The sequence below is a fragment of the Lytechinus variegatus genome, chromosome 9, assembly GCF_018143015.1.
Source record: "Lytechinus variegatus isolate NC3 chromosome 9, Lvar_3.0, whole genome shotgun sequence".
Classification (NCBI taxonomy): domain Eukaryota; kingdom Metazoa; phylum Echinodermata; class Echinoidea; order Temnopleuroida; family Toxopneustidae; genus Lytechinus; species Lytechinus variegatus.
Genome location: NC_054748.1, coordinates 1,866,396 through 1,998,952, shown reverse-complemented (window position 1 = coordinate 1,998,952; position 132,557 = coordinate 1,866,396). Strand labels below are relative to the sequence as shown.

Genomic DNA, 132,557 nt, shown 5'->3' with positions numbered 1-132,557 from the left:
CCTATCTAGGCCGAGGTATTTTGGGAGTTCCTATGGCCCTAAGATCTCGACCGCGCGATCGCGCCGAAAATTGGCATGCGGGTTGCCTGGGACATAATCTACAAGACAGTATAGTAATTTATTTCATGCGAATTGCTATTAAGTGATTATGCTAATTTATGCGTAATTAGTATGCGAAATCATACTTTTTCCTCTAACTCCCTAAATAAAGCTCCAAATGTACTAATTTTTGGTATAGAAACTCTTTGTGGTGTCCTTAGCAAGTGTACATGAAAAAATTGTGATATCAAATCATTTTCTTATGTATTATATTGTTTTTTGCAATTTCTTATGTATTTCTTTGTTTTTTTGACCTTTTGTTTTTCTTTTTTTTTTCAATGAAATTTGTTTGGGACTCTTCTGTGATCATAAAAAGCATAAAATAAATACATTTAGACTAGCAAAACTAAAAATAATCATACATTTATGAATTTTGGTTGAAAACACAATTTGCATTGACTTTGTACACAAAATCATGTTTTTGAGCAATTTTCGGTCTGACATGCACTTACATAATGTTGCGTAATTTCGGAACAACGTACCCGGGTGACGCAAAATTGGTCTCAAAAGTTGCGCAAGACTTGAAAGTAAAAAGTCAGCAAGCGGCGCGGTCAAAAAATTTCGCACGGCGAAAATATCGCGCGATTCGTTGAGGGGGGGCCTCGGAGGCCCCCCCCCCCCGGCCTAGATGGGGTCAAAACTGTATTGAAATACGTTTATTTTCTGGTGGGGTTCACTTACTTTTGAGCACCAATGTATATAATATTTTGTATTAAAGGGATGGTCCGGGCTGAAAATATATACGGCTTAACACAGTAAAATTCACAGAGCAAACTGCTAAAAATTTCATCAAAATCGGATAACAAATAGCGAGGTTATTGAATTTAAAATTTATCAATATTTTGTGAAAACAATTATACATGTGAATGCACATTGCATGAATATTTATTAGGTGGGCTGATGATGTAACGTCCGCACATTCCTTCATCTTAAGTTATTACATGAAATCATACATAAAGACATGCTTAGAACTGTATCACCGGAATAATGCAAATATTTAAAATTCAATAACTTTCTTATTCATTATCCAGTTGTGATAAAATTTTCAGCATTTTGCTTTATGAATTTTACTCTGGTTAGTAAGATATAAATATAAACATCTCCACCCTGGACCATCCCTTTAACAAAAAAATCAATACTGTACAGCCAGGAAAGATTTAAAATATTCCCTGTGAACAGACACAATAACAATGGCAAAAAAAATAAATAATCAAAGAACATCCCTTATGCACATGTAAAGGGTAACTAAAAGTCATGGCTTAGTGCCATGTACATGTATTCACTAGTGTACAGCCACTGAGCGTGGCCGGTATTCTGAAGTTGGGTTTAACTTACACCACGGTCTAACTCTGGGCTGATATTATGGGAAGCCAAAAATGTCAAAAAGATTTTTGAATTAAGTTGGATGTTTCTTATGTTTACTGTGATCTTTCCTGATTCATCGATGGTGAAGACAATCATCTATCTATACTTCCTAGACAATTAAGAATTAGTCTAGGAGCCAGGGGGCTTTATTCAGAATTTTTGGTGGGGAAGGTTTGACAAGCTTATCCGGGGTAAAATTGTGCGCTGATTCCAAAAATGCCACTCTTATTGACCGTACTCACGCCATTTTGGTCATTTTGGCCAAATTTTGGCCAAAAATGACCATTTTGACCACTCTTTGGAAAATGGTCCCTTAACAGACTGCTTTTGTAGCCACATGCAATTAAAAGGGTCTATCTTAAGTAGAAATGCACACAGATTCCAGATAAAGTGCTTTCATTTGCCAAAATCACAATAGCAGTGGTCATTTTGGCCATAATTTGGCCAAAAATGACAATTTTCATGATTTTTTGGCCGAAATGTGTTACAAATATTGATCAGAGCTTCGACTGGATGTTTTTAGAAATCCACATTTATTTTCAAAATGTGCGCTGGATCATAACCATCAACCTCATGTAATTTATTCCATCAGTTTTTACCTATGAGGGTCATTTTGGGTACTTTAGACATAACTGACCATTCGCGCAATTTGCATTATTAACCCTTCAAATAGGCAGGAAATTGAGGTCTTCAGCATGTTTTTTCTTATTCCCTTATAAAATGAGAATGCATTTAAATGTCCTTCATGTGTAAAATTTTATGCTGATTCCAAATATATCAGTCTAAATGACCCTATTTAACAGTTTAAGGTCATTTTGGCCACTTATGACCCTTAAAATGACCAATGACATCAGTTCAATTTATCCAAAAATACTCTGAATGTTACCAGAATCGTTACAAGGGCATACTGTGACACCTAACATTGGTGTATTAATCCTTGAAATTGAACATCTCAAAAGTATTTTGACTTAATGCAGTTTATTCCATCAGTTTTGACCTATGAGGGTTACTTAGCGTACTTTAGCCACAACTGTCCATTCACGCAGTTTTGCATATAATAAACTGCACATAAAATGGCCAATAACATCAGTTCAATTTATCCAGAAATACTTCGAATGTTACCAGAATCTTAACAAGGCTGTGCTGTAATACCCAACACTGGTGAATGAATCCTTAAGATTGAGCATCCCCAAAGTTGACTACCTTGGTCATTTTGGCCACCTTGACCCCCCGGCCAGCCCTGCTCATTGTGTATGTTAATTCAGGTGATATCGAACATGGTGAGGATAAATTTTGGATTGCGTTAATATTAGCATCAATTATTGTTAAATGGGGAAGTTTGAAAGCTTCTTGGTGGAAATCAATGAAATTATTCCACACAGACCATAACTATTGGACCCTGTGGTCATTTTGACCACGTTTCCCTCAATATTGACCAGTGACCATGGACCCTAGGAATCTCCAATTAGTGGAGACATCAGCTAAGAGAGAGACCTTGCATGCTTTGATGAGTCAAAAAGGGCTCAAATGCTGGTCAGTATCATTATCAGCATGAGCTACCAATAATCGGTGAAGAGTGATAAAATCCTTTACATCGTGCATACATAAGGTTCTTTGACCATGGCACTGTGGTCATTTACATGATTTTAGCCACCGTGACCACACAGTAAATGTTTTTGGAAACCTCACATATATATGGGGCAGTAAATTCGCGCAATTTGCATTATTAACTGTTCAAATAGGCAGGAAATTGAGGTCTTCAGCACAGCGTTCTCGCCAGAAAAAAATTCACCCATGTCGGGGACTTGTGCTGCCACTCCCGGGGGTGGGTGTGGGAGGGGGGGTTCACCCCTCCCGCGCGGAAGCGACGGCCTTTTCATCAAATAGAGACGCCAAGGAAGCCCCATTGTGGCGTATTTTTAAGCCCACACAAATGCACATAAATGCTGGGCCTGGGAGTAAACATCGATTGATCGAATGGTTCGATTGGCATGCCGCCAATCACCAATCGATTAGCAAAATTTATACACAAATCGAATGTTCGGCAGATCCCGATTATGACATTGGGAGAACTCGAATACCCAAGTAATAATAACAAAATGACAAGAAAACAATGACACTTCATACAGGTTTAAAAATTATGTTACCGAGATAATTTTTCAAAAATAATCAATGATTGTATTACATTCACGGCTACACACCAACATGAAAGTGCTCCGAATATTTTTTAATCCCACCCAACCTTGCCCTCGATACACAAAATGAGTTCATTGTCTGCGTGCACAAAACAATAAGAAAACACACAACCAAGCTCACTTGAGCTGATTGGACCTTCGGATAGCCAATGAAACTTTTGGGGAAACAAAGAAGAAGGCAGTGGTTCCCTTATCAGGAGAGGTCATGACTTCAGATACACAAAATGAGTTCATTGTCTGCGTGCACAAAACAATAAGAAAACACACAACCAAGCTCACTTGAGCTGATTGGACCTTCGGATAGCCAATGAAACTTTTGGGGAAACAAAGAAGGCAGTGGTTCCCTTATCAGGAGAGGTCATGACTTCAGAAATAAATTGACCCCTCCCCCATCTGTTTGTGTGTGAGGGAGAGAGAAAGATAAGGGTGAGAGCCGGAGAATTTTTTTCATGTTTCAAAACAATAATGCAACCTTTTTTCTATCCCCCTCACACAATGAAAACTACATTCCAACATGCGCCCGTCTTCACCGGTACTTTCTCGACTAGTCTCCAAAAATAGACCCAGTTATACATGTAGGTTCAAATGATAAAAAAATCGTAATTTTAAAAGGTATTTCAAATTAAATATTTTGCAAAATATTTTTTTGGAAATACATGTGTAGAATCGTGGGCAGTGCCACAAGTGAGGGAGGGGACATGGTGTGGGCAAGGGATGAAATTGTTCAAGAAATGCTCCACCTGGGGTCAGTCTCAAAGAATAGTTCATGAATGAGTTGTTTACGTCTGTGGGCTTTGGGCTGATTCATTCATATGCAGGGGTGTGGCACTTGGAGGGATGCATGCATAATACCAGAGTACCAGCATGGATTTAGGAAGGATTTTCATTGGAACAATAAACTGAAAGTTTTAATCTCATTTCATGTAGTTTCTTTTGATATAAATATCATGGAGAAGGGGAAAAAGGTCCTACTTTCATTTACTTTCATTTATTCTAAACATGTGACTTTGATGGAGATTTCACCATAAAGTAGGTCAACTATTGTGACTTAAAAGACCTGATTCCCGACGAACAATCGAATCATTCGATTATTTTTCAGAAAATAATTGAATGGTAAAAATGACAATCGTCCCAGGCCTAACATCCATGCACCATAGCGGTCACGCACAGTTCTCAAACTCCTTTGCTATTCGTTCATTGTGTGCAGAGAGGGCGGGATAAAATGACAAACACAGTACAACTCCTTTGCTATTCGTTCATTGTTTGTATAGAGGGCGGGATAAATGACAAACACAGTACAAGTACATGTTCCTTGTATCAATGCATTTATTCCAAGTTCCACTCCCATCATATCAGTAAGCGCAGCTACCGGTAGGTCATGGAGCATAGCCGGTGTTATGTGCGGGGCAGACGGGGGAATAGGCAACGGAACGACCGTACCGTGCCGTCATATGCCCGCAATAGCAGCCGCGAGCTATAGCTGGGCGCCTTGCCACTTTCCTAGCCGTAGTAGGCCTGTAAGTGGTCTTAAGTTGGTGGGACTTCGGCGCAAACCGATAAATGAAGTTGATATCACTAAGATGAGTTCATGGAGTGTATTATTTTTTTCTGAATATTTCCATTTAATTTTTCCACGCATGTCGCCACGCATGTCGCTGAAATTTTACGCATGGTTCCACTTGGTCTCCATTTCCGCACGCATGGTGTTTGCACCATGCGTGTTATACACTGGCGAGAACGCTGCTTCAGCATGTTTTTTCTTCTTCCCTGATAAAATGAGATTGCATTTAAATGTCCTTCAAGTGTAAAATTCTATGCTGATTCCAAATATATCATTCATAATAACCCTATTTAATAGCTTGTGGTAATTTTGACCACTTATGGCCCTTAAAATGGCCAGTGACATCAGTTCATTTTACCCCCAAATACTTCGAACGTTACCAGAACCATTACAAGGTGTGCTGCGACACCTAACATTGGTGTGTTAATCCTTTAAATTGAACATCTCACAAAGTATTTTGACCTTGTGTAATTTATTCCATCAGTTTTGACCTATGAGGGTCATTTGGGGTACTTTATACATAACTGACCCTTTACGAAGTTTTGCATAATAAAGTGCACATATACATGTAGGCAGGAATTTGAGGTCTGATAGCGTGTTTTATCTTCTTCCCAATATAAAATGCAAATGCGTTCAAAAATCCATCTTGTGTAGAATTTTATGCAGATTCCAAATATATCAGTCTTATCGACCCTATTCAATAGCTTATGGTTATTTTGGCCACTTATGGCCCTAAAAATGACCAATGACATTAGATCATTTTACCCCCAAATACTTCGAACGTTACCAGAATCGTTACAAGGGTGTGTTGCGACACCTAACATTGGGTGTGTTAATCCTTTAAATTGAACATCTCAAAATTGTTTTGACCTCATTCCATCAGTTTTGACCTATGAGGGTCATTTTGGGTACTTTAGACATAACTGACCATTCGCACATAGGCAGAAATTTGAGGTCTTCAGTGTGTTTTATCTTCTTCCCTTATAAAATGGGAATACATTTAAATGTCCATCTTGTATAGAATATTATGCTGATTCTAAATATATCAGTCTTAATGACCCTATTGAACACCTAATGGTCATTTTGGCCACTTATGGCCATAAAAATGACCAATAACATCAGTTCAATTTATCCAAAATACCTCAATGTTACCAGAATCGTTACCAGGATGTGCTGTGACATCAAACATTGGTGTATTAATCCTTTAAAATGAACATTTCAAAAGTATTTTGACCTCATGTAATTTATATCATTAGTTTTGACTTTTGACCATTTTGGGTAACTGACCATTCGTGCAATTTTGCATAATAACTGTGCAAATCGGCAGGAATTTGAGGTCTTCAGTGTGCTTTATCTTCCTCCTTTATAAAATGGGAATGATGCATATGTCGTTCTTGTGTAGAATTTCAAGCTGATTCCCAATATGTCAGTCTTAATGACCCCATTCAACAGATTATGGTCATTTCGGCCACTTTTTGGCCCCAAATGACCAATACCATCTGTTCAATACTTCAATTTATCCAAAAGTACTTTGAATGTTACTATAATCGTTACAAGGGTTTGCTGTGACACCTAACACTGGTGTATTAATCATTTAAATTGAGTGTCCCAAAAATATTTTTGACAACCTTGGTCATTTTGGCCAGATTGTCCCCTGCCCAATGTGTATACTAAATTAGCCTATAGTGAACATAGTGAGGAGACAATTCAGGATTGTGTTAATATTAGCATCAATTATTGTTAAATTGGAAAAGTTTGAAAGCTTTGGGGTGAAAATCAATGCAAGGATTTCATATAAATCAGTGTTATTGGCCGAACTATTGGACTTTGTGGTAATTTTGATCACCTTTCCTCAATTATTTCTCGTCACCACACATTATTTGATTTAAAACGAGCTCAAATGTTGCTTAATATTATTTTCAGCTTGAGCTACTACACCAATAATCAAGAGTTTAATGAATGTGATAAAAACCTTTACATGAAGTACACATAAGGTTGTTTGACCATGCACTTTGGTCATTTTCATGATTTTATGCACATTAACCACTTTGTAATTCATGGAAACGAATTCAAGAATGATGTTAGATAAGACATATTACAAAAACTTTCTGCACCAGATTAATACAATGATTTAGAATATATCAGTCTTAATGACTACTTAGTGGTCATTTTTGTCCCTACAATTAGCAATGACAATTACATGTATCAAAAGTATTCCAATGTTCTTGCTCTATATTTTTGTAAGATTTGTTGTATCAATCATAATCAGTGACAAATTATTTAATTCAATATGATATTACTAATAGTACATAATCAAAATGTGACCACTTTGGCCACTTTGACTGTTTATCCAATGTGTGAATTTTGAAATAAAATTGACTTAGCAGCAATTGTAGGTCTATGAACATAATGAAATGCGTAATCCCTTTTCATGGGAAATATTAAAGGCTCACCTTGAGTAAAAATTGTGCCAAATATCATGTGACTGTCTACTGTGGCCCCTTTGATCACTGTATGTTCCTAAATAGAATTATTTTCCTTCTTTAAAGTCAAATTGTACTGAGAATCATTACAAAGCAAAATAGGTCACAGTGAAGTTCACAAAGAGTTTTAACTATCATTCATTTTTACAATCTTTGTTTTTTCTTGTACAGTGATTCACAAAGCTCACATTGGCATGATTGGTGAGCAGCAAACTTACCCTTAATCCTTTTGTAGACGTACTGGGTAATAAAATACATTCTCTATATGAAATTATTCTCTGTGCCGAATTTTGGTCACTCTTTAACAATTTAGGGCAAGTTTTCCACTTTCAACTTTACCAATCATGCCAATGTGAGGTTTGTGAAACATTACACAAAATGGCAAAGGTAATAAAAATGCACCATGGTTAAATCTATTCGTGAAATCCACTTTGACCAATAGCTTTGTAATGACGCACCTTTGAGTTCAGGATTAGTACCTTCCTCTAGAATATAGTTATCTGTATAATTTAAATAAAAAATGAGGGAATGATGTTATGGCTACTCAATGACCACACAATGACCAAATGGTGAGGTATTTGGCACAATTTTTTTACTCAAGGTGAGCTTTTAATATTTCCAATCGAAAGGGATTGAACGCATTTCCACAATTGCTCCTGTCATGTTTATTTACAAAAGTCATACATGCGATAGATAGTCAAAATGGCCAAATTGGTTTCAAAATTTTGATAATGTGCTATTAGTCATATCATATTGAAATCAATAATTGATAAAATACATCTTATTAACAATACGGAGCGACAACAACATTTGAATCCTCTTTGATACATGCAAATGTGATTGGTCATTGTCGGGACCAAAAGCGACCAAATTGACCACTAGCTCATAAATGGTCATTAAGACTAATATATTTGGAATCATTAATCTACATTAATCTAGAAAAGTGTCTTAAAATAACATGTAAATGATGCTAAAGTGTCTCATTCCTGAATTTACTGCCCCATATATGTGAGGTTTCCATAAACATTTACTGTGTGGTCATGGTGGCTAAAATCATGTAAATGACCACAGTGCCATGGTCAAACAACCTTATGTATGCACGATGTAAAGGATTTTATCACAATTATGACACTCTTCACCGATTATTGGTAGCTCATGCTGATAATGATACTGACCAGCATTTGAGCCCTTTTTGACTCATCAAAGCATGCAGGGTCTCTCTCTTAGCTGATGTCTCCACTAATTGGAGATTCCTAAGGTCCATGGTCACTGGTCAATATTGAGGGAAACGTGGTCAAAATGACCACAGGGTCCAATAGTTATGGTTTGTGTGGAATAATTTCAATGATTTCCACCAAGAAGCTTTCAAACTTCCCCATTTAACAATAATTGATGCTAATATTAACGCAATCCAAAATTTATCCTCACCATGTTCGATATCACCTGAATTAACATACACAATGAGCAGGGCTGGCCGGGGGGTCAAGGTAGTCTGCTATGCAGACTCTGAATGGCTCGTGAGGTGGGATCTGCTACTGGTTTGCGAAGCAAACCAGCCTGAAAGGGTGAGCCACTTCTGCAGCCTCAGTAGACCTAGTCTGCTATGCAGACTCGTTGAATCAGCTGAGGTACACACACTGCAGATGTGGGTCTACATTTGTAGACTAGGGTCAAGGTGGCCAAAATGACCAAGGTAGTCAACTTTGGGGATGCTCAATTTTAAGGATTCATTCACCAGTGTTGGGTATTACAGCACACCCTTGTTAAGATTCTGGTAACATTCGAAGTATTTCTGGATAAATTGAACTGATGTTATTGGCCATTTTATGTGCGGTTTATTATATGCAAAACTGCGTGAATGGTCAGTTGTGGCTAAAGTACGCCAAGTAACTCTGATGGAATAAACTGCATTGGGTCAAAATACTTTTGAGATGTTCAATTTCAAGGATTAATACACCAATGTTAGGTGTCACAGTATGCCCTTGTAACGATTCTGGTAACATTCAAAGTATTTTTGGATAAATTGAACTGATGTCATTGGTCATTTTAAGGGTCATAAGTGGCCAAAATGACCTTAAACTGTTAAATAGGGTCATTTAGACTGATATATTTGGAATCAGCATAAAATTTTACACATGAAGGACATTTAAATGCATTCTCATTTTATAAGGGAATAAGAAAAAACATGCTGAAGACCTCAATTTCCTGCCTATTTGAAGGGTTAATAATGCAAATTGCGCGAATGGTCAGTTATGTCTAAAGTACCCAAAATGACCCTCATAGGTAAAAACTGATGGAATAAATTACATGAGGTTGATGGTTATGATCCAGCGCACATTTTGAAAATAAATGTGGATTTCTAAAAACATCCAGTCGAAGCTCTGATCAATATTTGTAACACATTTCGGCCAAAAAATCATGAAAATTGTCATTTTTGGCCAAATTATGGCCAAAATGACCACTGCTATTGTGATTTTGGCAAATGAAAGCACTTTATCTGGAATCTGTGTGCATTTCTACTTAAGATAGACCCTTTTAATTGCATGTGGCTACAAAAGCAGTCTGTTAAGGGACCATTTTCCAAAGAGTGGTCAAAATGGTCATTTTTGGCCAAAATTTGGCCAAAATGACCAAAATGGCGTGAGTACGGTCAATAAGAGTGGCATTTTTGGAATCGGCGCACAATTTTACCCCGGATAAGCTTGTCAAACCTTCCCCACCAAAAATTCTGAATAAAGCCCCCTGGCTCCTAGACTAAATGTTTTGAGATCAAAATGAGCTGAAATATGATACCTCTACTGTTAGTGATTCACGTAACAATTGGCTATCCATACTTAAACCACAACTATAAACCTGAGTTTGAGTTAAACCAGACTTTAGAATACAGGCCAGTATAAATTCAAAGAAATATTTTACATTCTAGTCGTCTGATTGGTTGAAAGCCATTCAATATCTGATCCATTGTGTGCTACATGAAAATTTAATTTTCCAATGCACGGCGAGTCGGCAACCATGCATTTAAAAAAACATTTAATTGCCTGATTAAGCCCTCTCCCCCAGTATGTACCACTAAGCAATGTGTGTGTGTACATTTTGTATGTGTTTGCATGCATCAGAGTAAGCGCACCAGCAAGACTGATTCGACTGTGTGCACTTAGATTCATGAATCAAAGCACAGCGCAAGAGAATAGCAACTGCTTTCATACATGAAAATTGGGATAATAATCACGTAATCAGAGAAAAAGAGTTGCCAGACAAGGCCAATATATATATTTCAATTCCATCTTCTTCACGTATTGTCTTCTATTTAATCAAATAATGCGATCTAGGAAAGTTGATGTATAAACCAGATGCATGCCTTCATTCATCCATTATGCGACCTATCCACTCCCATCAAGGCTGTGTTCAACGCATTGCATTCAGCCTAATGGTTTCATGCAATGAATTGAACAGCGCCTCAACTCGAGTGAAGATGGATCACAGAATAAACTTGTGTTCATTCATCATTTGTATACAGAATCCAATGAAACGACCACCCAGGTGTCTGCTTGCATATATAATGAAAAATATTTGCCAAAAAGGTTTCTGGAAGAAAATCTGTCATTGTTGAGAATATAAAACAAAAGATTCAAGCGAAATATCAGGTATTTTTCCAAGCATTCATAATACACTGTCCACACATGCTTATCTGTGTTGCCGATCTACAGTGTGATCTCTTTTCGGCTTACCCGTAGACTTCATGCTTTCAAAAAGTTCATTTGATGTAACTGTACCAGGTGGGAGTTTCATAAAGCTGTTCGTAAGTTAAGAGCGACTTTAAGAATGACTGGTGAACCTTCCTTATAAAGCGCTTAAATAATCACCAATGAACAATGAATGGTGAATATCATTAACCATAAGAAAGGATCTTCAGTCGTTCTTAAAGTAGCTCTTAATTTACAAATAGCTTTATAAAACAGAATTAGATCCATGATATAGTGACAAGTAATCTTAGTTTTACAAACTTTCTCATGAAATCAGTGTGTACTGCAAATAAATTAAGTCTAAGACCAGGGGGTGTTTCATCAATATTTTGGTCTGACAAGTTGTCAGATCTGACAACTTTCCTGGATTCTGATAGGTTGAGAAACACTGTTACTATAGTAACTGTCGGATAGCATAGGACTTGTCGGATAAAACGTCTGACAAGTCCTTTCATGAAATGCTCCCTGATTAACGAAAATGCGATTGTCCCCTTCCAAGTCGAATTTTGCCTAAAGTCGAACAAGTTCATCTGGTCCAAAGAGATTCGACTTGGGCAGAGTTATGTGCATTTGCATTTATCTGTCCTTCCTCCATGCTGTACATATGACTCCCCACTGTAATTTGTCCCAGAGCCAAACCTGGTGACTTCATCAATTTTCGTTGAACTGGTTGTAGAGCTTCTCTTGAGCTTGGTAAAGCTTCGTGAGTTTCTTGACCTGCTTGCCACTTAGTGGTTTGCCCTCTGCGTCGTGAGTCGGAATGCCCTGCAGAACAGAAAAACAGTGAAAATTGGATGCAAATGCCAGGGACTGTATCCATTTGAACTTGAAAGCACATGGTCTAATTCTAAGATTGAAACACCATCATGGCTAAACCCACTTGGTCTACTAGATGATTGTCTTAATTCTCAAATCGTCGAACACCTTCATGGCTAAGGTCTAATTCTAAGATCGTCTAATTCTAACACCAAACACACCTGGGGTCCGTTGCAGAAATAGTTGCATTTAAACGCAAGTAAAAAATCAATCGCAAGTCCCAAATGCACGCTGTTGATTGGTTGAAAATCAAGTTGCGCATGATTTTTAGAGTTGCGATTGATTGCAACTCTTTCTGCAACGGGATGTTGGTCTACTAGAAGATGGTATTATTCACACTATCATGGCTAAACTCACTTGGTCTACTACAACATGGTATAATTCTAAGATTGTTTCAACACAATCAAGGCTAAACCCACTTGGTCTACTAGCAGATGGTCAAATTCTCAGATCATCTAACACCATCATGGCTAAACTCACTTGATCTACTCGCAGAAGTCTAATTCTTAGATCTTCTAAAGCATCAAGGCTAAACTGACTTTGATTACTACAGGTTTAGCATAATTACTGTTTGGTCCAACCATCACTCGGTTGTGTTGCTTACCTGTTCATTAAATTGTGAATATTTATCAGTCTCTTTTCTAAACATCTCTTGAGGTGGTATCCTCGCTTGCGCTTCTTTGGCTGCTTGTTTTTCTTGCTCTCTCTTCTTGGCTTCCTCCTTCTTCCTCCTCTTCTCCTCGGCTTGCTACGTAAAACAGAAACCAACAATGTTATACCACAAAGTCATATTCAATACGGCTGTTTCTCTGGGTTAGAAATGTTCCTGCACGGACTGCATGCAACTACAGTCAACTGGAAACCCCCAAATTTTCATAAGAAATGTTGCATGCATGGGTGTGGGTGGTGAGACAAAAAAAAAAGCTGACGAGTTGTTGGAAAAAGGATGAAATTTGAAAGTTTCCACACTTTTATACATAGGAAAGCTACAATAAGCTGAAATAAAGCTGAAAATCAAAACCAAAAGAGCTACGATCACACCCCCGATTTTGAGCAGTTCTAGATTTGAACATGGATATAGAGGACTGCTACAATATGTCGTATCAAGGCACTATACATGTGCTACTACACAATCATCAATTATACTGGACATAATCATCTTTAAATTTTTATCAAAGTGCAATCATTGTTTATGCCAATACCTTACACGATCTCATCAGTCATGAGCTTCATCAATATTGCCATTATTGCCCGTTACTGTGGCCATCATAGGTCATCAATATAATCATAATCATCAACATCATCAACATCATCATCATCTTCACCACCATCATCATTTCATTATCATCACCTCGTCATCATCATTATCATCATCACCATCATCATCATCATCATCACCATCACCACCATCATCATCATCACAACCACCATCATAACCACCCTCATCATCATCATCATCATCATCACATCATCATCATTATCATCACCACCACCACATCGTCATCAATCTTATCATCATCATCATCATCATCACCCTCATCATCATCTTTACCACAACTAAAAACCCACCTGTCTGGCTAATTCTTTCTCTTTCATCAAGACATCCCTGCCGACCAGCTTCACTACCGAGTTCTCTCCTTCCCTATCCTCCAGCCTGACCCCAAGGTCTGGTAGAACATCGTCTCGCAAGGCATCACACACCTGCAAGATCTCGGTGGCTGGGGAAACAAAGGATGCATTGATTGATTGGCTGGTTGGTGGGGATTTTTTTTTACCTGATTGCTAAGAAAGCATGAATGCCTGTAAGCAAGCAACCAGAGGACCAACGGCTTAAGGTCCTCTCCGAAGGACCTGGTAATGAGGATTAATGCCTTACCCAAGGGCACTAGCGCACCAAGTGAGAATCGAACTTGGATCCCCGGAATACGAATCCCCGCTCTAACGACCGAGCTACACAATTCCATAACAAAGAGCAAACTTGCAGATTAACCCTGTCAAGTTTATGCTTAGCATTTTTCTCTGAAGGGTAAGAGTAACAGGTAAATTTCCAAATTTACCCTTACAGGCTTATGCTCAATTACACCAAAGACATTACGAAAGGAAGGCTGCCGAACACTTTGATGATTTATTGAAACACTAAATTTTGTCCATGCGGAAGGGTACCAATCCGCATTGGGTAGGCAAACCTTGGCACTTCGGCATGCGGCTGTGTGTAAGACACATGGGGAAAATGGCCAAAGGAGTTAGAGAGAGAGCTTAACAATCAGTCGTAGCACATTTATTTATGACTGATTGCATTGACTACAAATGTACAGTGTCGAAAATCAAGCATACAATAAATCACTATTCCTTTGTGTTACAGGACTCTGGTGGCCATTTAGCTAAAGGAGGAGACTTTATACTCACCTTTGAGAGCCCTTGCTTTCTGTCTGATTGTCTGTCTGAATTCAGCCAACACTTTGAGGTACGGTAACACTGTTTCCTCAACCTGAATTTTAAAATATGAATGAGTAGTTGATATTTCAACATTACGGTAATTACCGTATTTGCCGGCGTATAGGCCGCACTATTTTTTGATGAGAAAATGAAGCAAAGTCGGGGTGTGGCCTATACGCGACGATAGTCAAAAGCCGTGTCCCGCGAACGCTGAATACGTGGTCAAAACAGCACGTATGCGTACGTATGGGTCTACAGTGACGCTTCCATTGTAATGGTAGTTAAAACAGCGCGTTTATAGGTTTATAGGTACGTAAAGTAATTCACCTTTTATAAGTCTGACCTACATCTCTGCTCAACTTAGGTGACAGGAAAGCCTTAACTTATACTTGGTCACATTTGCTTTACGGTGGCCGTACGGCGAGTCGAAAACAGCCATTTTATTCATTTTTATTCAAAACATCTCTATTTAGCTGGTACAAAAAATGTTAAAACGACTGTTTTCGCCTCGCCGTACGGCCTCCATAGAACAAATGTCACCAAAGTATTCTTCACACTAACAAGAATAATAATCGATCAAGCCTGCTCAAATATTACATTGTTTTGGAGGGAAAAAAGCAGATACATGGTCGCATGTCATAAGGTGGTCCAATTTCGCGAACAGGGTAAAAATGGTCAAAAATTTTATTTTTTGATATGTTATAGCTATTAACATTCTCTAAATAATTAAAGTTTTAAGTCTCGAATACTGTTATTTTTCCTCAAAATTACTAATTAACAGCTAATTATTACATGGATGTCAATGTAAATGTGAATTTTGAAATGTGTTTTTCTCAAATTGGACCTGCTGCACATAAAATGGTGTCAAAAGTTAATGCAACATTGGATCACCCTAGTATTTTGCAGTTATAATCTTGAAACATCAATGATTAAATCTGTACCAAACATCGAATAATTATCTATTATTTTATGCATATTAATTATACTAATTAATTAACAGTATTTAATTTCACATTTTTGCCCCCAAAATACCTGTCACTGTATTTGTATGCTTGGCAAAATGACAACATCATGGGTAGAAATGTTTGTTGCAATGATACAATTGCAATTGTACTAAAAATTAAGATTACAAATTAGATAATTAACCAAATCTCTCCGGTTTACTAATTGATAAGGTTGCAGATCAGAGCTGACATACACATGTATTCCATTGCTGCATATTTTCAAAATTGTCAAATTTTATGAGGATATCAGTCATATTACATATTGTAGTAAGTTGTTAATTAGGTTTAATTAATATTTTATCATTTACCGCATCCATCGGCTCCGCATCCACCGGCTCCGCCACCCCTGTTACTTCAAACTTAATGTGCTATAGTTTTTGTTCCTGATATTGTATTGATCTAATTCATAGTAATATATTTAGCCTATAGTTCTAGCTTCAAAATGAGATATTACTCAATAAATTTGGTCAAGATGCTGTGATGTAGCAACAATTTATCCATGGCACCGTGTGGAAAATTGTTCATACGCCACCCTTTTTGCATACCCAACTTATGAAATGCGACCACATGTGATATTTAAAACAACAAAATACAAATGGAAAATCGAGCGTGTGGCACCACTGGCTCCCCCAATTGCACACCATCGATGGTGTGAATATTATTGTTTTGGAAATTAGCAAGGAATACAAAAATCGTCCTAACTTTCTAATTTCAACGACATATTTTTTTGGCGTGGTCAGTGATAGCACTAGTTTGACCCACCCCCACCATCTATTCAACTTAAAGAGAAATGCCAGTAGTTGCAGTAAATACTGATTTCATGAGAAAGTCTGTAAAACCAGGCTTAATTGTCAGTATATCATCAAGGATCTAGATCTGGTACAGTTACATAAACTGAACTTTGTGAAATCTTGAAATCTATGCTGAAAAATGTTCACGCTGAAGATCACCAACACAGATCGGCACACGTGGGACAGTGTATTATTATTGCTGGAATAAAGACCCGACGGAAGTGACTGAATCCGGGCTTATTTTGCTTATTTCTCAGCAATTACACAATTTCTTCCAGAATCCTTTGGCACATATTTTTTATTCATACAAACAGACCCTTGGGTGATCATTATATTAGATTCTGTAAAAAGTCATTTTGAGATCGTTACCAAAACTGGAATTATCTTGAAAGTCATGTTGGGTTTGGTTTGAAATATCAGACAATGAATACGACTTACATTACTGCTTTCTGAGGCTCCCCCAACTGGAAAACCAATGGGATCATCTCCTTCTATTGCACCAAAAATCTGGAAAAAACATAACAAAATTAAAGCCAGTTCAACATATTTGGAAGTATCACAGATTTGCTGCAAAACTTGCAATGATCACCATGAAAAAAACAAAATAACTTTTGATATATAACTAAGGATATGTTTTTTACCATTAAATCATTTTGCACATTTTAGTGCTTTGTCTCCACCTAGTTGGCTTCTTTAGCGGCATGTAACACAGAGCTTTATAGCAATCATTGTAGCATATGTACGATCGATCTTGAAAATCAAGAGTACGATCAATCGCTAATCCTTGTGTTACAGGACCCACTTGATGCTATAAATGGTGGTATGACACTGACTGTGATGACGCATTCTGAGCAAACCACCAATTGGAGTTGAAAGTATTCCCCCAAAACAATATATTTTTTCATTATGAAAATATATTCTTATACAATAAGAGAAATACAGTTTGATATATCAACCTGTAGTCCAGCTGAGTTGTTTTGTTAAAACAACACTCGACACTACACTTACACAGGTAAATAAGTGTTGCTTACACCAGATTCACTAACAAATTCGTGCTAAAATCAGACCCACCAAAAGAGTTTTTTTTATAATTAGACCCACCAAAAAAGATTTGCCCTAACTACTATCGCCAAAAAGGAGTACTGAATGAAATAACGCTGATTTAATTCTCAACCTAACAAAATACTTGTCAAATGAATTGGGGTAAATGAATAAATGTACTAAAAATTCATAGTTCCAGGATAATTCTTGGCCAAACAAATAGAAAAAAGGTTGACAACTTTGTTAATAGCTAATCAGCTATTGTTAAAGCTTATACAAACATTTTCAAGTGTATGTAACACAAGTATTTCACAAATCATTTTTCAGTGACTTTCACTGATAACTGCTCAAAGTAAATGAAATCCTTACATCTGATTGGCATGGAGCGAAGTTCTCAGAGAATATCACCAAGGTACACACTTCATGAAACCAGCCTCCATTCCTTATTGACTTACCTTGAACATCTTGGTGATGTACTTCGCAACGGATCCGAGCAAGAAAGCGTTGGGGCTCTCCTTCACTGCTCTTCGTTCTTGTACATAGACATTGCACTGAGTGACAACAGTACGCATGGCATCCAGCGCCGACTTGGTATCTATCGAATCACAGAGGGCGCTGTGCACTTTCTCTTGGCACTCGAGGTATCTGAATATAAAAATCCATTCAATTTATTTTGGCACAAAAAATATAAAACTAATCTTAATTACTGTAACATAAAAGATCAAAGTTTTGAGTTTTGGTAGCTAAAAGATAATTGGCCCATTTCTGAAATTAATTTATGTCATTAAAACTGCTCTTATATTGTCTAAAAGTCTCAAAATTGTGACTCAGAATTTAGAGCGTCGAAGAGGGTATGGAGTACTTTCTCTCAGAACTCCATATATCTAGGCATTACATCCATCCATTCATTTATTAAAAAAAGGAAAAATCACATGATTCCAGACAAAAATGATAATCTCCTTCAGAGGTAAAACTTCAGTTAATAATCAGGCAATTACAAATCATTCAATAAAGACTACAATAGTTTTCTCCATCATTATTACAGCAAAGGGAAAGAACACAGTAGACAAAGAAAACACATAATGTAAACATCATTTTGACATTTTTGCTTCCCATAATTTTAGCACAGAGTTAGCCAATGGCCAGGGGGGGTATTCTGAAAAGTCTCGTAAGTTTCCACTTAAATATCCTTTTAAGTTACCCATTTAATGGAGCGCTAATGTACCTCCAAATTCGTATTCTGAAAACTCTATTAGCGCTCAATTAAGTCCCTTTAGGCCACTCCCCTACTGAGCCGAATTAACCAATCAAATGCGCTCTTACAACGTAACTTTTTCTCCTAGCGCGCAGTGTCTCTTCACTTTGCTGCCTTGCAGCGCAGCGCCCGGCTGCTGCAGGTGCACTGCACCACGATCTTGATACAAAGAATTTTTGCTGAAAAATAATGCTTAAGCATATTTGCATCGGAGATTAGAGGTTCGTTATGTTGTTGAAATTAACTGTTGTCTTTTCCCTTTCTCTCTCATTTATTGTACCTTTGTGCTTTTCTCTTTTTTCGAACGCGTTCTGATTTTCACAACCCCCTATCCATTGAATCCATTTGTAGCTTTCTTTCTTTTTTTTTTTTACAATATTTTATTTGCCTCTGTCTCGGGGCCATGATAGGGGGGTCTTCTTTAACTTAATTCCTACTTATTCTAAAAACTACATACTTTTCATTTATATGAGAAATCTTCTCCAACAAAATTTGAATAAACATATTTTAAAAAATCAAACAAGCATAATTTTAAAAAGCCGAAATTTTATTGAAATTTGATGTACAAACGTTATGACATAGGTTTCTATAGGTGGAGAAAACGATGGCATCACTTCACTATTTTTTTCTTTTGTATTTTATTCTATATTCGTTTAAATACTAAAGGGGTCTATGCTTATTTTTTCATTGTCAGAAACAAGGTTTAATTCACTCCTGCACATTGCTGCATCTGCCGTGATTTGGCAATTTCATTATTGTCAAAAAAAAGTGTGCAAAAACAAAATAGTTTATGATGCTAATAATAAAAGAAGATATAGAAAAATAATATTCATGTTTTCCCTATAAGTACACAAATATTTCTGTCTCCTTTTCCCCCCTTTTCTAATTTATTTATTACCAAATATAGTCCCTAGCCTTATTCCTTATTTTACTTGTTTCTATACACCACCTTTTCTCCCTTTATTCTATTCCCTTTTTAGCTCTCTCCTTTATTCTCTTCCTTCCTCCTAGTATTAAACCGATTTGATGATATTTATACGAAATGAAAGCAACATTTAGCAAGATATGGTGAGACTTAATGGACCTCTTATCACCATTATCTTTCCCCACTGGAAAGTCCGCTAATTGAGCGCTATGAGACTTTTCAGAATACCAAAAGTCTCGTAACTACTCAATTAAGTCTTCGCGCGGTCATAACGCGTAGTATTGCAAGTGCGCGCAACGCAACCCTGCCAAATAAGGAAAGGGGCACTTAAGTGACTTTTCAGAATACCAAAATGCTAATTGAGCGCTAATTGACCGCTAATTGAGCTTTCAGAATACCGCCCCAGAACTATAATCTGTAATTCAGATTACATGCCGTTCTCTAATTTATTGCTCACTGCCATCAATTCGGTAGACTCACAATACGGTGCGCCATCTATTGGTAGCAGCGGACAGGACAAAATTTGCAATGCATCATAGGAAAACGTCAACATATGTCGAGAGTTCTAGTACTAAAGTGAATGCGTGCATGCGATTACTCAGCGCTGGCTTACGCGGCTCGACCGATTGTGCTGTCTACTAGGGTCCGTGCAGGAGGTAGGAGAGAGAAATTTTCCTGAATATTTCTTTGCGAAATTTAGACTGCTTTTGGGTGATTTCTTGGCATATGGATTTCATTTTTGAAGCACTAGCTCTCTGTGCTGCCAGCGCGCGATGTCAACCCCAAAGTTTGATTCGGCCTATTCGCTGCAACCGATAGATAGTGCACCATATTGTCAATCCACCGATTTGAATAGGGCTTTCACTTTAAAGTAAACTTACTGTTGGTTGAGTGCTATTTCAGGAGTTGTCCATTTATGGAACGCTTCACAGCCGCTCTTGGGTGAGTTGTTAATGATATCCTTCACATTCAAGAAGAATTCCTATGAAAAGGAGATGAATTAAACAAAACTGAAGAAATATATGCATATATACAGTGAAACCTTTATGAAAGGAATCTTTGACAGAGACAAGCGGCATTAACTGATGAGCAGTTAGTCCTAATTGATTGGAAACAGTAGTTTATCCCATGTATCAGAAAGGAAAAGTGATTATAACCTTCCTTTATATTTTTTAGTGGAGATCATCTGGGTCCCGTAACACGAAGGTTAGCGATTAATCGTACGCTTGATTTTCATGATTGATTGTACGTTGTAGTCAATGGAATCAATCGTAGAAAAATGTTCTACGATCATTGCTAAGCTTTGTGTTACAGGCCCCTGATCTTTGAAGGAAAAAAAGGAAAATGAACATATATTTCTCTGACGAAAAATGGCACCTAAACTGTAAATTCATGATAATACTAGGGTAAGGTTAAAGAACTTGAATGGAAATTATGCTACATTATCAAGATTTGCATTACAGGCCCTTCTTCACCAAAGAAAGAACTGGCATCAATGAAAAAAGCTTACACTGATCATCTTCTCATACTGGAAAGCACACCGCATGGTAGCCAATGAGTATTTTAGGCAATGTTCCAGAATGATTTATCCAAACTTAAACGAGGCTTTAATACATTTAATCAAGATGCGTGAAGGGATCTTACACTGATCATTTTATGATCCTGGACAGCACATTTCAAGATCGCCATTGAGTAGTAGTCTATGTGACCATTGAGGATCATTACACTCTGTGCCCACCACAGAAATGATCCAACATGCACCAGATTAATTTAGGGTGCAACCTTAAGAGGGGACTATCAAAACTTTACAGAAGCTTCCATGGATTCAACCAACATGTATTACAGCATCTTACATTGACCATCTTCTCATACTGGACTGCGCATTCCATGGTAGCCGTTGAGTAATCTAACGTGTCCTTCCACGAGTGAAGCAGGAAGACTAGCCTGATCTGCCTCGAGGAGTACGTCTCAAGGGCTTGTTTGATGGTGATGAAGTTCTTGAGTGATTTAGACATCTTGCATCCTTGGATCGTCAGGTGGCCGGAGTGAAGGAAGTACCTGACCCAGTTGTCGTTGCAATAGTGAGCCTGCAACAGAGAAATGCGATGAATTCGTTAAATCATTCTCTTTGATCACTTTAATCTTCAAATTGGCAATACTGAATAAAAGTTGTCATTTTCTCTCTTTGAAGTTTATCTCTGAAAAGGAAAGTGATATGGTGCATGTTTAGAAGAGTGTGGTGGATTTCATGGTACATCATGTATTCTCTTGTGGGCATATGTCGACGGTTCGACAAGTGTGTCCTTGTCGTATTCAGGACACAGTTGTTTGTTGAAACGTTGAGCTTGAGTAGTCCTTTTCAGGACCAACATATGTCCACAAAAGAATACTGGGTGTAAAGAGAAATCCACTACACTCTCCTTCTTTGACAAGGAAACCTTCAGAAGTTGTATGTTTAGAAGTTACAAATCTGCCTAAAATTTGCATGAAAAATCTACTGCATTGCCAAATTGCGGATTTAACCCGTGATTTGGACATCCTGTATCTCCGGCTCATCATTTGACCAGAGTGACAAAAGTACGTGAAGAGGTAAATAACTCAATCAAGTTTCTGTTTTGTGTTTCTTCCTTTAACTCTGAGGAAAATATTTGACTTAAAGAAGGTAATATTTTCTTGTATAAAAGCTCCAGTACATTGCAAAATTCCTATTAGTAGGCAAACAACAAAGAATGGAAACTTTCTTTGATAACTGCTCTGAATATCAACTTTTCTGTTTAAAAAACATCCAAAACAAAATATTTTAAAACATTCTAAACACAATTACTACTGATTTCTGTCCATCTTGTACGGTTTGTCAAGGGACAACCCACTTCCAATAGGCAACAGGCTAATCGTCCAAATAAAACATAAGGGCTTATGTGTTCCTACCTCTGCCTGGGCGAGTTCGTTGTCATGGTGAGGGAATTTGAGATCCGCCCCTCCTGTGTGGATGTCCATTGATTCTCCGAGTATACTGCTAGCCATAGCAGAACATTCTATATGCCAGCCAGGTCTTCCCTTTAAGGTGAAAAAATGGGAGAACAGGTGGTTTCAGATACAAGTTAGATGTGTCGAGCAAATTGGCTGATCGTAGGCGTTCAGAAACAATGTATAAGTCAATTTGACAAACTTGGTGCAAGTTTATGTGAATCTGGCATAATAGCGTTAATATCTCAGTCCTATGGCGAGTAAATAAAAACAGTTTTATTCATTTTTATTCAAACCACCTAATGTACCTGGTACAAAAAAAAATGTTAAAACGGCTGTTTTTGACTCACCGTACGGCTGCCATCGGGAAAATGTGACCGAGGTTTAAGTCACGCTTGACTCTTGTGAAACTTCCCCCCCCCCCCCCCCCCCCCCCCCCCCCCCGAGCATACCATTCCGCACGGTGACTCCCACTCTAGTTCACCAGGCTTGGATTTCTTCCAGAGGGCAAAGTCATCAGTCACTGACTAACATGCAAAAGTGCGCATCCAGCATGATTTGACCAAGGAAGTCATGTTCTTTGCACTAAACGCACATAAACATTTAGGAATAAAGTCCGACTAAACCCTTTGCAAAGCAACCCCACAAGAAGTTTACCATTCCCCAAGGCGACTCCCACGCCGGTTCACCAGGCTTGGAGTTCTTCCAGAGGGCAAAGTCGTTGGCGGATTGCTTCTCTTGGAGCTGATCTGGAGAGATGCTGAGGTCCCCTTCTCCCTCGGCCAAGGCGGCCTGATCCCCGTAGGCCTCTGGGACCAGCTTGGCGTAGTGGTGCTTCTCGTCGTTGTCAAACTTTGACGTGGTGAAGTATACAGATCCATTGGATTCATAGCTGGGTGAGAATTATGGGAAGAAATAATAAATATTTCCTGTAAAAGGACTGTGTTTATCTTTCTTTTCTCAATTGATGAAAGCTCTGATAAAATTTAAAACTCGGACAGTGTAAAATTTTTCACTGAAAGAAAAAAAGAAAATTATAGGGAAAAAGTACATAGACAATGTTTTCTTTTCCACTCCACATAGAAAAAGACAAATTTGCATATAAAAAACAAAATATACTCGGGATATCTTTCTTTGTTTTAAAAAAAAATGTTTTTAATCAAATAATATAGAAAGAAAAAAATTCCTGGGAAAAATGTACAGGGGCTGTGTTTCTTTTTTTTTCAGTGTAAGACAAGAAAGATATAAAACTCATAAAAAATAACAAGCTCTAAATAGCTGTATGTTCTCACTTCAGAAACATAAAGACCCCCCCTTAATTACGTATGATCTAGATGAGACACAGACTGAGATACAAAAACAATCATGGCAACCTCAACAAGGGCTCCCTCCCCTCCTACAAGGAATACAGACATGGTAGTGACTCCCCCCACAGTCCACTAATGAACCTCACGCCGAAGTATAAACCACACAAGTACTCACCCGAATCCATTATCAATGATTTTCTGGACATAGTCGATAACCTCTGGGACATATTCACTGACTCTGGTCAAGACATCAGCAGGCAAGACCTGAATAAAATACAATATTGATAAATTGTAACAAGCCATAAGCAAACATAACCCCCCCCCCGCTTGTGCTGCAAAGTATACCGGTAAAAAAAAATTTAATGACCTACATTTTGTAACCAACCGTTTTGCACTTTTTAATATTTCGGGACCAAAATGACTTTCATTTTTAGAGACCTTTATTTTTCTTGTCAATTTTTTTTCTGTTCTAAAATTTCCTTCATTTGGTAGTAAAATGCTTTGGTTTTGCTTGCCAAGTTTCTTGGTAACAAAATGACATCCATTTTGTAGTGAAACCCTTTTCTTCTCTTTTCTTTTTTTCTTTTGCTTGTCGAATTTCACTGTCAAATCCCCTCCTTTGAAAAAAGATAAATCTGAGCCTGAAGTCCGTATTTGCCAATATGAGCCCAGTAAAATTCATGCACCCCATTCCACCTCCCTCCCTCCTTCTCTTTTAAGGCACTAGGTGACTTCTAGATCAGTGTTGACCTGTCAGAGTTGGTGTTAGGCCAGTTTCTAGACGAGTATAATACCAAACGTAAAATGAAGATGGTCCCAAAAAGTAATTTACTAGGTGTTGAGCTTTCGATATTGTGTCTGGATTACTAGTACTTGTTTAAACTTAAAATTAGTTTTGGACCTAAGATATGCAATCCCAATTGTACTTCAAACACCAACACCAACATCAAACTTGAAATCACTCACTGGCCAAAATCCACTAGAAATAATAATAGGCATTTATATAGCGCCATTTATCTAGAAATATTCTATTCCGAGGCGCGTTGTTGTTATTATTACCCCAGCTTTAGCCCGAGCTGCCTTTCATTGCTCGTGCATTCAAGGAATTAATCCTGCGGGGTACCCATTCACCTCACCTGGGTTGAGTGCAGCACAATGTGGATAAATCTTTTAAAGGAAATTACCCCATGGCTGGGATTCAATCCCACGACCCTCTGTTACAAAGTCAGAAGACTAATCCACTGGGCCACAACGCTCCATATTAAAACTGGTAGCAAACAAAATATGTTTACGGTACTTACATTTAAGGCATTCATATCACTGTGGAACTCTGCTTCCCAATGCTGAGGCAAAGCAGAGAAGATGGATTTGTCGGAAATATCCCGGCCTTTTTGGGTGTCGAGCATCTCGGCTAGTGGGTCCTTGGCATCTCGTAATAGAATCTGTTAAGATAACAACAGAGAGGAACAAAATTTACATATGGTGCAAAAAAACTAGTAGGCAACATAGTGTTCAGAAAAAAAAAATGAAATTGCTTAAGAAATTATGTAAATAGATGTGGATAACATGTTTCAAATCTGAAAAGATTATCTAGCGTTATTTGGTCAAATTCATGATAATGTAACATTTATAAGCCCCCCACCCTTGCCATGGGCCATCTAGGGCTCCGTAACACAAAGATTAGCGATTGCTCGCTAAATGGACTGACCAATCAAGGTCAATATTACGCGCACATCTGGTTAAACAAGTGGAATGCCTCTGGCCATCTCACCTGCATCACGCGATTCAACAAAGCAGCAGTGCTGACTTTGAAAACTGCTGTAACTCACACAAGATGCTCAGTGATACTTGGTTACTCTATTTCCACGTTTTATGAATTAGACCAATACACTTTACAGAGATAGGATGGTAATTCAACAAATACCCCCAATGCGGTCAAAGTTCATTGATCTCACATGACCTTTGACCATGATCATGTGACCTGTCCAAGTTTCAAAAGTCAGATCAATAAGCTTGCAAAGTTATGATTGTAATTTAACAGATACCCCCAAATCGGCCTAAGTTCATTGACCCTAAATGACCTTTGACCTTGATCATGTGACATGAAACTCTTAAATAGGATGTTCAGTAATACTTGATTAACCTTATGTCCAAGTTTCATGAACTACGTCCATATATTTTTTAAGTTATGATGTCATTTCAAAAACTTAACCTGAGGTTAAGATTTGATGTTGACGCTGCCGTCGCCATCGCCACCGCCGTCAGAAAAGCGGCGCCAATAGTCTCACTCTGCTATGCAGGTGAGACAAAAACCAATCAAATGTTTTTGATTATTATTGCATACAAGATAATTAATTAATTAATTGAAAGATATTACACAAATATATCAGGCTTTGAGAAAGTATAGTGGAATTATTTATCCGAAGATGGTCTGGCAATTACTATATTTCCAGAGGGGCGAATTTGAGGAAAATACAGTAGTTTTGCCAGTCCAACCGAGATTTAATAACTCCCACTATGCTTTTGAATGAAACGCCCGATATACTTGTTTTATATCCTACTTTTAACAATTTATAGCCACGATATATGCGCCAAGCTTGCAAAGTCCGGTTACTTGCGTTGAATTACCTAGTTTGCCCGACCCACCGCGCTCAGCAGAACGCAGATTAGTGCCTGCGCATCGCTGGACTTGCCCAGGAGAGAGAGCTCGCTGGCCGGTGTGCCCGTGAGTTTAGCCGGATATCCAGTTTTCTGAAATAATAACGTCAGAATATTGGTAGAGCTAAAAATATATCGAGGCCTGACGTCACGCAACATCATAGTTGAAATATATTTGGTCACATGATGCTATTTGAACCAATCACTATACAGGATTCAATCTATGTAGGATATAAAAGCAATTAGTTTTTTGAGAATTTTACTATAATTTAGTCTTGTAGTTTACATCCGGCTAATACAAGCATGCGAATTTCCGAGGCGACCGCGCAATCAATTGCCGAGATCTGAAGAGGGGGGGGGAGCGTCATATTGATCCCCCCCCCGTATATGCTGGTTTGAAATAGCCTAGTTAAGATAGAGTTAAGGGGCATCGAAGGTCATCAAAAAAGGGCCTGAATATAAATAATGTACTTTTCTATGGTACAATGGCACTGGATTACCACTGGGCACCGAGGCAAAAAAACCCACTTATTTTAGCCTTGAGTCTGCAACTATTTGGAAGGGCATCAAGGGCGTAGCCTAGGGTTCCTCAATGCCCTGGGGCGGTATTCTGAACATTGTCTTTTCTCGATATTTTATCTTTTCTCAGAGATATGACAAAATCAGTATTCTGGTGCAGGGACCTGGGAACGATTTTTTCAGTGGGGGTGCTGAAATCTCTCCTCAAAGGTTGGGGGGGGACACAATCGAGTTTTCCATAATTACGCACACACCTCTAAGGACACTCCCACACACACATTATATATGTACATACATAAAATCATATATAACAGTCACTCTTTAGCTTTCTTTTTATGAAAGAATATAGATATAAAATTAAAGCGCGAAGCACAAGCTTTTTTTTTTGGGGGGGGGGGATTTCATGTATTTTGTCCTGAAAAAAATTGAACATTTTGAGCAATGTTTGTGGTCCTGAACAAGATGCATATATAATAAAATAATAACTGCGAAAGTGATCAGTGCAAGCAGATATATTTTATATACGTTCTGGTCTGATCGAAAGGGAAGTGTTATAAGGACTATTTGCAGTTACCCATTAAGACGATACATATATCAACAACCAAATAATGCGAGCGCGAAGCGCGAGCTGAAAATTTTGACATTCCGACCTAAATACTGGACATTCTAAGCACTTTTCTAATAATGAACAGGATAGGTATATAACTATACAATTTATGCGAGCGGAAATAAAAATGAGATTTCAGGCCTAAAAACGGGACATGAGATTTGAGACAAAAAAACCCGAAACATTCTCAGCACTTTTCTAATAATGAAGAGGATAGGTATATAACTATATAATTGATGCGAGAGTGGAAACAAAATTGAGATTTCAGACAAAAAAACACGAGACATTCTAAGCACTTTTTTAATATATAACTATAAAATTGATGCGAGCGAGAACAAAATTGAGATTTCAGACCTATAATTGGGACATTCTATTCATGTTTTATCAATCAAGAAAATGATGGGTAATTTGATATATTTTTACATTAATAATGTGAGCGCGAAGCGCGAGCAGAAAATTTTTGATATTTTGATCTAAAACTCCACACTGAATGTAATATGGTTTGAACAGATGAAGAAAAATCAGACGAATGTAAGAATAAATATTTGATCTAAATCCGACAAAGAATTTCAAAGTAATTGCATTTTAAAGATTATCATTATTCCGGTGAAACAGTTTTAAGCATGTCTTCATTAATATTCAATGAGCAAACTGATGATGTCATATCCCCACTTGTTCTTTTGCATTTTATTATATGAAATTATGTTTCTTCAATATTTTCCCTTCAAAAACCAAAAACAGTTAAATTGACAACCGATTTAGTCTATGAGATATTCTTTGCTGCAACTCATTTCAATATACGGGAGAGATATCATTCACACTGGTATGAAAAAATGAAACGATTTTTATTCAATGCAATAAGAAACACAAGAAACAGGATAATGGGGATGTGACATCTTCAACCCACATAGGTAGAAATCCCGGAGGGGACAGGGGGACGTGTCCCCCCTACCAAAAATACTTTTAAAAAAAGTTAAATATTCATGATGACATGCATATCACCATTTTCATAAAATATTGCTAAACATTAGAATTAGATAACTTAAATATTTGTTATCAGATTTTCATGAAATTTTATTTGATATATTTTCAGCCCAGAGTAGCCCCAAAACAAGCTTCGTATCTGAATAAACGTGCGTGTTTAGAGTTAGACTTAGTATCTGGGTATTGTAAATACATTTTTCAATTATAAAAATCAATATTGCGAGCGCGAAGCGCGAGCAGAAAATATTTGATATTCCGATCTGAAAAAGGGTGAATTTAAACACTATTTTAAATTCTGTGATGGATAATTCTGAAGTAGGGGGGGGGGGGTTCTACAAAACGTTTTTTCATTACATTTCTGCCATTTATCAACTTACCACTAGATTTCCAGGAGGTGCTGCCTATGGAAAATAACACCCCCAGCACCCCCGCTTCCCAGGGCCATGGGGCAGGGCGAAAAAGACTGAAATTTGATTTCTTTTGTCTGTCTTAATTGTAATTGTTTATACAAAACACGGGCGGTCGGGCGCGCACACACTTGATTCGACATAAAACCTAGAAGTTTGAAGTCCAGCCACACCTATGTCCCTCCCTGCTATCGAGTAGTGCATGGTTCGCGTGCGACCACGTCTGTATCTGAGTGCCGAGCTTGATTGAGTCGCGTTATTGCAGGGATGTTATTGGAATATGTGAAAGACTATGTAAATGATTTGCGATTGTCGGATGGGATAATTATTTAAATCATAACATATATGAAAAAAAACACAAAGGGAACCTGATTTCGTGGGGGTGCTGCCTATGGAAAATAATACACGCAGCGCCCCCAGAAAAAATTCTGGGGGTGCTGAAGCACCCCCAGCACCAAAAATTGTCATAAATTTTGTCTCATCTCTTTAGCGCTTACTAAAAATACGCAGCTTTAGATGCGCGTAATCCTTTTATACGAGCAAAAGATATGACAAAAGTTATGACAGGGGGTAGCAGTCATAAATTTGGCATATATTTTAGTACCAAATATCCCGATACCCTGCCGACTGAATGTCACGCATAAAATGATATTATTTAGATTAGATTGTGATATGAGTTTCACTCATCATCCATGACAATTTTCAAAATTATTTTTTCATGCTACAAGTAGGTAGGCCATACATATCAATTCTTCCTTTTTCCCCTCTTTTTTCTGCTTCTCTAAAATCGTTCACAGCTCCGTCTCTCTTTGTCATCAAGCGCATCAATATTCGCATAGTTGCGCGATGCCAGCAACTGTATTGGGATATGCCCTAGCTGTTACGAGGCCTTCCTATTGGCTAGAAAGGCTCCCACCTAGAACTAACAATGATTTTGATTGAATTGCTTCCGAAAAGATGGGCGGGAACTTTAAGAGATATGACAGGGAAAAGACAATGTTCAGAATACCGATTTGTGACAATCATAGCAGTGTCACATCTTGGATAGAAATGACAAAATTTATGACAAAAGTTATGACAGTGTTTGAGAATACCACCCCTGGCTTTCTATATCTAAATGTCAACAGTTTCTCTGAATGAGTCCTTTTATCATTATACAGTTGAGTACTACAATGGCATACACACTAGTCATTTCCCAGACACACAATTCACTTTAAGTTAACATTTCTATCTAGAATTCAACAACACAATTAGTTCCAATACCATACTTTATCGGTATTATTCATTTTGCAATTATCTGTGTTACTATTTGAATATCTTTTTGTGTCATTATGTCATTGTTACCTTGTAAATACATTGCAATTCGGTCTTAGCCGCAATGATGTCTTGATTTTCCTTAATAAACCATTGTTCTATCTATCAATCTATCGATCAATCAATCAATCAGTGTGTCTGTCTATCTATCCATCCATCCATCCATCCATCTATCATACCTGTTTAAGTTCTTCGCTCTTTGCTGTCTCACACTTGGCGAGAGAATCCCTCACTTTGTTGATTATCTTCATCAGCATATCTTTCTTCTCAGCATTGGTTTCCTTGTTCATCTTGGCTTGGTATGGCTGGGCAAAAAAAAATTACAAAAAAAAATACAAACTTTGTATATACATCTTTGCATTTACAAAGATTTGTATATTTTTTCTATCTTGATCATTTAGAAGGCACAAGAAAACCCAATCGGGGGGGGGGGGGGGGGGGGCACTTCCATTGACGAGTGGATACCATGCGTGACCATGGGGGCTCAAAAAGCACCCTAAACGTGTATTTTCTATATTCTGAAATGCACCCATCAACAAGTATTGATGTGTGAAACTCTACCCTTAACAACTATTGGAAATAAAATAAATCTCTTGGCAAGTATTCCCTGAATTGACCCCCTAAACATGTACAACAATATTTTTATTGTTGTGTGCACTGTCGTCGGTTTTCCTGATTGGGTTTAGTACAGCACCTGCACCTCCCACATCTCGCGCAAAATCATACGCTTGGGGCAAAAAGTACATCCTTTATAAAACATTTTAGCCTTAATTCTTTACACCCTCACAAATTCGACCCTAAACATGTAGCTTTCCTAACAACAGTAGATACCCTCTTTTTCATTATTTTAGTGTTTTAGACACCCTTTTTACGTTACGTACCTAACATGCCTATCTTGAAAAAGACATCTTTTTACGTGTTTTGGCGGTCAAGCATGGTTTCCACTCACCAATATAAGTGGTCCACCAGGAAAAACAATCAAAGATGTACATGTATGTCAACGTAAAACAAATAGACAAAACAGATGTAGATATTTTTTTTTCTTCAATATTGAAAATTATGCTTTCCACACTACATTTCCTTAACCCCACACTATCTCTTCTTCAATTCACTGTCTTTCTTAACCCCAGACTATCTGCTCAACCGTGGTTAATGCCTTAACCCCGGACTATCCCTCAGCTCATGAATATTGATTTTATCATACAGAGCGTGATTTACGTGCAATTCGACTTCCGTGATTGGCTAATGCTTAGCACCACATTTCCTTAGCCCTGTTTCGTTTTCACACTGCATCTCTTAGCACCGCAATTGTGGTGCTAGCACCGCGATAAGCCGGCTAACCCTGCTTTTTTGCAGGGCCAGTACTATTTACCGTACTATTTACCATGCTAGCACACTTTGCTAAAACGTAGTATGAAAAGGAAGTGGGCTAAGCTTAACCCCAGGAAATTGGTTGGGCTAAGACCCCCCCTCCCCTAGCCCCACCAATTTAGGACAAAAAGTGCAGTGTGAAAAGCATATACCAGTCCCCATCCCCTGCCACAGGATCATTTGATTCAAAGCACAAGCTGTGGCCTCTATGCCCCCACTAAAATCAAACATACAATATAATAAACAATGCATATTTTTATATGATGTAATAAACCAACCTCAAGTGCATGTCTGACATCAGCTATTACTTGATCAGCATCGCTTGTCTCGTTCACGTACAGATCATAGAGGTAGTTGGTCCGGGCACGCTTGATGATCTTATCGTCCACGTCTGTGATATTCATCACATACGTCACATCATAGTTGAAATATTTGGTCATCACTCGCCGTAAGATGTCAAAAGATATGTATGATCTAAACGAGTGTGGAGGAAAAAAAAGAACATCTTAGAATTTTATGATTGCAATTATGAATTGTTGATATTGATAACACATTCTGTTGACGATTGTTATGAATGCGTGATTCATTTTGTTTGTGTAATCTAATATCTTTATTTGCTCTCAAGTTAGATTTGAGTCAATCTTTCACTTTAACTTATTTTTGAATAGTTACAAAATTTCGGTACTTCGTATCCCAACGTTATCAGACCTTCATGGGTGTATTTTTTTTTTAATTAATACATCATTTATTCGCATGACTGAGCACAATTGGTATGAACATATTCCATTCAACTTTTCAAGAGCCAAAATTATACGAGTTATCCATCTCCTGCCATTAGCTAAATTTTGTGAAGGTTGTGCAAAATTCAATAAAACGACAGGATAACTCTTCCATGATTCCGTTTTCCTATCAACTCACAGTGTCTGCACCCCCCCCCCTCCCCTGTAAAACACTGCTATCAAATCACTTGCCATAAAAAAGCTACCCCTTACAAGTCCATCAAGAACATTTTGGTGACCCAATCATTGACATTTTGGGGAAAACAAGTTCTGTGTACGGGCTTGCAAACTTAATTATTATCTAGCTAGCTGAATCTTGTCTATGAGGACTTAAATATTTTTTTTAAGTTTATTTTTTAAAATTTCTCTTTAGGGAAACAAGACATAGTCCTATGGAACACTGACGAACAGAGACTGAAGCTTTCGGTCTAAGCCTTACTGAAAACAAAAGCTTCAGTATCTGTACATTGGCTGCTCCCCTGAAATCTGTTGGCTCTATTTACCGATAAAGAGGTACAAAAAATGTTTAAAACTCCTCTTTACAGACTGCTGCCAGCTGTCTACGCCTTACCTTGCATGTCCCATATGGGCTGCATCGTAGACCGTCGGGCCGCAGCTGTACCATGAAACGCGCTTGCTTTCTTGAGGAACGAATGGTTCTTTCTGTCGCGTGAGGCTGTTGAAGAGTTGAAGCTGAGCCGTCTGTGTTCCGTTCGGTCTTTCCCATTCTGGCTGACTGCGCTTTTTTCCTGGTAAAGTTATAATTCAGAACTGTGATTGACATTTTCAGTTTAAGTCAGACCTTCAATACTCATTTCATAACATCATGAACTTGGGGTTGCCTAAAATAAATTATGCTAAAGCTTTTGTAAAAACGGTAATACTCAGAAAATAGACCGATGACTAGAAATTAGTATGATGGAGGGCCTTAACGTAAAGCTAAGCACTTTGTTTAGGCCTACAGTCAAGTGATACAAACTATGGCAATTTTAATATTTGAAAAGATTGTCTTGCTAATAATGAATAACATGCCTAAATACTAGTATTTGAAAGATCATTTTCTACAAGGTCTTATCAATTTACTTACCATCCCGTCATGAAAAGAAAACATAGAATCTACCGGACTGGTTAATAAATAAGTCATCTTTTAGTTCAGGAAACATAAATTACTAATACTAGGGGCCAGGGCCTAGCCCTAGAAAGTCGTAAAATTCTGATTATCAGATTAGGCTAGGCTACTTTCTTTATCTTTAAAAATTAATGGATTTTCCTCAACAAACAGTACCGGTATCGTTACCAATAATAAATATCTACTCTAGAATTTAGATCTGGACTCAGGATGATTATCATTTTTTAAATTATTTTTCTGCAAATATTTTTACAACTTTTTAGTTTAGTTCAATTAAAAATAAAAAATAACATTATTTCAGGTGAACCTCCCCAAACGTTAGCCTGCTAATCGCTATTCAAACATTAGTAAAACTTATTTCTTACCGTCTGTAGACATATTTACTTTGATATTTTCTTCACTGGTAATTCATAGGTTGAGCAAAGAGGACGGATTTCCCAAGTCTACTGATCTGACAGAGTTGACCAAATATTGCCACACCAATATCAATAGGTGGTAACACACATTTAAAGTTGGGCACAGCTGTTTCAGTCACACAAGAGGAGGTACATACATACATGTGTATTGTACACGTAAAACTTCGCATTTGGATGATGAAATATCAGGGCAAGCCCCCAAGACGGTTCATTTTCAATATAGGGGTGTGTTTTTTTTTCTTCCACGCAATCGAGTTCTCATGTAATAGTAAAATGATAGATATTAGTCGTTGAGCATTGTTTTGCGATGTAACAATAATATGAAGATAAAAATTAATGTAAATGTGAGTTTTCAATAGATTCATGTGTATTTCAAGATATGCAAACAGAGAAATCATTCCCTGTCCGCACGGCCGGTGCCCTCTTAGTTTCAATCGATTCAACCATTTAGACTTAGTCTTTAAAGTAGTCGAAAAAAGGAAAGTTTATGAAATTAACTTGTTATTTACTTGAGATACACGCTTTCAATATCATCTTTTTAAGACCATAGCATTTTTTCTATTTTTCATATCACAAAGTGAAAAAAATAATGCTGAATATTATCTAAAATATGCTAAAATAGCTATTGCAGTGTCAATACCTTTTTCTTCTAGTTCACTTGAGACAGAGGTCGAGAATAACAAAACACCGCGGGAAAAAAGGGCGCGCCAATTCCAATTGTAAATAAAGAGATATCCCGCCGTACATGTAAACACAGAATTAGACGGGGAGAAGAGATCAACATCACACCTTAATATTTCTTGGCGTAGACCCATGATTGCACTTTCGAAGGGTAAGTCAATAGTATTTTCAGGCTTGTCTAGATGTTGAACATACATATAGATGTAGTTTTTTCTCCATGAATTGCCAGAGTGCATGCCAAACGCAGTTGCTTTGGCCGTTTTGGGCTTTGATCTGAGTCTGAGCTGTGGCTGTGGCTGTGCACTGTGTCTGTGACTGCATGAGTGCGAGTGGGTGACTGAGGTCTGAGCTGAGGCTGATGTCTGCTGAACCAGTGAATGTGTGTTGTGTGTGATGAGACTGAGACTTTGCAGGCTCAAGCTCTGTCGGCTGCCTCATCCACAACCAGATACACGTAGATCTAACGGTAAGTTCACCTCAGAGTCAGAAACGGTGGTGAAATAATATGGCAGTCTACTATTTATGATGATTTTCATAGAACTTTTTCTTAATTGTTCTAGGCCTACTTCTAGAATAAAAAAAAATGCCACCTTGTTACCAAAGAAAAGGGCCATGGGCTTGTTTGAATCGGCCTTTTTCATCAGTCACATCACATGACATCATCAGGTACGGAAAGGACTTGTCCTGTACTGCTGTAGGTTTTCTGGTCTTTACTTCTGTTCTGTTCTGCCTGGCCAATTGACGATTATCTAGACAGTCAAAACTTTTGATTTGAAACTGTAAAAAATTGGTCTTAATACGTCATAGTACTTTGAATTATAAAATTTGGGAAGATGGAATGGAAGTTGAAACCTGAACCCAAGGTGGAACAGTAGGCCTAGGCTAGGCCCTAGCCCTAGATTCATGGAACATGCCAAGAAGGTTGACAGAGTACTAGAGGCTAGACAGGAATAACTGTCGTTTCTCGGGATTTATTCAACAATTTCTGACATTTTACTGTAATCCCCATTCACCATGGTGAGTGGAGCCGACGTAGTTCAGCGGAACAACCAAAATACAGAGACTGAAGCTTTTGGTCTATACAGAGGCGAGCATCAAAACTTGTGAAGGATCTGAGAGTCTTGTATGAAAGGAGACTTTAGAGGTGGAGAGGACATATATTGGTCCACCAGATTATACATGGACTGGTCAACATTTCTCCAGACCATTTCTTCTCCAAGTTTGGTAGTAACTCTACAAGAGGTCACTCCATGAAAATATTGAAATCCCATATAGTAAGCAAACTGGATTTGAGAAATAAGTCTTTTAAGTTTTAGTAGAAGAGTAGGCCCTTATCAATCAATGACTGGAATAGTCTTCCTTAAGAATCTAATCCATTCTCCCCCCCCCCCCTTCCCCATTTCAACTGCATATTTGACAGGAACCAAACCAATCCAAAGGTATAATGTCAGAGATTAAAGTTCCTCTCCAACCTATGGACACCAATCTGGTATCGACGAAAGAGAAGGGCATCATGGCCTCAACAGAGAAGATGGACTGTGAGGGAACAATGCCGCCCCCTCAGAGACATGACGAAGAACAGTACCTGGACCTTATCAGGCACATCATGGTCCATGGACAGGTCAAAGGTGATAGGACCGGTACTGGAACTAAGTCCATTTTTGGCGCACAGTCAAGATACAATCTCAGAGGTAATTAGTAATATTGATTATGTTGATTGACGTTCTTTGAGCAGGGTGATAGTTTTGACTATTGTCCTGCTCAAAAAGTAATTGGTCTATAAAAAACATATATCGGCTGCTCTTTTATTGGAGCGATTGTAAAAAAAAGTGTTCAATATTCAATGATCTTCAGCATTAGTCCACATGCCATTTTTGCTTTAAAGCTTTCATTCTTTTGGGGAAAAACTATAGTCTTTTGATCACTTCATGGCAATAATTCTTACTATTCCTTTATATGAGCATTGCTTGTTCTGAACAATATTTAATACCACTTAGTGCCCACTTCTGTTTTACTTAAAGTTTTGATATTTGTAACCCACCACCCCAAAACCACCAGTAAGTCGCCAGGTCAGCTTCTCTGTAAATAGCCAAAATAGTTAAATTGGTCTTCAAAAACCAAAAATTATAAAAATAGCTTTAATATCTGAAAGTGCAATTCTTCTTCATACCGAAAAAAAATTGAAGTCATGAAGTTGAATAAAAGAAATGATACAAGACTTTGTTGGACACTATATTTTTGGACTGCTTGGAAGTTTCACTGAGATTACACAGTATGCACATCTCATGCTTCAGTGAATCTTAGACTTCAAACCTTGTTTTCTCCTTATTTTTTTGTTATCGGATGTAAAATAAGATATTACATTTCAAACTTTCGCTTAATTTCACAAAACAGTTTTAAGCACATCCTGGTCGGTATGCAATGAGGAGACTGATGACATCATCCACTCACTATTTCTTTTGTATTTTATTATATGAAATAAGAGATATTCAAATTTCCTCATTGTCAAGTGAAACAACGATTAATTCCTCCCTGAACATGTGGAATTAGCATAAAAATACATGTATATGTTTCAGTCAAGTTGGTTTTTATTGTCAAATCTGTAAAAGATGAAATACTATATAATTAAAACTGTAAACAAACAAAAGAAATAGTGAGTAGAGAACATCATCAACTGCCTGCTTTGTATGTCACTGAGTTGTGCATATAACTGTTCGGTGAAAAATAAGCAAAGCTTTGAAATGTTATAATTTTCTTTATTTTACATCCGATTTTGGTGAAATTTCAGCGTTATGCTATTTTGATTTTTCTTTAATTTATACAAATCTACATTTTCTTGGGTGGACTGGACCTTTGGTTTCCATCAAATTTCCCCTCAATACCTTGTCAAGTTCACTCATTCACTTTAATTTCTTCTTCCTATCATCTCTAAGCTAAAACAGGATAAGGTATTTTGAAACTTCTCTGAAAACAGATTTGAATAAATCAATTTAATAAAATGAATGCTTTTCTTAATATTCGTCAACTAGATGAATGCACAATAAAAGTTGGGTTGTGTAAAGAAACCTCTAGTTTAAACGAAGTGGAAATATTCTATTCTTAAAATTGAGAATGAAAATATCTGCTATTGAAAACTGGCGATGATAGGAAAAACTCCAATCTGACTACATGTATAGTAAGAAGTCTAGGTAAATGCTAGAGTAAACATGTATTTGTGTAAGCATGCATTAAGGAGCTCAAACAACACCGTTTTGTCATGAAGGTCAAATAAACTTGAACAGAGGAAGGTGTGAAGATTTCTAAAGCTTTGCCAGTTCCCAAGGAAAAACAAGGTCCATTGTTTGCAAAGTGCTCAATTTCTCCTTGTCAGAATTTATATCCTATACTGCTGTCTCTTTTTTTCACCCTTTTTCTCAAATAATCCTTATGACATTGAATGAAAAGGTCTTGCAACTACTTCCTTTTGCTGAATGTTGCAGATTTATTATGTTTGGCGATATGAGACGCCTCTAAAACAAATTATTTTGCAAACCAACTTTATTTCAGTCACCCATCATTATTGCATGGCATATAAAAACGGATTGATAAATGAGCTGGATGATTCTCTTAGGATATTGAAAAAACAATTACAAAAGGAGCTTTTTGTGAATTTCCATAATAAATTGACTTACAGTTACACAATAGGAGATCCTTGGGCCTAGGATTCTGTTTATTGCTGATCGACTTATGTATATGGACCACCAAGTAGCAATCAAGAAGTTTTTTTGATCAGATTTTACTTTGAGTTTCCATGTTTTTTCCCCATTACATCAATATTCCTTCCTCTCTGTTTTTCTCTTATGTAATCACTTTTAGTTCATATTGATCCCCTTTAGTATCACAATCCCTTATTTTTTTTCTTCACTTTACTATTTTTCCCCAATTTCACCATGTACACAAAGCCACCTTTTAGCGTTTCAACAGTATTTATTTAAAGGTCAAGTCCACCTCAGAAAAATCTTGATTTAAATTAATAGAGAAAAATCAGACAAGCATAATGCTGAAAATTTCATCAAAATCAGATGTAAAATAAGAAAGTTATGACATTTTTATGTTTCGCTTTATTTTTCACAAAATAGTTATATGCACAATTTAGTCACATGCAAATGGGAGAATCGATGTCCCTCGCTCACTATTTCTTATGTTTTTTATTGTTTGAATTATACATTATTTCATTTTTTACAGATTTGACAATAAGGACAAACTTTACTGAACCATAAAGTGTTAAAAAATGGTACTTCCACATGTTCAGGGAGAAAAAAATCAGAGTGAAATGGGGAGAAAATTAGAATACCGGTATTTCATATAATAAAATACAAAAGAAATAGTGAGTGAGTGATGTCATCAGTTCCCTCATTTGCATACTGACTGGGACGTGTAAATAACTGTTTTGTGAAAATAAGCGAAACTTTAAAATGTCATAACTTTCTTATTGTACATCCGATTTTGATGAATTTTTGCTTGCTGGATTTTTATCTTTTTATTCAAGTTTTTGTTGGGGTGGATTTGTCTGTGGAGCACAAAGTTTTGTGTGTATTTTAGATGGTTTTATTTACCCTTCCTATTGGTTGAGATGGAATTTCTGTGTTTTTTTAAGCGTTCATATCAAGCTTTCCTTTTTTACCCAATATTTTGTCCCCCTATTGCAGACCAGTTCCCTCTCCTGACGACAAAGCGAGTGTTTTGGCGCGGAGTGGCTGAGGAGCTCCTGTGGTTTGTGAAAGGTTGTACCAATGCTACGGAACTCAAGGATAAGAACATCCACATCTGGGATGCTAACGGCTCAAAGGATTTCCTGGAGAAGAGGGGGCTAGGTCATTATGAAGAAGGTAATTTTACATTGTAAATGTAATGTGATTGTGGAAAACACTTCATTCAGGCCTTGTTTAGAATTTTCGAGGAACTATTACAGGAGAAAGGAGAATTTGTTTTTGAATGCGCGGTAACCCTTCAATGGCAAATTTGCATGCAGCACAAAATGGATCAAATATTAAATGATGTAATGTATTTGCATGCAAGGATGTGTGCACAACTACTTTCATTTAACCCTGTAGTTGCTATTTCTTAGTATCTCTTCTCTCTCCAAAGTCCAGAGTGGAAATTCCATTATTACAATTCATTCTTCTATATTCTTCTGAAAATCTACTCTCTCTCTGAGTCATTATTACTATGTGCACAATAGTAGCTTAATATAGAAAGAACTCTGATTGTAAATTAAACACTTCTCGTTTAGACATCAACTGGTGAAGATGCACCTCTTCTCTGTGCAGTCTAAAGTTATTCTAGTATACAACCCCAAAATATAACAAATGCCTTTCAACCAATCAAATGATGAGTCTTTGTATGAGTCGTATCATCTGTAAAGTGCATAGAGATTGTGAATACACTATATACTATAAGTAAGTACCATATATTTTGTTATTAATGATTTATTGAATAATTTCAGGGGATCTTGGTCCAGTCTATGGGTTCCAGTGGCGCCATTTTGGTGCCGAGTACAAGGATCGATTCACTGATTACTCGGGTAAAGGCGTCGATCAGCTTGCCAATGTTATCAAGACCATCAGAGAGAATCCGGATGATAGGAGGATTATCATGTCTGCTTGGAACCCACCAGGTAATTCATGCTTTTCTATATTTTTTTCATCACTGAAGGAAAATATGAAAGGCTTGTTGTTGAAATGTTCCATGACATTTGCTCCGGTGACAATTTCTCCACACTTAAATCCACATTACTAATCAAACGACCAACGTCAACCCTGGTTTTAACACCTTACCCTACCCTAAACCGAACATATAAGTCTAATGCAACCCTAACACCTAGCCCCACATCTTAGATGAAATTAAGCAAGGAGTAATTGTCCCAGGAGCAAATGTCATGTCACCTAAGGGGGTGGGGGAGGGGGGGGGTTAAGAATGTGCTTCTCTGTGATTCATTGAATTGTATTTCTTCAGATGATGAAAATAATAGTAACAACATAAGCAACAATATAACATCAAGAACAACATGACCACTCTCAAGTACGTCAACACTATTAGTTATGATAACAATATTAAAGGGGAAGTTCACCCTGAAGAAAACTTTGTTGTAAAAATAGCAGAAAAAATAGTAAAAAATATTGGTGAAGGTTTGAGGAAAATCCGTTAGAGAGTATTAGAGTTCAAAATTTTGGATTTGTGACGTCATAAACGAGCAGCTGCCCCATGTGTTCTGTAATATACAATGTATGAATTTCAAATTTTGTATGGTTCCTGATGGCTTAATTATGTTTTCTTTTCATGATCGGGTGTGAAATGATTTGTCTATTGATATACAAAAGGTACAGTGAAAACCATTTTCAATTTTCTGAGAAAATGACATTTCGTTGATTTTTTACCATTCACTATGTAGGAATGCTGCTCGCATATGATGTCACAAATCAAATAATTGAAATTCTAATAACTTTTTGATTATTTGATAAATTTTTCTCAAACCTTCGGCAGTATTTTTCATTATTTTTTCTGCTATTTTTACAATAAACTTTTTGTCAGGGTGAACTTCCCCTTTAATGATAAGACAAACAAATACAAGAACAAGAATGATAATAATAGTAATGATATTGATGATGTGATAATTTTGATGATTATGAGTACTAATAATCATGATGAATTATCATACATGTAATAGTGATGATGCATTTGCTACTCTGATAATGACAAAATAGTGCAAATACCTGATGCATATCTTGATATTGTAATCATTCTATATTTCAGCTTCTTAATAGGAATATAGGACCATGAGTAATTGTGGTTAACATAGAGTTTTAAATAACGACTTATTTTGGATGCATTTACTATTTTTCTTTTCTGCTTTGACAGATCTACCCAAGATGGCGCTACCACCATGCCATGCTTTTGTACAATTTTACGTCTGTAACGGAGAGCTATCCTGTCAACTGTACCAGAGATCCGGTGACATGGTGAGTACTAGATGGTGGTCTGTGTGCTGTGTGAATATGGACAGCCAATTATGACATAAATCTCTAACAGTAGATATGCAATGAATCAGCTCATTTGAGTATCTAATCATTTTTCATCGTCTGGGAAGGATAAATACTTTAATTGTCTTCACTATCAAAAATAAGGAAAGAGTTGACTGTGTGATTCCTAGAAACATACAATGTAAACAAAATTTTGACAGTGAGACAGTGCATTTTTTTGCTTAGACAAAGGATGTTGACATCCTGGCTGAAATGTCATGGCTATTTTGGTAAATTCTCAACAACTGCCGGTATGCAATTTCTTCAAAAACCTTAACATTTGTAGTTTGTTTATATATGCACACACTAAGGTGGTCTTGTATTGGGTGCTGTATGAACGGTTTGAAATCACTATCTGCACTTATCTTTCATGTCCTTTGTTTAAAAAAACAACAACAAAAAGTGTTTTTCTTTTATCTCCAGGGTCTTGGAGTGCCCTTCAACATTGCCAGCTATTCCCTCCTCACCTACATGATAGCACACGTGACTAACCTCAAACCAGGAGATTTCGTGCACACACTGGGAGATGCTCATGTGTATCTGAATCACATCGAACCACTGGAAGAACAGGTAAGAGACTGGGGTGCACAACTATCTTTTTTCTAGTAAATGAAGAGCCTTTAATAGGAGAAAATTGTAATTTGTTTACAAATTTTCGGAATTACTCCTATTTGTTTAAGATCGGTATGCTCGATCTAATGAAAATCATAAGTCAGAAAAAAATTGGAACCAGTGGGATTCGAACCTGCCATCTACTGCTATCCAGGCTATTCTGGTTCACGGCTAAGCCACGATGAACTGGAATTCAAATACCTCCGATCCTCTTCTTTCTGACTCATTAGTATCCGAATGCCGTCTGCCGTGGACAGTAGCTAGTAAATGAAGAGGCTTCAATAGCTATTTTTTCATGTACATGATAGCACATGTTTTCCCCACTGCATTTCCTGATTCGTTTTCAGTCAAGAATTGCAATTTTGAGACCAATTTGCAATGAGTGGTTATTGGTTTTAAAGTTGGGAAATGCTGATGTAGTAGGTGCTCCAAACATTATTACATGTACAAATCCAAAGCAAATTGTCTTTCTAGCCAAAGTTCATAACCGTGTCATCTCTGAATCTGCTGATCAAAATCAATTGGATTTAGTTTATGTTGCCAGTGGAAATGAATTGATGAAAACTGTAAAATACATTGATACCAATTTTTTTGTGCATTTGATCAGAATCCCCCTAAAGTTTATCCAAGGTGGGGCCATATGCTCTTCCCCCTGAAACAGCAAAACCCCAGGACTTACATGTAAAGTATTAATGCAAGGCTTATAGGCCCTATACAGATACTATTAATATTTTTGTATTTATTTTTGCTCTATCTACACAGTTGAAGCGAACCCCGCGTCCGTTCCCCAAGCTGAACATCAAGCGGAAGGTCACCGACATCGACGACTTCAAGTTTGAAGACTTTGAGATTGAAGGATACAAACCCTACCCAAAGATCACCATGCAGATGGCTGTGTGAAGGTCACTGACAATGAAGGTCATCTTGAAGGTCATGCTCAATGACAGTCAAAGTCATGGACTATGAAAAGCATGGACCAGGTACCGTCTAGATTATGCAAAGGCTTTCATTGTAGAATTCCACGATGGAATGCATCTAAATTTAATCCATTTCCTTTTGGAAACAGGTGATGCCTGTAACCAATTGCCCACTGAAACCAGCTGATCTGTGTGCAAAAGCTATAGAATTTACGGAATTCAAGGGGTTTATTCTTCATTTTTTTTTGGGGGGGGAATGAAGTATGGTAGGCCACACCAAGAGCAACCTGTCCCCTTAACTCTTTGCCCGCCATCGACAGAATCACTCCTATGTCACATTGATTTCAAGGTGCAACCGTAAGAAAGGTTTTGTGTGGACTATTCTAATTCCGCTCACAGTAGCTTTTGATTGGTTCAGCTGCGAGATTAGTAACACGAACACGCAAGTATGAAGCAATTACTCCAGTTCTGAGAGAATTACATTGGCTCCCTGTCCGTTCCCGGATTGTATTCAAACTTCTAGTTTTTGCACACAACTGTTTTTATAAAATTGCCCCGTCCTATTTACTCGATTTAGTTTCATATTACCAGCCATCCCGAAATCTTAGATCAAGCTCAAAAGCATTATTTGTTGTTCCCTCTGTCTTTACAAAGTCATATGGTGAGCGTGCTTTTACTCATGTCTCTGCTGTCCTCTGGAATGCTTTACCGAATTCAATGAGATATCAAAGTGATTTATGTACATTCAGGAGATCCCTCAAAACATATCTTTTCAATGCATAAAAAAATAACTTTGAACTAATGGTCCAATCTAAATATCTCGATTACTTTATTCTTATATACCTTTCACTATTTCTTCTTTAAGCGCATAGGGACATGCTATGCTATGTGTGATGCGCTATACAAGAATTGAGCATCATTATTATTATTATTGTAAAGAAAGGCTCTGTGAGTGCACTGTACAGTGCAATCCAGGCATTGCTCTTGTGTATGTGGAGCGTTGTGGCCCGGTGGATTAGTCTTCTAACTTTGAAACAGAGGTGTCATGGGTTCGAATCCCAGCCATGGCGTAATTCCCTTCAGCACGAAATTTATCCACATTGTGCCGCACTCAACCCAGGTGAGGTGAATGGGTACCCGGCAGGATTAATTCCTTGAATGCACTGAGTGCTGAAAGTCAGCTCGAGCTAAAGCTGGGGTGATAATAATAAACAATGCGCCTCTGAATAGAATTTTTCTAGATAGATGGCGCTATATAAATGCCTATTATTATGTGTATGAACAATAGGTTCTTTGCGTATTGTGAATATAATGTGACTTGAGTCGAACTTGGCAGTCTGCTATGTGTGACTTCAGTCAAACAAAGCGGGCAAAGAGTAGAGACAGTGATTTTCTGTTTAAAAAAAATGTCTTTTTGGTTTCTGAAAATCTGTAATTCCATTTCAACTTATGTACACAGCAGAAACCTGAATTTTGTTTGTGCAAAGGTGAATTCCATGAATTTTAACATGAAAAGTATAAGGACCAAGCATAATTTTTGTTTCATTTACTGGTAAAACGGAAAATCACTGTCCCTAAAAGAGTTTAAAAAATCCTCACAGACTGACAAGCTGTGGTACCTAGGCCTACCAAGGTTCATTATTAATATTGATTCAAAGGTTGATATTGTGGTTTAGAACAAATTTCTGAAGTGAAAAATAACTTTGCACTGCCCACTTACGCAAAACATTATGATCCATCATACAGTAGATTTGTATGACTAATTACCAGTAATGGTCAATGCCATCAGTTTTTGAAGTCAGCCTTACAATCAGTCACTATGTGTTGTGTAACATGATCCAGACTTCAACCAGATCTTCTGAAGATATTTATTATGTATATAGATATTTTGTTGTAAACATTATAATGGAAGAGGGCTTTGAAATATTTGAGACTGTTTTCTATTTTTGTTTGATTCATTTTATTTTGTTTAGTTTTGTTATTTTGTTTCCATGACAGCAGTTTTCAAACTGTATGATTCGGTGTGGTGCATAGATTTTGTTTTAAAAGGTCAAGTTCACCTTAGAAAAATTTTAACTTGAGTCAAAAGATAAAAATTGAAACGAACATTAAGCTGATAATTTCATCAAGATTGGATGTAAAATAAGAAAGTTATGACATTTTTAATCTTTCGCTTATTTTTCAAAAAAAAAACCTGTTATTTGCACAACTCAGTTGTATTCCCATGAGTTGATGATGTCCCTCAGTTGTATTCCCATGAGTTGATGATGTCCCTCACTATTCCCTTTGTTTTTTATTGTTTGAATTATACAATATTTAAATTTTGCGCAGATATGACAATGACAACTTGACTGTGTGGTCCAGTGGTTAGAGCATTGGACTCATAATCGCAAGGTTGTGAGTTCGAATCCCAACTCTGCCATTGTCTCCACTTTGATAAAAAGGCCCGAGAGTGATATCTGTCACCTATAACGTCAGCCGCTATGACTAATTAACCTAGACGGAAAACGTTTCATAGGTAATTGGTTATATGCCAGCTTGGCGTTTACCAGCAAAAAAATGCTGTCCTGCTGAGTTCCTACGGGAGTTACCACAAACAGAAACAGAATCACACACACACACAAATATCCACATGTTCAGGGAGGAATACAATGAGGATAAAATTGAAATATTTCATGTAAAAAAAAAAATAATAATAAATGTCGATCATTAGTCCCCTCATTTGCATACTGGCCAGGATGTGCACATAACTGTTGTGAAATTAAGAGAAATGATGTCTTTTACATCTAATTTTGTCAATTTCTCAGTGATATACTTGTTTCAATTTTGCCTCTTTTTGGGGTAAAAAAAAAGCAGAGGAAATGGTAAATACTCTCGCTTAAATCTTTGCTTGGGTTGTCAGTTGGGCAACCAGTATTGTATACTATGATAAGTTGCCCAACTGGCAACCAAAGAGAAAACATTTTTTTTAATTTTTTTTCGCCAGCCGGGAAATCTATAATATTCTACTAGTGTATTAAGGGATGCCTGGCTGCCAACCAAGAAGAAAAGTTAGTAAAGTCCTTTAACATTTTGGTTAAATGATGTTTGTCCAAGATAGTTTTTCTAAGCTCACACATTTGGTCGCATTATGAATGCGGACGTTTGTCTATGCATTACTTACATCATTAATCATTGGAATGTACTATGAATTTATTACCAATGAGTGCGTACATTTATTTTACATCTAGAGCTTTTGATACAAATATGAATTGAATGTAAATCATTAAAATAGCAAATAAACATATAGTTTTATTTTGTGTGTGTGTAATTTTGAAATTTTTGGAAAAACTGCAATTTTTTATTGCATATATCACTTTCACTTTATTAAATAAATGTTTGCTTTCATATTTAGGTGGAGGTCAAGTCCACCCCAAGCAAACAAAGAGAAAATCAAGCATGATACCCAAAAAAATTGATTTATGATATGAAAGTTGTATTCTGAAGTTTTTGTTTATTTTTGTGGAAACGCTTATTTGCAAATGATGTCACTCACAATCCCTTTGTATTATTTTTATGAGTTATTTATTCCTCCTACTTGTAAAAATAAGACAATAAGAACCCTCTTGGTTGAACAACAAAGGCTATAAGCCAATGGCAATTTCGCATGTTCAAATATTCATGGAGGATTAACATATTAAAAGTTCACATAATATCAAATAAAATACAAAAGAATAGTGAGTGATGTCATCAGTTCCCTCATTTAGATAGCGATCAGAATATGCATATTTGCGTTTTCTCAAATCAAGCAAAATTTTATGAATTTTCAATATGCAGCTTGTTTTATTTTGATGTTTTTGTCAAAATGAACTGGGTGGTAGACTTCTAGTAAATATTTACAAGGTCAGATCGAGACCCTCCCCCCCCCCCCGACATTTTTTTATAGGATAATACAACCCAATAATACAACTAAATTCAGAGGAGCAGAAAAAATGAACCAAATTTTACCAACACTTTTTTCACGGCTATGAATTTTTAGAAATTAAATCCGCAATCACTCGACATATGCAGATTTATGTAGCTTGCTGTCATTTTGATGCAGTAAAGGGATAAATCTAAATTGTTTCAATACACTTAGTGACAAAAAAATGTTTATGCCCCCCCCCCCCCAAAAAAAAAAGGTTGCACTTAGTAATTCCGAAAGTTCGCAATTCCGAAGGTTCGATGTTCCGAAGGTTCGTTTATCCGAAAACGAAATAAGGTTCGTTGTTCCGAAGGTTCATTAGTCCGAAAACGAATTTACGTTTTCGGCCTAACGCACCTTCGGAATTACGAACCTCATTTGGTTTTCGGACTAACGAGCCTTCGGAATTGCGAAACTCGTTTCATTTTCGGACTAACGAACCTTCAGAATAACGAGCCTTCAGAATATCGGAACCTTCGGAATAACGAAGCTTCGGAATCACGAATGTATGCGAAACAAAAAAGATTATTCAAAATAATGTATATTTTTTCGTGACCCAAGGACAAATCTTCCTTTCGATATATGAGACTTATGTCTTTCTACTTGTCAAAATGTAATACTCAAGTTGCCATTTATTATTTTTATCATTTTTGAATCGTTATTCATAACGTTCGTATCGCTTGTCCGAGTTAGTTTTCTCCTTTTTATGTTTCCCCTCTTCCACATATAGTTTTCGTTACTAAGTTCACTCTGACCGAAGTTACGCCAATTTTAGTGCATGCTCCAAAATAGTTTTCATGTTCAGCTCAAATTCAAATTCTGCATGTATCCAAAATTCATAACTTCAAATAAAAGACGGGACACGTGGTAGATTTAAACCAATCATTTGATTAGGATCTATATCATTTATTTTAGATAAATTATTCAGTAATATAAGCCAGTTAGTCGCAAGGTGATTGATAAAATAATTAGTCACAAACATCACGGTAAACCAAACTTTAAGTTAATTTGATAGCCAATCAGTCACACAGAAATAAAAAAAAATTACACTCGATAAGATTTTGTGTGCAATATTAATGTACGTTTATTTTGACTTATACTTATCAGGACTATTTACAATAATGAGGGTGTTAATTATGCCATCAACACTTTGTTCAGTCATTTAACCTTTTCATGAAATAAACTGCAACATTATTTTTCCAATGAAATGTATATCTCGGAGGCCACCCTATGACCATTCTCAAAGCCCCCAAATGAAAAAAAAGATGAAATCCGTCTATTTGCATAAATTCCAAAAGGCAGCCAAAATTAATTAATTTGACCAAAAGTTTGAATTCACAATAGCTTATTTGAATCATTTAGAGTTCCCAAGTCGAGCATTTCTCTAAATAAGGTATCATTCAATACCGGTGGGGGGGGGGTGCACTTCTATTGACGAGCTAGTTGATACCATGCGTAACCATGGGGTTTCGAAAAGCACCCTATAAAGTATTTTCCATATTCTGGAAATGCGTGTGGAACCCTACCCTAAACAAGTATTGAAAACAAAACGATACCGCGCCTTGGCAAGTATTCCCTGAATTTAACCCCATAACAAATACAGAGATTTTAATTGTGTATTTCATGGACGTCGGTTTTACCTTTAGCTACATGTACATCATTAGGTTTAGTCGGGGATTAGAACGGCCCCACTTCCCACACCTCGCGCAATCGGACTCTAAACACGTAGTGTTGTCTGGTTGGGAAAAAAGTACATCTTTTATAAAAAAAAACACAAAAAAACATGTCTTTTTTATGCCCTCGCAAGTTTGACCCGGCTAAACACGTAACTTTTTAACGATAAAGATACCTTTTTTTCATTATTTTAGTGTTTTTGACACCCTTATTACGTTACGTACGTAACGTGCCCTATCTTGAAAAAGACCTCCTTTTTAATGTTTTTTTTTATCCACTCGTCAATGTAAGTGCCCCCCCCCCGGGCATTCGATAGAGCGTTAAAAACATTTTTGGTTTCATACAAAAAAAACGTATTGTATATTGAAATATAAAGACCTTTATTACTTTTTTTGCAAGAGATTAAAAAAAAATGTAGTATTGGTTTACATACAAATATTTATATTCAAACGCAAAGATCTTTAATATTTCTTGTAAATGTATATCTATTATCTCGCATTTCTTTCACCTACATTGCATTTCTTTGTGTCAAACGACCACACTACAAGTTCCAAATTGGGGAGGGGGGGGCGTCATTAGAAAATAAAATCAAGATAGCCACAATGGTGAAATACTTTTGCGTAGGACTTTAAACCCGGGGGGGGGGCACTCGACCAAAAAATGGTGGGTGTGCCGCGGGCGATACAAAAACGGTGGCCTTGGAGCGGCCTTGTTGTAAAAAGGAGCGTCCTCAGAACGGGCTACGGAACTACAAACGTTTGTGAAAACGGGTGTCCTTAAGTGCGTATATGCATCCCAATGGAACGGGCATGCGTGTATGATGCAGAGGCGATGGTCGGACAGTGCGTTGCGGCCGCTTTTCACTAAACATGCAGCTCATTGTAGCAGATCAATGCGACCGGAACGGCGTAACGAAAAATATGCGAAGCTTTGGAGCGGATTTTTTTTCTCGATAAGAAGAAAATGCTATGCTTTGGAGCGGCTTTCTTTGTTCTTTTTCTCAATAAGACAAAAATGCCTTGGAACGGAAATTTGAGTGTAAAAATTGGGGTCCCCTCCGCGGCACATACCCAGTATGCATTATACTGAGTGCCCCCCCCGGACTTTAAAGTTGAATCATATCACTTGATGGATTCCCATATACTCGAGATTGTACTGATCAATCGCAACTCTTTGTGAGACCGGGTCCAGGAGTTTCAGCAGTACTTGCGTTGGATGGTAGGTGGTTCCCTCTGTCCTCGTTTTTAACCTCTTGTAGGTTGATATTGTTGTCTTTGATCCCAGTCTTCTTTTTCGCCTTCATGCCATCGATATAAACGATGAAGGTATATAGGAACGGATTGATTGATGAATTGATAGGGACGATGAGAATCACTGTCCAAGCATAGAGGGAAGGATCAAGGGTGACTGCTCCGGTCTGAGACAGGATACCCATGATGATGACTGGCATCCAACAAGCAAGGTCTGTAGCAACGATCATCGCCATACGGACTGCCAGTTTAGTCTCTTGCCTGTTGGGTTTGCTGCTGCGCACTTTGGCCGAAGAACGCCTGGACGTGATAAACATCGTTATGTAACATATCGAGATGAAAGTGAAAGACACTAGATTGAAGCCAATGAAAATTATTATGGAAAACAACCATGGAGGCCTAGAGCCGCTTTCATTGATTTTGAAATCTACTTGGTACTCAAAGAAGAAATGTCCAGTGATTTCCAAAAATCCAGTATCTTTCGCCTCAACATGCAGCGGTAGACCAAGGCAAACATCGGAAAGTCCGTATACGTCAGGTCTGTATGATGTAACGATCACCAATGTGATACTCAACATTACAGTGAAGGACCACGCTGCAGCAACAAGAATTATAGACCCCTTGTGACCAAGTCTAAACTCTGGCCTGAATGGAAACATGATGCATATGAACCTATCAATGGTTATCAAGGTCAGGGTCAGAACCGATGCTTCACTGGATAAGAATCCTAGAAATCCAGCAAATCTACACATGTTGGAATCCCGCCACTGAAGGGCACTCAGGTAGAAGGTATTGCCATACTTAAGATCGGCAGACGTAATGATAATCATGTAAACTCCCATCAACATATCAGCCATCGCCAAGCTAGTTATCATGGTATTCTGGACTGTGTCTTTCATTTTCTTCTTATCTTTCTTGTGAGTTCTATCCCGAAGCCGAAGGAAGAGAACGGTGCCGTTGCCAGCTAAGGCCAATAAACCCATGACCCACCCTGCAATCCTCAAGGCCAAGTTTGGGTATAATCTGCTACAGGTGTCCAAGGGACTGGTCTGGGATGTCCTCGCGCAAGTGGTATTTTCCGCTAAAAGACAACACAGGCGATTGTCAGAGGTAGACCTGGATGCAAAAAGTAATTCAAATTGTCAAGACAAAAACATGTGAGTACTTAAATAAAATGGTAGGATTTTATCTTTTCTAAAGTCATTTACCTTTATGTCTGTTTGATAGGGCCATGACTCATGAACAAAATATGAAACCTAACACTTGAAAAACAAAAATAATGATGAGAGGGAAATGCTACTTCAACCGAATCCTTTTATCTTTTGTACTCGGTGTCTTGTGTGCATTTTGAAGAAAATACCTACATTGCACGCCCTTTCTTTGATCGAGCACGCAGGGGCAGGCAAAATCATTCGGTGCACGAAGGTTCCTACGTGTTCTGCTAAACTCAACCAAATACAAAAATATATATTGGAGTTCGTCACTGTGAAACCCCGTTCAAATTGATTAGAAACCAACTGGTCACCAATGCGACAAGGTGCCAACTAGTTGTCATGCAAAATCGAGCAATTGGGACCAGCAAGACGCAGATGGTTTACTATAACGATGCTTGAAACCTTGCAATTTTTTGCGTTGCGTGAATGCATGTCAGCAGCATGGCGAATATCACCCCGGGTTACAGGTTGGGCTGGGCTTCATGAACATTCAGGCAGAATGCTGTCGGTATGTTTCCTCCGCATTTAAGATGTGCAGGTGGTCGTATCCGTGTTCGATGGCCGGGTATTCTCTAGCTGTGAACCAACTACTATCCGATGATGGGAATTATCATAAGTTTGATGAATACGTTGAAACGACGTTGATTAATGTGAGGCTAACAATGGACCTTGATGGAGAGGTTGAGAGGATAGTGATTACTGTTGGGGGCAACACTTAACCTTGAAAAAACTCTGCTTTTTAGTCAGCGCATTCTGCTTACGTATCCGTCAACTGTACGCCTTTAGCAGAATGATGTTGTGGTTAGATGTGGCGGTACAGATGAATCGCACAAGGTGTCAGTGTCAGCAATAGTTGATCCAGCTTCAGGACGAACCCATGATGCCAGACTTGGCCTTATAATGCTGCTGTAAGGGCTAGTCCAGCTGTTTGACCTTCTAAAACAATTCCTTGATCTAAAGCTCGCTATATCTTGACAGTAGTTCTACCTCGATCGGCAACATCTTCCTTGGTCTTCCGAAAGGAAATGATCGATGGCAGATCCAGGTGCGCGAGAGGAGTCTTTTCAAGAGCTTGAACGGAACGCAGAAATAGGTTTGGGTCATTTCTTGGATTGTTAGATTTTGATGTGGCGATGGCTGTTAGCACCTTGCGCCAGATATTCCACTTCGCCAAGCATAGGAGGCAGTTGGCATAGAAACCTCCAAGCCATTCCAGAGATGGATACCCGCGCCACTCTACGTACGTTCTCTGGTTCATGAGCATATAGCAAGTACACGCTAGCGGGAGAGATCAACGCGAATAAAGCCACAATGATGGACTTATAGTCCAACGTGTTCCTTGCTTGAACTCCTAAAGGTTTGATCCGTTTTCCAAGAGATATTCGACGATCCGATTGCCAGACACGATTCGCTTGGAGCTTCTTTCTTCGAGGCAATTGACTTTATTCCAGGTTTTTGTTTAAGGCAATTCCTTCCACGGCCTCTAACCAGATCTGCGTATCCTGTCTAGGCAGGCTGTAAGTTCAGAAGCGATAATTCCACAACGATCATAGAGGAAATCGAAGGTGTTGCGTCTGCATGTAGGAGCTTGCTTGAGGGATGCTGACTTTTGAGGTTCAGGTCGGAGGCCATTTAACGGTTGGAGACTAGGTTGTCCACAAGATCTTAGGTAAGTCCAGTTTGCCTTGCGAAAATTCCACCTCTTCACTGCGCAGGCATAAAAGAAATGGTACAGACTGGGCTTAATTTTGTGATCAGAGGGATCGAGCCAGCTGTGTGACGATTTGCAGAAATAGCAAAGGATAATTTAATTGGACAGGGTCTTAAAGGTTAAAGAAATGCCAATTAAGTCATGGTTGGAGTTTGTATTCCAGCATCCGTAGTTAAGACTGCTTGTTACGTACTTGCTTGGGGTTAAACAGGAGATGCATGCCAGAAGCCCAGAGATTTCGCTTGTAGATTGCAGTTACGATTAAAGTCTGTGGAGCACTCGCTATCATTTCGCTCCAGGCTTTATGGTTAACCCAGATCTCAGCAAGTGTAGAGAACTTCACAATGTAAAAGAATTTTTGTTTTCCATTCATGCATTCATGCATGTGGTATATATCTTTGTAATCATTCTATAATTTATTTCTCTTTAAAGGAAATAAAAACCGGGGGCTTAATTATTTCGATTTCATGACCACATGCATTATGAAATCACTATGAAAACAGAAGTTTACTTACATTTTCTCTAAGGATACAAGTCCAGCAAGTGCATTCGAATCTACAGCTCCCAATTCAGTGCCAAGAAAGAACCTAACAAAGACAAAGTCAATGGCAGTGTAAGGACTTATATTTTAATGCGGCACTATATTTCTGGCGTTTAAATATTTCCCGCACTAATATCATTATCAGCACCACCAACATCACCTAGGTAGTCTTTCATAAGGCTTTTCGTACATATCGTAAAAAAGTACACACGGCTTTATGCACGAAGATATGTTCTTATATAGAGTTAGGAGCTGTTAAGTTAGCTGCATATATGGATATAATAATAATAAATATAATAGTATATCCATAGCGCACGTGGCCACATTGCTTGGTGCTCAAGGCGCTCCTATGTGGCGCTCCAATATTATATATACCGGTGTGTTGGCTCAGTTGGTAGAGCGTCAGTCTCACAAGCGAAAAGTCCGGAGTTCAAACCCCGGCTGCGTCAGACCGAAAAGACATTAAAAGATAGAAGTGGTTGTTACCCTGTTTGACGTTCAACGATTGAAGGGATATAGCCTCGTCGATTTGGCGCTGCACAGCGGCTGCAGGGCCAAGGATCAATTGGGTAAAGCAAATTTCCGGAGTATTTAATTTCTTGACTATAATTTTCATCATTAAGCACACAAGGAATTATCTTAATTCGTGCATATAGTCATGCGTATTATTTACGATAGTTACGTGAATGATGCGGATAACATGAAACAATAAAAAAATACATTAACTTTGCTTACAGATACTGGAGATTCCCCAGGGATTCAAACGCATGCCCTTCGATGACATGGATATGGTTGTCAGTTAAAAACCTGAGGACAGAGGTCGAACAAAATAACAAGGAAAATGAAGAGCGCGTGGTTAGACAAACAAGAGCATTCTGTTAAGGGACCATTTGCCAAAGAGTGGTAAGAAATTGTCATTTTTGGTCAAAAATTTGCCCAAATGGCCAAAATTGCTTGAGTACGATCAATAAAAGTAACATTTTTAGAATCAGCACACAATTTTACCCCGGATTAGCTTGTCAAACTTCCCCATCAAAAATTTTGAATAAAGCCCCCTATCTCCAAGACTAAATCAGAAACCTATTCAATTAACCTCTACAGAGTCTTAAGCGCCAGTTAACTTACAGATATTGAAGAGATCGTAGTCCTGTGAATACTCCACTACTCAAAAGGGTGATGGAATTCGATGACAAATTTCTAGGCAAAAGAAACATTTTTTTTCAATGAAGGCTTCATTTATTGAAGAAAAATCGAGAAAATTGAAAAGGACAGTAGAGAGAAGATGATATAGAAAGCGTTCAAGCAAATTGCAAATGAGGGTTTGTAAATCTAATGAGATTATTGTGGTAACTTTGCCCTTCAATGGTAGTTTTAAGAAAAAAATGCCATCGCTTTGCCTGCCCCACTGCCTGATTTTGCTTGTCCGCACTGCAACATACCGTTTAGGCCAAAGGTTGGTCTGTTCAGCCATCTTCGAACCAGCCTCAATTCGTGAAGCTGTGGACGTTTTCACAGGCAAAGGACGAAAACTATCATCATTATCATCATCATCCTCACCATCGTCATCATTACTATAGTAACTATGAGGAACAGCCGATCAAAATTAAGGCTTTCCCTGAAGGCATCATTAGAAGGCCTATATTTGAAGAGTTTAGTCGCAAAAGGGGTTAGGTCCACTTTGGACCATTCCGAGAAAAAAGATGTGTTTTTTATTTTCACTTACTGCAATATTTTTATGAGAAACTAAATTGACTTAATGTACTACCCTATCATGTTAAAATCAAATTGGGTATAAAATAAATCTACCTGTCTTCATTTTTTCTACATATTCTTCTAAAAATTATCATTGTGGACCTAACCCCTTTTGCAAGTAAACTGAAATGAATCTATTTTGATAAAAAAGTTATTTTATTTGCCATTTTTATTTACGTTTTCATGTGAATTTCAAATTTTCTTTGTTTTCTTCAGAGCGACTTAATTGTGAACAATGGACCTAACCCGGCCCTTTTGACAAATGAGCTCTTCAGAAGAGTTTGTTTGCAAAAGGGGTTAGGTTCACTCCAAGAAAATCATTTGTTTTTATTCTCCCATATTGCAATATTCTTATGGGAATTAAATTTTCATACCCTACCGTGAGGAATAACATTGGATATAACAGAAATCTACCTGTCTTCATATTTTTAAAAATATTCTTTTCCCAAAAATATATGTGTGGACCTAACCCCTTTTGCAACTAAACCAATATATGTGTGGACCTAACCCCTTTTGCAACTAAACCAAAATGGACCTAACCCCTTTCAAAAAGTGATTTTTATTTGCCCTTTTAGATTTCCTTTTAAGGGGAATTTCAACTTTTCTTTGGTATCATCTTATAGAGCTACTAAAAATCTATATATTGAGACAAAAATATCAAATATGATGAAAAATGGACCTAACCCCCTCTGCAAGTGAGCTCTTCATTTGCTTTCATGCAACTGGGCCAAACTAGTCTAAAGGTTAGCAACTATATTTACGACATTGGCCGGAAAGTTGAAATCGAAAACTGAACAAAGTCAATAACTTACATCAAAGCGGCATCAAAGTCATTTAGGATTTATATCGTCATTTTTTCCCCAACAAAACGCGAATAGTTTTGAAACAGAACTCCAATGTTTGATAAGAAATTACTAGAACGGGTTGACTTTAGTTTAAAAAAAATGTTTAACAAATCTTTGCGAACTGGGTTATGCAACCCATCTGTGCCAGTGAATCATTTTTCAAGGAAGGATCAATAAGAGCAAAGTAAATGGAGTTGCTTGCTTCAAATGGCTATGGAAAAGATGTTTCAGATCAAAGTTGTAAACGTTTAACCCACTTTATAGATATGTTCCGAAATATTTACAATGATAACATTAAATTGGTAAATAGTACCTGATATCATTACATACAAAGATCGACGTGGTTGATACTATTTTTACAATCTCCAAGTATAGTGGAGACGTAATTGAGTGAGAACTTACAATATTTTAAGGTTTTCAAGATCAGAAAATGCCCCAACATCTAGATGGCTGATTTGATTTTCATACAGATACCTGAAAGAGAAGAAATACATTCAATATCTACTTGTATCGGATGAACATAGACGCAGGGAACGATTCAGAATGATTTCTATTGAAATAAATTTGTCAACAAGCAGTTGGTCTGATTTTCTCATGTAGATAATTTTAATCAGAATGGGCTATTTATTCTATATTGATTTGCTCTAATTCCCAAATCGGCCTACACTACAAGTGAATCTAATCTAATAGCAGATCGGGATTATTAGTGCATTTTGTCAATTGAAAACCTGGTCTATACGGTACTTTATATAAGCTAAGTGGTGTTATATAGGCCTACCAAATACGACATTGACAGGCCTATTCAATTGTGTGGCTAAAATAGCCAAAGTGGAAGGTAAAAATGAGCTAAAATTGTAATCAGACCAAACGATTAGCAGAAGAGGTTAAGAAGGAAAGTGGCAATTTACCATCGGGGGGGGGGTGTCTCTCCGAGAACGGCGACATTGTCCGTCAGCTAGGGCCTCACGTGTCATACCGAGGTTTTACCTGACTGATTAGAAAGCACGAATGCCTGTGAAAAAGCAACCAGGGGACCGACGGCTTAAGGTCCTCTCCGAGGGACCTGGTAATTAGGATAAATGCCTTACCAAAGGGTACTAGCGCACCACTTGGGAATCGAACCCTGGTCACCGGAATCTGAAACCCCCGCTCTACCGACTGAGCTATCGCACCTCCCGCATAATTTATTTTCCAAGTGGAGGTGGGGGTAGGGTATTTCTGAAAGGAACTGGAAAGTAAGGGCATTTTTACTTTTGCATCTTTATGGTAAAATTAAGGGAAGGGGTAGTTTGCCACGTAAACCATTCACACGAGTCGTGTGGTCTGAATAGTCAGATAAAGGTCCTTGCAATTTTGCGTACATAATATCTTACTAGACTTGCGTAAAAACCATATGTATTGATTTCTTATCAGGTTCTGCGTCTGCAGACTATAGGGAAGGGGAATATAGAGTGGGACATTAGCGGATAATTATTCTTCATTTTTTAAAGGCATTATAAATTTCATTCTCAACGAAACTCAAAATTGTAATTTCTTTAGTTTTACTTACAAGAATTCTAATTCCTTCAGTCCGTCGAAAACCCCCTTGTCGATGCCTTGGATCCTATTGAGGTGTAGACCTCTGTTTTTGATATTCAAGAGAGAGTGAATAAACTGACTATATTAATGAAATAAGGAAACCGACATTAGATATTTGAAAATGACGTTTCAAGTTATTTATCAGTCATGATTCCAGGTAAAGCCATTCTCTTGGATCATTGTGTATTTATTTTTTGTTTCTTTGTTGGTATTGGCACTCAGAATAGGGTTGGCATACTAAAAATTCACGTAAAAATGTATGTCATAGGTCAAGGGTCACTTTCTCTGACATAACACATTTATTTAACATTTATTGGTATTTATCTAAATTACATTTATTAGCATCAATAATTTGGTGGATTCACAGAACGGAGCGCCAGCTATCGGTTGGAAGCGGACAGGCCAATGTCTAACGTTTGGGGTCGACATCACGCGCAGGCTAGGCTAGTGCTGGTGTTAAGATGCTTAAGAAAATAAAACCATTTGATAAGCGGAGGAAGAATTTACCAAAACGGTTTAAATTTCCCAACAAATATGCAGAAAACCTCTCTCCCACCTCCTAGATCCTGGTAAACATAATATTATGTAAACCGGCCGAGAAGCGTCAGTCAGCGAAGTATCGCATGCATTATGCATTATAAAGCGCGCTCAGCAGATACCAACTTTGTCCGCTGCAACCAATAGGTGGGGCACAGTAATTGTGAATACACCGAATAAATTTGGTTAAAACACAAGTTATTTTCATAAAGAATTCAATTCTTGAGTATCTAGGTTGCTAAAAAATAAAATGGAATGCTTATTAAAATTAAAATTTAAAATGGAATCCATGGAATGGAATGATATCAGGGAATATGTGGAAGCGTCGCGACGCGTCGTGGTGTAGCGGTTCAGATTCTCGGTTCAGAGTTTAAGAACTCTTGTTCGAATGTTCCCCAGGGAGTCGGGAAAGTGAAACTTTGCGGGCATGCCAGGATCCGATGATCGAGGTAATAGTAACTGAATTTTCAAGCACAAAGGAACAGAATGTAATGAGCGATTAAAACTCGGGTGTTGCTGCCCTCTACGTTTGTTGATGACATTGCTTTTGGGAAGGTCCACTCCGCTCAGATTTTTATGACCACAAAAGCTCCGACCCTAAACCAGAGAACTTTTTTGGTAGATTTAACTTTCACTTTCAGTGTAGATTAGAGTCTGAAAAAATATATAGACAGTATTTAATATCCGACCCAGCTTTTTGCACTTCTCTTTTAACGCCATTCTTACATGACTCATTTTAATCATGCCTCTCAAAGGGGGGGGGGGGGCACGGGCCGGGTTTGCCCCCCATGCCCTCCTCCTGTGCCTATGACGATCGTACAACAAAACAAATCCGCAACTAATGTGCGAGTAGCCCTAATCCTAACCCTACGGTAACAGCATGCGAGACCGAAGGCCAGCGAGAACGGAGGCCCGCAAGATCGACTTTTTCCCCCCTTCATCGGGTGCCGCGGTCGAATGGTTTAAAGCACATCGTTGCAGCGGCATAACAGGTGCCTGTTATCATAGGGGGGGGGGGGAGGGGGTAGAGCCAAATCTTTCCCACTAATTCCGTCTAGAATTTGTGGTATAACTAGGATTTCAGTATAGGGGCAGTAGTGAGCCGGGAAGCGCGTTCGGGGGGGGGGGAGGGGAGTGCACCCCCCCCCCGCGAGAAGCACAAAAGGTCCGACGTTCCTTTAAATTGTCCCTTATCTGCTCTCGCTCATTTTAATACGTCCCCTGTCTGTTTTTGGAAGGGGGGGGGGCAGAGCAAAAAAATCCCGGTAACTAAAACCAGAATCTGTGGCTTTGCTAGGTTCATTTTAGGGGGTGGTTGTGAAACATTTTATAATGAGCGCGCGAAAGGCGCTCCATATTATAAAAGGAGTGTTTCCCCTCCCGCGCAAAGCTCGGAAGTTTTTTGCCTGAAATAGGGAGGGCCACATCCAAAAATTTCCCGTTAACTAAATCTACAATTAGTGGCGAAGCTTGGATCTAATTCAAGGGGGCGGTAGTCAGCACGCGAAGCGTGTGAATCACGGGACACGGGAGCAGACAAGGAGCAATTCGAAGAAAATGTCTGAGCTTCGGTGCTTTGCGAGGGAGGGGAAAAACTCCCCCTTATAGGGAGCGCCTTTCGTGCGCTCAGTATTAAGTGTTTCGCCACTTCGCGTGCTTACTACCTGCCCCTAAAATGAAATCCTTCTGGATTTAGTTACCGGGAAATACTTTGGCTCTAACCCACCCCCATAGGCGGATCCAGGGGGCCCGAGGGGCCCGGCCCCCCCCCCTATTGGCGGAGCAAAAAAAGAAAAAAAGGGGAAAAGAAAGGAAAAAAGAAAAGGAAGGGAAAAGAGAGAAAAGAAGAAAGGCAAACATAAGAGGAGGAACATGATTGAATAAAATAACATGAGGGGAAGACTTAGAAAATAAATTTTTGAAAAAAAAAAAAAAAAATTGTTAGGATATAAAATTTTCGCTCGCGCTTCGCGCTTTTATTGTCTTTTAGGGTATTTGCACATCTTGCTCAATATGGAGCTTGAAATATCTAACTTCAAGTTGAAGTCAATATACAAAACATATTTCAGCTGGGAAATTGAACTTTCATTATTTGTTTGATTTACAAATTGAAATTGAAAAAGTGCTCTGTAAAATGTCTGTGTTATGGTCTGAATATTATCATTTTCTGCTTGCGCTGCGCGATCGCAAAATTTGATTTGTCAGGTACCTATTATTTTCCTGTATTCCATAAAGTTCTCAAAAAGTTCCCTATTCAGGTGAGATTGTCAAAACGTATCAGCTAGCGCTGCAATGCACGCTAGTATTTTGATTAGTGGATTAGTGGATTAGATTTCGTGGATAAGCAAGCTGTTAGAGCAAAGCGAACGTAGTTGGAAATTTCTTTTTAATTATTGGTTATCAAAGATTGGTGAAATTCCTCTATGTTTTGAATACAATATTTCAACAAAAGATATGCATTTTCTTTGTACAAAAGCAAATATGCCCAGTTTTTACTATGATTTTTTTTGTAGCTGGTCTAAGTTAAGATATATTGGTATATTTGGAGTAAAAGACATTGAAAATGAAATTATTTGGAATAACAGCAATATAACTTTTAATAAACGTATGTTGATATTTGAGAAATGGAAGCATGCAGGTATAATTAGGGTAAAAGATGTTATTAGAAATCGTCAGTGGTTATCACCAATTATTTTGAATAAATCTGTCTATTCTTCTCAGCTTTTATTTGATTTAGAATATGTTAAGTTAAAAAAGTATTTTCCTGTTTATTGGTTGAATAAGTTGTTTAAGGAAAATCGTGTACTAGAATTAAAGAAAAGTGAACGAATTTTAATTTCATTAAAAAGTGGAGTACAAATAACTCTAGATTCTTTACCAACAAGAAAGATATATTCTTTATTGTGTTCAGAGGTATCAGAAGAACCAGGCATTGTATCTTTTTGGTCTAATCTGTTCTCATTACCATTTTCCTTTAATTGGAGCCATGTATTTTATTTCAAGTTCCATTTAATTATGGATAACAGAGTTAGACAGTTTAGTTTTAAATTTTTAAACAAGATTTTACCATCAAGAGACAATTTATTTAAGTGGCATGTATTAGAAAGCAACACATGTAACATTTGTGGAGAAGTTGATACCACTTTTCATTTCATACTGTATTGTAAATATGTTCGATTATTTTGGAAAGTTATAGAAAGGTTGGTATTTTATATTTTCAAGATTACTATTTCTATAGATGAAAAAACATTAATTATAGGTTATGATCTGCAAAATGCCAGTAATATTATGTGTAATCTATTTTGTGTTATTGCCCAATTTGTTATTTATCGAAATTACATAAAAAGCATATTCAAAGGAAAAAGATATAATGCGAATTCTTTATGGATTGAATTCAAACTTACTATGATTATTTATTTAGAAAATTTATGTAAACAAAAAAACAAGTTCGGAATTTTGAAAAAATGTGATATCCAAAAAATTATTGCATTATTGAATTGAATTGTTTTTTTTTATTGTTTGTATATAAATGTACATGTTATTGTGAATAAATACCTCGATTAAGAGGATAAGAGAAAAAAAATTTTGATTAGTGAGTTCTGTATATCCCAATATTAATTCTAAATCAAACTACTTTGATGACAGTTTATCAAGAATTTCGGCTTGCAATTTCCTCTCGCATTGATAGATATCATGCATCTTATGCATAATTCCAAAAGTGCTGTTGCATAAAGGGTCGTTAAACAATGTCGCCTGGGTTCAACCGGCCATATAGACGATTAATAGCCCTTTACTCACCTCCGTGCATGAATGAACATTACGCACGGCGCGCCCCCAATACCCCCCAAATATGTACCCCAATGACCAATTAATAGTCAGTCAGTGTCAAGGTTAACCAGTGAGAGTTCTGTGTCTGGAGAACGAAGGTCAAGTCAAGTACGTGTTCAGCCGCAACAAACAGGACCTCTAGACTTTCGCTGGACACCACGTACTACCGAGGGATATTATACACCTTGGAGCTCAGGGGCATTTATTCAGTAAGTGCCTCAATCATACTTAATTAATACATTAATGGCGCTGTCCGAGCAGCTCCAGCATTTTGGTGATCAAATGTTAAACACTGCTCACCATTTTGAACCCGTTTAAGGAACACGTTTTCTGCACGGGATACCGGATAGAATTAAAACTTGTGTTAGGAACTTAGGAGTTAGGTAGGATCTAATATGAATACGGTACGTTAGTAGTAGGCCAATAATAATTAGTTTGTGTACATATTAAATAGTTATTGCTGTCACTGGCTAGGTATAGGGCGTAAATTGCTTAAACTAGCTATTTATCTAAACGCAAAACATTCCGCCCTAACGTAGCTGCCGCCATTACGTGTGGCTGCCTTTGTCTTTTGTGAATAGCCTATTGAATTCGGGCGTGACTCACATGATTCGAATTTCGCGCCAGCGGTAAAAAACGCGGCTCGAATGATAATTGTTGCCAATTTACAATTGGAGGCAAAGTAAATCTGTTAAATAATTTTTTGCCCTTTCTCATATTGGCATCCTTTTAAATGAAATTTAATATTGGTCGACTAATTTAAATATAACTTCCCCTTACTGTTCTCTAAAAGTAAATATAAAAGGAAAACCTGTAGTTTAAATTCTTTATGCTTATTTAGGTTCTCTGCTATCACAGGCGGTCTCATTTAGCATTTAATGTAGATTTAATTGTTCTCTTTTTGCAATTAAATTTTGTGACCCGATTATTGTTTCCATTTCATGATATTTGCTCTTATTTTTGGAATCAATATTGTTTCCTGATACTTCTAAATCGGAAACATTGGCAGTGGTAAAGATCAATTTATCACACTGCACCAGAAAGATTACAATAAATAAGTTGATGAATGATAGATAGGAAATTTGCAATTAATTATTGTTATTTTGTCATTCTCTACTTTAGGAAATAATTGCAGATAATTGTTAATTGGAGAATCCGCTCTATTGTCACCAATTATTTGATGTTAACTTCATAACTTGTAAATAATTGATAATATAATCGGATGTAATTTTCTATTTGTATTTGCAATAGTTGAATGAATGCTTACAGCTTCAATTTGCAAATAATTGATTAACTGTTAAATTGCAAATCATTTGAATTTGCGATTGGTTTACTGAATTAAGTGGATAAATTTTAAATGATTATAGCTGAATGTAATTGATGTATTTCTCCACTATTTTCTAGCGAATATTCATCAATTGTCTTCGAATTAATTTTATTTGCGGATTTTAATTTCAATTTTCTTCGCAATGGATAAGATCCGTATTAATTCTTGTGATAGGGATGACTTGTTACGAGTACCAGGCATTGGCTCCGCCACTGCCGATCGCATTCTTGCGTTACGCGAAGCTACCGAAAACATCACTCCCGAATTATTAGCTTCGGTCCCGCATATTCGTAACTTAAACGAAGTGATAGATGCTTTTGATTTTACACCTGCTGGTGCAGATGCACTCGCGCATATTTCACCGGTGCCTCAGGCACGGAGGAGAACTCCTCCACCGCCTATTGCCCCGTATCCTTATGATCGTTTTCCGGCACCAGGACATCCTAGGGCTGCATCCCTCCCGATAAGACTCTCTGACTCTACTGTGTCATATGGTCAGCAGGGACAATCCCTACCACTTGACATCGGTAGACCTCAAGCTACTAGGACCATTGCGACACCAAGGGCCACAGTAGCTAAACAATTACAGGGTGCTCAGCAAGGAGCCTCCACACCCCAGAGGAATAAGGTTGAACAGCCCTTAATGGGAGAGGGGGGAAGGCAAACCCAGGGCGTGCCGAGAGATCATCTTGAAACAATCCCCGATTGCGGGGTACAACCGCACATCAGTGGCGATCCCAACGAGCGCCATCGCGCTGGCTCCATGGACGAGCTACAGCATATGTATGGCGAGCCAAGTGGTCCCATGGACGAGCCACTGCATTCATATGGCGAGCCAATTGGTCCATCTGCCTTCCAGACTGTAAAACAGTCTCGCCTTCCAAGGGAGCACTCCATCCAGGAGGCTTCACATCTTTTGAGAGAGTTACTTTCTCTGTTTCAGATGGAAGTGCCCCCAAGGCAGCTGAAAGAGGATCAATTTAATGGGTCGTTTTCCCGAAGACCAAGGGATGATCTCTATCATGATCGATGTACTCATATTCGTGATCGATATCTCCCTGACGATCGTGATTGTTATCATACTCGTCAGACTTACGATCGGACCCCAACTCATGCTCTAAGGGATGATGATTTTTATCCCAATCAGGGTGGAAACCAGAGGGGATATTCAGCATCAGTAAAGGTGTCGCCGCCACCTGTTCGCCGGCTCTCACCACTGCCTCATCCCGAACTGAATCAGCCTCCTAAGCCGGCTCCTAGGTCCAATCAATTTAAGCTGGGTTCTGGACCTACCCGACAGAAGAATGTCTCTTCCGTTACAGTTCCAAAGTTCAACCAGCCAGAGCCAAGGCCTTCACCCAAACTTCAGGGCCATAGTTCAAACCGGCCCGAGATAGTTCCCCCCACCATTTCCTCAGGAAATTCAGGAATGCCTCCCAAGCCCGCTCCCAGGACATATTTACCTAGAACAATTGTTTTTAATGGTTCAGGGAGCTGGCACGCATTTTTTGCCAAGTTTACATCATTTGCCAATGATAGTAATTGGGATGAACAACATAGGCAAAACCAACTGTGTTGGGCATTAGATGGGAAAGCCAGCGAGTACTACGCCTCACTGATTAGACGTGAACCGGCCATAAGCTACTATGATGTAGTTCTGAAGTTGGAGAAACGATTTGCTCCACAGGAACTCCCGGAAGTCGCCCAGGTGCATTTTAATTATGCAAGGCAAACTTCCGAAGAATCATGTGTAGAGTGGGCCGAGCGACTACAGGCTTTAGCATCTCAGGCATTCCCCAATCTGCCCGATAGTTACGTGCAGAAGCAGCTTGTGCTGCGCTTCTGTCAGGGATCGACTGATCGCGAAGCGGGGCAGCACACACTAAATCATCAACCCCTAAATCTTGATGATGCCTTACGAGTTTCCCGAATGTTCCAGCATGCCAGACAGGCCATGCAAGGCAAACCTCGGAAGGACATCAGACAGTTATCTACCTGTGTAGACCCCTTTGAGAAGAAAGTGCGGAAGATGGAAATACCTGTCCCATCTTCACTTACTTCTCACTGTTCCGATCTTAGCCTCGAAACTCGAGTCTCCCAACTAGAACAGAAATTTGATTCGTTTCAGAACTCTGTCAAGGGGCAGCTAGACTCAGTCGAAGCAAAGGTGGGAACACTTCACTCTATGGTGCAAGGGCTCATCACAACCCTTCAAATGAGGAGTGATCCTCCTAAACCCAGATCGTCCCCAGGAAGGACGTCCCCGGCCAGAGGAAAACTGAGGTCACCGGGCCCAGACAATCCTTGCTTCAAATGTGGCAAATCCGGCCATTTTAAACGGGACTGTCCAGAAGTTGAACAAGTGAAGACTGTTTCATTTGTTGGTGACGAACCGGGAAACGAGTTGGGATCGGAGGAACTAGCCCGACCCCGATCCACATAGCCCAGGGCACTAGTCAGAATTCTTCGCAGGTTCGTACACTAGTCCAGAAAGATGGAGTGCCCCCATTCCCTGCCTTACATAAAGTGACTGACGCAACTGTTGAATATAAGTCGGTAGTGTGCCCCACCTCTACTTCACCTACTCTTGCTTCCTCAGCAAAGGTAACTGAAGAGTCGAGGAGTAATACTGGTGCAGACTTCCGAGGACATACTCAGTTGCAGTCTACCCTGGTAGAAAGGAAGGGACAGCCTTCATCTAGTATAACCTGCCCATGGGTGCTACCTCCATGGCCCCCACCAGCTGAACCAAAATCTGATCACAGTTCATGAAACAGCAGGAGCTATTGAACTTTTTATATTTAATGCCACTGGCCGAAACCTAAGTTGGAAATAAGGCATGGTAATTGGGGAAGCCTTAGGAGCTACCGCCATTAAACCAGACTTGGACCCACCAAATCCACCAACCTAGGACATTAAGCAAGTGCGGGGTGTCGGTTTATCTTCGCCGACTCCAATCCCTGCTCACTTACAGGGTCTTTGGGAACAGTCTATCGAACTCTCAAGGAATTACTGTTAGAATTCTTTGCCAGAGATAAATTTGACCTCGGGAAATTTACCGAAATAGAACATTACATTAACACGGGAAACGTAGCGCCAATCAAACAAAGAATGAGGCGCAACCTTATCACACCTTATCGGCCATCTGCTAACCGACAAGCTGGATGGTTTGACCAAAGTCTCATGCAGGCTATAAGGTGTTCCATTGGAAAGTCAATTGGAAAAGTAAGTCTTTCAAATAGCAAGGCCTATCACATCCACCCCAAACATGTTCATGCTTGACCGAAAGACGAGCTAGCCATCGGATCTGATCTTCCGTCCGCAGCAGAATCAGGCTCAACGGAGGAGTTTGTTTTTCAGCTCAAACAGACTCTTATCCAAGCCCATGAAACTGCAAGGACTAAGCTCCGGACAACCCAGGAGCGCTTAAAAAGAGAATAAGATGTCAGAGTTTATTGTCGTGAATTCCAAAAGGGGGACCGAGTTTACTTACTCGACACGGCCACTCAAAAAGGGGAAGACAATGAAACTGTCTCCTCCCTGGAAAGGCCTATACCGACCAGGCTTATAAAACTCCCTCCCTACCTCTGTTGCAACTCATATAGGAATTCCACGTTCTTTGTTAATCATGACAGGCTAAAGAAATGCCATAAGTAAACAAGAAACGGACAATTGGATATTGATAATTAGTCCGATTGATCATAACAGGGGAAATCATGAGTAATTTACAGGTATTTCCTCCTAATTTTTATCCATCTCAGGGAAACTGAGGAAGTCATTGTTTGTAAATATTGTATATAAAAGCATTGAACTTTGTTTTTGTTTACAATTGGGGATTGTGTGAATTTGTTTTGATTTGGTTTGTTTTTGTTCGATTTTATATCTAGAGATTGGCAATTTAGAATTCACAATTTCAAAATATTTGCCAATCTATAGGGCCGGGGGGTGTGTTGCATAAAGGGTCGTTAAACAATGTCGCCTGGGTTCAACCGGCCATATAGACGATTAATAGCCCTTTACTCACCTCCGTGCATGAATGAACATTACGCACGGCGCGCCCGCAATACCCCCAAATATGTACCCCAATGACCAATTAATAGTCAGTCAGTGTCAAGGTTAACCAGTGAGAGTTCTGTGTCTGGAGAAAGAAGGTCAAGTCAAGTACGTGTTCAGCCGCAACATACAGGACCTCTAGATTTTCGCTGGACACCACGTACTACCGAGGGATATTATACACCTTGGAGCTCAGGGGCATTTATTCAGTAAGTGCCTCAATCATACTTAATTAATACATTAGTGCTTTAAATTTCTAGTTTTCAGGAAATAATATTAACAGATTTCACGCTCTCATGCTTAGAAAGAGAAATAGGAAGATAGTCATCATTTTCTTATGATGACATAATGCCCTTAAATAATGTCCCCGTCCTATGTAAAAACTCAAAGTAATAATAATAAAATACATCAGCTCTTTTTTTAACTGTGATCCATCACAATTCACAATTTTTCCACAAAGTGTTTGCAAAACAGAGCTTAAATTTACCCTTTAGATCGGAATATCATATATTTTTAGTTCGCGCTTGCGGCGCTCGCTTTATTGATTTTCATAAGAAAGGTACTTAGAATACCCAAATTCTAGGTCGAAATCTAAAACACACGTTAATTCAGATACGCAGATTGTTCTCTATTTAAATCATTGTGCAGTTTCAGATCACAATATCAAAAAGTGTCTGCTCGCGGATAAATAACTTATCCTTTTCATGATTTACAAAACATGAATAGAGTGTCCAGAATTTTTTCCGCTCGCACTTCGTGCTCGCATCAATAAAGTTTAGTTTATATACTTAGAGTCCTTTCAAGATTACAAAAAGTGCTTAGCATTTCCATTATTCAGGTAAAAAAGGTCAAAATTTTTCAGCTCGCGCTTCGCGCTCGCAATATTTGAATGTTGAAATATGTAACGTCTTCATGGCTAAATGCAAGCAGTCCATAACAGGTACAATTTCGACAGTTCAAAACGTATACAAAAATTTTCTGCTCGCGCTCTGCGCTCGCATTGTTAATGTATGGAAGATCCCCGCTTACTCATCCTTTTCATGATTTACAAAACTAATTGAATAGAGTGTCTTGTTCAGTAGGTCTAAATCTCGAATTTTTTTGCTCACGCTTCGTGCTCGCATGTTCAATTATATACATATTCTGTTAAGTTACAAAACGTGCTAAGAATTTCCATTCCTTAGGTAAAAATGTCAAAAAATTTCGGCTCGCGCTTCGCGCTCGCATTATTTGGTTTTTAAAAATGTGCAACGTCTTCATGGCTAATTGTAAGCAAGTATTTAACAGTACCTTTTCCATCACTTCATTTCTGCTCACTCTTTACGTTCGTAGTAATTATTAACTTGCATACACATCTTTTTTTTCAGGAAAACAAACATTTCCCAGAATGTTCACAATTTTAGGAAAAAGTACATAAGATTTCCAAAAAATTTAGCTCGCGCTTCGCGCTCGCATTATATAAATAAGGGTTATGGTATTATACATTTATGTTTCATAAGAATAAAGCTAAAAAGTGACCATTAGGACTACCCCTTCAAAGAAACAAAAAATCCCGGCAAAAATCATATTCGAGCGGCCGATCGGGGAAAATATGGCTGAAAAAATTTCGGCCCCCCCCCCCTATTGCCGAAGGCTGGATCCGCCCCTGCACCCCCCCCCCTCCCGCCCGAAAATAGGCAGAGGACGTATTAAGAGCGGTAGCAGACAAGGAACGATTCACGAGAACGTCGGAGCTTCCACGCTTCTCGAGGGAGACACCCCACCCCCAGGGAGCGCGCTTCCCGTGCTCACTACCGCCCCTAAACTGAAATATGTCACTAATTCTAGACGGAGTTACCGGGGAATATTTGGCTCTGCCTCCCCCCCCCCCCTGACCCCAGGCATAGGCCTACGCCGCTGCAACCCGGCACTTGATGAAGGAAAATAAAATTAAAAAATATAATCGGTCTTGCGAGCCTAAAATAATGGGGAGAGTTGTTCACAAGTGACACTAAACATCTCTGTCGCATTGTCAATGTGAGGATCGCTATAGCATTAGTGATATCAAAATATTCAAATGCTAATAACTTTCTCATTATTTGTCCGATTTTTCGCTGATATATGTCGTTGATTTTTCTGTTTTCACACAAGCTTTCTTGTTCCAAAGGTTTCATTCTCCTTTAACTAGACGGTAATACTTACAGTTCTCGAAGATTGCTCAATCCAGTAAACACGCCAGGTTGCAAGTATTCTAAGTGGTTCCCAAAGAGTTCCCTTAATAATAAGATGTAAGATATTTGGCACCTTGCATAAAACTTTGAATTTTGTCACTAATAATAACATATATGTCAAGAAGTCTATACCAAAATAGAAATGAAGTATTTCAATGTAAGTTCACATAAATGAAAAGACAGGTTAATTATACTAAACATGTTAAATGAGTTGAGGTAGCGGGGCTAATCCGCCCTATGAACAAGTCCGCCAACCACATGATTTCCCCCTTTGCTGTGATTGGATATATTGTTGATGAGGTAATATCAACCACCCCAAAGGTTGCAACATAATTTGGCGAGAGGTAAAAATTCCAGAAAAGTACGACCATTTGATGCCATTTTTATGTGGTATATGTTTATAAGCGGATAAGGAGGAATTATTCTTTGCCCTGACGCAAATCCGAACTATACCAGAGCTTTCAGCTCAAACAAAGATCCAGACGAATACTTACAAGTAAAGAAGACTGTTCAAATGTGTAAATGTGCCTTTTTCAATCGAAGATAGCTCGCTCCATTGAATATTCCTAGCCGACAGAATAAAACAATAGTTAATATAACATATTAAAATAATGAGGCGACACGCCATGTAAATGAATACGATATCATTAAGAATTGAGCTTGGAGTTTGGACCGACATTCAATATCATTGGAACACACAAACGGGCATAATAGTAATTGTATCAGGAGGGGGGGGGGTATTTTTTCTTCCACGGACACTCGAAGCCCATCATACAGAAACGTATTTCAGTGAACACTGCTAGTGCAAGTTAAAGATACTTTTGATATTTACACCTGAAAAAAGAGACAGTTACAATGATAATAACGATAATGACAGAATTGACAGTATTAGTATAAAGAATAATAATCATAATGATAATATCAATAATCGTGACTCTTAAAATATTTATACCAATATATGATAATATTACTTTTCATAATAGTGATAATGACAACAATAATGATATTTACAATAATGGCAATTATCATGGATATGATGCAGAATCGATGATACTGATAATAACAACAATAATGATAATAATAAATGATAACAATATTTTCATTAATAAAGATGGAAATTTAAATAAGCACATTTTATAGTTTATGTCATGCATTGGACAAGTTTCTTGATGTTTTCTTTTAACTTTTCGTCATATATATATATATATAAGAATGGAGGCCGATTGAACACAGACTTTCTAAAACCTCCCCGAATTGTGTTCAAGTCCTGAATGCCATGCTATATCTGATATAACTTACATATGTTGCAATTTGTGTAAACCAGTGAAAGCTGTATTCCTGATCTTCTGTATCTTGTTCGAACCTAAGATTCTATATAAAAAGAACAAGCTGTGTAATTTATTTTTAAAAAATCACTTCAATCTGGCTTCCTTGAAAGGTGGGTGACGTCGTGTCGCGTCTAGTGGCGTAGCTAGGATATCTTCCTGGGGGTACTTGGGGTCATTACCTTTTAATGGGGGGGGGCATTTTTCTGTAGCTGAATGTGTCACAGGGGCGGATCCACTTTCGCCAATAGGGGAAGGGCCCAACTTTTGTTAAATCCATATTTTCCCCGATCGGTCGCTCAAAGTTGACCTATTATCATTATTTTTTGGAGGGGGGGGGGTAGGGGTAGTCCTCTCAGTAATTTCTTTGCTTTATTCTTTTAAAAACAACATAAATATGAAATAATATTTCAATCACTATATGTATTTAAAAAGATAATGCGAGGTCGAAGTGCGAGCTATTTCATTTTCATTTAATTTTGGAACTTTTATGTATTTGTCCTGAAAATTTAACGTTCTGGGTATTGTTTGTGATCCTGAACAAAATGCATATGGAACTCGAATAATTACCGCGAACGCCAAGCGCGAACAGACAATTATAATAAACGTTCTGGCCTGATCTAAAAGGGACCTGGTAAGGACTGTTTGCAGATATCCGTGAAGACGACACATAGCTTTAACAATTAAATAATGCGAAAATTTTTGACATTCCGACCTTAAAAAAGAGGTAATTCTCAACAATTTTATGTAATTATGAAAGGGATAGGTATGTAACTAAACAATTGATGTGAACGCTAAGCGCGAGCGGAAGAAAATTCAGATTTTAGATCTAAAAACTGGACACTTCATTTATGTTTTTAAACCATGAATAGGATGGGTAGCGGATGGGTAATTGGGTATCTACCTACATCAATAATGCATCCGTGAAGTGCGAGCAGAAAATTATTGATATTCTGGTCTGAAACTGGATAATTTGAGCACGTTTAAAACAAAGAACAAGCTGCCTATCTCAATAAACATGCATGCGCGTGTTTTAGATTTAGACCTATAATCTGAGCGTTCTGAATACATTTTTTATCATGAAGATCAATAGTGCGAGCTCGAACCGCGAGCTGAAAACATTTGATATTCCGATCTGAAATAGTGTTGATTTGTGCACTATTTCAAGCACTGTAGCAAAATTCTGAAGTGGATGTAGATCGAATAGATAGAAATAGCTGATGTGAAAGTGTTGATATTCCCGACCTTTCGTTGGAGAACGTGAATGCTTATTTGCGACGGTTATTAATTTTGGAAGAGACTTTGGGCCCTCGTCATGGTCGTAACACTCTGTTCTGCAATGCAAATTGTGTGACATGAGATTTTTTTTTCGTTTCGCATCTGGAACGGAAGCATTCATTCTGCGTTTCGTGTGTAAAATTCTGGTTGCGACTATGGTAACAGCGATATATCCGATTCAGGACGACTTTCCAAAGCCCCATTTGGTTTCTCCCTGAGCTCGAAAGGCCGCCCGGGGGGCCCACTTCCATTGAAGAGTGGATACCAGGCGCGACCACGCGTAAAAAGGGAAAGAGTGTGCAAGTACGGTACGTATAGGCCTATGTAACATTATAAGGGTGTCAATACTTGTAGGGTTTCACAAGCTAAATACTTGTTAAGAGATGCATTTTCATATTCTGGAAAAGCCTTGCTTCCCTTGTTTAGGGTGCTTTTCAAAACCGCATGGTCGTGCCTGGTATCCACTCATCAATCGAAGTGGTCCCCCGGGAATTCGAATCTTATCCCCATTTCTGGGGAAAGTAAAGCATAATGCCCATTACATTGTGTGCTAGAGGCATGTCGTTTGTGTAGGAGTAAACAAAAGAAAAAAAAATCAACGCATGCGAAATGCTTTCGGCTGGAGAGGTGATTTGACCCATGGAATCAATTGTCAGAGATCCACCAATAATCCACATTAAATGCAATATCGATTCGATGGACTGTAATGATCTATATCTAAGCCTTGATTCAGTAACTTTTTCCTCATTCAATATGTACTCGATTTAAAAAAAAAAACACTTTCTTATCCATGTCATAATCTATTTAGGTCCTGCACTTCGAATATCTCCAGTTTTTAGTCGTAATGTACATGCATGGCGCGGGTGTCTCGGGAAAGAATTTTGCACACGAAAAACAGATCTGTAGGGCCTGTAACCCCCCCCCCCCCCCGTAACACAAAGCTTAGCATTGATTGTAGAGCAGTTTTATACGTGTGATTCTATTGACTATAATGTACAATCAATCTTAAAAATTAAGTGTATGATTAAGCGTTAAGCTTTGTGTTAGGGGACCCTAATATTAGCGTCCGTGAGGATTGCGAAAGGTGGCAATTAAGACCATAATACGGACATTTTAAAGAAAAAAAAAATAATGAAAGCTCGATGTCCGAGCTGCAATATGTTTTGTATATACATGTATTGACTTGATATTTTAAGCTCCATATAAACCATGTTGAGCAAGACATGAACCACATCGAACAGGCAATGCAAGCGCCAGCGAAAATTTTATATAGTGACATGAAAACTTTTCCCCTCACCTTATTTTATTCACTCGTGTTCCTCCTCTTATTTTCCTCTTCGTTTTCCCTTCTCTCTTTCCCCCTTTTTTCTTTCTTTTTCCTTCTTTTTGCTCCGCCAATTTTTTCAGGGGTCGGAGACCTGGGGGGGGGGGAACGTTCTCCCCCGGCACCCCCGTAGCTACGCCCCTGGCCGCGTTGCACGCGATAACAACTTGGATGTTGTCTCGTAGAACCCTGAGTTGACGCGTGGCGCCAACGTTTCTGACTTTGTGAGACCCTTTCTTCCTTTTCCGCGACCTGACATCTATATGAGTGAGATTCATCGAATTGCGTATTTTCAAAGAGATTTTACTTTTAGACAGCCATATGAAAGAGGCTATCATTTGGATCAATTCATTACCACTTGATCTAAAGTCATCTGCCATTCGGTCTTCTAAGCAATTCATCTAATCGGTACCACTTCATTCACTGCGAATTCTTCTCAGACCCCTTTGGTCTAATACACATGTTGTCTAAACCCATTTGGTCTAAACGACACTTGACAAACTTCAACTCGTCTTATGATCACATGGTTAAACATTAGATGATTTTCCCCATTTTGTAATCGTTTAATATGCTTAAACCCTCGATGGCTTAATCAATTTAGTCAAACTCATTGCCATGAATATCGCGATGTTAACATTGTATGTATGGATATTACAAACGGTAGAAGAGCAAAATATATATATATAAAACCTCTTTTACAATATCATAAAAACATGACTAGTTTAAACTCACAGTGTCAGAAGGTTCGGAAATCCAGTGAAGGTGTTTGCTTCGATGGAGACTAAACTCGTATTATAAAGAAATCTAAAGAAAAAAAAGGAGAGCAGAAAGGGGATATCAATTTAACTCTCCCGGATGAAATCAACATTATAAAACAAATATCTCATCATGCGTTTATATTTTATAGCAATCGTAATCGTTTCCAGTAAAACATGCAAAACGTCGCTTAAATAGATTTTAAAGGTAAAGAACGCGAAGTGATGAAAATATCATCAAAATCGAATTTTGAATTCATTAATATTTTGTGAAAACATATGCACATCGTTATGAATATTCATTAGGTGGGCTGATGATGTGAAATCCCGACTTTCCTTTTTATTATGTTATTACAATTTACATGTAATCATTATTGGTTAATTTTTCATGCATGTGTAAATCATGTGTCTCCATTGTAATGAAATAAGTTGCGGCAATAAACAACTAACATGACTTATGCACTTAATCAGTAATGTAGAAGTTCTTGGTGGAAAAAAATGTTTGATAAACCTAGTTTCATATAATAAAATACAAAAGAACAAATGGGGATATATATATCATCAGCCTACCTAATGAATATTTATGAATATTTATTGATTCTAAGGTTTCCCAACACATCACCGAGCCCCGTCTCATAAAATGTTACAATTATTCCAATCAAGCACAACTACATGTATGGCAAGCCAGTTGCATGTACGTCGTTATCTAAAATGCATGTTAGTTTAAAATATATCCAACTGTTTCTGTACACATCCATGGGTCCCGTCTTACAAAGAGTTACGATTAATCCAATGAAGCACAACTATGGGAAGACAGCTCCGTAGTTATCTAAATTTTATGTTTGATCAAAATATTTTCTAGATAATTTATCGTGCATTCTTATTTCATTAATCGTTTTCTTGAAAATCGACGGTACTTCTCCAAAGTCTCTGTTTACAAAGGGCATTTGGCAAAAAAATTGAAGGATTTTCATATAGCTGAGGTTGATCAGGGGCCCGTCTTACAAAGAATTGCGATGTATCCAATCAATCGCAACTATGGAAAGCCAGCAAAGTCAACATATAAAATGCACGTTGGTTAAAAAAGAATTCTAGTTATGAAATGTATATCCATAAATTCATTGATTTCTTGACAACTTGATGTGTTCTCCTTTGTTTACAAAGGACATTTTGCAAATTTCCTGTGGAAAAAAATTATGACATTGATGGATTTCCATAGAGTTACGATTGATTGGGTCAATCGTAACTCTTTGTAAGACGGGGCCCTGATCATCAACTTACAAGACTGTATCCTGTCTCTGTCGGGCTAATATTTGCTCTGGATGCAGTTCTAAATTGTAACGCTGAATGTACGCGAAATAGCCGATTAGTTTCATTAGAGCTTCTTCTATTTTCAGGTTGGCTTCCACCGTTGAACGACTGAGCCCCTTCATTCTCCATCTCAATTTTTCTACCGATTTCAACGGAGATAGAGTGGTCCTTGTTCGTTCAGTTGTCAAATCCCTTTATCAGGCGAAACATAGAAAATAAAGACAAACATGAAATGTCGATGTGAGATCACTCATTATAAGTCGAAAGATTATTGTTTTCCCCTATCAATTACTTCTACGTCCGAAACGCTTCTATGACTTCTCTGTAGCAGGGGCGCCGGAGGGGGGTGGGGCCATGGGGCAGAGGGGGCACTTGCTTCCAACAGAGGTTCGGGGCAAAGCGAGATTTTGTCCCAAACGCGTCCATTAAAAAGTAAAAAAAGATAATTTAAATACAAAAAAATGCGAAGAAACCTTTCTTGTCTCACAATTTTTCAATTTCATATTGAAAAAAAAGGGAGACATTTTTACCTCCGTAGGTGCGCTTACACTTCTAAGCATGGCAAAGCCTCGCGTCCTTCAACGAGCGCAGCTTAACCAATGCCCCCGTAAAATATATCTTTGATTAACCCTTCCTTTCCTTGTAAGTTTTCTAGCAATACTGTTAAGGATATTTTCCGTTCCCCCCAAAAAAAAATTTAAAATAATAAAATAAAAAAATTCTACGTTCAACCTTTCGATGAATACAATTCAGACTTAAACCGAATGAAAAGTGAAAGTAAATTCATGCTGGCCATGTCAGTAGCTTCGGATATTTTGAGTGTGTAAAACCGTAAAATTAACAATAATAAGAATAGGGTACATTCTGAAGTGCTTTATTTTCGTAAAATAAACATTTCTTTTTTTCTATATGATTTTAGTCCGTTCGCAATGGAGTTTGAATTTTTGTTCTGAATATTGCATGGTCTCGATTGAGCTAACTTACATGCATCGCATGGATGACGGAACGCCGGCAATCGGAGTTGGTACACATAACACCCCTGTAATTGGATGATAAAAGTACACTAATCTATGGTAAGTAAATTGTCAATTAGGTCACCAGTGGGGTACATTTTGGGAGGGAGGGGGGCAAGAGGGGAAAAACAACCGCTCCCCAAAAAACACACAAAAATAAGGGGACAGAGAAAGGGAGAGAAAAGAAGGAGGAACATGGAGGAAAATAGATATATATATATACATTTTCACAATTTGTTGAAACACATTATTTTTTTATTTGAATTTATTCATTTTTTCTGCTCGCGCTCCCATTTCTCCCAAATGACATCCTGAATATATAGAAATAATAAAGACAAAACAATAACCCCCCCCCCCAAAAAAAAACATCCCACAGTGTTTCATTTAGATTAGTTCTCCCAAATCATATTCCACCTACTTTCTCTGAGTTGCCGATTGGGGTTAAAAGTGGAAATAATTTGATTTTTACCCCCCCCCCTCCCTTCCCATCGATTGCCGATACTGGATCAACAGTGACCCCCCAGTAATGAACTTCTGGGGTGAAATACATATGTTTGTGATAAAATTGAATTCTCTACATCAGGGGCGAATCAAAGATTTTTTAAGGGGGGGCACATTTTTCCGAGGAAAAATGGACAAACCCCCCCCAAAAAAATAATTTTTATATTACGAATTTTTCAATTTTGATTCTAATGGGGGGGGGTGGGGCATGGGCCGGCTGTTCCCCCCCCCCCCCCCCCTCTGGATCCGCTAGTGCTCTACATATACTTACCTTGATACCACCCTGTAACACCACATACATCCACAGCTGGTATACAATTTTGGGCTGATTGTGGATTAACAATGAAAGAATAATAATGACATTTATCATGAATGTCATGACGATGGAGACGATGATGAAGAAGGAGGAGAAGTAGAAGAAGACAAAAAAGAAGAGGAAGAAGATGAGATAGTAATAATGATGAAAATAATAATCATATTTCTTATAATACTATACTAAAGAAAAATAGAAGACTCAGAGGCATAGGAATAACACAAACAATAACAAACGTAACAATTATGATCTACCAATCCGAAAAGAAGCCCTTCAACATGTTTAAGGAATAAATTTAAGATTGCCTTCCATTTCCATCCATAAGAAAAAAAAACAGATAACGAGATCTCGAATCTTTTTTAATATGTCTACATCATTTTTGAAAAAGAATAGATGGTAATATATTGGAACCGTAATCATGTCACCTGATCATCTCTTCTAAAATATGTTTACATGACGAGATACCAGATCATGTCACCTGATCATCTCTCCCTTGGGTTGTAGACATGTCAAGATCCATGATTTTGCCATCTTATCATCATTTTTCTTCAAAGGATTTATTTCAGACCTAACAAGATGATTTTTTTTAAACATCTGGGTGGCAGTTTTATTAAAAGCTTCCTTAGGAAACTAAGCTTAGTGATTTTCGTATGAATATTTTATTTGAATAATTTTACCTTCTCCTTAGCGCGTTCTCATTATTTTAAAAGGCACTTCAAGTTTCATAATAACAACAATGTTAAGGAAAATAGAGGTCATAAGGGTTCTTGGAAGGAAATACATTTTCTTTTGATTTTTTCCTAAGTCTCATGACACAGAAAATGCTCCATGATTTGTCATGTTTGTTGAAAGGGAGCATTCGTAATATCATTACGCGGAAATATATTAATTACATGGATTTATTTTCAAATAATGAAGTGAATTCTTACCATTGTTGGAATCCAGGAAGCAATGTCCTGCCACACACGTTTCTTCTTCCGTGAGAGCTGATGCTGAATCTGGAAAAACATACATTGTTCATTAACCAAAGCATTATTTCGATAAAACTCTATACAAGCTTCAGACAAAAAATGTAAATAAAGGAGAAGTATACCCTGCCTGACGTAAATAACCTTTAATAAAAGAAGGGGGAAAATAGAGAACAATATTGGTGAATTGATCATGTTTCCAGTTCCCATAATTTACAACTCTGACATGTTATTACCTAAGTACGTATGTAGGCCTTCGTACCGTCTCTCCAAAATGTTACAAGAAACCCATACAAATCCGATTTAAAACAATACTGATATAGATTTGATAATATTTATTGCAAAAATAAAGAAGATAAAGAAAGATAAAAAGCATACACTGAAATAACACAAGCCAACAAGAGAGAAAAAAGTTGATAAATCGATTGTTATATTTATCATTGTATAATGTTCTATGTCATCAATAGATCATGATATGAATTAATTTATTATTGTCTGCGTTATGCTTTTGAATTACGTAAATAAAATCATCGATAAAGGGAGGGGGTGAAGAAACATGGGTCTTGTCAAAGGGAGGTGTTTCATGAAAGGACTTGTCGGACATTATTATCCGACAAATCCCATTTTATCCGACAATTACCATAGGAACAGTGCCTCTCAGCCAATCAAAATCATGGAAAGATGTCAGATCTGACAACTTGTCGGATGAAAATACTGATAGAACACCCCCCCTGATGTTCCTCTCACCATTTATGTTGAGTAGGGTACACTGGTGGCAGCTAGTCTGACAAACGGGCAGGACCTCTGAAGGGTAAGACTCGCAAGCTCCCTGCCTGGCCCATTCTTCACAGCTAGGATTGATATCCCGACAATCTGGGTTTTGAAAGAAGATTATGTTGATACTGACAATAATACCAATGTGCTTAAGCAGCTCATCACTGCGTCCTTATTTGCATTTTTGAAGAAGACAGAAAAGTAAAAGTAAAAAAAAAAATAGAAAGACAGGAAAATTTCTGGTAGTCACATGACTAAATCATTCAAAATACTTTCCTAATAAGCACATGTATATGGTAGCTTTTAACTCTTGACATATTTCATTAATTTCATTTAGTTTATTTCATTTTCAATGAAATTGATATAAACCAAGTTGGCCTATAAATTCAATCATAACAAGTAACTGTCATAAACAATATATCAAGATCATTAAATCAACGTAAATTTTAAAAATTTAAATTAGAATCAACTAATTCCCCCAAAACGGAGGGTGTTCAAAATTTAAAGAGGCGGCGTGGATAAAACTCTGTCTGAAAAGATCATTCCATCTAAGGTACCGAGATCGTACATACTTTATAATCAACATGATCAAACATTCACTTAGATATTGTGGAACCATTGGATGGACACACTTAAAGGTTTGAAGAAGTATGTTAAAGTTGACATAAGAAGACGATCACAAAAGTAGAGATCTTTACATCATTAGAAAGCTTTCAACCTACTTAATATCAATAAGTTACTTTAAGACAATAAAACGAATTGAAAATATTAGAAATAAGCGATTAAAACTACCTAAATATGGAAGTCATCGACGCCAATTCTCACGGAGTGAATTCGGTTCGTTTTGTGTGACGTCACGTAATGGCAACATTCATTTTGACAAAGTGGTGGGGCCTGTGTTGTGTGGAAAGTCTTGGTCGATATATACTCCTGATACATTGTTGTTTCAGAGCTTAAGATGTTATTACGAATGAATTTGTTGTTTTCTTTCGATCCATTTTGAATAGATAAACAGCACAAAACATTATGTTACCCAAAATATTATTTTTATATCATGAAATAGACTTTTTTTTTTTTTGGGGGAGTCCCTGGGGGGGAAGAGAAACCACAGTTGTGCAATGTGTGTGGGTATACTGCACTGTATTGAACAAACTTACTTGCAAAACTTGGAGCAAATAGACAAAGTGTGTTAAACCATCGTCGATCTTTCAAACTTAATTGTGACTATACACATAATTAACTATGTTTTCTAGCCTAAATCATCCCATCGAAGAAATACTTTATGCAAGGATATTAGTTAAAAATGAAGTTTAAATCACGATTTCTCGACTGTCAAAGGCAAGCCGACGACATTTGTTGTGATATATTCATCCGCGAGTGATGCGGCTATTGAACATAAGCGAGCGGAATCGACAAAGTTGGAGCCGCCTGGCCTGTGGGGCTGGTACGTTGCACGCTCCGCTAAAATTATGCGCTAGTGATCCGGTTTCTCCGTTGCTGCTTGGTTCTTATACTCTCGGAAATTTGGTAATTTTGTTTTGATAGTCTGATTTTCTGCTCTATAGTGCTTGTCTGTGTAGAGATTAGTGATGAAGGACGGCGATGGGACGTCAGGTCTGGAGAAAGAAGAAAAGGGGAAGGCAAAAAAGAAGGATTCCGGAGGGTATCGATGCATGGTGATGCATTGTTCGTCTACTTCACAAACCCAAGTCTTTGTAGGCACCATATCTTTCTGGAACCGATACAATTATTTCCTAATTCGCTAGCTCAACCGGAAATAAATATTTTCCTATTGAGCCCCTTTCTTTGCAAAAGAAACATACATTATATAATTAATAAATTAGAATTATATTACCTTGAGAGGCACCGTACTTCAGCTGCAGGGACAAGACATTTTCTCTGCTCTCTCTCTCTCTATTCTTTGACTTACATTTGTAATAAAACAGGAATCAGAAAAAAGGAAGTTATATATCTGGATTATCAAAAATGGTTAATTCATAGTCATGGGTTTATTAATGTTCTTTGACATAAATATATCTCCAGTTACCTTAAAGAAGTCATTCTACACAATAAGGCTCATTCATTTATACACTACTTTGTGGAAAAATACGTTTAAAGTTGATCTCAGCAGCAATAACAAACCACGTAACTGCAATTCATCAGTACTCACTCAAATGTTACGAATTTCGTGTAAAAACTGAAGGGAAATTGTAAATGACTTTTCAGAAGCGTGACTTGTCCGCTGCGTGCTGAAAACGGTCAATGATTCAAACTACTCTTACATGACTGCACACAGTTTAACTTTCCCGCCTCTCCAACTGATTTGCATACTTGGAATGCAAAGCACGTAACCAACAATAGGAAACATCATTATTTCCTAATTCGCTAGCTCAACCGGAAATAAATATTTTCCTATTGAGCCTCTTTCTTTGCAAAAGAAACATACATTATATAATTAATAAATTAGAATTATATTACCTTGAGAGGCACCGTACTTCAGCTGCAGGGACAAGACATTTTCTCTGCTCTCTCTAAGTCAAGACTAAAGAACGGGTATGTTGTATAAAGGATATCAATATTGCTAGTTATTCATTCTTAATTCATATAAATAATCATTAAACAAAATTATCAAGTTATCCAGTAATTTATTACTGGGGTATCAATGCTGGAATGATATGTTGAGATCAACTTTAAAACATTACAATGATTTGCATAAATTTCAAATACCCAAATTTAATGAAACAAACATCTTATTTTTAAGAGATTCTTTTACATATCTGTCTTTAGAAGAATCTGATGCCCATCTGCCGTGCCTTTTATATAGGCGATCTGGTACTCCGATTTGGGCTGCTGCCGTAGCACCTCCCGCCCTCAGGATATGTAACCCAAACTGTTTCGAGTTTACCCCGATAGCTTCTAGAACTTCTTTGAAAATCTCCCTGCATCTCGAATAGGACATCTTTCCTTTTCTGAGTTTGTAACAATTTTGAGATTTACAAAAGGTAAGAGGCCTGAACACAAAATCATTTTCATCTCTAGATACAGATTGTGTACTCTCTAAATATCTGCGCATCATATTAACTGGACATGTCGCTTTTCCAGTGGTAGAAACGATTACCCAGGCTCCTTCTCGAAATTGGTCAGTTTTACTTTTCTCAAGGAAAACTTTCATATGAGAGTCAAATAATTCAATGTCACTAAGCTTAATGTTGGAAAGTTCATCGAATCTTAAAAAAAAACCTGCATATGCTAATACGGTACGAAGATCTTTCACAGATCCAGTGTCAAACTTATGAACGATACTCAAAAGCATGTCAGGGGTAATAGGTTCTTTCCTATTCACCGGTCTTGCTAGGATCCTCTTGATCCCTTCTAAAATCAATTTCAAGAACTTAGATTCGCAAGGGTTACTTCTGTTCCTTGTATTAATTGAACAATCAACTTGCCATTTTAAAGCATAAAAAGCTGTCTCTATTTTGCTATATGGAGATCCTCCATTGAACAAAAATATAAAGTACCTTGCAATGCTTTCTTGACATAAGTCTTGACATGACGTGCCACTGTTTCTACACCACGCATTCCATGCTTCTACTGCACGTTTATATTTCTTGACCGTGCTCTCTGCCCGGGAAGCTTCTAAAACTCTCGTGAGTGTGTCTTTGAAGTCAATGTCCTGTATAAAATACAAAATGAAAGCAAAGAGGATACATCCTCCTCTGTGAAGATGAGTTTTCCATGAAAAACTGCCAGTGCAATCACTAATAATATATATATATCCATGTTGCTACTGCCAGTGCAGATGCAAACAGACAACACTTCACAATTAAGGAAAACCAGTGTTTAATTTTACACATTCTCCAGTGAGACAGTGTCATTCATAATCATCTCCAGTGAGATTCTGTCACTCATTCTATCTACCGTCTAAACGTAGACAAATTACTCCACTTTTGAATTTATCGGATCCGAAAACTGTATTTCTATTTCGACCCTGAACGAAAATTTTAGTTGGATCAGAAAACTTGATGATCTGACGGATAATGCTTGAAAATTTACTATTTCTTGAGAAAAGTAAAGGCCAAAAGGGTGCAGAAGGCCATTAAGGTACCACGAGAGTAGCTATTATTCTGCTTGCTTTAGTGTGTCTGATAGCTTTTGGCACCAATTTGATTGGGGAACTAACCAATTATTGTGATGTTCCCAGGACACTGAAAATGCATCTACTATATTAGTCTTAGGGGATGCAAATTTGGAATTGAAATTCGGAATCTTAGCGTTGTGATCAACTGCAAATCTATCAACTGTGTGTGGTCCCCAAAGTTTATCCATAAAAGAGAAAAAGGTTTCTGAAACACCCCAATCATCAAAATCTATTTCTCTGCTCAAGGCATCTGCCTCTTGATTTTGCTTTCTCGGTATCCACTGTACCTCCATTACTATATTCATTTGATTACAGTAATCTGCTAAGTCAATACTCAGCTGATGGAGATCATTTTTCATACTGCCCTTCTTTATGATCTTCTCTACTCCAGTATTATCGGTGAATATCTTTACTGTCTGGTTTCTTATACTCTTTCCAAATGCATGTACGCCAGTGCAACACCTTTAAGTTCTCTCCAAGTGGAACTTTTACCTTGCTCTTCTTCTGACCAGATGTGTTGGAATTTGAGTCCGCCACACTCTGCTGACCAAGCTCCACACCCGATGTGGCTGGCGTCTGAAAAGACAAGTATCTGCGGTATAGAATAATGCAAGATATTTCGTACATTTAAAGACTTCACATTATCTCTCCAGAAGAACAGTTCTTTTATGATATCATTTCGTTTGGATAGATTAATTTCTTTGTCCCAGTGTTTGCATGAGGCAACAGCAATTGAAGAAAATCTAGTTCTCAACTGTGCGATCTGCCCAGTTACAGGTAGCAAGGAAATAATTTTACCTATAAAGGCCGCTAACTTTCTAGCGGTAGTGTGTGGTAATTCTGTGATCATATCGTTTATGCAATCCAAAATATTGACAATTCTACGATCTGATGCATGCACAGTCCCACTTTTAGAATCCCAAGTTAAACCAAGCCAATCAATTTTCTGAGTAGGTATCCATACTGACTTCTCTACGTTAGGCACTAAACCCGCATTCAATAAGTCATTTCTGACTGCTGTGGCAATATCTTCACATTCTTGAAAGGAGGATGCTCTAATCCATCCATCATCTAGAAATACAACTACAAAAACATGATTGTTTCTCCAATGCTTGACAAGAGGTCTAATTGTTTTAGTGAAAATATATGGAGCAGAGGACAATCCAAAAGGAAGTACCTTAAAAGAGAAATATCTAATAATTCCGTTAAAGTTCCAACTGAAACATAGATATTTACAATGTTCTTCAAATATATCAATATGGTGATATCCCGACTTAAGGTCAAAGGAAACCATGTAGTCACCCTTTTGAAAGTATTCCAGTGCTACATTCCAGTCTTCAAAGCGTACCTTTTGTTTCCAAACGTATTGATTAATATATCTTAAATCTAAGATAAGGCGCTTCTTGCCAGAATTTTGAACAGAAACTGTAAGAGGGTTGACGTATTCTGGAACAGAACTCACTTCGGAGATCAAATCTTTATTCAATAGTTCAAGAACAGCTTCAGAAACGAAGTCTGTGTGCTCAAGCGCTGATTTGTTATTTTGAAACACTTTTGGAGGGGGTGTCTCAAGAAAGGGTATCTTATAACCAAATTGAATCATTTTCACTACTTCTTCTGTGGCTCCTATTAATTTCCAGAAGTCAACGTTGGCTTTCATTCTTCCTCTAACAATGGGTTCAGCTCTACCTTGTTCGTATTCAAAATAGTTGATTCTGTAATCTTCTATTTCATACCGATTCATCTCTCCCCTCTCCGATTTCAAATCTCTTTCGACTCTTTCGCTTACTAGTAATTCAGGTATTGCTGAAAGACAAGAATCCAAGCAAACATACTGATATCCAATGAAAGCAAAATAAATTGTGCTCATTGCATGCATGTTTTTAATTCTTATAAGAGTGACAATTTTCATGATTACTATAAGACCCATACAACGTGACAGTATTTCTCAGTAAAGGATTTGCCTTCTTAAGGTCTATCCAATAATCATTTTAAAATGAAAGATATAGGTTTTACCATATGATTATCTGAGATTCCGATTCGACCCACTACATTCAAACAATTAATTCACACCAATGGTACCACGTACTCACACTAATGCTATAGGATTATATCCAGAGAAATGCTTCAAACATGTCTATAATTGTCAAAATTATGCTTACCGAATCCGGTATCTCTAGAGGCCTGTGCCTTCTTTGGTGGGTTTGGTATTCGGGCAATTCCTCCTCCAATGTCCCGACTTGCCGCAACCGAAGCATAAGTCGAATGGTCTCGATGTATGAACCTGGTTAAATTGAGGTCGACCTTGTTGCATATAGCTACGAAAAGTAGCATCAGGATTAGGGAAAGTTTCATGAGGCCGACGTTGGGATTTGTAGGGTGTAGCCTTGGACCTGTTAATCTTCGCTTTCCTACGTTTTGAAGCTGCTCTGTTTTGAGCAGCTCTGATTTTCTTGTCGTCATCGGAATCACTTGCGAGTTCCCCCGATAGGTACTCATCAACCACCTTCCAACCATCTTCAGACTTGTCTGCAATTCTAATGAGCTTGTTACGCTTGAGGATATCATCTTCTACTTTCTGAAGCTCTAAAATCGCGGAAGCATTATCTCCCTTCTTGATCGCCTTCGTCGCAGTTTGGACACGCTCAAGTTGGGAATTGTTAAATTCAAATTGAAGCTTGTTACCTTTGAATTTGAAATTCACTTTAACTGATTCAATTACTTTAGAGGTAGCTTCTTTTTAAGAAGCTATTGCTTGGTCAACGTAATCCTTAAATCCACCCACAGCCTCTTTTATAATGGCCGATAATATATCGGCGCTGATGATTTGAAACTGTTGCCCTTGTGGGTTATGATTTACCGAATTGTTAGTTACTGGGACTGAGTCCACATTAGGCGATAAGTTATTATCAGGCTTTCTAACAGAGGAAGGTAATGATCCCAAAACAAATGCGTCGGAGGATTCCGCCATAATATGGCTCTTACCCAATGTACAGTTACAGCTATACGACGTCGCTAAGCTAGGAAAGGTTACAATAAAACATGTCCAGCGAGGAGGATATTAGAAGCGTGACTTGTCCGCTGCGTGCTGAAAACGGTCAATGATTCAAACTACTCTTACATGACTGCACACAGTTTAACTTTCCCGCCTCTCCAACTGATTTGCATACTTGGAATGCAAAGCACGTAACCAACAATAGGAAACATCATTCTCAGGGGTGTAGTTGATGAGTGGTCTACGGTCCAACTTGGAGCAAATGGGGTTCGAAACACGACTCCGGCCCCCAACCCCAAAGGAAGTTTACCATTAATATCGAGATTTATATTATATAGACGATTCAAATGTATTTAGATGCTCATTTTCCTCAGCTCTGATGAGAAAAGAAGGTTTTATATACAGCCCTTCAAGTCGCTGAGGAAATGTTTTATTGTTCGCCACTGGTTAGTATTTTCTATGTTGCTGCTATCTTCATTGTCTGATGAACGACAACAATATAGTCATCATAATCATCTTCACCAGCACCACCGCCACCATCGCAATCAACATCACAGTCATTATCGCCATCATACAACAACAGAAAGAAAAATCTCAACATTATGCATAATTGTTATTTAAATTACAACCACTATTAAAGAAAATGCTTCCATTGTCTTTTCATATAACAGCGTAAGGGTCATAAATTGAATTTCCATTATACACAGCAAAAAATGTGGTGTTAACCGGTGTACACAGAGGACCACACCAGATATTTTACACCAGTGTTAAATTGGTGGTTTAGTTTTACACCTATAGGTGTTATTACAACACCTATGGTTGTTACATTTACACTCTTTGGTGTTATGTTCAATTTCTAGGGTGTAACACCTCAAGGTGTGGTCCTCCTTTCACACCATTTGGTGTCAGTTTTAACACCACAGTTTTTACAATGTAGGATCCTACCTGAGCATCTTACACCAGCCTCGTTGAAAAATGAGTTGCATCCCATTGTCTGGATCTTAAGTTCTCTCCTGGGACATTCCGAGATGTCAGTTTCGTTCCCGTTGCACTGGAGATCAATCGCGTGTATATTCAAAGAACTTGGTCCAAACTCCGACAATGGTGTGGTACCAAGTGCCCCGGTTAGGCCAAGACTTCGGCAGATGACATGGGCGTCGTTGATGTCAAAGCCGTTGTCGCAGAGAGTACCCCAAGTTCCATTGATGCGAACCTCCACTCTGCCCTCTTCCGGTGTCAGTCCATTCATCAACCTCACATCTTGAGAGCGTTTTATGGAAGAATGAGGCAAGTTAAAAAACATCAGATTAAAGTATTCGCTTCGTTATTCTATTAGTTTGTTTGTTGGACTTTATTTATTCAGGACTTAAAACATGATATCGTTTCCAAGAGTCAAAATTCAACCATTTTTCAGAGCAGCCGTGATTAGAAGATATCAGTTAAACGTGGACATATTTTCATTCCGTAACACTATTTCGTAATAAATTCGAGTGAATGCAAAGCTTATTTCAAAATACATGAATGTTATAATTGTCTTCTTAGCGAATCCGAAAATGAAGAGTTGGAGGTGGGGAATATGTACTCGTGGTGCCCTCTTCAAGCATTTACAACTGACGGGTTTGGATTAAACTGCATGGATATGCCCTGTAGCTGTGGGATTGTCATAGAAATTTGATCAAGACAAAAACAACTATTTGTTTTTGCATGCAAGAGAGAAAGTGCTGAAGTTGTGGGTCTTTTCAACCACAACTACTCAGTAGACTTGTCGAATCATCTACTTTATAAGTTTTATATATTGTTACATATAAGAATAATTTTAGAAGAATTGTAAAAGCAATTGCATTCATCTATTAGTTATTTCCCTTTAAGGTTAGCCAAGAATTGTAAAGAACATTCAAGAATGTCTTTTTATTATGCAGGCCTTGCCTATTTAAAAGGCCAAGGAGTTGTATTGTTATTTCTGAATAGAGATTAGGAACAATAGGCTTAGCTATGCTATTGACACTCTTGATTTCAATGAGGTCATTCAAGAGTGTTCTGGATTTTGACTGCTCCTGAAAGGAGAAAGTTTTTTTTAAAGAAAATGCTAGAACCTTCCTTAATAGTGAGTTCTAGAAGAATAGCTGCAAACTATATAAAGCTGGCGGATTCTTCAAGATGATCATCACATCATCACACCATCACATCATATTAGATCGCTTGATCATCACATCATATTAGATCACTTGATCATCACATCATATGAGATCACTTCACCAGATCAGATCAGAGCAGTTTATGCATCAATGAACTGTTTGCAGTTATTTTGAGAGAGAAATTATCAGTTCTCATCAACATCATCAACCTGTTCAATGAACACGCTTCAACCCATGGATTGCTGAAATTGACTGTTAATCATCATCAACATCGTCTTCACGGACATTTCAACTCGTTGCAGTGACTCTTATTATTCATCGGACTTCAACATCAGTTTCATCATCGCCATCATTGTGAATTTTCGCCAGTCAACTGGGATTTTATCATTTGGATTATTACTTGGATATAGTATCATTACTTCGGGATTTTACATCGGACACTTCAAGAGATTTATGTAAGATCATTATTTGTTTTATTTATGTATAATTATTTCCTGTAATAAAAAAGAGGAAATAAAAAAAAAATCAAATTTACTTGTTATTTGTTGCAGTATCGTAACAATATGCCAGCTAGATATTAGAAGTTGTTTTGGCTTAACTTTAATTGTAAAACAAATGGAAATATTTGGGTTGCTTTACAATTCAATCAAATTTACACAGTTTCGTCAGGAAACAGGATGCTCGTGATGTATAACTCTGGCGCGCATGCGCGGCGGTTTACACATTTTCAGCATTGCAGTATCATTTGGACGAATGTTATCGGGATATGAACACCGCAAGGGTCCAAATGGAGCAGGCCGAATTATTGTTTTAAGGACAAGTCCACCCCAACAAAAACTTGATTTGAATAAAAAGAGAAAAATTCAACAAGCATAACACTGAAAATTTCATCAAAATCGGATGTAAAATAAGAAAGTTATGGCATTTTAAAGTTTCGCTTATTTTCAACAAAATAGTTATATGAACGAGCTAGTTACATCCAAATGAGAGAGTTGATGACATCACTCACTCACTATTTCTTTTGTATTTTATTATATGAAATATGAAAAAAAATGATTTTCTCGTCATTGTCATGTGAAATGAAGTTTCATTCCTCCCTGAACACGTGGAATTCCATTATTTTAACATTTTGTGCTTCAGGCAATGAGGTCCTAATGATCAAATTCATAAAAATTGAAATATTGTATAATTCAAACAATAAAAAACAAAAGAAATAGTGAGTGAGTTACGTCATCGACTCTCTCATTTGGATGTAACTGGCTCGTTCATATAACTATTTTGTTGAAAATAAGCGAAACTTTGAAATGTCATAACTTTCTTATTTTACATCCGATTTTGATGAAATTTTCAGCATTGTGCTTGTCTGATTTTTCTCTATTGATTTAAATTAACATTTTTCTGAGGTGGACTTGACCTTTAACCTATTGATATATATCCGAAGCCAAGCATGTACTGTAATTGGGTTACGTTCCTTGCAAACTATTCGCTCTTTATTAGATTACCAGCAACTTTGCTTTCACTATTTTATTTTAAGAAACTTGAATCCCTATTTCTCCGGAACTAGAACGAGGAAACAAAACAGGGAAGTGCAATATTTACATTTTTAAAATATATTTTCATTTTATCTTTTATATTTAAAGCACTTAATTAAAAGGAAATGATTCTTTTTCGTTTATTACAAATGAAGATTGTTTTTCTGCTCATTGAATTACTTTTGTGTCCTGTCATTCGAAATTGACATGATTGAGGAATATTTTATTTCCTCTATTTTGTTCGTCATGTAAAAGAAGGGGAGGCGCGCATAGCTCAGTCGGAAGAGCGGGGTTTCCTATTCCGGTGACCCAGGTTCAATTGCGATCTTGTAGCGATTGCTTAGTCTACGATTTTAGGTGACATACGTAGTTACAGGGTGTATTTTATGATCAAAATATTTACAGTTATAGTACGATTTCTAGTGTTGGGCATCGTAGAGGGTCAAACACGAAGATATTGTATATAATAGAGGCACTACATTTATCGTACGATATCGCTGCGTTGATTGTACGATGCCCGTGGATTCCACGATTCTTCTGCGTTAACCGTGCGATGACCCTGCGGTGATAGCTACAGTCCTACGATTTTGCCAAACAAGAGTATAACTTTCGCTTAAATAGTCATGGTACTTAACACAATCGGGAATCCAAAGAGAAATTTTAGGACCTGCGATCATCTTACCCCAATACGACACACAAGAAGGTCGTTGTGGCCCAGTGGATTAGTCTTCGGACTTTGAAACAGAGGGTCGTGGGTTCGAATCCCAGCCATGGCGTAATTTCCTTCAGCAAGAAACTGATCCACGATGTGCTGCACTCGACCCAGGTGAGGTAAATGGGTACCGGTAGGAAGTAATTCCTTAAGAAGCTGTGTGCGCTATGAACGCCTAGCTTAGCCGGGTTATATAGGAGCGCCTTGAGCACCTAACAAGGTGGAAATGTGCGCAATATAAATATCCTATATTATTATACAATTAGCAGGATGATCATCATAAAAAATCACTCTACGATGATCGGATACCAAATGCACGCATGGCATAGATTTTAGTTGTATATTCTCTGCATCTGTTCAACAAAATATACGTGTAGGCCTATGAAAAATGCTTTCTGTACATGTCCCTGTAGGCCTATATATAACCGGATATTATGCATTTGCTTGAGAAAATCAATAATAAATGTTAAACTACTTTTAATTCCCAATCGCGATAGGTCTACTTCCGAAATAATAAGAACATAATAATAATAATCCGCTTTTACATAGCGCATAATACATCGAAGCGCCTTATTACAGATATATTATTACCCGCGTTACGCTTAATTTCTCCCTTTGCAAAAGTAAACGCCTGGTCACACCGCCCGAGCGTTGTTGGAGCGGTCGTGGAGCGGTAGGGAGAGAGGGTCGATTTCGCTCACAAAATTGGGGGAAAAATGGAAAACAAAAATCGAAAAAAAAATCAATCGAAATCGAAAATGGTAAACGGTAGCGAGCGGTGATGATTTGTTTTTCTCTCCGCTCCACGACCGCTCCAACAACGCTCGGGCGGTGTGACCATGCCTTTACATTTGGATTTCAAGTGGAGGTATTAATCTTTCACACTTGAAATCCAAGAAAAAAATATTATTAATAAAACCATCCATACAATCATATATGATTCTGGCTCCCTCCAAGCTTGCTTTGTATAATGCTGCCATTGCAAGTTGGCATGTTAATCGGAGGGGGGGGGGGTTACTGTATTCAATTTAAATATTGTGCGTTCAAATTATTAATCGGGGTTAATAATGCTAATAAACACAAATTTCTCGTACGGAATTAACTTTAAAGTCAGTGCGCAACAATATGTTTGCACGACGCCATCTCTAGACAAAAAAAACTGCCTCGTTACGACCCTTCATCGTTACCACGGATGAATCGTTTTGATACGTAAAGCAAAGTCTTATAATATATAATCTATACAATGAGAAAAATACTTTCTTTCAAAATTTTACAGCCTTTATGCAACAATTGTTCCAAGTTCAATGGCCATCATATTCGTTAACTAAAACTTAATAAGATTATTACCATTTTTTTTTTTAGAAATGAAAGTGTATCAATAAGAGTATCAACACGATGTACAGGTCTTTCACATGGAGGATATTTATTGAGATATATTTGATTTCGGCGCTCCTTTAATTGTAGTTTAAAGTCTGTTTATATGTATACAAAACTCTAAATCAATTAGCACCTGAATTTCTTAATAATACCATCAAATTATACACTCCCTCTCGTAATCTTCGTTCAATCACTGACACATGCAGAGTTTGCATTCCCTTGTCAAAACTCTCCTCTGTCGAAAAACGGTTTGCTGTAGCAGCTGCCAAGACTTGGAATGCTATCCCTCTTTCAAAAAGAAATGCTTCCAGTGATCTTGGCTTCAAATCACCCCTTAAGACATACCTTTTTCCTCAATAATTAATATTTCCCTTTTTATCTTGGATATTGTAGTAATAATTGCAAATGTTAAATTGTTTTCTACTTTTGTACGCGCTATGGTACTTTTTGTTTTTAGCGCCTCTAAATATCCATTATCATTATTACTATTATTAAAGGGTATGCAGTTAATGTCATAATTAATATAATGACGACACTAATAATATTATCTAGTAACATTGAAAAACGTGAAGATACCGTAAATAATAAAGATTTCATAACACATACCTGCTTCCTGGCAGTATATCACTCTCGTAAAGATCCAGACTGAGATAATTCGGTACAAAACGTCGGCCATTATCATTTGTTTCATAATCGACATTGAATATGTCTTTGGCAGAAACTGTATAATCGTGTAAGATTAATATCATTCAAGCACATCCAGCATTGACATTCCTTAGCTTTAGAAATAATCATCTATCCTTACATACTGGCAGTTAACGTACTATATGACACGGAATAACGTATTATGTTACATTTGTATCTTCCTTGAAAGACGGTTTCAACGTCTCGTAAATGCTTTTCTGTAGGTGTTCCTTTTCCTTGCATGAAAGCTTCTAAAACTCACATTCGGCTATTCGTTTTTAATTCTTCTTGAATGACGGCTTTCAGACGCTAAGGTCAGTTTTAGTATCATACAGAATATTGATAAAAGGAACTAAAAGAAGCACACCATAAACATAACTATCATTATCCTGAAAAACCCGTCTTTTATTTTTTAATACCATTTTTATGTGTTTTATTTTTAGGCTTGGATAATTAGGAGACATTCTTTGACGTGGTGTGAAATTCGAATGGCGTCGAGATTTTGCGTGGTCATTTTTTATGTATCCATGGAGCCATAAAAAAGTACATAGGTTGTAGTAACTTCAAAACAAAATCTTTTTTTTATATTATTAGAAATGAACATTAATGCTAAAATTTGTGTATCATGTTAATTTCTACATTACTATATATCTATGAAAAGAACATTTACATTTTTTTAGTGATGATAATGATAATAATCAGTTTTTTCCCGAGGAAAAGCGCTGCTATTATTACACCGGCTTTGGCGCGAGCTACCATCACCGCCACTCAGTGCACTCAAGGAATAAATCTTGCCGGGTGCCCATTTAACTCATCTGTGTCGGGTGCAGCAGAGTGTGGATAATTTCCTTCCTGAAGGAGAAGAGGATATGGCTAGGATTCGAGCCTTCGACCCTCTATTTGAAAGGCAAAAGTCAGAACTACTAGACCACGATGCGCCCACTATTCACCACTCGGTAGTATAGAGTACCATTCATTAATTCAGTCAGTCAGCCAGTCACCCATTCATCCACTCATAGTTATATTGATTCACACTTTCAATAGTTGATTGATCTATTTTCTCGTACATTAACACCCCCTTTCATCATTAATTTCTGTGTTAAGTTTCAAGTTTATTCATTTGTCTTACAAACATAACAGAGAACAACACCAACAAAAGTAAAATAGCCTTAAAACGGACACACTGAAGCTTTTCGACGTGTATTTATCGGAGTAAAATCGCACGAATGACTAGAAAGCTAAAGCGAAACTATATACATGATATATATATATATATATATATATATTCTACTTGTATATAGAACCGAAAGAGACAATGGACGCTAAACAGTGAGCTGTTTATGTACTCTGATGTGTGAATGTGCTATTTTACGATTAAACGGTACCAAACTCTTACACAAAATAATAGTATACAGAGAGTTTATTAAAGGAGCGATACACACTGCAAACAATATGAGTATATATTATATAAAACAGAATAAAGTCATGAAGTATATTCCCCTATTTTGTAGTTTTAGACATACATTTATGACTGCCTGCCATTGTTTTACTCGGTTTTCCATAATGCCATGATTAATTCATTGCTATAATTTCAGTGTTTTTTATCAGTGAATAAATTATACAATTAGTACTTTTATAATAGATATCTGTACCCTTTTGATAACTTAAGAATTTCAGTTTGATTCATATTATCCTTTAAGTAAAAATATTTGTTTATTTATGTTACCAAGCATTGTTATCTTGGATTTAGATTTTTACTTTATTTTCATGCATGTTGATGATTTATGTTGTTCTTTATTTTCCTCAGGTCATTGATGAAAAATAATTTTATGCTGATCTTTTGTACCTAAATAAATATTTTCTAACGAAACATAATAAAATTTAATGAAGAAATATTTTGTCCACAAAAGTCTCAACGATCAATATCAATTTTTTTGGTGACGATGCATCGTAATCATTCTATCTAGAGTGTATAGCTCATTACATGCCCCCCCCCCTCCCAAAAAAGTCTTTATCTTTGGAATCAGATAAAAATCGGATAATCAACTTCAAATGTTAAAGATAATCATGACTGATGGGAAAGGTGAGGAAAGCATACAGCCATATGTTGTTAGAAAAGTTTTTTATTAAAAAATAGTGTATGCTCGAAATGGACTCAAATCAATTAAAAACAAACACAGAAAAATGGAAAACCTGTATTCTTCTAAATAACGTGCATGCTTTAATTAACACCACCATGACATGTATTTCAAAATGTAAGAAAAGACACTAATATATGCCTTATAACCCGGAGATAACAGATAAATTTGATATCATCCATCTCACCGGTGCATGGGCGGAGATCCCACGGGGGACGCGGGGGCACAATATCAAATGTCCCCCTACAATTTTTATATCTTATAATGGAAGAAATGCATCATTCAAAATGGAAATAAAACATGTATTTTGTCGAAATGACCTTCCATTTGGGTGTGACAACCTTCTTTTTTTTGGGGGGGGGGGGGGGGCTTGTCAAAATTTTCAGCCCTCGGTCCCTCCTTACCTTTTGGGAGATATTTCCGTCAAAAGTAATTGTAGGTGGCCAGACTGTAAATTGCCAATTCATCCACTCACCACAGTCTAATTTCATTTGGTCTAATTCCATTCCGTCCATTCATTTTTCGTCTTACAACCATTTGCTCCATTAATCACTTGTCCAAATCATCACCTCGTCTAATATTAACCCAAGAACACGAATCTTCTCTCAACTTAGACGCGGCACTTCAATCTTCTGAATGTCTACGACCCACCTAGGAACTATCTGCCATCTGAATGACATCGGCATTTGTATCCTGGCACTCAAAACTAACAAAGACACTTATGAATGGTTTGAAAGCCAAATGAGCTGTAACATGATATTTCTGCTGTTAATGATTTATGTAACAATTGGCTTTCCATACTTAAACCACAACTTTAAACCTGAGTTTAAGTTAAACCCGACTTCAAAATATTGGCCATTGTCAACAAAGACCATGGAGACTGGGCACTACAATATTAGATCCCTACACTGTATGTATGTCAGTAAAGTTAATTTGGGTTAAATCGTTGATGAAGGCTGCAGTGGATAGCCGAGAACTTCAAATGAAATTTGCCATATTCTTAATAACATAAGATAAATTTATGAATGTTTGCAATTAAGCCTTAATCAATTTAAATGCGATTTATTGATTTTACCCTGTAGTGTTTAACCTAATAAAATACACTCATTCGAAACTTATACATAACATTTACAGTTTTCGGAGTTAACATATATGATGACGATAATGATAATACTAAGATTGATAATCTATAAATACAACAATTATGATGATTCAATTACTGCTACTTCTATTACTCTACTTCTATTACTGCTGATACTACGATTTGTAATAATGATAATAGTATAGTTACTAATAATAGTATGTTATAATCATAACATCCGGTTCTTCTACAATGCACACCATGCACAATTCAACGTCTTTATGCCCTTGCAAAAGGATTGTGGGTAGTATTTTTTTTTTTTAAGGATTTTTTATTATATTCTCTCAAATCAACATACATAATCAGATTCTATAAACAATTTGTACAAACTATTTGAAACATAATTATAAATTATACAATAAATCCATTACAATATAATTATACAACTTATACATCAAACTTTAAAAATACTAGAAATTAATATACTAATGCGTTTCAGCAATTACAAAATGAAATATTAACAAAATATATGACATGATCAGAGAGAAAAAAAGATAAAAATGTTGTTCCACCTCCCACCCCCCCCCCTTCCCTCCGTCGCCAGGTTAGGAGCATTCTCCCCTTTATGCCTATACTCTACATGGAAGGGACTGCAATTCTCCGTATTGGTTTTTTCTGTGTTTTTATTTATTTTGTTTTGTGGCTTTGTCTCTCGTCTTTGCCTCACTCTCCCTATTTATTCTTTTAATTAAGATTTTCCCATTTCCTTAAATGAAGAGACATCTTGCCTCTACCTAGCGCCAGCCTTCTTTCTTCCCATTCTTCTTCTTTAAATTTCCTTTTAATTTCATCCATGGTTATATGTGCACCCTTTTCCCTCCCTTTGAAGATTAAAAATTTAACAAAGATTAAAAAGTGATTGATTAAGCGTTCTTTTCCTTCGTCCTTTAATTCTACCCCTACAAGAATTTCCTCCCAGCTTAAATTACCCGTAGAAATAAAACCAAACATCTCCTTACAATTATCCCAAACCAGACAAGCATATTCACATTCCAAAAAAAGATGGCAATATGTTTCCTCCTCTTTTTTACAATAACAACAAAGGTTATTTTGTGAGATTTTAAAACGGAACAAGTGATGATTTGTGTAAGCAATGCCGTGTAACATTTTAAACTGAAATTCTCTTAATCTACTGTTCAGAGTACATTGTCTTGGTCTCATAAAAATGTGTTCAATCTTTTCATAAGAGAAACTATATTTGTTTTTTAACCTTTCGAAAACATCAGGTATTGAGAAGTTGCATTTCATAAAATTTGCATAAACGTTTTTAGATACTAACTCCTCCATTGACAAAATTCTTTTTCCAGATATAAATGATATTTCTTCCCTAAGAGAAGCCTCTTTGCTATCTATTTTCATATTTCGTTTCCAGCTGACTGGAAAAGTTTTATAGATTGACTCTATCAGATGAAAATCATTTATGTTTAAACCCTGTCTTTGGAAGTACGAAATGGGCCTTAAGTTTCCATCATAATCCATAATATGTTTCAATCTGTAAATATTTTTTTCATATATTTTTTGGTTAAATATGCATTTCCCTTCAATTCGTACAAATTTATTGTTAAAAAATATCTCATTTCCTTTAAATGTTTCAGATTTTAAACGAAAATCCTTCGTCTCTATCCATACTTCTAACAAATTTATATAAAATTGCGGCAATGCTATCTCCAACAATCCAAGCAAGTAATCACATGAAAATATAAAATTTCCTCCCAGATGTTTTGTGGCATAATTGAAATATTGTATCCATTTCATTGTATTATTTTCTTTTAGTCTTTTAATCCACATAACTCTCTGTGCCTTTATTAACCATTGAAAATTCATCATTTTTAAGCCACCTTGATGGTAATCTAAGTAAATCGTTTTTTTGTTAATCTTATTTCTGCCACCCCACAAAAAAGTAAAAGTCAACTGATCAAGCTCAACATAAACCCATTCTGGAATTGGTGTAAGAGATGCCACATATATGAATTTTGAAAAGATAAACTGCTTTAATAGTTGTATTTTGCCCATCAAAGTTAAATCTCTTTGCTTCCACCAGTTTAACAACTTCTTTATTTTACTTAATATTTCTTTATAATTCAATCTTTCTTTTACTTCTACATCTAAAGAAAAAAAATACACCGAGAATCTTTATAAAATCCACCTTTTGGCCAAAAGATAAATCATATGATTTTCCTTGGGAGGAACCTAATAATAGAACCTTCGTCTTATCGTTATTAACTTTGAGTCCTGACACTTTTCTGAATTTTTCTAAAATTTCTATTACTTTTCTTACTGAATCTAGATCTCGGACAAATATAGACATATCATCTGCATACATAACCTGTTTTACTTCTTCCTTTCCAAAGGAAATTCCTTTAACATCATTATTATATCTTATATTATGCGCTAATACTTCAATACATAAAATGAAAAGATATGGTGAAAGCGGATCTCCCTGCCTTACCCCTCTTTCAACATGAAAATAGCTTGTAGAATCCCCCCCATTAAAAATACAACTTTGGCTATTTGTATATAATATTTTGACCCATTTGCAAAATTGCTGGCCAAGACCGAATGAACCTAATGTTTGATGTAAAAATTTGTGGGATATCGAATCAAAGGCTTTTTCTAAATCAATTGCTATCATATACCCAGGGATATTATTATATAACGTATGAAAAAGCATATCATCAATTAATCTAATAGCTTCTCCTATATTCCTGTTTTTAATAAATCCTATTTGATCTGCTAACACCACGCTCTCCAAAACCTCTTTAATTCGTTTTGCTAAAACTTTGGATATGATCTTATAATCTGTATTCAATAACGAAATGGGTCTATAATTCTTTACGTAATGTGGGTCTTTCCCTTCTTTAGCTAATAAAATAATAATTGCTTGTTTTTGTGATGCCGAAAGTTCTCCAAGAACAAAAGCTTCATTGAATGCCCCAATCAATACATCCTTTATTTCAGCCCAAAATGTACAATAAAATTCAACTGTTAACCCATCGTTACCAGGGGATTTATTTTGCTTCATATTATCGTTGTAATCGATTACAGAGCATGACAATCTTATTTTTAAGTGCAGTTCCAACCTATTGGTTATCTATTATATTATGATGGGTTTCCATATCTCACCAGTAATATCTTATTTATATGGGGGCATTTTGAGGGCAGAAATATACGGCAAACCTACAAATTTCAATGCATACTGAAATCAGTTGATGACTTAAATAAAGTGTAGGTTAGATATGTTCGGTTAGGACGAAATTATGAAATTATCACGCTATATTTCAGATGACTTGCTATTATCACTATTATTCCCAGAAGACTGTTCAAGACTTCGCTTGCTTTTTAATTCTTTTACTTTGACTTTGTTCTCGTTCGTCACTGTCTTCTTCTTCGCCTTCTTTTCATCGATGTACACAATGAAGGTATATAGGAAAGGGTTGATTGACGAATTGATAGGGACGATGAGAATCACTGTCCAAGCATAGAGAGAAGGGTCGAGGGTGACTGCACCGGTCTGAGAAAGGATTCCCATGATGATGACAGGCATCCAACAGACGAGGTCTGTAGCAACGATCATCGCCATGCGAACAGCCAATCTGGTCTCGTGCTTATTGGAGCTGTTCTTCCGAACTTTGGCCGAAGAACGACGAGTCGTGATAAAGATCATAATGTAGCATATCAAGATTAAAGTGAAAGACACCAGATTAAAGCCAATAAAAATAATGATGGAAAGCAACCACGGAGGCCTGGAACCGCTTTCATTAATCTTGAAATTTACCTGATACTCAAAGTAGAAATGTCCAGTGATTTCCAGAACTCCAGTGTCTTTCGCCTCGACATGAAGCGGCAAACCAAGGCAGACGTCGGAAAGTCCGTACACGTCAGGTCTGTATGAGGTAACAATCACCAATCCGATACTCAACAGTATAGTCAACGACCAAGCTGCACCAATAAGAATCTTAGACCCCTTGTGACCAATTCTTAAATTTGGACGGAAAGGGAACATGATCCATATGAACCTATCTATGGTGATCAAGGTCAGGGTCAGAACCGATGCTTCACTGGATAAGAATCCTAGAAATCCAGCAAATCTACACATGTTGGAATCCCGCCACTGAGGGGCACTCAGGTAGAAGGTATTGCCATACTTAAGATCGGCAGACGTAATGATAATCATGTAAACCCCCATCAATATATCAGCCATAGCTAAACTACTTATCATGGTATTCTGGACCTTATCTTTCGGTTTCTTCCTGTCGTTCGGCTTCTTCTTATCCCATAGCCGAATGAAGAGAACGGTGCCGTTTCCGGCAATGGCCAACAAACCCATGACCCATCCTGCGATCCTCAAGGCCACGTTTGGATACAACCTGCTACAGGTGTCTAATGGACTGGTCTGAGATGTCCTCGCACAAGTGGTATTTTCCGATAGTAAACAGCACAATCTATTGTCAGAAGTTGACCTGAATGCAAGAATGAAACCATTTTGTTTGTCATTTAGATGAAAGCAAAGGCCTACATGTATGTCAACTTAGCATTTTCCCCATTATAGGGGTCGTGAACCCCAAAAGAATACCGTAATTAAATATATCCAATACATCTAACTTGTCGAGCAATTCAGAGAAACCTATAATTGGTCAATGAGTAATGATATGAGGAAATTTTATTTACATCTTTACATTTTTCTATCTCCTAAACTTATAAAGAACATCAATATAGGAGACACAAATCTAATGTTTAAAAATTGAAATTTAATCAATTCGATACTATCTTGGTTTTACGTCTTTCGTCATCGAAACTCCCAAGGTTACCTCAAAAAGGTAACTTTATGAGGTGACTGTTGAAATTATATTGAAAACGGAACTTCCACATTTTTGGTTGTCTGCAATTTTCTAATGATTCCGATATCTTCGAGACATTGGACCTTCGGCGCCACTCGTGATACAGATTATACAGAAGCAAGAAAAGAATAAAGACATGGGCCTGTAACACACAGGCCGATCGACTGTTTGCGAAATAAAATGGTATATAAAGATCATCTATGCGTGTGCAATTTGGTCAGTAGTCTGACTTTGGTAACCAATCAGAAGCAAGTTTTTCACATTAGGCAGGTTAGGGATCAATCGCAGACCCCTGTGCTTTGGGACCTGATTTCAACTCATCGTGCACATCCAAGAAATGTGATCTACGGAAATTTCTTTTTGGAAAATCCATGCGGTGCACGTACTGATCCGCAACTTCTTTATCAGTTACGAATGACCACGAAACTCATGCAAAAACTGGATGTAACTGTGGGTAATGTTTCAGTTCTGTGTGTGCAACGAAAGACTTCATTTTTATTTTCCGATTTCGCTTTAATTCACCGCAGATAGTAGAGGTTCTTGACAGAACATGGTCAGGGTTTGACATGCGGTTGTGGCAGCTACGATAGGTGCGTCTGTGGATACAAAACTGGCTTTCTTTTTTCACCAGGCTTCCAGGGAAACATGGGATTTAGAAACTAAGTTTACGTAAATTTCTTTGTTTCCATTTATTATACAGATTAAAACAAAATCAAAGTGTGAGTACATTTGTTTTGATAGTGGTCAATCTCTGCATGAAAACAAGTTAACTTACATTTTCTGCAAGGATGCAAGTCCGGTAAGTGCATTCGAATCTACATCTCTCAGTTCAGTACCAAGGAAGAACCTAATAAGAGGTAGGGTAATACAGAATAACATATTCCAGTCGAGACTATGCATGTATTTTATCTGTATAATGTTTATATAACACTGTATATGTATTACCAACGCTTTCACCATTGTTACTGCATGTTGATCCGACTACTACCACCTGAACCACCATGAATATTAGTCATGCTGCTACCTTTTTACCAATACTTGCCTCTTTAAAGCAGAACATCTACAATATTACACCCAAGTCCCTCTCATTGTTCAATAATTTATTTTCATATTTTCGCTACAGGTGTTACAAAGACAGCAGCAACAAATACTACTACTACTTCTTCTACCTCTACTATGATAGTACTGCCAGATGCGGGCACACATAATGTTGATGCTATTCATCCCCCCTGGGGAGGGGATTGGTCTTTGTGTATCCCTCGAATATGATACCAAAGTATATCTCTTTCAGTGGCAATTAGCGAATTTACTGTGAGAATTTAACTCCTGGAATAAATGTCCTACATGTAGATGCATTGTTATTTCCGTCCCAAACAATTGATTTGAGGCAAACAGATTCAAAAGAGAGCCTTACCCTGTTAATTTCATTTTAATTATCTCGAGTTTCAAAGAATCTTCTGTGTATTTGTATGTATATGGACTCTCTTGTTTAGAGTCACAGCTTGGTTCCTTGATTATTGTGAGATTACGTCGAAAAAAAACGTTACATCTCCTCTTAAATGTAATTGTAATGTAAATGTAATTAGTGTTGCATGAAGAGGTTGATGCAACAAATCGAAAAGCTCTCTTGTGTCTGTGGCAGAAGTACTGACGAAAAATACCCACGCTGGTTAATTGAATCAGGTTAACATGAAAAAAAATCCCTGACATTGCTTACAGATACTGGAGATTTGCCAGTGAGTCAAATGCATGCCCTTCAATGGTATGGATGTGGTTGTTGGTTAAGAATCTGAGGCGGGAGGAAAAATAAAGAAGAGCTGGTTTTAAACAATGGGTAATTTGGTGTTTGTAAACAAAGTAAAGAAAACATCTAAAGGGTAACTATTCTAGGCTGGTGTTTCATAAAGCTGTTCGTAAAGTTACACATTACTTTACGATAGACTGGAACATGTCCTTATACATATGTCAGCTACAAAGGTATACAGGTGTATGTCATACAACACAAGTAAGGGTCACCAGCCGTGCGTAAAGTCATTCCTAACGTACGAACAACTTTATGAAACGGGCCCCGCAAATTGATAAATGGCGTTGAGCAGGGAGTTTTCACAACCACAACGCAGAACGTTTTCGGAAACCTCGAAATCTGTCAAATGCGCTTGTGTTAACACAGTCTTTGTCGAGGTACGGTGAATCAAAACAGCAGTTTCGTCCTGGATTCTGGACAAACGACATAAGATGTAATGGTGTTGTGGATCAGTGGATAGGTCTCCGAACTTCGAACCACAAGGTTGGAGGTTCAAATCCCACAGCAAAACTCGCGTCATTTTGCAAGGCGTTTGTCTACATTTGCCACTATCCTCAGGCGTAGTAAATGGGCACCCTGAATGCTCAAGCGTGAGATCAGGATAGCCGTGCTAGAGTCGGGGTAATAGTTTGCAGTGCTGAGAAAACAAATTTTGTATTTAGCGCTTTATAAATGTTGCATATCATTATTATCATTATTCTTTACATTCTCCCTTCAGCTCCGAAACTTAATACGAAACCGCAGTTCCAATACAACAAGTTTGAATATATTTTCTTCATGATTTGACTTTCGTTTTCAGTTAATTTGTTGTGTTATTAACTTTGTTCTGCGCCGCGTTGCGAAAAATCTGTTATCTTTGTTTTCAGTTATTTGTGAAAGTGAATGCAATCACCTACTTTAATGAATTGCAAAATATACCACGAATTACAAGGGTAATTTAACTTACAGATATTGAAGAGAATGCAGTCCTGCGAACACTCCACTGCTTAAAATGTTTATTGAATTCGATGCCAAATTTCTGGGGAATAAACAAAATTACTCCATTACAGACTTGTTACGTCTTGGATCGACCCCTAACATCACAACAAGAAAAAATCCTCTAGATCGGCATCAAATTTGTAACGTCCAACCGAACGTATTTGGTTGCAGGTGCACCCCGCAACGCCCAGTTAAGCAATGTAAGTAAGAACTCTTTTCAAATTCAAAACGTCGAAAATGCTCTCTCTCTCCCTCCATCCCCTTTATATATATATCTCTCTCTTTCCGTCTCTCTCTTTATACCAAAATGTTAAACTTCCACGATAAAAAAAATATAATTCTAAAAAGATATGCAAATTTGCACAATTGATTTAAGACTTAAAAGAATAACAAATCTTCATATGGTTAACGTATTGCGTATAAAACCTTGGCTATCCCTGTTTGTAACCGTTGTCTGTGAAAGCAGATAATAGAACGGATTTTTTTTTAGAAATCAGCTAGTTGTTTCTTTTTCAATTTGGAAAGTATTATGTTTATGCAAATAAGATGGTCAAAATAGGTGTAATGAGATTTAGCAAAATCGAAGTTTATTGATAGACCAGTTCCCAACATGTACTTCCTAATGCCTCTAGAAAATCACGCCTCTTCTTTTCTTGCAAATGATGAATGAAAGACTGCAATTTAATAAGAGATCAGAAGGGAAATGACAATGATGGAACTTACAAGATTTCAAGTTTTCCCAGGGTAAAAAGTGCTCCAACTTGTATGTCTTTAATCTTATTTGATTGCAGATACCTGAAAGTAATGGGGTAAATGCGTGATATAAATTTTCTGATATTGGATAATAATGATGATAATAATAATATAAAATTCTTGTTGTAAAATTGTTCCACCAGCTGACACTGCTTTACCAGATTTAATGTTTAATTAATACTCCTTTGGAATAATAATGCTGGACGCCAATCTAAAACGCGGAAGGTTCCATGTTCTTATACCCTTTAGTATTACCGAACCAGGGGTCGAACCCACGGCCTTCCTTTCATGGGACAGGCGCTCTTTCACTGAACATCCTTTTTTCATTGGCCAACGATTTTATTTTATTTTATTTATTATTTGTTTATTTTTTATTTATTTGTTATTTATTCATTCATTTATTTTTTGATTACTTTTTTACTTTTTATTCATCTATTTATTTTTATCTATCTATTTATTTATTTATTATTATTTTTTAATTTTTTATTTTTTGTGGGGGGGGGGTAATTGTACTGTCCTGTTACCGTGGCCTGTGGCACAGTGTGGTAGTCATGTGATATTCCTATAATATGCTCATGTGGGACTGTCTTCCAGAACTGGCCTGTGATACAGTGTGAAACTGTTCTGTGGTATTTCTGTATTCAATACTGTCCTGTAGTATTGTCCTATAGTTCTCTGCGTGGTACTATCCTGTTGTTTTCTTTTTAGTACTGTTCTGTAGGAGGTATGTGAAATACTGCAGTGTAGTATTCGTGTAGGACTATCCTGTCGTATTCCTATATTGCTGCCATCTGGTACTCTATTAAACTATCATGTGATATTTCTGTCATGTGGCACCATTCTACTGTACGGGTCTGCAATATTCTCCAGTTAGTCTGCCCCCCCCCCATGAAAAAAAAGCAGTATCTGACATTTTTTTTCAATTTTCACCTTTTTCATAAAAACAGTCAGTAAACATCCCTATTCATGTGACACATCAATTTTTCTGAATTTCTTTTGGGAAGCCCACTTTTCAGTAACTGCAAAACGCAGTATCTACTCTGAACTTACGGTTTCCCCACCGAAAAACGCAGTATCTACATGATGAGGCTTTTCCCCTTGGAAAAAACGCAGTATCTACAAAGCTAGTGTTGTACTAGACTCTTATATGTATGTTTGGATTTTATTTTGCTTTTATTTTTCAGTAAAGCATGTTGTCTTTAAAAAAACCTCTTTATAAGTAAAATATGAATTATAAAACTCGAATTGTCTAAGAGAGTCAGAAATTTGAAGTAAATGCTGATAAGATTAAAAATGAAAATTTGAAGCAAGTATGGGTTAAGGCTAACCCATCAGACCTGACTAGCATTCATTTTCATTGTTTGCAGTAGTGCAAATGAATGCAACACTGCGCTGCAACTCACAACTATAAATTTAGTCAGTGTCAGTATAGGAGCTAGCAGCTGTCTGCTGCAGATATGTTTTCGAGGGCAAATTGATGGTCTCTCTGGCCTTAAATAAAACACCCGGAGATTCATTAAATCGGTAAGTTAAGATATTTTCTCCTTAGATTTGTTGTAAAGATGAAAAAGTTATCAAGATGAAGTAAAATACCAACAGCCTAGGCCCCTAACATTAGGCCTAACGTTAATTAATTTAGACAAGATGAGCATCATGTCGAGAATGGGTTGCTTGACTCGATGTGCGAGTGACAGAATGGCACCCGTAAAATAGGCCTAGGCTAGATCTAGGCTCTATATTCTATCTAACGTTAGATTAGGTCTATCGTTAGATCTAGGTCTTCTATTTGCTTTGGCCTTTGCCTTTGCTAAGCCGCCATTATCAGTGGCGGTGGTGCTTTCTGGGTGATAATCTAACTTAGATCTAAAGAGAGTCTAGATCTAAGAGTCGAGATCTAGATCTAGGCCTACATCTAGTTTTAACTTCTAAGGCTATGAGTTAGACTTCACAATCGAGACCTAGATCTAGATAGAAGTCTAACGTTAGACTACTAGGCCTAGATTATATCTAGGCCTACATGTGGAATCTAGATCTAAAGTGATCATTATGCATGTAAATCTAGATCTAGGCCTACATGTAGATCTAGATTCCAGATCTAGAATACTATTTTGATTTGCTTCGAGTTTCCCCAAAGTATGTACATTTTGGTCAATAACTAAAAAAAAAAAACAACAACAAATTTGTTTCGGGGGCTTGAAATAGGCATATTTATATCCCATAATTTGATAACAAAGGGATGATAAGAAATCAAAGAGTTTCGAGCGGCTTTGAAAAAAACATAAAATGCTTAGGCCTAATATCTCAACTTGTGCAAAATGTAGATACTGCGTTTTTCCATGGGGAGGGGGGGGGGGGGGCAGTAGTAGCCCTGTGGTGATGTTTCTGTTTGTGGTAACTCCCGTAGGAACTCGGCAGGACAGCATTTTTTGCTGGTAAACGCCAAGCTGGTATATAACCAATTACCTTGAAAACACTTTACGTCTACGTTAATCAGTCATAGTGGCTGACGTGTGTGGTACTGCGGTAGTGCGTGTGTTCATATTATGTGTTAGCGTTGTATGGATAGTGGGGAAAGTGTGAGGTAGGCCTACTCCCTGCAGTACTTTATGCAGTTATAACCACAAAAAATGTCAAAGGACGCGAACCTGTTGTACTCGTGTTGTACAGTGTCATGGCAACGCCCAACATTACTCGCGCGTTATGTCTCTTGGTACTGAGGCCTGATAATAATATAGGGTATTTATATTGCGCACATATGTCCTCAGGGCGCTCCTATATTACCCGGCTAAGCTAGGCGTTCATAGCGCACACAGCTTTTTAAGGAATTACTTTCTACCGATACCCATTTACCTCACCTGGATTGAGTGCAGCACATTGAGGATCAGTTTCTTGCTGACGGAAATTACGCAATGACTGGGATAGCACATGCTTAGGCCCTACTTATTTTTTGAATCGGTAATGTCGAATGGCCCTGCCTTTACTTTTGACGGGTGACGGAGGGATGGGATACAAATCTGCTCAGATTTTCCCACTTTGAAATTATAATCGAAACTATGTTCCCCTCATTCTAAGTTTTCACAATGTTACTTACAAGAATTGTAATTCCTTCACGTCGTCAAAAACTCCTTTATCGATTCCTCGAATCCTATTTTCGTAAAGACTCCTGTTGTCAAGAAAATACAAGAGATCAGGGTGAGTAAACGGATCATGTAAGTAATACAGTATAAATGTTAACAAAAAAAAAACAGACGCAAAGTCGAGTTGTATTAAATAATTGTTGCATTAATCCTCTCGTGAGATGTGTCCTTAAAAGCATTCATTCTTACCGTCTTAGTGAAAATAACATGTCATAAGCACAGGACCATAATGTATGGCAAGAAAGAATATCTTCGGCCAAATAATTTGAGACCATAAATTCATGTGGTATGTCGGTATGCTTTGACAAGCAGTAATTATTCTTTGCAGCGATGTAACTTTTGTTTTGTGCCAGAGTAAGGCATGATGGCAAGTAAGGAATCCAGATGTCATAATCCTACAAGGTTGTCATTGATATCCATTGCTTAACATTTGTTTCTATGACTAATATTTTTGATTATTTAATTAACACTTATTGTTATTAATCATGGAGTGTATCAATTGAAAGGTAATTTACAAATAGGCACACTAACTCATGTAGGGTTATGGCATCGTTGGCATCTGGGGAGCGTTTCATGAAAGGACTTGTCGGACGTTTTATCCGACAAGTCCCATTTCATCCGACGGTTACCATAGGAACAGTGCCTCTCAGCCAATCAAAATCATGGGAAGATGTCAGATCTGACAACTTGTCAGATGAAAATAATGATGAAACGCTCCCCTGGATTCATTGGTTGCAATCAAGTCTGTCTTTGCCGCAACTCGAACTTTACTTCATGAAAAATACCTCCTGATTATCAAAGCGTTTACTACATAAACATGGAATCAAATTATTCGGGAGAATATACTCATAAATAACCATTTGCATCAAATTGATATCAGTATCCCTTTTCTAAAATTTCAGGGGCGCTCTTTCCACAACTCTAATTGGTTCCTTGTCAATGTTTTGAACAGGGATAACATGGAACGATGAGCGTGATTGAACATTTCCAGACATTAATGGATGAGTTCATAATGATTGTTTCATTATGAATTATGGCTCGGATTCTGAACTAGGGATTACTATACATTCGGGTCCAAAATCGTGGTATAACTATGGAAAGCCAACTGCGGCATTAATCACAAGCAATAAAGGTTTTGTTTGTGTATGTGGTACCCAATACATGCAAAATAATGTGGGAATGATGACGGAAGCAGTTAGTTTTATCACGGGGAACATAGGGAAAGGAAGTGGTAAACATGATCAATATACGATGGAAACAAATTTAGGGCATAGCCAACTTACATATGACTATAGAAAGCCAATTAAACCATTATTCACAAACAGAGGAGTTTAGGTTTATCAGAACATGTATATGATAATAATAATAATTCAATGTAACGATGGTGATGATGATGATGATAATAATGGTAAAAACGAATTCTGCAAAACTGTCTACAAAGAGTTCCTGTATGGTGTATAATACTCACAGTTGTCGAAGGTTGGTCAATCCAGAAAATACACCCGGCTGTATGTAATCTAAGGCGTTACCGAAAAGATCCCTTGAAAGTCGAATACAAGAAAATTTTGATTTTCTTTAATCATTTTATGATAATAAGACATAAGAATAACCTTAGGTTTACCATTTAATTATGGCACCGTCCATTACAAAGGGCTACATCTGTAACTCTTAGCTACGAGAAATATAAAAAAAAGACAAAATATTATGCAAAAAAATATTGCATAATCGTTGGTTGGTAAAAAGGAACCACCCTTGAAAATAAAGAAAAAATCAAAGAAGAAGATGTTGCTCAATCGGACATTTGATTTTTTTTTAAGGCATTATTGGACAACTTTTTACCTTAAACATTGATAACAGTCTTCCAATACCAGATTCATGTGAAATTGAGGTTTGGAAACACCGAGCCCGTACTTGGGATTATTTGTGCATAATTATGAAACTTGGATAAATACTCTGCAATGAAATGCTAGTTAAGAACTTATAAAGCTTCTGCAGTGACTGCACCTCGAAGTGCTAATTTTCCTAGTTCTAATTTGAACTACATAAAAAATGAGCACTCCGAAGTGCAGTCGCTATACAAGCCCCCTAGGTGCCAAATTAGTGTTTTTTGGAATTGAAATAATAAACTTTAGTAATTAGGAATGGTTAATTATACAATGTTCTTGAGGTTATATTATTCAGATAAATTCTCACTAGTGATTTCTTTGGCGACCCTGAATTGTGATTATGAAAAGTTTCGAACTAAGATACCGTTGTCCATGAAGACCAACCGTTCAAAAATGCGGGTGTTAATTAAACACCAGCCCGGTATCTATCGGTAAACACAAGAAAAGCGTTGAAACCACTCCAGTTTAGAATCAAACCGATATTGTTTAAACACTATTGGTATTGCCTTAATGCATACCTCGTGTTTAATAGCCTAATTCCAAACTGAATTAGTACTATCTAAAAGATGAATACTCACAAGAAGAAAAGACTGTCCAAATGTGTGAAGGTACCATTTTCAATCGAAGATATCTCGTTAAACTGGAGATTACTTGTGGGACAGAGCAAACAACAATTATCATAAACATGACAGATGAAGGGCATTATGCTACACTGTAAAAACTGTGGTGTTAAAACTGATACCAATAATAGAGGACCACACCCTTAGGTGTTAAAATTACACCCTAGAGATTGAACACAACACCAAAGAGTGTGAATGTAACAACCAAAGGTGTTGTAATCACACCTATAGGTGTAAAACTAACACCACCAATTTAACACCGGTGTAAAATAACTGGTGTGGTCCTCTATGTACACCGGTTAACACAACAGTTTTTGCTGAGTACGTGCAATGCCAGTGGCTCTGGATATCATTTATGTTAGAACTCCTGATTTTATTTTTAAAAATGTTAGAGCACACCAATCATCTATAATAATTGTAATAGCATTACTACTGAGAATAGTAGTAATAATAATGATAGTAATAATGTGCTACTACTACTATTAATACCGATAATAATCATTATAATGGTCAACGTCTTTATAATAACATAATTGCTATAATTATAGTGGTAATTTATTATTCTTATCATTATTGTTATTCATTTTTGCTGCTTTTTTGTTACATGTATATTGATTCGATGATTGTAAACCTTTGAAAATGAATAAAACATATAAAAAAAAATTATAGTGGTAATAGTTGAAATTGGTGGTGATAAAAATATGAAGAATTACAGATTTTTTTTTCGTTCACCTCGGATGGCCAACTTATCATGTCGTTACTTATGACGCCGCTTGGAACTTGTTTTATATGCTAGGCAAAACGTGGTGGCTTTTAACTTTACTTGCGGGGCGGTATACCCGTAGTTTTGTGATGATGACCATAACATCGCCCATGACTTACATGTATTCCAACCTTTGTAAACCAGCGAACGCTGTATTTCTGATCTCTTTAAGCTTGTTTTCTCCTAAGAGTCTGTAAAACAAGATTACATCAATTAATTAATTGGGAATTCTGGAAAGTTTGAGTGACTTATCATCTCATTGTTCGGCAATATTTTACGACAAACTTTTCGTCAGGGTGAACTTCCTCTTAAACGCTCATGCTAGCTTCATTATCATATTTTATGGGTGAAGTTGATTTCCTCTGTATGTTTTGAAAATTGAAGAAACATGGAATCGTTATCATGGTTTATTTATCATTATTTTTTTAATATCGTATTGAAATGATCACTCCTTCAAAATCGCAATATTCATACTCAAGAAATATTTAAACTCACAACGTGAGGAGACTCGGAAATGCACTAAAAGCATTATCGTCGATAGAGGTCAAATTCACACGCCATATATATCTGGAAAAAAAAGAAACAAAAGAACGATATCAACAGAATATATAACTGTGCCAGCTGAATTCAGTTACTGTCCGCGAAAACAAGAACAATAACAGAAACAGGTTTTGTTTTGTTTAATCTTCGCATATTTTATGGAGGTATTTTACACATGCTCCTGTGCTTGCAATTAATACTTTGCGGTTAAAATCACTTATATTGCTATAGCTTCTCGGGAAAACTTGGTTAAACCCAATCTTATTCTGGTATAATAATGATAATAACGTCACATTTTGCCAAGGGTAGCCACTTCAGTTCTGTAAACTATTTTACCACCGGACCCTGCTTCACATATTATTATCCCGGCATTAGCCGGTAAGCTTTAAACAATAAAATGAACTCCCCAATTACATGGAGTTGTGAATTAAAGAAGAAGTTCGAGTGAAATCTCACTTATAGTATAGAGCAAAATTGAAATATGTTACATCGTACAAGGTCGTCACTACTCTTACATTTATTATCTCGAATGTGGGGGAATATCACGAATTTTTGCAAGGCATGCACATGTAAAGGCCTGCATGGTTTGAATTTGATGACAGGGCATAAGTTTAATTCTATGGAAGCTTAAAAGTGCCACCGAGATATTGATATAATTATCTCGGGAAGTCGACATCTTGATAGCAAAAGATAAGATGACGAGATCCCAGATCTCATCATGTCGACATATTTTAGAAGAGATGATGAGATGACAAGATCCCGGATCTCATCATGTCAACATCTTTTAGAAGAGATGATGAGATGACATGATCCCAGATCTCATCATGTCAACATCTTCTGGAAGAGATGATGAGATGACAAGATCCCAGATTTCATCATGTTGACATCTTTTAGAAGAGATGTTGAGATGACAAGATCCCGGATCTCATCATGTCAACATCTTTTAGAAGAGATGTTGAGATGACAAGATCCCGGATCTCATCATGTCAACATCTTTTAGAAGAGATGATGAGATGACAAGATCCCGGATCTCGTCATGTCGTCATCTTTTAGAAGAGATGATGAGATGACAAGATCCCGGATCTCATCATGTCAACATCGTGTAGAAGAGATGATGAGATGACAAGATCCATGGATCTCATCATGTCAACATCGTGTAGAAGAGATGATGAGATGACAAGATCCAGGATCTCATCATGTCAACATCTTGTAGAAGAGATGATCAGATGACAAGATCTTCGATCCATGATCATGTCATCTAATCATCTCTTCTTAAAGATGTAGACATGACGAGATCCAAGATCTTGTCATCTCATCATCTCTCCTAAAAGATGTTAACATGATGAGTTCCGGGATCTTGTCATCTCATCTCTTCTACAAGATGTCAACATGATGAGATCCGGGATCTTGTCATCTCATCATCTCTTCTACAAGATGTCAACATGATGAGATCCGGGATCTTGTCATCTCATCATCTCTTCTACAAGATGTCAACATGATGAGATCCGGGATCTTGTCATCTCATCATCTCTTCTTCAAGATGTCAACATGATGAGATCCGGGATCTTGTCATCTCATCATCTCTTCTACAAGATGTCAACATGATGAGATCCGGGATCTTGTCATCTCATCATCTCTTCTTCAAGATGTCAACATGATGAGATCCGGGATCTTGTCATCTCATCATCTCTTCTACAAGATGTCAACATGATGAGATCCGGGATCTTGTCATCTCATCATCTCTTCTACAAGATGTCAACATGATGAGATCCAGGATCTTGTCATCTCATCATCTCTTCTTAAAGATGATGACATGATGAGATCCGGGATCTTGTCATCTCATCATCTCTTCTACAAGATGTCAACATGATGAGATCCGGGATCTTGTCATCTCATCATCTCTTCTTAAAGATGAGGACATGATGAGATCCGGGATCTTGTCATCTCATCATCTCTTCTACAAGATGTCAACATGATGAGATCCGGGATCTTGTCATCTCATCATCTCTTCTACAAGATGTCAACATGATGAGATCCGGGATCTTGTCATCTCATCATCTCTTCTAAAAGATGTCGACATGATGAGATCTGGGATCTCGTCATCTTATCTTTTGCTATCAAGATGTCGACTTCCCGAGATAATTATCTCAACATCTCGTGGCACTTTTAAGCTTCCATATAATTCGATTACAGCCAATACAATGAATATTTTCATTCAGCAAGAATTTGATCGACATTGTGCTGCAGTCGACCCTATTGAGGTCCGGTTAGACCCGTTGGAAATTATTCATTGAACGCTTTAGCGCCTATATTATGTAGTCAAGGATAGGTCCCATAGAAAACTGACCAAACCTTGGTTTTTCATATATACAATATTTTTTTATGGTTTCTTGTCAATTCGAATTTTCCGGTTTCGAATCTGAATGATGCCACTCGTGTAACCTTCAGCATTTGCCGCAAATTGGAAAAATCCAATACGGCCGCCAAAATATGCAAATAACCCATGAAATCATGAAATTGCCCGCACATTAGATATAAATATAAGTATCTGTGTTGCAGGAGTGAAATACGCTATATGAAAAAAACGATTTTTGACAAAAAATATATTCTAGATATTCAAAATGGCCGCCATAGACCCATGTATTCTGTATTAAGTACAACATGAATGGGGAAAACAACATTTCACAAAAGTGAGCACTCAATGCAAGTAATTTAGATTTTTAGTGAAATGATTGGTCAAAAACATGATTGCTGACGAAATGTATCATTTATCATGTATGTGATAAATGGAGCATTTTAATATTAAAAAAGCCACCAAATGCCCTGACAATATTATGTACAATGGGGACAAAAAAAAGAAAAAAATGTGTATATGAGAAACCAAGGTTATGCCTCTTCTATCCTGGACTATGGAGGCATATCTCAGCTAGCCGTGGCCTGGGGAAGGCGTGGTCGGCCTAATTATGTATCAGGTATTAAGCGCAGTGAAGTTAACTGCGCTATATAAATGAATGAACCCATCATCAACATCACCATTATTAGTATTATTAATATAACCTTTATTATTATGATTACTGCTATAAAAATTGTTTGGTACCTCAAAATCGTAAAATATCTTTAAAAACGGACATACTCAAGCTTTTCGACATGCATTCATCTGTTTCGCCAGAAGGAGTTCGTAAGAACCCTTGCGCTGTTTCAGTTGCTTCGCTTTAATATACGGCTGGTACCAAGCCTAACTTGTTTACTTGACAGCCAATCACGGGTCGCCATTTAGCATCCATTGTCTAGTTTCGGTTCTGTTAAAGCATAGGCCTATTGTTATGCTCTAGCGTTTTAGTCCTTCATGCGATTCTACTCCGGATGAGGGCATGTCGAAAAGCTTGAGTATGTCCGTTTTCAAAGCAATATTTTACAATTACTGTTATTATCAATATCATTATCACTACAACTTACAAGAGCGTAACCTGTCTCTGCCGGTTCAATAGGTGTTCAGGACGAAATTCTATATTGTAAAGCTGGAAGTACGCGTAGATTTTAGCAAATTTTTTAAAAATCATTTCTAAATCTCGATCAATTTCCTTCGATCTCTGAGGCAGTTGCCATGTCTTTATTCTAAAGTCATCTACTAATCTTGCAGCAGATAGGGTCGACCTTGTGCGTTCAGTGGACACATTCCTGCATATGTGGAAACAAAGAAACAAGAAGCCAGAATTAAGATACCTAATACATTTCAAAAGAAAAGTACAATCGCTTCATAGGTAAAAGAACGTAAGTCGTAAGGATGCGAAAACCCATAAAAAATGCCTAGCAATTGAGTCTTGGAACTCTTGTTGGACCCCGAGCAACCGAGGATCCCATGACTGGTGTATTATTTTGTTTGCGAAGCGCTTAGAAATGTCATTTCCATTTTATCAAGCGCTAAATAAAAATGGATTATTATCAATATCATCATCATTACTATTATCGCTTTCATCATCATCATCATCATCATGGTTACACCGTACATCGCACTGACGACTCTATCTTCACTGTCGAACACTCTACGAACTGATTGCGACCAATAAACTGTTGTGGTGTTTTGAGAGATAAATAGTTTTAAGAATATTGATATAAAAAAAACTGTACTCGTGCGTCAATCCCTGTAGTAATAAATGCATATTCAATTTCAAATCGTAGCGACGTCATAAAAATCATACTATCGGCTGATTTATGGCCTTCGGCCACAAGTATATACCGCAAAAGCCACTTGCCAGAATCGGATCCAAAACGAAACACATATTGATCAGAATCGAAAACACCGAACATGGATTGATTTATTGATGACTAGATTTAGAAAGTACATGTTGATAGTAATTCCGCCCACATCTGTAAAAAAGGAAGAAAATATCAAAGACTTGCCAATATTCGTTAACCCTTCCGGTGCGGCAGTAGTCCACGTCCTGGACGATTTTTATTGATTGGGCAAACCATATCGGACCGTACCCCCGCGCGCACACATAACCAACACACACACGCCCTCAACTGATTCACGTACCCGCAGTGATTCACTTTCCCCGAAAAAAATGTGACTATTCTGTGGGTGCGTGTGTATGCGTGTTATGGGGATGTGGTGTGTTATGTGTTTGGTAGTCGTATCGTGCAAAATAACAGTCTAGGGGAGCGTTTCATGAAAGGACTTGTCTGACGTCCTGTTTTATCCGACAGTTACTATAGTAACAGTGCTTCTCAACCAATCAGAATCCAGGAAAGTTGTCAGATCTGACAACTTGTGGGACGAAAATATTGATGAAACGCCCCTTGGAGGTGGACTAGTGCGACAGGCCCAGATATGGCTGATTCTCTTCCTCATTCATTTACTTTAAAAATATGACGTAAAGATGAATCTTTTTCGTAGTACTAATTTCCTTCATGCTGTTACTGTATATTGTAATTGATTTACCTTTTTTAAATTACCTTACGCCTTATACACCCCCCCCCCCCCCGTTAAAAAAATATTAATAAGAAAAAGGCAGATTTGCAACAGCCTTTGGTACATTAACTTACATGCAACGCAGGACAGATGGAGCTGGTTCAACAGGAGTAGGTATGCATATGATCCCTGCAACAGAATGATATACATGTAAAGGTATATGACTAATAAGAATTAAAAATAGTTTATGGGGCGTTTCAAGTAACTTGCGATCAATTACAAGTCTGTTTTCGTTTCCGAAATGAAGCATATGCTGCGCGATTAATTGCAAATCTGCGATTGATTGCCAATCCGATGCTCCATGAAACAAGGAGTGTAATCTGTTTTGCTACTGTTAAAAGTGACCAAATAAACATTACAACATAATATTTGCGATTGATTGAAAATCTTTTCTTGCAACACCTCCTTAGATCATGTAAAAAAAACCCCTTTACATACGGATACTGTTTATTTCCCTCAATGCAATCCCCCTTAAATGGTTTGTGTCATTGATAACGCATCTAATATTCGCTATCAAGACTCCCTTTGCATGATTTCGGATTATGTCTCTGTTCTGATACATTTGTCTCCTATGTTTATAAGTGTATTTTGATTTGTGTATTCACAGCTGCAACTGTCATTTTGTTTTATATTTTCTTTATTATGTATGTATGCATTTTATTAGAACGAATAATACAGATTACTAGATATTAAAAAATAAATGGTTAAAATGCGGAAAAAATCTTGGAGTAATGTTGTGTTTTTGAATATTATTTTCATCTTGTAGTTATAAATCATGACCCCGTCTGTACGGACATGGCCATCGTGTGAACGACATTTCTGTATAATTAAGTGCATTACGCCCAGTCGGGTCTTGCTATCGGTTAGAAAGACTTTCACTTGAAACTAACGGTAATTTTGATTGGTCTGTTTGTGAAGAGTTGGGCGGGACGTTCCGAGATATGACAGAGAAAATACAATGTTCAGAATACCGGTTTGTGTCAATTATACAACGACACACATTGAATATATAATTTTCTAATCCAATTTGGAATGAAATAGATAAAAAATTGTGTATGACACAAGAAAACAATGATCGTGGAATTGACTGAAGTGAGAGCCTACCTTGGTACCATCCTACTGTCACACAAACATCAACGACTGGTATGCACTTCGTGTCTGTTTGGGGATAAGATCGATGGAATGATTGTTTGTTTTATTTCCGTAATCAAAATTAAAAAATATACAATATACAGGAGATATACATACAATAATAACGGAGGATCACCCAATTCAGCTGTATTTGCAAAATACTGCTGTTCTTCCTTGGGGTCCTACATAAGATAACACTTAATATAATGATGATAAACTCTATAACAATAATTACAATGGCACAAATGATATATGAAGATAACAATAATCATAACAATTAAATTGAGAATGTAGATGATGATAATAACAAAAAAATGATAACGATAATATTCGTAATAGTAATAAGGATAATAATCTTAATAACAATAATGCAATAATAATACAATAACTTTATAATGATAACAAGGAAAATAAATAACAGGTAAATCAAGGTACTATTCAGATAGCCCCATTCCTCACAGCCCTGGGAACGATTTTCGGTTTTTTTTTTAGAGGGCATAATGGTGTAAATTTGACAAGCAAACAAAAACAATAATGCTAAAATTAAAAGGGTTTTAATACAGAAAATGAAGGTCCTTCTGTTCCCGAGAAATCTGACAAGCCAAAAAGGTAGGGTTTTTTTACACAAAATGTAGGCCAGGTAGGTCCCGAGAAATTTGGCAAGCACAAAAAAGTAACCTACAGCATTTGAGTGTGTATGTTCGTACATTGAAGTGACATCCGTGGTGTAGGCTTTAAAACCAAAATAAATATTACAACAACTTAGTGTTGTTTATTCGTATCTTGAAGTGATCGTGGTGTTAATTGCAGGTTTGTAACACCAAAAGAAATATTAAAAGAAATATCACAACAAATATTGAGACAAAAAATGTTACACGAGCTTAGTGTTGGATGTTGAAATCTTAAAGTGACAACCGTGGTGTTAATTGCAGGCTTATAACGCCAAAATAAATATTTTACCACCCTTGAGATGTAATTTTCAACAAGAGACACTTCGCACGCAGTGTACCCTTGACCAACTGATAAAACTGTCTTAAATTTTATGAAGTTAATATGCAGGAGGTTTAGGAAGTACGTGATTTTATTCTTAAGCATTATCAAAGTAAATTCTCACCATTATTGGAATCGAGAAAGCATTGACCTGTCATACATGTTTCTTCCCAAGGAATCGATGTTGCTGTATCTGCATAAAGACATTGGTTTTAAAGGTATTCATTGTTATTCAAGTTATGACATAATTATATTTCAATTTGTTTAAGTTATACTTGGAAACATCAGTTTATCAAATTCATTTATTTTGAAGAAAAATGACCATAACCACCCCCAAAACCAACAAGTCGCTCCGAAAGGTTCTCTGTGAATAGCCATTGTATTTCTTTTAATAAAAAAAAACAATAATAAAATTTGGCTTGTCTAAAAAAATAACTTTCTTCTTCACTCACTTTAAAATGTTGGACATCATACTGACCATTGCGGTGGGTATGGTATGTTGATATATATGTATATCTTCTTGGCAATCATTAACCAATTGAGCGAATTTATTACCCAATTATTATTTTTATTACCCAATTTGGGCAGATTTTAAACAATAGTTGTGTGGACAATATACTGCCCAGGGTTGGTTAAAAGTTGGGCACGTTTTGCCCAAATATTTTGAGAGTGTATATAAAAACAGATACAAGATTTCGCTTGACGCAATTTTTGCAGACTGCTCAGAAGATTCTTAGAGATTGCAACAGGTTGTGCATCTCGTGATCCACAAAGCAAAAAAAAAAAAACTTCGTACTCTCACTGAAAATCTTTAGCATTCAGTCAAGTACTTGTGCGAGTTGTTGATGATAAATTGACAACATATGCTTAAAAAGCGTAGGATGTGATTTTTCTAGCTCATTTAAAATATCATATTATTTATTCGGGGTGATATATTGCTGGACTTTGGGGCTGGCTGGTCTCAAATGAATTTGCTAAACTAAATCGCACCTATTGAGTGACGTGTAATAATGATAGTGATGTCTTTGAGCGCACCCAACGACCAGATGCGTTCATGGTGCTAACGCAGCAGCGGTTCCTGTTGAGATTCACAACTGAACATTTAAGCCTCTGCAAATAAAAACATAAATTTAGTCAATAAACATATCTTAAGTTACTACAAGTACAGTTTGCATCACCCACTGAAATTCATAGCTATATCTTATGGGGACGTGGTACCCTTCTGCTTGCTGCTCTGTTCACCGACAATTTAACGGGCAAGTCGGTAAGCTCAGAACTCACAGCCATGACAGCAGCTCTAGCAAAATAAGGGCGCCAGCCCCTTATGTAACATCGTTAAAAAAGAGAGAAGAAAAGAAGGAACCATGTAAGCATTTGAAAAGAATGTATGCAAATAATGGGATGAAAAACCGGCGATCTAAACTACTCACCATTTAGGTCGAAAAGTGTACACTGGTCGCAACTACTCTGACAAACATGTTGAATTTCTCCTGCGTAAGATTCGCATGCTCCTTGATTGACCCATTCTTCACAACGAGGACTGACATCCCGACAATCTGTGTTGAGATAGAAGTAACCGGACTTTTCGCATTTACTACGAAGAAACTCTCTACTGCGCACCAAATTCCTTTGAAAATGGAAGTCAAATCACAATGGAGAGAGCTGAGAGGCTTTTGACGAGATTTGGTGAAACGGGACAGCACCGGAATCTCTTGACTCTGGAGAACGACAAATTTGCAATTGTTCATCAGGTGCAAACCTTCAGTCCATCAACTTTCGAAAAAAAGTCTCTCAGCTCCCCATTGAGATTTAAATCGAAGTTTTAAATGAATTGATGCGTTGTAGAGAGTTTCCCCATGTAGTAAATACGAAAATTACCTTTTCACTACCACCACATCTGCATTGTTCTCTCTCTTTAAAACATAGGCCTATAAATGTTAATACACGGTAGCCCGGTCGTCAAATGTACCACGGTGCTTCTGCCCTCAAAGGAAATCGATTTTTGATATCAGGATTTTTATTCCAATAACGTTATAAATTTTATAAAAGACAACATATATATAAATATATACAGGGGCGGATCTAGGATTTTGAAATAGGGGGGGGGCGCCAGCGGCGAGGGAGCGAAGCGACCGAGCGGGTGAGGGTGTGGGAGGGGGGATACCCCCTCCCGCGGCAAGGACTTTTTCAAAAAATCATGTCCAAAAGTCGTATTTTGAGAGCACCTTTAGAAGAAAAATGCACACTTAAATCACTGTAACTTCATGAATAAAAGACACATACTGACTCATTTTTAATTTGTTGGAATGATTGCTTCGGCGAAACTTAGTTGGGGCGCCCTGGATAATATGCCTCTGAATCTACCAGAAAGTGTAAAAGTTAGTTTACATTAAATACAAATATGTCTGACCTATACATTTCAGTGAAAACGTACATGACCAAGGCAGAATGATAATGCTGCGCACGTGGCGCCCGTTATAGGGCTTCATCTTTGAGTGAAGAATAATCTCGGGGATAGACATTATCATTCGCATCGTTGACACTTTCTCTCGCGATCTGTTACTTACAATTTACATGTATTTGCCATAAAGACGGACAAACGCATGTTACAAAAAACACAAAATTTCGGGAAAAATTATATCCAATCCAACATCTTCACACTGGTCACTGCACTGCAACTCCCGATTACAAGTGGTGCAACTTTCCAACCAATCGACTTGCGCGCCCTGGAATTCCGGAATTTACATATTGCAATACAGTATGACAGAGGTGCATTTGTGCGAACACAAAGGCCATGAGCGTAAGTTAAAATATAGTTTTGACTAGATCTAGCCCTTGAAATTGACTACATTGTACCAATCCAGTAAATATAACCATCAAAAAAAAAATCCGGCGAAAATAGGGGGGCGCGCGCCCGGGGCGCCCCCCTCTGGATCCGCCACTGATATATATATATATATATATATATATATATATATATATATATATACATATACATATAGCCCACTTTCGAAATAGGTTAGGTCCATTGTTCATCAAATTTGATTTCTGTGACTCAATGTAGAATTTTAGTAGGTCTATAAGATGATACCCAAGAAAAGTAGAAATTCCTATTAAAAAGTGAACTAAAATGACAAAGAAAAATTACTTTTTTTGAAAGGGGCTAGGTCCATTTTAGTCTAGTTGCAAAAGGGGTTAGGTCCACACAGAATTTTTTTGAAAAATAATATTGAAATAAATATGAAGACAGGTAGATTTTTTTTACACCCAATTTTATGTTCTCATGGTATAGGGTATCATGAAAATTAAATTTCGCATAAGAATATTGCAATATGGGAGAATTAAAAAAAAAAAGATTTTTTTGGAGTGAACCTTACCCTTTTGCAACTAAACTTTTCTGAAGAACACATCTTTCAAAAAGGGTTAGGTCAATTTTTTCATATTGTTTTCTGTCTCTAAACCTCTAAATGTTTAGTCACTCTGATGATATCAAAGAAAATTTTAAATTCAAATGAAAACGTGAATGAGAGTGGCAAATATATAGAAAAGAATTTGAAGACAGTTAAATTTCTTTTATACCCCATTATATGTTTACATGATAGGGTAGTACATCATGACAATTCAGTTTCTCATGAGAATATTGCAATAAGTGAGAATGAAAAACATTTTTTTTTCTCGAAATAGTCAAAAGTGGACTTAACCCCTGATGCAATATATATATATATATATATATATATATATATATATATATATATATATATATATATATATATATAGACGTAAATAACTCAATCATTGATGCAAGACGTAGCTTCAAATATCTCTTTATTTCGGCTAGCTTTCGGCCAGAATTTGGGCCTTCATCAGGCCTACAATGCATTGAAACAAAGTGGAACAAAACCATACAAATAAAATCGTAATACAAAGTAACAAAGTAAATAATGGGTAATCAAGGGTACAGAACAGAATGATTACACTAGGATAACTAAATGGCAAAATAACAACAGAGGGGGTTGAGTACTGAACAGAAGGATTACAATAAGATTACAAAAAGATAACAACAGAGGGGATAATGGCTTAAACGAGACGGTGGAATACAAATAGAAATAGAAATACAATTGAAAAATTATCCTCCTTTTCACAGTATTACCTACACAAGATCTACTACTACTTCAGATGAACAGAATCCACAGTTAATCTCATTGCCGGTAAATACCTTGTCCTCCATCATTTCTATTGTATTCCACCGTCTCGTTTAAGCCATTACCCCCTCTGTTGATATTTTTTTGTAATCTTATTGTAATCCTTCTGTTCAGTACTCAACCCCCTCTGTTGTTATTTTGCCAATTAGTTATCCTAGTGTAATCATTCTGTTCTGTACCCTTGATTATCCATTATTTACTTTGTTGGTATTACGATTTTATTTGTATGGTTTTGTTCCACTTTGTTTCAATGCATTGTAGGCCTGATGAAGGCCCTAATTCTGGCCGAAAGCTAGCCGAAATAAAGAGATACTTGAAGCTACGTCTTGCATCAATGATTGAGTTATTTACGTCTGTACATAGCCAAAGGCAAGACGTTGCACCCGTTTAGCAGTTATCATTTCTTCAACATGAACAGCAAAAACATCATCTTTATTTTATCCCTATCACCTTCATTACCTTAGTTATATGTACATCTATATATGAAAATCATTCTTTATTTAGAAAATGAAAAGAGTCATAAATTGTATTTCCAACATACCTGAACATCTAACGCCAGCCTCCGTCAGATTTGAGTTGCATTCCTCTTGCTGGACAACTAGATTAACTCCGGGACAACTCAAGATGTCGGATTCCTCCCCGGTACACTGCAGATCAACCGGGTGGACCTTCCAAGAACTCGGCCAAAACTCCGAGAGCGATGTAATACCAAGTGCCCCAGTGAAGCCCATACTTCGGCAGATTACGTGAGCGTCCTCGACGTCAAAGCTGTCGTCACAGAGTGTACCCCAAGTTCCATTGATGCGTACCTCAACCCTACCCTCTCGAAGTGTCAGTCCATTCTCTAACCTTACATGTTCTAAACAATTAGGACAAAAGTAAGGATATGATATATCACGATTAAGTGTAATTCTTGTACAATCTTATGAAACGTAAACACATACAAATGAATAAACATTTCTAGCAGGGATGTTGAATTATACTTAGTAAAATTCTGTCCCTGTCCTTTGAAATTTATGTTTAAAATTCCGCTTTAACCGTTGAAATTGGGAATTTTCTTTCTTGGTCGCTACGCTCACTGGCATGAGAGTTTTAATTCTGACTTCCATGTTTAGCATGTTTAGAGGTTCGACATGGCAGTCACACAATCATTGCTTTATAAGCCTGCTGAATTTTGTTGCTTTCTATTGGTTTCAAATTCCAAAATTCACATAAATTTAGTTGAAAATTTAAAGTGAAAACTAAATATCATAGTTACTACATTCCGGAATATGTCAAATTATGTAAAAATGTAAAGACAATAATAATTGTACGTTAATTTTGCCTAGGGTAGCCACTCCAGTTCCGAAAACTGTTCTCCATTGCGTCCTCCTATTATTGTTTACCAGGTTTTAGCATGGCGTTCGAACATGATTTTGTTTAGTCCCGGGTACCCTTCACCTGACCTCTTAAAATAGCAGCATGATGGGGTATATTTCTTGCTGGCAAGGAATCGAACTCACGTCCCCCAGATCGAAAGAAGCCCCCGTGAAGGCGCTCCCATTTAAAGGTCAAGTCCACCTCAGAAAAAATGTTCATTTGAATCAATAGAGAAAAATCAGACAAGCACAATGCTGAAAATTTCATCAAAACTGGATGTAAAATAAGAAAGTTATGACATTTCAAAGTTTTGCTTATTTTCAACAAAATAGTTATATGAACGAGCCAGTTACATCCAAATGTGAGAGTCTAGTATCCCATAATTAGTAACCATCTGGAGTAAAATTATTAGAAATGGTTTTTTGACTGATTTGAGCAGGTATGGGTGTCAACGTTTACCCCAAAAAAGTTAGGAAGAATACGGGTTGGGGAAAGTGCTTTTTTAAGGTCAAAGGTCAATGACCTTTTTAAATATACTGTTTCATGGTATCTCCCAGATAAAATACTACAAGTTGGTGATCATGGTGTCAAAATGCACAGATTCTTACAAGAAGATCAAATAAAATCAAATCAAGTACCTACAATACTCATTAACCGATGAAATTCAAGGTCAAAGCCTTTCAAAGGTCAATGACCCTTTTACATTATATACCATATACGGTACAATGGTATCTCTGAGATGAAAAGGCGCAGGTTGGTGATCTTGGTGTCAAAAATTCACAGATTCTTACAAGAAGATCAAATAAAATCAAATAAGGTACCTACAATGCTCATTTACCAATGAGATTCAAGGTCAAAGCCTTTCAAAGGTCAATGACCTTTTTACATTATGTACGGTGTAATGGTATCTCTGAGATGAGAAGTCGCAGGTTGGTGATTTGGTGTCAAAAAGCAATTTTTGCAAGAAAGTTAATACATATTTATACATCCACGCATGATCCCCCCAAAAAAAAGATAGTAATTCATAATTATTATATTCACATTTTATTTGTGAATTATAGAAAGAAAGATTCCTATTTGTAATAAAAACTTGGATGTTTAATAATTTCACTCTGAAATAAGAATAAATAATGGCGGCCATGGAAAATATATTTAAGGGTTAGACATGTTAGAAGTCAATCAACTATATCAAAAACGTCAGGGAATTTAAGTAAATAGGTCGATAACTTGATAACTTCATTGTATATAGTGATTCTGATGGGAAAACGACTGACCTGCATGGAAAATGAACACAAATTTAATAGTTGATTCCTTGACCAACGATGACGTCAAAATACAAGTTCGAGGCGAAATCCATATCAAATAACACTTTTTAATATATATATTGCAGTAATGCATTGCCAAAAGTGTAAAAAAAATCATGTATGATATAATCTAAAATGGTGAAGTTGTCTAAAGTAGGAGTATTTACATATGCATTTTATAAATCTAAATCAAGGTACTAATTTTTCTGTAGCAATAGGTCACTAACCTCAGTTGCTACAATCAATACTATAAACTATAACTTAATCTGTAAATGGAAAGGATAGGCCTAACCCTAATGGCATGCATCATCTAAGAACATTTTCATATAGCCAGGGGCAATGATGAAGAATTAAAATAAGGCAATCATTAGAGCTGCAGCTTTTGTCATAGTAAATGAAGTTAAGTGTCTCAACTTCAGCAAAGAGTAATTAAACTTTTGAAAACCTGACATTTTCAGGACTTTGATCTGGCCCATTCAATGAAAGCCTAATAACGTTCTGTCAATGGATATCAGACCAGGGTCTATATTATTGCTGATATGTTGCATAGCTAGATTCTCAAGAACTGGACGTGGTGCTGTCATATCATATGCCTAAGTTGTGCATGATAACACTCAGTTATTCTGGACCAAATAATGATCCTTGTACAAACTGACACCTAGTAGAAATAGCATCATGGGTGACGTACGGCAGAGAGAAGGTATGAAGTTTTGTCCTGCAACATTAGCATCTCAAGAGATTCTGGCAGCTCGCAATGAGAGGTAATTAATAATAATACGGGAATTCATTTTTGTTGAAGTTGATATACATGCAGCTCTAATGATGGCCTTCACTTCATCATCATCCCTCTGCTGTTTGGAAATGCTCTCAGATGATGCTAGCTGTGACATGAGAGTTAGACCTATCCTACCCATTTTCAGAAGATTCTTGTACAAATCTTTGCATTTTGGTACCAAGATCACTAACCTGCAGTGTTTTATCTTAGAGATACCATTATTATTATCTAATGTCAAAAAGGACATTGACCTTTGTCTTTGAATTTTAAGGGTGAATATGCATTGTCGATACTTAATTTCATTTTATTTGATCTTCCTGTAAGAATCTGTGTATTCTGACACCAAGAACACCAACCTGCGCCGTTTTATCTTCGAGGTACCAGTATATAATATGGTATATAATATATAAAAGGTCATTGACCTTCGGCCTTAAATTTTATGGGTGAATATGCACTCTATGTCCTTAATTTTATTTTATTTGATCTTCTGATCAAAATCTGTGCATTTTGACACCATGATGACCAACCTGTGCCTTTTCATCTCAGAGATACCATTATACAGTATGATATAGATAATGTAAAAAGGTCATTGACCTTTTGAAAGCTTTGACCTTGAATTTTAATGGTGAATGTCCATTCTAGGTACTCACATTCATTCTATTTTACCTTCGTGTAAGAATCTGTACATTTTGACACTATGATTACTAGCCTGTACCTTATCATCTCAGAGATACCATTATACAGTATAGTATATAATGTAAAAAAGGTCATTGACCTTTGAAAGGCTTTGACCTTGAATTTCGTCGGTGAATGTGCATGCTAGGTACTTAATTCTATTTCATTTGATATTCTGGTAAAAGATTGTGCATTTTGACACCATTATCACCAACCTGCGCCTTTCCATCTCAGAGATATCATTATACGGTATATATGAAAAGGTCATTGACCTTTGACCTTGAAAAAAAACACTTTCCCCAACCCTTATTCCTCCTAACTTTTTTTGGTAAATGTTGACACCCATACCTACTCAAATCAGTTGAAAAACCATTTCCAATAATTTTATTCCAGATTGGCTATTTTGAGGTCTAATCTAGGGATACTAGTCGATGATGTCACTCATTCACTTTCTTTTGTTTTTTATTGTTTGAATTATACAATATTTCAATTTTTACGAATTTGACGATTAGGACCTCCTTGCCTGAAACACAAGATGTTAAAATAATTTAATTCCACGTGTTTAGGGAGGAATGAAACTTCATTTCACATGAAAATGACGAGAATATAAAAACATTTCATATTTAATATAACAAAATACAAAAGAAATAGTGAGTGATGTCATAAGTTCCCTCATTTGGATGTAACTGGCTCGTTCATATAACTATTTTGTTGAAAATAAGCAAAAATTTAAAATGCCATAGTTTTCTTATTTTACATCCGATTTTGATGAAATTTTCAGTGTTATGCTTGTTGATTTTTTCTCTTTTTATTCAAATCAAGTTTTTGTTGGGGTGGACTTGTCCTTTAGGCTTGCCTTTCGTGCTACTATCAGTTGTTTTAGTGATTACGAATTCTGTTCATGAATTTCTGCATGGATTTTTCCTTGTATATAACCGTTTCAGAACTTTTTTTAGTGCTTTCATTATTGGTGTTCAGAATGTCCCTTTTCATGTCAGCGTATAAACAAAATCTCACGATTCGTAATCCTATTTTTAAATCTAGCAGTGATGAGATACCTAAAGTGGTTTGCACAGATAAGACTACAATTATTTGAAGGACTTTGGGGCTTTGAGCAGCCCAAAAAGGGAATAAAAACGTTTATATGTCTGTGCGAGGAGATTTAAAATATCTCCAAATTTTCACTATTTTCCAACCCTTTTGAAACATATTCACAAATCATACGCTATCGAACTCGGGCGTAAAACTGGCATTTTGTGTCTTTACAGATCAAAACATAAGGTGGTAAACCTACACCTAGAGTTTGGAAATATCATTAAGAGTACAGGTAATAGTGGAAGGTGTGATAACTCCGTTTGCGATGAACGAACACATCATTTAACACCCGAGTAAGATGGCATTTCTTATATACATCAATCGACACTAGAGTTCCTGTTGTGAAGGAAGAAAGTGCTATTCTACCAACCAATGAGCCCTATATACTATTGATACCTGAAAATATATCTAAAACCTGCTAATACATACCTGCTTGTTGGCAAAATGCTATTCTTGTAAGAATACAAACGGAGATAAGTCGATGTAGAACGTAAGCCATTATTATCCCTTTCATCTTCTACGGCATATAAAATAAAAATGAAGAAACAACAAGGAAATTTGGCAAATAGTTCCTTTTTTTAAATCATAACCTCACTGCAGTACAATGGCGTAAAAGGCATTTTTTAGGGGGGGGGCAGACAAGGCGTTTGGGGCGAAATTCTGAAAAAAAAATGCGAGTAAGCATTTTCTTCTTTTTTTTCTTTTCGAATACAAAAATCGAATTTTCGGACGGACTGACAAAAAACCCGTAATATTTCACCTTTTTCGCTTTTGTCTTTATTTTCTTTTATTTCTACTTGGTCTTTTTATATATATATTTATTCATATATATCTTATTTCATTTTTATTGTTTTGGGTGTTTCTGTGTGCAGGAGGAGGAAGGGGGCACGACCTCCAACCACCCCCACCAATACACCTGTCCTCCATTATATTACATATATATTACCATTATGAGTCATACAAATATTTAATCAACGTATTAGATCCCGGAAGAGTGAGATGAGGTTACCATCCCTTTCTTCCTGAATAATGTTTTCAAAACTAATATTAAATTTTCCCTTTTCTCCATGAGTGACGGTATTTAAAGGTTTAATCAATCTTTGGTCTCATAAAGATTTTGATAGGAATCTGGATCTACAGCCCCAACCACGACTTGCTATGTTTTTCAATTTCAATTAAGTTGATTTATTTCAACGAGGTCACTGATAAATAAGTTATACACAATTCGCCATGATTTACAATTATGCTTGACAAAAAATTATTTGGCCACCATCGTAAGCCTAGGCACCTGTCATCGCCAGTAGATAAGAGATATTTTTTTGTCGACAATAATTTTGTAATAGGAATATTATAAATACAAAGGCTTCGAAATGCATTTCGTCACAAATAATGCGCAATGACATGTCTATTGTATTCATGGAGGAAAACGTATTACACTCAGTGGCCTAAATTTAGTCCCAGCTGTTAGAGTGCGGGGGACGGGGGGGGGAGGGCTGTTACACCCACAAATTTAATAATCGCCCACAAATGTTATAACGCCCACAAATGTAATAACACTTTACCCACAAATGTAATAACGCCCACAAATGTAATAACACTTTACCCACAAATGTAATAACGCCCACAAATGTAATAATTTGAAGTGATTTTTGGCGAATTCGTTCTAAACTAATATCCTATAGTAATGCGTTCATATAGCACAAAAGTTCAAAATCTTTTTTCCAGACCCGGTTCATGAAATATTACAGTAGAAGTCCAAGTCTTTTTCCAGACCCGGTTTTTCAAAATTATAATATACGTCCAAAGTCTTTTTACCAGACCGGTTGTTTCAAAATTATAATATACGTCCAAAGTCTTTTTTTCAGACCCGGTCGTTTCAAAAGTTATAATATACACCGGTGAGGGGTAAAGACAACACTCTAAGCCCAAGCATTTTAACGGGGTTTAATTTTGAAGATTGGTCTCAGCTGTCATTTTTCACAATATTTCTTTATCTTTTAAATAACCGGGTCCAGACGAAAGACTAAGCATAACACTCGTGTTATTCCACAAGAATAAGAATATATGAGTCTTTTGTTTTTAGGATTATTTAAATCATTTTTAAATCACAGGGTCAGGAATAAAGACAACGCTCTAAACGTGTGCTTTTCTACATGCATGGTCTTAATTTGGAGGATTGTTGGTTCTTAGATTCGTTGTTGGGGGTTGAGTTTTATAGATTTTTTATTCCTAAAATAATTGTGTCTGGAGGAAAGTCGATCTTCGACAATCGGTCTTCATGTTGTTCCACAGTAATTAGATTATTGGGTATTCGTTTTAGAATATTTGTAAAAAATATTTTATTTTTAAAATAGTAACCAAGTCTGGAGAAAGGATGTCTGCTTTGCCCACGTTATTACAATGTTTTGTAGGGTAGTAGTATTATCAAAAAAAGACATATTTTTACTGGGTGAAACTTTGGAAATTTGGTCTTAGATCCGTAGTTTTTCAGTTACTTTTTTTGATAGCCGGGTCTGGAGGAAAGAGTACGTTTAAAAACTCGTGTTATTCCACGAGAATAAGAATATAAGGTCTTATGTTAGAAGATTTTTTTTCGTAACTGTTTTAGGTCTGGAATAAAGACAACACTCTTAACCTCTTTTAAAGCAGGTTCTTAGGTTGTAGGTTTTTTTGGTCTTAAACTTTGATTCTTTTAATTCTTACTATTAGCGTTTTTTTTTAAGAAAAAAAATGGTCGGGCTGAAAGACTACGCTATATATCCAGCATTAATAAGATTATGGGGTCTTTATACTGTTTTTAAACTGTTATTCATAATGTTTAAATAACAGGTAACCGGGTCTGGAGAAAAGACTACACTTGATTCTCAATTTACTCTTAGTGCATATATTCACAATATACACCGTATAAGTTGAAACAACAACAAAGACATTAATTCCACCAGTTTTAATTAACTGGGTCTGGAGAAAAGACTATTATCATTTTTTCCACAGGAATATCATTATCGTATCTTAGTTTGGACTTAAATTTGAGACCTTTCGTTTTCTGTGACGTGCCATGTGGACGTACGAGATTAAGGAATTTTGGGAGCACTGCGCATGCGCGAAGTAATCTGTGACGAGCCTTCTCGTCCACTGACCAAATCTGTGACTCGTATTTGAGGGTTTTGACGTTCGGTGTCATAGTGCTCGAACGAGCGCTAGTTCGTACATGATGACGTCATCCCAGCTTGGCAAAAATGAATGAAGCCGCATCAACACTCGAGTTTCGTTGATTCAGCAGGGCTGGTAAACTGCAAATTACTGCTTGTTACCAGCTTTTCCATTACATTTAGTGTGTCCTGTTTTCAGACACTACATATATCCGATAGGTAATTGATATTTTATTTCCAAACAACCGTGTTTTTCGGCTTTTTGCGCAAGAGTGCAAATGTTGCACCCACAGTCGCCCCACTGGTTCGTAGCGTGATGCTACGCCTGATTCTCCGGCCAAGCATCGGCCCATGGCCCGCTCGCTATCACGCTGGTATATGCTGTGGCGTGGTACGGGTACGTCGACTTAAATCGAAACTGTTTTCATCAATGTACGAACGTGATACTGAACGAGCGGTGTCACCACTTCCGGTGAACTAGGAATACGTTGCAGTCGCAGACAATCGAAATCTCTCTATTATAAATTTTGAAATAACTGGGTCAGGAAAAAGACTTTGGACTTATCAAAATTCTTGAAACAACCGGGTCTGGAAAAAAGATTTTGGATTTATATTATAATTTTTGAAACAACCGGGTCTGGAAAAAAGACTTTGGATCTATATTATAATTTTTGAAACAACCGGGTCTGGAAGAAAGACTTTGGACTTGTACTTTGATGTTTTATTAACCCGGTCTGAAAAAAAGACTTTGCACTTTTGTGCTATATGAACGCATTACTATAGGATTTTAGTTTAGAACGGATTCGCCAAAAATCCCTTCAAATTTATTATATTTGTGGGTAAAGTCATTATTACATTTGTGGGCGATCAAAAATTATTACATTTGTGGGTAAAGTGTTATTACATTTGTGGGCTTTATTACATTTGTGGGTAAAGTGTTATTACATTTGTGGGTGCAACAGGGGTATGGAATTTTTATGATTACAAAATGATGATTTTGTTATAAAATGTAATGAACCCATAGAAAATGTAAATATAATAAAATACTTGGGCTGGGTGTAACATGATATGACTCTGGTATGACGCAGGAGAGGACATGTATTTAGTATCTATTCAATAAATATCTCTTACAATATGTCGTATAAAGAGAATCAAACAACGCCTTTCTCCTGGGATTAAGAATTTATATTTTGCCCTGATTTTACCTTACATTGATTGTTGATGTATATCTTGGGAAGCTGTGCAAACACTAACAAAACTGCAGAATAA

The 132,557-nt window shown here is 37.2% G+C and overlaps 6 protein-coding genes across 7 annotated transcripts; 1 reads left to right on the top strand and 5 right to left on the bottom strand.

Annotated features, from left to right (window-relative positions):
- Window positions 1-11,853: 11,853 nt before the first annotated feature.
- On the bottom strand, window positions 11,854-34,397 carry LOC121421369 (cysteine--tRNA ligase, cytoplasmic-like). Its single transcript, XM_041616065.1, has 16 exons — window positions 34,122-34,397; window positions 33,199-33,376; window positions 32,127-32,322; window positions 30,657-30,782; window positions 25,290-25,430; window positions 24,164-24,252; window positions 23,339-23,573; window positions 22,643-22,771; window positions 21,568-21,801; window positions 20,596-20,696; window positions 17,990-18,179; window positions 16,932-17,000; window positions 14,669-14,750; window positions 13,832-13,980; window positions 12,867-13,010; window positions 11,854-12,211 (listed from the first exon to the last, which is right to left on the bottom strand). Exons 1-16 carry the CDS (start codon window positions 34,132-34,134, stop codon window positions 12,098-12,100), a joined length of 2,190 nt encoding a protein of 729 aa, XP_041471999.1. The 5' UTR covers window positions 34,135-34,397; the 3' UTR covers window positions 11,854-12,097.
- Window positions 34,398-34,897: 500 nt separating this feature from the next.
- Window positions 34,898-43,479, top strand: LOC121421488 (thymidylate synthase-like). Of its 2 annotated transcripts, none has more exons than XM_041616214.1 (7): window positions 34,898-35,004; window positions 36,274-36,544; window positions 39,542-39,721; window positions 40,339-40,509; window positions 41,751-41,851; window positions 42,335-42,481; window positions 43,286-43,479. In XM_041616214.1, the coding sequence occupies exons 2-7, from the start codon at window positions 36,298-36,300 to the stop codon at window positions 43,421-43,423; spliced, it is 984 nt and encodes a 327-aa protein (XP_041472148.1). In that variant the 5' UTR covers window positions 34,898-35,004; window positions 36,274-36,297; the 3' UTR covers window positions 43,424-43,479. The 2 variants fall into 2 exon arrangements, with proteins under 2 accessions (XP_041472148.1, XP_041472149.1); XM_041616215.1 differs by lacking the exon at window positions 34,898-35,004 and adding an exon at window positions 35,197-35,319.
- Window positions 43,480-50,162: 6,683 nt separating this feature from the next.
- On the bottom strand, window positions 50,163-53,810 carry LOC121422058 (G-protein coupled receptor GRL101-like). The gene is made up of 2 exons (XM_041616861.1): window positions 53,748-53,810; window positions 50,163-51,423 (listed from the first exon to the last, which is right to left on the bottom strand). Coding segments are annotated over exons 1-2 (1,209 nt in total). The 5' UTR covers window positions 53,750-53,810; the 3' UTR covers window positions 50,163-50,216.
- A 2,958-nt stretch (window positions 53,811-56,768) lies between these two features.
- On the bottom strand, window positions 56,769-87,847 carry LOC121421188 (leucine-rich repeat-containing protein 4-like). Its single transcript, XM_041615850.1, has 12 exons — window positions 87,544-87,847; window positions 79,439-79,564; window positions 78,653-78,721; window positions 77,682-77,735; window positions 76,881-76,935; window positions 75,867-76,088; window positions 74,563-74,634; window positions 71,203-71,274; window positions 70,398-70,469; window positions 69,875-69,946; window positions 57,920-57,991; window positions 56,769-56,844 (listed from the first exon to the last, which is right to left on the bottom strand). The coding sequence occupies exons 1-12, from the start codon at window positions 87,845-87,847 to the stop codon at window positions 56,769-56,771; spliced, it is 1,266 nt and encodes a 421-aa protein (XP_041471784.1).
- Window positions 81,690-84,245, bottom strand: LOC121421103. Its single transcript, XM_041615733.1, has 3 exons — window positions 84,096-84,245; window positions 82,984-83,138; window positions 81,690-82,007 (listed from the first exon to the last, which is right to left on the bottom strand). Exons 1-3 carry the CDS (start codon window positions 84,228-84,230, stop codon window positions 81,962-81,964), a joined length of 336 nt encoding a protein of 111 aa, XP_041471667.1. The 5' UTR covers window positions 84,231-84,245; the 3' UTR covers window positions 81,690-81,961.
- An 11,490-nt stretch (window positions 87,848-99,337) lies between the features above and the next one.
- On the bottom strand, window positions 99,338-128,647 carry LOC121421527 (G-protein coupled receptor GRL101-like). Its single transcript, XM_041616269.1, has 17 exons — window positions 128,569-128,647; window positions 123,473-123,790; window positions 120,160-120,285; window positions 118,854-118,922; window positions 117,713-117,766; window positions 116,683-116,737; window positions 115,093-115,314; window positions 111,592-111,663; window positions 111,216-111,287; window positions 110,292-110,363; window positions 109,296-109,367; window positions 107,782-107,853; window positions 104,661-104,732; window positions 103,906-103,977; window positions 102,873-102,944; window positions 101,931-102,002; window positions 99,338-100,777 (listed from the first exon to the last, which is right to left on the bottom strand). The coding sequence occupies exons 1-17, from the start codon at window positions 128,636-128,638 to the stop codon at window positions 99,589-99,591; spliced, it is 2,751 nt and encodes a 916-aa protein (XP_041472203.1). The 5' UTR covers window positions 128,639-128,647; the 3' UTR covers window positions 99,338-99,588.
- Between the last annotated feature and the right edge of the window lie 3,910 nt (window positions 128,648-132,557).

Coding starts and splice junctions, on each gene's coding strand:
- LOC121421369 (XM_041616065.1), bottom strand. Junction 24,253..25,289: donor GTGATATGAATGCCTTAAAT/GTAAGTACCGTA, acceptor TATTTTATTCAG/GTCTTGCCTGCTGATGTCTT. Junction 18,180..20,595: donor GAAATAGCACTCAACCAACA/GTAAGTTTACTT, acceptor TTTTATATTCAG/ATACCTCGAGTGCCAAGAGA.
- LOC121421488 (XM_041616214.1), top strand. CDS start 36,298: ATGTCAGAGATTAAAGTTCCTCTCCAACCTATGGACACCAATCTGGTA. Junction 36,545..39,541: donor GTCAAGATACAATCTCAGAG/GTAATTAGTAAT, acceptor CCCCTATTGCAG/ACCAGTTCCCTCTCCTGACG. Junction 41,852..42,334: donor ACCAGAGATCCGGTGACATG/GTGAGTACTAGA, acceptor TTTTATCTCCAG/GGTCTTGGAGTGCCCTTCAA.
- LOC121421103 (XM_041615733.1), bottom strand. CDS start 84,230: ATGTACGAAATATCTTGCATTATTCTATACCGCAGATACTTGTCTTTT. Junction 83,139..84,095: donor CTGGTCAGAAGAAGAGCAAG/GTAAAAGTTCCA, acceptor TATTTTATACAG/GACATTGACTTCAAAGACAC. Junction 82,008..82,983: donor TGTCAAGAAAGCATTGCAAG/GTACTTTATATT, acceptor CCCGTTCTTTAG/TCTTGACTTAGAGAGAGCAG.
- LOC121421188 (XM_041615850.1), bottom strand. CDS start 87,847: ATGAATGGACTGACACCGGAAGAGGGCAGAGTGGAGGTTCGCATCAAT. Junction 78,722..79,438: donor TACCCTACTCAACATAAATG/GTGAGAGGAACA, acceptor ATGTTTTTCCAG/ATTCAGCATCAGCTCTCACG. Junction 70,470..71,202: donor TTACACAAATTGCAACATAT/GTAAGTTATATC, acceptor TCTGTCGGCTAG/GAATATTCAATGGAGCGAGC.
- LOC121421527 (XM_041616269.1), bottom strand. CDS start 128,638: ATGGCTTACGTTCTACATCGACTTATCTCCGTTTGTATTCTTACAAGA. Junction 123,791..128,568: donor AGCATTTTGCCAACAAGCAG/GTATGTATTAGC, acceptor CTAATTGTTTAG/AACATGTAAGGTTAGAGAAT. Junction 118,923..120,159: donor TACACTTTTCGACCTAAATG/GTGAGTAGTTTA, acceptor GTCTTTATGCAG/ATACAGCAACATCGATTCCT.